The 144,179-nt window shown below is 36.4% G+C and overlaps 1 pseudogene across 1 annotated transcript; it reads right to left on the bottom strand.

The window, feature by feature from the left end:
- Window positions 1–46,529: 46,529 nt before the first annotated feature.
- On the bottom strand, window positions 46,530–135,711 carry LOC307061209 (NEDD4-binding protein 2-like 1; annotated as a pseudogene). Its single transcript has 5 exons — window positions 135,646–135,711; window positions 134,133–134,201; window positions 107,760–108,499; window positions 65,625–65,704; window positions 46,530–46,604 (listed from the first exon to the last, which is right to left on the bottom strand). The product of its transcript is annotated as an NEDD4-binding protein 2-like 1 (transcript).
- Between the last annotated feature and the right edge of the window lie 8,468 nt (window positions 135,712–144,179).

The raw sequence follows: 144,179 nt of genomic DNA, 5'->3' as shown, positions 1-144,179 counted from the left end.
TCCAGCCACCCCTCCTTTCCTTCTTTCTCTCTTTCTTTCCTTCCTCCCTCCCTCACTCCCTTCTTCCTTTCACTCTTTCTTTCCTTCCTCCCTCCTGTCTTTCTTTCCTTCCTCCCTCCCTCCCACACCTCTTCCTTTCACTTTCTTTTTCTTTCCTTCCTCCCTCCCTCCTTTCTTTCTTTCTTTCTTTCCATCCTTCCTCCCTCCCTCCCTCCTTTCTTTCTTTCTTCCTTCCTTCCTTCCTTTCTTTCCTTCTTCCTTTCTTTCTCTCTCTCTTTCTTTCTTCTACTAATAATTTCTTTCTACTTTTTCTCCCTTTTATTCTGAGCTGGGTAGATAAAAGGCTCTTGGTGCCTCAGCCAGGAGTCAGTGCTGTGCCTCTGAAGTGGGAGAGCCAACTTCAGGACACGGGTCCACAAGAGACCTCCCAGCTCCACATAATATCAAGCAGCGAAAATCTCCCAGAGATCTCCATCTCAACACCAGCACCCACGTTCAGTCAACGACCAGCAAGCTACAGTGCTGGTCACCCTATGCCAAGCAACTAGCAAGGCAGGAACACAACCCCACCCATTCACAGAGAGGCTGCCTAAAAACATAATAAGGCCACAGGCACCCCAAAACACACCACCAGACGTGGACCTGTCCACCAGAAAGACAAGATCGAGCCTCAACCACCAGAACACAGGCATTAGTCCCCCCCACCAGGAAGCCTACACAACCTACTGAAACAACCTTAGCCACTGGGGACAGACACCAAAAACAACAGGAGCTACGAATCTGCAAAAGGAGACCCCAAACACAGTAACATAAGCAAAATGAGAAGACAGAAAAACACACAGCAGGTGAAGGAGCAAGATAAAAACCTACCAGACCTAACAAACGAAGAGGTAATAGGCAGTCTACCTGAAAAAGAATTCAGAATAATGATAGTAAAGATGATCCAAGATTCTATTTCCAAGATCCAAAATCTTGGAAATAGAATAGACAAAATGCAAGAAACAGTTAACAAGGACCTAGAAGAACAAAAGATTAATCAAGCATTGATTACAAACACAATAAATGAAATGAAAAATACTCTAGATGGGATCAATAGCAGAATAACTGAGGCAGAAGAACGGATAAGTGAGGTGGAAGATAAAATAGTGGAAATAACTGATGCAGAGCAAAATAAAGAAAAAAGAATGAAAAGAACAGAGGACAGTCTCAGAGACCTCTGGGACAACATTAAACGCACCAACATTCGAATTATAGGGGTTCCAGAAGAAGAAGAGAAAAAGAAAGGGACTGAGAAAATATTTGAAGAGATTATAGTTGAAAACTTCCCTAATATGGGAAAGGAAATAGTTAATCAAGTCCAGGAGGCACAGAGAGTCCCATACAGAATAAATCCAAGGAGAAATACGCCAAGACACATATTAATCAAACTGTCAAAAATGAAACACAAAGAAATCATATTAAAAGCAGCAAGGGAAAAACAACAAATAACACACAAGGGAATCCCCATCAGGTTAACAGCTGATCTCTCAGCAGAAACTCTACAAGCCAGAAGGGAGTGGCAGGACATAATTAAAGTGATGAAGGAGAGAAACCTGCAACCAAGATTACTCTACCCAGCAAGGATCTCATTCAGATTTGATGGAGAAATTAAAACCTTTACAGACAAGCAAAAGCTGAGAGAGTTCAGCACCACCAAACCAGCTTTACAACAAATGCTAAAGGAACTTCTCTAGGCAAGAAACACAACAGAAGGAATATACCTACAATAACGAACCCAAAGCAATTAAGGAAATGGGAATAGGAACATACATATCAATAATTACCTTAAATGTAAATGGACTAAATGCTCCCACCAAAAGACACAGAGTGGCTGAATGGATACAAAAACAAGACCCATATATATGCTGTCTACAAGAGACCCACTTCAGACCTAGAGACACATACAGATTGAAAGTAAGGGGATGGAAAAAGATATTCCATGCAAATGGAAATCAAAAGAAAGCTGGAGTAGCAATTCTTATATCAGACAAAATAGACTTTAAAATAAAGACTATTAGAAGAGACAAAGAAGGACACTACATAATGATAAAGGGATCGATCCAAGAAGAAGATATAACAATTGTAAATATTTATGCACCCAACATAGGAGCACCTCAATACATAAGGCAAATACTAACAGCCATAAAAGGGGGGAATCGACAGTAACACAATCATAGTAGGGGACTTTAACACCCCACTTTCACCAATGGACAGATCATCCAAAATGAAAATAAATAAGGAAACACAAGCTTTAAATGATACATTAAACAAGATGGACTTAGTTGATATTTATAAGACATTCCATCCAAAAACAACAGAATACACATTTTTCTCAAGTGCTCATGGAACATTCTCCAGGATAGATCATATCTTGGGTCACAAATCAAGCCTTGGTAAATTTAAGAAAATTGAAATTGTATCAAGTATCTTTTCCGACCACAATGCTCTGAGACTAGACATCAATTACAGGAAAAGATCTGTAAAAAATACAAACACATGGAGGCTAAACAATACACTACTCAATAACGAAGTGATCACTGAAGAAATCAAAGAGGAAATTAAAATATACCTAGAAACAAATGACAATGGAGACATGACGACCCAAAACCTATGGGACGCAGCAAAAGCAGTTCTAAGAGGGAAGTTTATAGCAATACAATCTCACCTTAGGAAACAGGAAACTTCTCGAGCAAACAACCTGACCCTGCACCTAAAGCAATTAGAGAAAGAACAACAAAAAACCCCCAAAATTAGCAGAAGGAAAGAAATCATAAAAATCAGATCAGAAATAAATGAAAAAGAAATGAAGGAAACAATAACAAAGGTCAATAAAACTAAAAGCTGGTTCTTTGAGAAGATAAACAAAATAGAAAAACCATTAGCCAGACTCATCAAGAAAAAAAGGGAGAAGACTCAAATCAATAGAATTAGAAATGAAAAAGGAGAAGTAACAACTGACACTGCAGAAATACAGAAGATCATGAGAGATTACTACAAGCAACTCTATGCCAATAAAATGGACAACCTGGAAGAAATGGACAAATTCTTAGAAATGCACAACCTACCAAGACTGAATCAAGAAGAAATAGAAAATATGAATAGAACAATCACAAGCACTGAAATTGAAACTGTGATTAAAAATCTTCCAACAAACAAAAGCCCAGGACCAGATGGTTTCACAGGTGAATTCTATCAAACGTTTAGAGAAGAGCTAACACCCATCCTTCTCAAACTCTTCCAAACAATTTCAGAGGAAGGAACACTCCGAAACTCATTCTATGAGGTCACCATAACCTTGATACCAAAACCAGACAAGGAAGTCACAAAGAAAGAAAACTACAGGCCAATATCACTGATGAACATAGATGCAAAAATCCTCAACAAAATACTAGCAAACAGAATCCAACAGCACATTAAAAGGATCATACACCATGATCAAGTGGGGTTTATTCCAGGAATGCAAGGATTCTTCAATATACGCAAATCAATCAATGTGATACACCATATTAACAAGTTGAAGGAGAAAAACCATATGATCATCTCAATAGATGCAGAGAAAGCTTTCGACACAATTCAACACCCATTTATGATAAAAACCCTGCAGAAAGTAGGCATAGAGGGAACTTTCCTCAACATAATAAAGGCCATATATGACAAACCCACAGCCAACCTTGTCCTCAATCATGAAAAACTGAAACCATTTCCACTAAGATCAGGAACAAGACAAGGCTGCCCACTCTCACCACTCTTATTCAACTTAGTTTTGGAAGTTTTAGCCACAGCAATCAGAGAAGAAAAGGAAATAAAAGGAATCCAAGTTGGAAAAGAAGAAGTAAAGCTGTCACTGTTTGCAGATGACATGATACTATACCTAGAGAATCCTAAAGATGCTACCAGAAAACTACTAGAGCTAATCAATGAATTTGGTAAAGTAGCAGGATACAAAATTAAGGCACAGAAATCTCTGGCATTCCTGTACACTAATGATGAAAAATCTGAAAATGAAATCAGGAAAACACTCCCATTTACCATTGCAACAAAAAGAATAAAATATCTAGGAATAAACCTACCTAAGGAGACAAAAGACCTGTATGCAGAAAGTTATAAGACACTGATGAAAGAAATTAAAGATGATACAAATACATGGAGAGATATACCATGCTCCTGGATTGGAAGAATCAATATTGTGAAAATGACTCTACTACCCAAAGCAATCTACAGATTCAATGCAGTCCCTATCAAACTACCACTGGCATTTTTCACAGAACTAGAACAAAAAATTTCAAAATTTGTTTGGAAAAACAAAAGATCCCGAATAGCCAAAGCAATCTTGAGAACGAAAAACGGAGCTGGAGGAATCAGGCTCCCTGACTTCAGACTCTACTACAAAGCTACAGTAATCAAGACAGTGTGGTACTGGCACAAAAACAGAAAGATAGATAAATGCAACAGGATAGAAAGCACAGAGATAAACCCATGCACATATGGTCAACTTATCTTTGATAAAGGAGGCAGGAATGTACAGTGGAGAAAGGACAGCCTCTTCAATAAGTGGTGCTGGGAAAACTGGACAGGGACATGTAAAAGTATGAGATTAGATCATTCCCTGACACCATACACAAAAATAAGCTCAAAATGGATTAAAGACCTAAATGTAAGGCCAGAAACTATCAAACTCTTAGAGGAAAACATAGGCAGAACACTCTATGACATAAATCACAGCAAGATCCTTTTGGACCCACCTCCTAGAGAAATGGAAATAAAAACAAAGATAAACAAATGGGACCTAATGAAACTTCAAAGCTTTTGCACAGCAAAGGAAACCATAAACAAGACCAAAAGACAACCCTCAGAATGGGAGAAAATATTTGCAAATGAAGCAACTGACAAAGGATTAATCTCCAAAATTTATAAACAGCTCATGCAGCTCAATAGCAAAAAACAAACAACCCAATCCAAAAATGGGCAGAAGACTTAAATAGGCATTTCTCCAAAGACGATATACAGACTGCCATCAAACACATGAAAGAATGCTCAACCTGATTAATCATTAGAGAAATGCCAATCAAGACTACAATGAGATATCATCTCACACCAGTCAGAATGGCCATCATCAAGAAATCTAGAAACAATAAATGCTGGAGAGGGTGTGGAGAAAAGGGAACCCTCTTGCACTGCTGGTGGGAATGTGAATTGGTACAGCCACTATGGAGAACAGTATGGAGGTTCCTTAAAAAACTAAAAATAGAACTACCATATGACCCAGCAATCCCACTACTAGGCATATACCCTGAGAAAACCATAATTCAAAAAGAGGCATGTACCAAAATGTTCATTGCAGCTCTATTCACAATAGCCCGGAGCTGGAAACAACCTAAGTGTCCATCATCGGGTGAATGGATAAAGAAGATGTGGCACATATATACAATGGAATATTACTCAGCCATAAAAAGAAACGAAACTGAGCTCTTTGTAATGAGGTGGATAAACCTAGAGTCTGTCATACAGAGTGAAGTAAGTCAGAAAGAGAAAGACAAGTACCGTATGCTAACACATATACATGGAATTAAAAAAAAAATGTCACGAAGATCCTAGGGGTAAAACGGGAATAAAGACACAGACCTACTTGAGAATGGACTTGAGGATATGGGGAGGGGGGAGGGTAAGCTGTGACAAAGGAAAGAGAGGCATGGACGTATATACACTACCAAACGTAAGGTAGGTAGATAGTGGGAAGCAGCCGCAGAGCACAGGGAGATCAGCTCGGTGCTTTGTGACTGCCTGGAGGGGTGGAATGGGGAGGGTGGGAGGGAGGGAGATGCATGAGGGAAGGGATGTGGGAACAGATGTATACGTATGACTGATTCACTTTGTTATAAAGCAGAAACTAATAAAAAAAAAAAGAATATTTGGTCTATTGTGTCATTTAAAGCTTGTGTTTCCTTATTTATTTTTTGCTCAGATGATCTGTCCATTGGTGTAAGTGGGGTGTTAAAGTCCCCCACTATTATTGGGTTACTGTCGATTTCTCCCTTTATGGATGTTATTATTTGCCTTATGTATTGAGGTGCTCCTATGTTGGGTGCATATTTAGTTATAATTCTTATATCTTCTTCTTAGATTGATCCTTTGATCATTATGTAGTGTCTTTCCTTGTCTCTTGTAATAGTCTTTATTTTAATGTCTATCTTTTCTGATATAACTATTGCTACTCCAGCTTTCTATTGATTTCCATTTGCATGGAATATCTTTTTCCATCTCCTCACTTTCAGTCTGTATGTGTCCCTAGGTGTGAAGTGGGTCTCTTGTGTACAGCATATATACAGGTCTTGTTTTTCTATCCATTCAGCCAGTCTGTGTCTGTTGGTTGGAGCATTTAGTCCATTTACTTTTAAGGTAATTAGAGATCTGTATATTCCTGTTACCATTTTATTAATTGTGTTGGGTTTATTCTTGTAGGTCTTTTTCTTTTCCTGTGTTTCCCACCTAGACAAGTTCCTTTACCCTCTGTTTTAATGCTGGTTTGGTGGTGCTGAATTCCCTTAGCTTTTACTTGCCTGTGAAGCTTTTGATTTCTCTTTTGATTCCGAATGAGATCCTCACTGGTTAGAGTAATCTTTGCTGTAGATTTTTTCCTTTCATCACTTTAAATACGTCCTGCCATTCCTTCCTGGCCTGCAAAGTTTCTTCTGAAAAATCAGCTGATAACTTTATGGGGATTCTCTTGTAGATTATTTGTTGCTTTTCCCTTGCTGCTTTTGATATTTTTCTTTGTATTTAATTTTTGTTAGTTTGGTGAATATCTGTCTCAGCATGTTTCTCCTTGGGTTTATCCTGTATGGAACTCTCTGTACTTCCTGGACTTGATTGACTATTTCTTTTCCCATGTTAGGTAAGTTTTTGACTATAATCTCTTCAAATATTTTCTCATGCCTTTTCCATTTCTCTTCTTCTTCTGGGACCCCTATAATTCGAATGTTGGTGCATTTGATGTTGTCCCAGAGATCTCGGAGACTGTCCTCAATTCTTTTCATTCTTTTTTCTTTATTCTGTAAAATTTTCTCATATTCCTGTTGGGGTGACTACAACTATAAAACACAAACAAAACAAAGCTTTCTTATTTATTAGGCACCTGATGTGTGCCTCGCCCCCAACGTGTGAGTATTTTTAACACATTCACACCAATAAGCTAAAGAGAGTCACTAAATATATTGTTTTTCTTTCCATTACATCCCACTTTGCTAATAGAGCTATTGATCAGAATCCATAAAATAAAAATAACAACTTTGTACATTTGTTAGTATGTTGCATAGAAAGTGTCTGGAGGGTGGAGACCATGACTGTGCCTTTCTGAATACTTCAGTAGGATACTGTTCCTACTGTTTGACTCCATTAAAGCACTTTAAAGTTGAAAATTGTCCAGGACTGACTAATTCCAGGCAGTTTGAATTACCTAATTAAACCAATTTTTTAAAATGTATATAATACAAACATTAAGTATGTAACCTTGGTGTAAGCAAGAGCATATATATGGGTGTATGTGTGTGTGTATGTGTGTGTGTGTGTATAAATACTTTTAAGTTCAAAGTATTTAAAACTTCTGGTTGAATTTTAGAAAATAAAAAATAAAATACAAAATGCAAAGAAAGTTTTTCTGTTCACAATAGGATCTGCATCTTACAAAGCCTCCTTAACATGTATGCCTATTGCATTTTCACACAGTGTTCTCATTATGTGGGAGATACAATCTTACTCTGAATGGAGGTTGTGAATTTATTTCTTCTTTGTCAAGGTCATAGAAAGCAGAAAGAGAGAGGAGAAAGGGAAGCAAAGGGATTCACATATACAGTAGGAATAATTCCACGTTCCTTAAGAATAGATTAATCAAATCAATGTGTTGTTTACCTTAAACTTGAACAATGTTATATACCAATTATATCTCAATAGAGAAAAAATTAATGGATTTACAAGCTAAAATACAAGTTTTTTTTCTTTTTACAGTTGAAGACTTGTCTATATCCAGTTCTTACATCTTTTCCTTTCTTGGACACCAAATTTTACAGAAAGACTCAATTGTTCTCATTATAATGAGAGGTGTAAGCATCTATATAGGTCTCTGTCACTATTGCTATCTATACTTGCTAGGATAGAAACATTTTCTCCATATCTCTTTGTGAATTCATCCATGAGAAGAACCAGACAGTACAACTCTAAAAAAGGTTTGCACATAGAAAAATTTATTTGTCTTTAATCTTCTACTTTTTTTAAATAGCCAGCAAAACTCAGCTAAAGACCTATCCTTCCATAGGAAGCCTGCTCTGATTCACTAACGAATCACATACAGAGCCCTGGAGCGCACTTGCTTCCCTGTAGCTAGCAAAATGTATTAAGTTATCTCTAACATTATCTAATGAAGCACTTCCATTGGTGACTAAAAGTAGCAGAGTCCCTCTCATAAGAGCCACATTACAAAATGGAAATGCCAGCCTTGAGAAATGGTCACTACTCTGATCCAAAAAGGAGCCCTTAATGAGTAATGTTCACAGGAGAAACAAAAACATGAAAACTTCTGCAAAAGTAACTTTCAATGACATTCAACCAACAGAACAAAGATCATAAAGATCATGAAAAAACAACAGAGAAGTAATGACTTAGCGTGTCAATGAAACATTCCATGTCAATGAAAGACTCTAATGGAATATATACCCATTTCCTTCACTTTCACATGATAAAATTTAAAACTTGGAAGAACTTATACTTCACTTAGAAAAGAAGCAGTTTCTCTAAATATAATCATTTGCTTACGAACAATGACAGTGTGTGTTTATTCTTTGCTGCAGGAAACTACTCTTTCTTCTTGCTTTTTAAAACCTTTCATTGAGATGGATGAGATGAAACAAGTGGAAAGAAGATGGAACCCTCCATCACCACTGAGAGTAGGATGAGGCAGAATGTTGTCTTCTCTGGAGCACCAAGAGCGAAACAAGAAAGCCAATGATTATGCTGATGTTAGAAGTTTTGGGGGAGAGGTGCTAGAGAGGCAGGGGGCAGGAGTCCATCCTGAAGATGGTCCAGGAGTATAAGCAGAGAGAATATTTTGGTTGGTAGAGGATTCACCAACCTAATAAACACTCTATGTTAAGAGATAGTAGAGGTAGGGAAGTGTTAAAAAAGTAACCCAATGCTGCCACCAAGTCCTCACCAAACCATGGTGGCTGACGCTGCAACTTAATTTCTATGCTCTCTTCCTATCATGCCACAAGTGTTTCTTTGAAATTCTGCTTACCTCACTAATCTATGCAGCCAGTGCCATTCATTCAGACTGATTTGCATGGTGAAACTTATTGACATCACAGGTGTAGTGTTTAAGATACCTAGTTCAGGGCTTCCCTGGTGGCGCAGTGGTTGACAGTCCTCCTGCCGATGCAGGGGACACGGGTTCGTGCCCCGGTCCGGGAAGATCCCACATGCCGCGGAGCGGCGGGGCCTGTGAGCCATGGCCACTGGGCCTGTGCGTCCGGAGCCTGTGCTCCACAACGGGAGAGGCCACAACAGTGAGAGGTCCGCGTATTGAAAAAAAAAAAAAAAAATCTAGTTCAGGCAGACCTAAGTTAAAATTGAATTTCCACAATGTACCAGCTCCACAGTCTTGGGCAACTTACTTAACTCAGGTTTGCTATGTCATATATGGGGATAAGAGTGCCTACTTCATAGATTGTGGTTGGGATTTGATAAGATAATTTCAGAAAAGATCTCAGCACATAGTAAATATCGAAGATATTGTGGCTATTATTATGTCTTTATAATAGACCTTCTTCTGGCAAACAATATATTATTTATATTAAATGCCCCATTCTTCAGGGACTGGTCAGTCTTTATTCACAGACAGTATCAATACATCAACTTTTTCAGAAATGGAGCTAAATATACAACACTTTCATCAAGTGGCAAAAGCTTGAGCTTGAAAGCTGTCCATAAGCAAAGAGTTTTCAGAGTTTAATTATTCTGAAAAAGTACTGTTTCTCATATAATTATTTCAAAAGGTACTTTTCATATAATGATTGTTAGTGATAAAAAAAGGATCACATATGTAAAGTGTTATTTAAGCATATAAAATTATGCAAGGATAACCATTAAGCAAAATCATTGTTTTCTTTTAGAATGTTTATACCTTACCTTTTTGAATATTTTAAAATATATATTTTCAGACTTTCAAGACATTATTAAAAATGTAGAAAATTAAAACTGGATTATTAAAAGATAATTTTCAGCAAGTCAACAATGTAAATAAATCTTTGGACACAATTTTTTAAAAAGGAAATGGAGCTATATAGAGAGGAGCATTTAATAGAATTTTTCTTCTAGAGTTTCCATATTTCTGTGCTCTTTAGGTCAATCTACTGGCCAATGCTATTTTGTGGTGTCAGTAAACATAAATCTCATTAACCAAATTAACAGATACTTGTCATGGAAAACCACCATTCCTCCACTCATTCAATCATTCATCTAGCATATATGTATCAAGCACCTCCTATGTGCTCTACACTGCTCCATATACGAAGGATAGAAAGTCCATGATACCATAATCCCTGGGGCACAGGGAACTCACTATCTAGTAGGAGGGTTTGCTTTGTCAAAAACACATAGTTATCACTATAGTTTTATTTAGAAAATAATATTTTCCATAAAAGTCAAAGATTAAACAAATTGTCTTACGAAATATTACTTATTTCATGAAATATTACATTACTATTAAATTGATACCTTTAAAATGTAATGACACTAGATATTAGAGATATACTATTAAGGAAAAGAAATAATATAAAAACTGTACATATACAGATATACAGGATAATATCATTATGAAGAACTATATATATTTTTTGTTTTGTTTTGTTTTGTTTTGTTTTTTTGAAGAACTATATTTTTTATCTATCTACCAATTGACAGAGACAGAGACAGAGGGAGAGAGAGAGAAAGACACTAAAATACTGCTTTTTAATGAGATTACTGGACGTTTTATTCCAATCCTGAATACAGATAATGCAAAAAAGGAAAATTATAGTATTATCATAGAAACACATATTTTAAAAGAATACTCGCTATGTGAAGTTATCAGATTGTAATATACAATTATAATACATCATAATTAAGTATTCTTTATCCCAAGAATGCAAGGATGATTGAATATCAGAAAATATATCAGTGTAATTGGCCGCAGATATAAGTAGCCAACTTATGATTACTTTAACAGATGCAGAAAATCATCTGATATGTTCAGTTCATAATATAAAAGGGAAAAAAGCAATTATAAACAAAAGGGCATTTCCTTGATCTAGTAAATCTCTAATAAAAATCAGTGGCACACACTTTACTTAAAAATTGCATTGAGACGCAATCCTTTGTTAAAAGAAAGAACAAAACAAGGATGACCATTATCACTTTTATTGTTTAACAGAGTACTGAGGTCCTGGGAAACTACTATAGGAAAAGACAATAAGATGTATAAGATTTGAAAATAAAAATATAAACAGTTTTTATTTAAAGATGATAAAATAATTTACCTTGAAAAGTCAACAGTATTAATAATATATTAAGTTCAGTATATAATATTTCCTGGAACAAGATACACATATGAAAATAAATACTGTTTCTATACACAGGCAATAGCAAGCTAGAAAATATATCCAAGAGCAAGATACACTTCGTAATAGCAGTAAAAAAAAAAAAACAAAACAATGAAGTACCTAGGAATTAACAAAGAATATACCAGAAATATGGAAAGTAATCTAAAATTTTATAATATAAAAAGCTTCCAAATTAATGGAGAGAAAAATCTGTGCTCTTCTACAGGAACATTTCAAGTGTTCATAACACAACCATTTCAAGTGTCACAAAATTATTATAAGAAGTCCTAATCATAAATCTGGCTGCATTCTTTTTAATAAATGTAGTAAATACATTCTCTAATTTATATGAACATATACTGGAAGGTATTTAATGATAATTACATAAAATTAATGATTTCTTCTTCAGTGAGACACTATGAGCAAAGTTAACAGATTAGGGACATACTAAGAATAAACACATGCTGTGTCTATTACTGACAAAGAAACATTATCTGAAATATACCTGAGTGCCTACAAATCAACCAGAAAGAGAAACAAAATTCCATAATAAAGCAACACAGTATGAATTTACAAGAGGTAGTTCAAACACCTGACTGGTATATAAGATCTTCAAATTCATTAATGATTGAAACATAAAACCAAATAATAAGTTATCTATTTATATTCATGTTTGGCAAAAATTAAGATGCTAGATGTTGTCATGTATTGGTAGAGATATAATGATATAAGATCTCCATCATTCCAGTTTTACTTTTGAGAATATTCTAATAATTATTCACATTAAAATTATATATATTCTAAGGCCCAGTAATCCAACTGTTGAAAACTATTTCAGTCATATCTGTTAAGAGGATATATTTAAGAATATACATTGCAGCAGTCTTTGTGTCAACTCCAAGCTGAAGGTAAGACAGGAATCCATCAGAAAAATGCAGAGGAGCCATGCCATGAACACTTGGAACTCTGAAAAGAAGCAGATTCAATATATGCAATACAGCATGAATGTAAATTTTTTTAAATACAGTGTTTAGAGGAAAAAGGAAGAAACCTTTTAAATACACGTGTTTTATCTTATATTTTGTTTGGAATGATAATATAAAGAAAAAAATGTCACAGATACCTGAGAATATCACCTATGGATAAGGGGAGGAGAAGGGGACTGGGAAAATGATGATGGTTTACCTTAAACTAAAGAGTATTATTAGCACAATCCTTTGTATCTGAGCGTCAATAAGAAAAAAAAATACTCTGTTAAAAGTAAAGAAATAAATGCAATCTACAATGGAAGAAAATAATAATTATAGTAAAATATGTAAAAGAAAAAGCTCTACAAAAGCATAGATAAGAGGGGCTTCCCTGGTGGTGCAGTGGTTGAGAATCTGCCTGTCAATGCAGGGGACATGGGTTCGAGCCCTGGTCTGGGAGGATCCCACATGCCGCGGAGCAGCTAGCCCCGTGAGCCACAATTACTGAGCCTGCGCGTCTGGAGCCTGTGCTCGCAACAAGAGAGGCCGCGATAATGAGAGGCCCGCGCACCGCGATGAGGAGTGGCCCCCGCTTGCCGCAACTAGAGAAAGCCCTCGCGCAGAAACGAAGACCCAACACAGCCATAAAATAAATAAATAAAAATTTAAAAAAAAAAGGCATAAATAAGAGAGACTACCTATAAGGAAGCCAAAATAAAGTTTTCTGAGGATAAAGGCTGTTAATTGGGTGTTGAAGTTTGAGTTCACTAGGATGAAATGTAGCTGGAGAACATTCAGGATGAAGGAAAAGAATATTAAAAGGCTCAAAATGTGAAAGAATGGTATATTTTTAATTAGCTGAGATGAAATAGCTTATTTGTTACTTTTTTAATACATAACATTTTCCTCAGAATATTATAAAGTAAAATTTAGATGAAGTTATTTTTCATTTATCTTAAATTTTGGCCAATATTTTATATAAGAAAATACATAGATTCATACATAATTAGTTTAATTCCAACATTCAATTCTAAAGTCATTATTCTTTGTAAAATAGAAATCAAATTATCACTCCACTAATTTTTCATAATGAAACTTTACTTTCACCTCTCAATCATGCCAACTTACATAGCAGTTGCTTTCAAAGACTGAACAATATCACCACTTGTGAATCACCATTTTCCACCTCATCCATTCACTTAAAAAATTCAAACAGGGCTTCCCTGGTGGCGCAGTGGTTGAGAGTCCGCCTGCCGATGCAGGGGACACGGGTTCGTGCCCCGGTCCGGGAAGATCCCACATGCCGCGGAGTGGCTGCGCCCGTGAGCCATGGCCGCTGAGCCTGCGCGTCCGGAGCCTGTGCTCCACAGCGGGAGAGGCCACAGCAGTGAGAGGCCCGCAGGTTTCAGATAAATAAAAGTGCCTTGCATTTGCTTCCCTGGCATATGAATCTCTTACTGTTTCCCAACATGCTTGTTTTTTTTTTTTTAACTTTATACCCTAACCCCTTCTACTATTTCCCTAGACCTTTTCTTTGTACCTCTTCTGACTTTCAAATCCGTATATCCATCCAGAGCTCTCCTCTGACCCTCAGGTCCCAGGTCTCTTCTGTGTATATTCACCTATCAAAGGTCTGAGCCTCTCATTATAATTGCAAGGATTATATATTACTCCTCAACCTTCCCTAATTGTATTTTCTATTGCAGATCATTTTAACTGGTCCTCTAAGCCAAAAACCTTGGAGTCATCTCTCATTCTTTTTGTCTCACACTTCTCATTCAATCAGTCAACACCTCCTGTTTACTTCGGCTGCTAATTACTTCTTGATTCAGTCCCTTTCGCTCAGTCTTTATTGTCCCTCTCCCCAGATCAAGCCCTCATTATCTATCACTTGGAGAGAGGAACTAAGCGTTCACCCTGCTTTTCACTGTCTCCCTCAGACCTGTCCTCCAGTGAGTCTTCAGAATGAGCTCTCAGAGAAATGGCCCGACCTTATCATTCCCGTACTTAAATCTCTTCAGCTCGTTTTCAACTCCTGAGAAATGCCATCCAAGGTCATCCAAATCATTCAAGTCTTTCAACTACAGAATAATACAGTTGATTAAAGCAATGATCTTCAAACTTTTATGTTGCATAGCCCTAATAGTAAATATTTAAAATACATCCTCATAAGTATATAGTTATTTATAAGTATATGCACATAATTACTAATATGTTATTCATATTACAGAATATTCACCATAATGTGAGATTAAAATGAACACAAATAGAAGCTCCAGTATTTTTCTGACACTGGCCTTCGTAGGTCATATTGTGTTCTCCTGAGGAGTTTGTGCACCCACTTCGGTGACCTCTGGACTAAATAGTGTTGCTAATAAAGTCAAGGTCACAGTTTTGATAACTCTTTCTGCCAGTTAATACCTTTTTATATATAGCAACAGACTATACCCTTCACCTAAGTCAGGCATGTTCAAAATATATGATTGAATCAGAATACCTTAGGATTTGAAAGGATTTTAATAGTCTAACCATATAACCTTCAAGATGTAGTATGGAATAGCACAGGATCAGTGTAAATTTATCTCCACAGCTGAAAAACAGATAATGTACAGTGCCTCAGAAATGCATGTATTGTCTTCATACATGAATCATTACGCAGTGGTTCAAAGTTAACGTTAAGCCTTTATCTCTTCTCTAAAAACCCTCCCCTCTGGCTAGCTATTTGACTTACCTTTTACAAACATATCATAAGCTTTTTTCCTGGCTTCAAATTTTACCTTGAGCTAATAACCTACCTGGAAATTTCCCCTCTGACTTTTCTGACTACATGAGCACTGATATACCATTAGAACTCTCACTCTTCCCTGATTACTTCATTAGTCCTCTTTCTTTCACTTTTCTTCTGAGTTTAAGTATTGTGTGTCCAGTTCTCTATTGGACAGTGTCACCTCATCGTAGCTCAGGCTGCCATGAAAGATACCATCAACTGTGTAACCTAACATCAGAAATTTATTTCCTCACAGTTCTAGAGGCTGGAAATCCAAAATCAGGGTTCCAACAGAGTTGATTATGGCAATGGCTCTCTTTCCTGGTCAACTTTTCACTGTGTCCTCACATGACCGAGAGAGAAAGTGCTCAGGTTCTCTGGAGTCACTTCTTATAATGGCACTAAGGCCAAATTGGGAGGCAGGGCTTCAACATATGCAAATTTTGAGGAAACACAATTCAGTCCAAAGCATTCCACCCCTGGCTCACCAAAATTCATGTCTTTTTCACATGCAAGATACAATCATTTCTTCCCAACAGCCCCAAGAGTCTTAACTTGTCCAAGCATTGTCCCAAGTCTCATCTAAATAGGATATGGGTGAAACTCAAGGTATGATTTATCCTGAGGCAAAATTCTTCTCCAGCTCTGAACCTGAGAAACCAGGTAAGTTATGTTCTTCCAAACTGCAAGGGTGGAACAGACATCGAAAGGGTGGAACAGACGGCTTTCCCATTCCAAAGGGGAGAAATCATAAGGAAAAAGGGATGATGGGTCCTGAGCAAGCCCACAATTTAGCAAGACAAATTCCACTGGATCTTAGGACTCAAGAATAATCCTCTTTGCCTCCATGTCCCACGGGGGCATAAGTGTCACCCTCAAGTCTCTGTCTGGAAGTCCTGACCCCACAGCTCTGCAGGAAGGTCCCACATGTCTTCAATTAATTGAATGAGGCCCACCCACATTAGGGAGGGCAATCTGCTTTGCTCACCTGACAAATTAAAATGTTAATCTCATCCCCAAACACCCTCACATACAACCTAGAATAAAGTTTGACCAAACGTCTAATGTCTAGGTACCCCATGACCCAGTCAAGTTGACACATAAATTTAACTATCACATACCTGATGTCCCAAGTGACTGCTGACTGGATACAGTTGCACGTTAGAAAGTCATAGTTTCTGTTGAAGATAGATGAGAAAATCCAGAGCAGGGGGCTCTTACGTCCTTCCCAATCCACCCTGGATTACAGTAATTTCCTTCACTCAGCCGTATGACACTGGTCATTAGTTCAAATTGTAACATTTCTCATCTCATCATTCTCAACCTCATCCTTCAGAAGCTCAGCTTTGGCTTTGCCCCCCTCTCTGTTCCCCTGGCAGGCTTAGACCTGGCATCTGGTTAGGTTCATGCTGGTCCTTCCTTGATAACGCTTCTGCTTCTTAAGTACTGGCCCCTTGGTGGTCACACGATGACCTCACCTGCCCACCTGCAAGAAAGGTTGAAGAGTATTGCATTGTTAGAAGATTTGGCTGTTTAACTGATCTGTTACTTCTTCTTTCCAGGATTTTAGAGATTATCATATTTTATGCATTTCCCCATCAACTATATTATAATGCTGTGGTCTACAAAATGCCAAATAGTGATGTCTGATTTTACATCCCAAGTATTTTTCAGTATGTACATTATTTGCCACCCTTTCCACCACTAATATAGCTCAGTCTTTTAATATCTGGGAAGCTGCCTCGGAAGGAACACCTCAGGTGGATCATTATTTCCAAGATTTCGTTCTCAGTTGTGAATGACCAGAAATTGTTTTATCAAGGACTGAGAATCAATCAGTCTCTCTCAGATAAATTCAAGCTAAGCAAGCTCAAGGGACAGATGTACAAAATTAGAATTAAAATATATTCATTTATAATTAAGGAAACCTCTTTCAAGTAGACTAAGTGTCTACATTTCATAGTTAGCCTGGTCCCCCCCTGTGGAACAGCTACATGGGTAGTCAAATTAAAATCTGAAGATAGATGGATTATTACAATATCAGAACACCAGGGAAGAGACCATCTAGCAGTGTCTTCAGCAAAGATAATTAGAGGTTTTCTCTCCTGCTCTGGTGATAGATCTTCCCTGGGGGGCAAATATTCATATTTTTGAGGGAGAATATTCTTTCCATGGATAATAACATGGCAGAATGACCAAATAGCCTCTCAGAAATTTCTTTCATTCTGTATATACTCTTTTGCTCACATATTTGTTTTTTTAAGGTTAATACAATAAGTTTGACTGCAATATATTTTTAATTAATTGAATGAGACTTCATTTTATAGTAACCTTTTTATTGCCAGAGTTGAAATATCACTAGAAATAGAAGATCGGGTGTTTTAAATGAAAATGATGAAAATCACAGTGAGACAAAAATCTCTGGACCATCTCTTGTTTTATAGGTGGGATTATATATAATTTAGTTTGTTTTTAATTTATATACAAAACTTACTTAACAGCTTGGGTTTATATTCTCTAGCAATATATTATTTTTGATTAACTCTTAAAGGAAGGAAAATATACTTTAAAAACCAGATCAGGGAACAGTAAGTTTATATCCTCTTAAAATTTTGGTTGCTCACATGAGTGTCTCACTTGAAAGAATAGACAGATATATTCATAAAGAAGGCTGTAGATATCCCTACAGATAGAACCAGTACTTTCCTTTGAAAACTGGTCTTCCTCTGCTTCCGGATATAAAGCATGAATGATTAAGCCCCCAAAGTTCTACAGACATAGAGTATGGAAGTATCGCTTTACTTTTAGAATATTTTCATATATATATATATATATATATATATATATATATATATATATATATATATATATATATAGCAGTTCAATGAAATAAGTTAAACATTTACCACAAAATAAGCAAGCTTAATAAATAGTTTCTCTGTGAGTATACCTGAAAAAATATCTGTCATGAAATATGTTCCTCAATTATATTTGATATTCTAAAATAATTTAATTTTAGAAGACATCTCCCAAAAATGATGTTTTAAATGAGGCTGACCTTGAGCCATTCTTTCTGAAGTTAGAAAACAGGCCAAATCATCTATTGAACTGGCTCCCATGTTTGACAACCAGTGTAAACAATAGTAACCTATTTCTAATTTCTAAGAGGTGGAGAGAAAAAGGTCAGAGAGTTGAGATTTGGGAAGGATGGAGGGAGAAGAGGCATCCACCCAAATCATATGCAAGAGGTTTCAGGCTTTTAAGAACCTGTTCAAGGAAGAGGATCCAGAGTAAAATTCTATTCTCAGGACATGAAATAATCATCTAATCTGTCAAGGCTTTTTGACAAAGCTTTACTTTGAATTCATTTAGAAGGAATCTAACACAAAGAGGTAACAAAGACAAACTAATTGCCTGGGAGTGAATCGTCCATGAAAAAACAGTGCTTACATTTTCATAATGGCAAAGAAACTTATATAGGAGACTTACTTAATTTGATTAAATTTGTTTAATTGAACTAAATTAAGTAGACCTTTCTGGGCAAAATACCAAAGGATTGCCAGACTAAACTACACAAGATATTTATTCTTCAACTATTACCTCTCATGTAAACAGAAATTCACTTGTAATAGACACTTTCCACATCTGGAACGTAAGGAAAGGGATATTATTATTGATAGGACATTACTTTTTATCCTGGCACAGAGGAAGTAAATTTTTTAACAAATAGAAAAACTGAACATTGGTTAAATTAGGTACCATTTTTTATCCACCTGCTAGACTTACATATATTACTATGGCCCTTCACAGTGGGATCACATTCACTAAACAAGGAAAGAACAAAGCTACAGCTTGCTATAACCCATTAATAGGAAATTATAGGAGAACTTCTTTCTTAAGGCATCTGAGGTGGAGTTTCACAAGCTCTTCATGCAACAGGATGTCATGAACAGAATCTGTAAATTGTTTCCTGTTCTTTAAACTATAGCTCACATATTTATTGTCATGAAGATCAAAATTAGCTCCTTTTAAAGAATTTACCCCTCCTCTCCACCCTCCCTCTCCCCTGCCCCCACCATAATGTCTAAGAATTTCCCTTGTTACTGCATCACAGGTGCTGGAGTCGAATATTTTGGCTCTTCTTCTCTGCCTTCATTCCTTGCCATTGCAGTGCTGGTACTGCTGCTGTGTCTACTGTCATGGGCACCACGGCCTCTATTGATGACAACTCCTGATGTGCTACTCCTGCTTCCTTCTGAGCACCCCCCTGCCCCTGAGGCTGGAGTTCCTCATTGCCACCCCTAATTGAGCTGCTCAAGGAATTGGCTGCTTATTGGAATACAAGTGTTTGTCATTGCAGTTGCAAACCTTTGGAAAGTAGATGTTTGGGGAGGTGTGTGGTCTACACCTGCCTTCTTCTGAAAAGGTACAACTCTTCCCTCTAATGACATCACCACAGTCTATCACAAGAAAATGCCTCTGAGTCTCTGCCCACATCCCCCGAGTTCCCACAGAGAAGGAAGCCCAACCTCATGCAACGCCAAAGGTCACATTGTTCCTGTCCCAGCATAAACTGCTTCTCAGGACAGAATGTTGCTTATGATACAATGGTTGCAATTAAAAATTCATAATGTGATGTCGTTATTACATTCTTTTTATGAAGCCTTGGCTATTCGAAGTGCATGCTCAGAGTTGTTCATATGTGAAGACCCACTGTGACATTTTAAGATGGGAGCTAAGTAGATACTGTAATAATTCATAAACATTTTATTCCATGAATTAGCATGTAAATAGAGGGCCTCACAGAATACACTTATGTATATGCTGCCATGGGAGAATGGCACATTGAAAAGTATTTTTTGGTATATTTCATCAACTTCAATCCCACCTTCATTGGCCCTCTAATCTTGATGTCCAAGAATACAGAGATAATCTTCTCCAACATGCGAAACTAAGAGTAAATAAATAATGAGTCTATTGAAGTTCAATTAACATATAATTAATCAAACAGTGTGTGTTTTGATAAGAAGTATTCAACTTCTTAGGGAACCATATCAAAAATGCTTTGTTTTTGTAAGAATGTGATAGCAGTCCCCTTGAGGACTGCAGTCATAGTGGTTACCCTGATGCCAATATTTTTCTTATGCCATAATTTATGGCATTCTATTTTCTTTCATAATTGGAGGGTGGAAAAGCTTTAAGATCTTGAATTTAGGATGTTTTCAAATTTCATATCTCTTGGAATACATAAATTTAAAACCTAAGGAAAGCTCTCTCTTGTTCTAAGAGAATAAACTTACTATTGGGGCATTAACATTACTCTGTAGTTTGGTGTTGGCAAAAAATGCAATTGCTAAGTGGCTCAACTTGATCAAATCTAACTTAGTTGCATCAATATAAGAATGTAAGAATATATGAAGTTAACTGGTGATGATTTTGAGCCATCTACTGGATTTCTACACCCAGTCATCTGCAGGGCTCACCCATGCACTTGCCAGATGTGACTTCCTCTGCATGGCTACAGAGAAGTTATAGTTGGGCCATGACAGTAGCTTAAAGATCCAGTTGCTCATCCAGAGAAAACCATGATGAGAATCATTCCTTAAGTATCAATTGAAGTGTGGTTATTCAAGTTCGACAGGGGAGGAATGGTTTTAATTTTTAGATTGAGCTTCCAAAGCGTGGATGTGTGGGGCTATAGTAAATGAAGAATTAGTTCAATGAGGACTCATCATCATTATGGCCTCAGCCCTACCATTTGATCAAGACAGCCTTCAACAAATCTGATCTTCAGAAAGAAGCAGCATTTACTGTGATGGAAGGATGAAAGGGAGAGGACATGAAGGGTAGAAGACAGTTTCCTAGTTGGACGTATGTGATATATTCATATCTGTGTCGAATGCCATTTTCCTCTTTCAACCACCTCTCTTTGCTTCTCCCCTGCACCCCACTATTTGTAGTGGTAAGAAACTAAGGCTGGACATTCTTTCAGTTTAGCAGACATTCATTATGTGCCTACTGTGTGTTATCTCAGACTGAAAATACATAGCAGTGCACTTAATGTTTCAGTTTTGCTTTACTGATACCTGTTCAATTCTTGGTGAAGAATTCAGGAGCAACACTATTGTTGTGTATACATTTCTATCTTGAAGCAATTTATTGCTATGACTCTTTATATCTTTAGTATTTCTTCTTAAAAAGAGCGAATAGAAGTTAGAAGGAATTTGTAGGAAGGCTGCTTTCCATTTCACCTTCTATCCCTTAAAGAAACAAAGGCATGAAATCATTATTCTGTGATTTTCTTTAAACATTTTCTCGTTTAGGTTTTTAATTTTTCAGTTTTGATACGTGACACTTAGTCTTAACATGATTGTGAATATGTCACATGACAACAAGAAGTTTGTTTATTTATTCATTTACGTATGTTAAATAAGATCAAAAAATGAAGCTTGAATGACTTTATGGAAATTTCTAGACCATGTATGAGTGTGTATATGGAAGTAGGATAGGGAAAGCCTCATATCCTTTTTAAGGGCATAAAAGTTTAGATTTTTTGTCGTTCTTTATGTTAAAAAAACAAATATTTTGTTTATTTCTTTGAAGCAAACTTGTATTGCTATGCTTAACTTATACATGTCTCATCACCTTAGCAGCACCTTATAAATTATAACAAACTATGAGAAGAGAGACCTACAGCCTGGCCTGACCTCAATAGGAGATAACAACTATGGAACCCTTTGTAGGTTTCCCACAGATTGATTACACAACAGTGGGATGGTAGTAGCTTTGGATTAAAAATTTTTTTCACGTTAAACTCCCCCATTACAGAACTAATTGCAAAAATATTTTAAGTTGGCAATCTAGACAATTACACAACTTCTCAGCTTTAATTTGTAGTCATGGCCTTGGCAAATTTACCAGATAAACAGAAAAACGTTAAAATGTTGGCATAACACACTTATTAAAACTTACTTTTCCTTAACAGTAATATGCTAGGCCTCAATTTTCATTTATTCTTTGTCTTCAAAAAACTAGCACACAAAGACCTCATAAAGTGATAAGAACAAGGCAAAAAAAAAAAGGTATAACTAATGGATAAGATTCTTAACACATCCAATTTCCTCTCACTGCCTCTCTGCACTAGCCATCTGAGTACAAGAGTTGCTATATTTAATAATCACAGTTTGGGAAAGATGATGGTGGTTGTGCTGTCATTCTTTTAAAATCTTGAACCCATGAGTCATTTAAAAATTAAAGGATAATTTGAATACTTGAGAGAATTTAGGTAGTTGGGAAATGGATGATATTAAGCAGATTGACGAGGGGAATTACATCATTTAAGTCATTGACTGAGATCATTTTAACTTTCTAAACTGAAAGCTGAATAGAAGAGCCCTGTACTTATCCACTCAGAAAGATAATGTTGACATGAATGCACCTAAAACAACCCACAGGGAACTAAACAGTAACTACATAAGAGCCTTAGTTAGCAGGTCCTTTTTACAGTAGTACATTTTTTTAAACTTTTTATTTTATATTAGAATATAGCTGATTAACAATGTTGTGTTAGTTTCAGGAGTACAACAAATTAATTCAGTTATACATATACATGTATCTATTCTTTATCAAATACTTTTCCCACTTAAGTTGTTATGCAATATTGAGCAGAGTTTCCTATGCTATACAGTAGGTCCTTGTTTGTTATCCATTTAAAATATAGAAGTGTGTACATGTCAATCCCAAACTCCCAATCTATCCCTTCCCCCCACTCTTCTCCCCTGGTAATCGTAAGTTCGTTCACTAAGTCTTTGAGTCTGTTTCTGTAGTACTGTACAGTTCCTGGTGTTACTGGAAAACTATTTCTTTTTAAAAATAAGGAACTAGAGTTCATTCTACCCTACTGGCCCCAGTCAGTAAATTAATTGAGCTATCAACTGCTGGAATCCATTCCAAGCTAAACTATATTTAAAAATTAAAACATAATAAAAGAAGAGAAAGAAAACTGCCATTCTCACACTTCCAGAGCATATTAGAAAAATGTATTCCTCCATGATTCTCCAAATACTGTACTTCTTTGTGTATTATTTTGTGACAAGTAGTTCAGTTTGCTTTGGTCAGTTGGTGTTTAATGGGCACTGATGCCCCTTGTGGCACATTACTGTTCAGGGGTTGGAAGACCTAATTCAAAAGCCTCATCCACACTTCTCCTGAAATTACACTAAAATATTGTTACTGAAAACTGAGTCACCATAGAAATACACAAATATTAGAGAGAAGGAGAAAAGGAGAGAGAAATAGGAGAGGATTGAGAAACAAGACAATAAAGGCTATGATGTTGAGCCCACAGGCTATGTTTTCTAGGGAAGGGTAATGTTGCTGAAAAGCTGAATTTATGAAAAAAGGCACAGCTTAGTATTTCCCCTACACGCTCTTCTTTCTTTCTTTTAGGTTAAATAAAAAGATAGATAAAAGACAGTCTATCTGAATTTTTGTTTATTTTTTCTTTTGGTTTGTTTTGGTCAGACATGACAAATATGACAAATCTCTGCTTTGCTAAGCAGTATTCTATAGATTCTCCAACTTAAGTAGCAAGTACACAGTAGACACATGGAAATAAAGAAAGACAAATAATCCTTTGCAGTGACCAAGGAGTTCTCATATCAAAGCATTAAAAAATATATTCCTGACTTACATACTAGTCCCCCCTGCCATTGTTCATAGACCAAATGAGACACTGACCTAACACTCTCCTAAACTAGTTAAGCCTTCAGACTCCCCAAGTTGGATATCTTGATAGAGTTGCAATAAACCAGAAGCCTAAGTAGAAGCTGGAGATGGCAATTCTATCCCTTCGAACAAATGGTCGTAAAGGGCCCACACAGCATTGCTTAAGTCAGTGGTTCTCAAAGTGTGATCTCTGGACTGAGAGCACCAGTATCGGTTGGAACTTGTTAGACATGCAAATTCTCATGTCCCACCCCAGCTCTACTAAACCAGAACCTCTAAGTTTTAACAAGCCTCCACGTGGTTTTGATGCAGGTTCAAGGGTGAGAACCGCTGGCCTAAATCACGCAAGGTTGATAATAAATGATTTGTTATTATACAAAAGACGACTGTGCTTATGTGCTCAAAAACTGCCTTTGAATACAGTCTCAAAAGAGGAATTTTTTAAATGACATGAGCAATGAGGAAATTGAGGACTAGGTGGTAGAGATTTAGTCTGATGTACAAATGTCAAAGAGAGTCCTCAGAGGAGAAATGGGAGAAATAAGATGGCAATGGAGACCACTCAACACTAACAGGGAGAAATGAAAAAAAAGAAATGAGGTAAAAATGAGTATTGATTTTCCTTCCTTCCTGATTAAATCCTTCAAGTGGAGAGTTTACCTGTGCCTATGGACATTCTACAGTTGGGAGACCTCACCTGAGACACATTTGAGGGTTTGCCTTTCTGCCTCTGAGGTGCTTTGTGTGTTATATGGCTGGGCTAGCTAGTCCTACTATGGGTTAAGGCCTTGAAAAAATTTTCAGAAGACATAAGCCATGTGCCCCAAATTGAAAGGCAAGTGTATTCCATAGGCTTACTGGCCAGACCAAGCTGAATTGAGCACACTGGTTGCACGTAAGGTGAAAAAGCTTTTGAACACGGCGGCCTCTAAGGAATAGTCATTGCCTATATGCCAGCCACAAAGTGCTGAATAAGTATGTTTGATAGTATTCTCTTAAACACTTTAACATGAAGCCAGGGTGAATAGGTCCCCAAAATATACAGTATTTCTGGAAGAAGTTGTAAAAGAGAATACATGAACTTTACAAAATTATCTGAAAATCATTGCTTGTAGAAAATTTATATAAAATATATAGGCGGTTAAAATTTCATAAAAATAAAAATAGTGTGACTACCTCAACATATACAATAGTTATTTGAACGTATGTGCTTTGGTATGTTTGTTGCATAGTTACTCCAATTCGTTACCTCTCTCTACAGATTCTCTATTTCGCAGACTCTTTTTTTCTGACAAATGAGCTTTTGTGCACTGATTTCTTTTTTGAAAAATTCTCCTTTTACTAGAAAAGGAGAGAAGGCTTCTGAAAATTAATGAGGTCCTGATGAAGAAAAATTTAAAAAAATAAAAACATCAACAAAATAAAACAGGAACCAAAAACTATGTGATGGATTTCCAATACCCAAAGGTTAAAACGTTGCAGGTTTAAGAAAAACGTGCAAAAAAGATTACGCTAAGATTGGTATTTGGTTAATGAACTGTGAAGACTCCCTTTGCAGAGAAAATTGAAGAAGTAATGGTGTTAAAAGTGTTCCCAGAGTCCTGACAGGAGGGCTTCAAGCAGTGGTTAATTGCCAGGCTCCAGAGGGAAGTAAAACAGGCAGCTCAAGTGGCTGCTAGAAAGAAGAGCAGTTGGCTTCTTGCCTCCAGAAAATGTGAAGTTGGCAAAAAAAAAAAACCCACAAAAACAAAAACAAAAATTTCACCTTTCCCTTGGAATTGTGTTGTATAGAGAGTCACTATCTTAGATATACAGGTCAGAATCTTTATACATCATAATAAAATCAGGACCAGGTAATGCATCAGAAGATCTTTGACTCCAATCTTTTATCAACCTCTTAGTGGTGGTTGGGGTCTGCTATCTAACCCAAGGCCCACTCCCAGATAGATATGTACCTTCCTGTGCTAAGACATACAGGACCCAACGAGCCTCAGGTCCTGAAGTCACTCAGTCAATGGAGATTTACTGAGTGTCTAATGTGAGTCAGGCACTGGGCTAGGTCATGAAGGATCACAAATGAACACCAATATGTACTACACATCTGGAAGAGACAATGACTGTCTTCGCTGGAGCTTGAGGATATAATGGTAACCAGGAAGGCTTCACGGAGGAAAGGAAGTATGTGGTGAGTCTCGAAGGATAGGTTTTCTTTGGGCAGAAGGGCAAACATTGGTAAAGTGGGGCAGTTTGGGGAAGAGCTTCCTCCCTGAATTTCTCACACTGAATCCCATATAAATAGGATGACTATGCACCTTGGTTTGCCTAGGACAATCCAAGATTATCTCTATCCTAATGAGATTATAATTGTGTCCTTTAATCTCAAAAGGGCTTTATTTGAACAGGAAACTTTATGGTCACTTTTTCTGTCAAATATCAGACCCCTATTTGAGAGTGAAACTCCTTTACACCAAAGTGTAAATGAGGACATGATGATCAACTGCTTACTGATAAATGTAACTTAATCAAATGCATGTACATAGCACGTTTTTATTTATGTTTAAATTGTTTTATTGGAGTATAATTGCTTTACAATGTTCTATTAATTTCTGCTGAAGAACAAAGTGAATCAGCTATATGTATACGTATATCCCCATATCCCCTCCCTCTTGCGTCTCCCTCCCTCCCCCCCCACCCCGCACCCGGCTAAGTCGTCACAGAGCACTGAGCTGATCTCCCTGTGCTATACAGCAGCTTCCCACTAGCTATCTATTTTACACATGGTGGTGTATATATGTCCATGCTACTCTCTCAGTTTGTCCCACCCTCCCCTCCCCTACCGTGTCCACAAGTCCGTTCTCTATGTCTGCGTCTCTTTTCCTGCCCTGCAAATAAGTTCATCAGTACCATTTTTCTAGATTCCATATACATGCGTTAATATACGATATTTGTTTTTCTCTTTCTGACTTACTTCACTCTGTATGACAGTCTCTAGATCCATCCAAGTCTCTACAAATGACCCAATTTCTTTCCCTTTATGGCTGAGTAATATTCCATTGTATATATATACCATATCTTCTTTACCCATTCATCTGTAGATGGGCATTTAGGTTGCTTCCATGTGCTGCCTATTGTAAACAGTGCTGCAATGAACACTGGGGTACATATATCTTTTTGACTTATGTTTTTCTCAGGGTATATGCCCAGTAGTGGGATTGCTGGATCATATGGTAGTTCTATTTTTAGTTTTTTAAGGAACCTCCATACTGTTCTCCATAGGGGTTGTATCAATTTACATTCCCCTCAACAGTGCAAGAGGGTTCCCTTTTCTCCACACCCTCCCCAGCATTTATTGTTTGTAGATTTTTAATGATAGCCATTCTGATTGATGTAAAGTGATACCTTATTGTGGTTTTGATTTGCATTTCTCTAATAATTGGTGATGTTGAGCATCTTTTCATGTGTTTGTTGGCACAAAGCAAGTGTTTAGACTCCCATTCACATGGCAGAGGAAGTGACCTAGAAGTAAATACGTGTGTGTGCATGCACTTACATGTTACATGTTGATGAGTACACATATCATGTCTTGCGGTGTTCAGTGTGATGAAAACAGTGAAAGAACCTGAAGAGGACAGAGAGTGACACCTAAGGGAATGAGTGCTATTTTATATATGGTGGTCAGGGAAGGCCTTGCTCAAAAGGTAAAATTTAACAAGAAACCTGGAAGACAGGGGAATGTCTAGGGGAGATGTGGCCAGAGCAGAGGAAGCCTCAAGTGCAGAGACCCCCAGATGAGAGAAATCTTGGCATGTTTGATGAAGAGCATGGTGGCCAGATAACTGGAGAGGAGAGAGTGAGGAGGAAGGTGGCTGTAGATCAAGTCAGAGAAACCGAAAAGGGCCAGGTCATGGTGGGCCTCGTAAGTCACTGTGAGTAAATCTGGGTGTACTTTTGAGAGATATGGGGATCCACTGGAGGACTTCTGAGCAGTGGGATGGCAAAATCTGACATGGAATTCAGAGGATGCGCTCTAGCTGACTAAAGTGAGAGGGGGATGGGAAGGCTTAGAATGCACAAGCATTTTGATTGTTTATTCACTCAAAAGTTCAGCTTAGAATCATTCTTCATTATTTTCTTTGATGGCATTGTTTTATTTCAATATTCTCTTCATTAAAAAAGTGTTTGCTTATTCTAGTATAACTTGTTTCCTGCCTCTCCAGGGGCATAAACTAGCAATAGAACTTTTACATTTTCATATTCTAGCATCAGGGTGTCTGCACATAATAAGCTCTACCATGTCCTCATGATAAGGAATTAAAAGACATTAGATTATTAACTTAAGAAAATAAAAATGGGTCATCGTTTCAGGCACCCTCCCTCTATCCTCTATTTCAATGGGGAAACCCATTGAGAACCTATCTCATTAGACTGCCCTATATTCCAAAACTTGCTTCACCTCCCATTACAGTGTGTCTCCTTTATGGCCTGACAAGACTGAGAAGGTCTGTGATATTATACTTGCAAGCTAACAAGTTAGCCTGCTTCAGTTTCATGGAGGCTGATAGAAAATATGAGACTACTGGATCAGACATAAAGACTTTATTACAGCACAGGCATAAGTTTAATGGTTATATCAGATCCTTTTGCCCCTCAAGTCACATGGAGATGACACACAGCAGCCTGGGTGGATGCTGTGTACACAGTAGGGTTTTGTTGAGAAACTCCAAGCTGAAGAAACCTCAGTCTTTTCCAATTGGCTGCAAGCAAACTTACCTGACCTTTGCTCTGATGGAATACATCATCTTTATTATACTGGACAGAAAGCAAGAAAAACACTATCTTCCAAGGCAGTTTACTATACAAACTTCCTTGAAAAGATTGTCCAGAACAAAAGCCAGTCAGTACCTTTAATTTCAAGACATGCAGAAATGTAAGAGACCTGTGGATGATTATTTCTCAACATGGCCTGAAGAGTCCAGCTAGACGAATGCAGTTAATGATATGGCCAATATTAGGATGTTAATGGATAATTATTGGTTAGTACCAGGGGCACCTATATCTTAACAAGGGGTTCCTAGACCTCTAATGGAATAGAATAAATCTCTGGTGCTGGGAATCCTGAATGAAAGTGGTAAAGGGAAAGAGGGAAAGAGGTTTTTTCAATGTAGTTTGGGAAGATTTAAATGGTCACCTTGTCAGTCAAAAACTGCTAAGAAATTATGCCTTTTACTAAGAAGCTCATTATATGAAAATACCTCATTGATATCCAGGAAGCAAAACAGTTTTCCTAATGTTATACATTTTAGATGAATGATTATTATAGCAGTTAACTGGTATATAATCCAATAGCAGTTTTCCTCAAATTGTGAATACTTAAATTGCACATTTTTAATGAAAATCACTTCCTAGTATATATTTATTTGAAAATGCTTAAATATTGGCTCTGTGTTGCTTACCTGCTGTAGTGTGTTTCATTTTACTTGATATTTACAAATAGTTCTTGTCTGACACACACATTTTTCTAGTTTATTTGTAAGTAACTCATTTTCATATAATGGTAGTTTTAAAGAAAATCAAAGCTCAGTGGCAATAATTTCATGCTCTTAAAAAATCACTGGAATAAAAGATGCTATTCACAAGCTGATTGAGCTAAGTTTTGAGATATTCTCATTATACTGTGATTTTAAACAAGTGGTGCAAATCAGTAACTAAGTATCAAAGAGATTGAAAGGAGTCTCTTAGGATTCCATTTATGGAGATTGGTGGGTATCACCATATTCTCTAAGTAATGACCTAGCAAAAAAGCAACATTTGGAAATATTCTGTTATTTAAAGTGTCAAGTTTCAAAAATTATCATTTTTTTACTTCACTCTTCTGTCATATGCCATAAACTCTCAAAAGTGGCAAGCTAATATGCACATCAAGACATTAAAATGAAGAAAAAAATTAAAATATCATATTATTTATTGTACTGTACACACTTGCCATGTGCTATATTTATAAATAAAATTTTAATGCAGTATCTCATTTGATCTTTCAAATAAACCTGAAAAATTATCTACTTTATGATTAAGGAAACTCACACTCAGAAAGTTGCTGTTTCTTTCTCAAGGAAATGCAAGTAGTTAGTCAGAGAGCTTGGATCAAAACCTTTGCTTTTCTATAGATCAAGCTTGGTAAGCTAACCATCCTAATTTATAAGGTGACAAAAAGAAAACCAGGACTTATATTGCCCTAAATTTCCTGGGATCTGTTTGATAATCCTTACTTTCAAATCCCTGGTTTTCTCTTTCCTGTTAACAGGCAAAAAATGTAGGCACACATTTGCATTAAGATATAAAAAGAGAAGAGAGAGGAGTTTTCTTTTCCTTCTTTTCTTCATTAAAATTCAGAGCAGAGCCTGGCACCTCAGATTAAAGACAGTCATCTCCTGTCAAGGTTAATTGGATACTCTGTATCTGGTTCTCAAAATACAGCAATTAGAAACAATTAAGACAGCATTAACAGAGATTAGAAATAGTTACATATTTGAGGACAGTTCTATGTAAAAATGTCCTTTTAATTCCACAACAATGAAAGATAGATGGATATGTAATTGAGTGCAGTGGCACATCCAAGTTCAAAAAACCCATATGGATCTTAGATGGTTGGCAGAGTTAGAGGGCTTCTATTTTTAATATGAAGTAGTAAGAATAATGAGTTTTATGCCAAAAGAGGCTAGTCTATTATCAATGAAAACAAAACCACACAGACTTTGTCATCATGAGGCCATATGAAGATAATAATACTGATAGTTAAACCTCCTCTGAAGGAGGTCAGTATAATCGTTCACTCCCTCTTTAACACAGCAATGAAAATGAGCAATAAAATTGCTACAACCAAGGAGAGAATTAAAGCTTCTCTTAGCTAAACTCCAGAGGTTCTTTCAACTGGGATGCCTCACATCACTTCAGGTGGATTGCAAAAGCCCAAGCATGTGACTGGAAATCCCATTTCTTAGTTATCTCTTGAGACTAGACAATACACAGTGTTCATAGAAGTCTAAATTTATTTTTCTCCATGATGAGAGAGAGAGAGAAGGAGAGACAAAGACAGAAAGACAGAGACAAAGAGACACAGAGACAGATAAACAGAGAGATAGACACCTGGGGAGGGCGGGGGCCTTCTCTCATTAACACATTAAAGTAGATGAGCTGACACAGTAAAAGTCAAAATGATCTGTGATGGGGAGAGTGTGGCATTCAGATATTGAGGTTTATGATGATCACACTCCTCGTTTCATAGCATGTTCCCATCACTGGTCCATACACCATTCCTCAATTTGTTTTATTTTATTTTCTCTCTCTTATTACCAAGCCCTCCCCTCTGTACCTGTAAGAAACCATCTAAAAGCTGGACATTTCCTTAAATATGCATATATCTTTATATAATAAGTAGCACTGTTTTGTTTTGAATGGTATTATACTACAAATCTCATTCTTTCCTTTTTCACTTATAACTAGAAATCTAATCATGCTGTTGTATTCACACTCAGTGTGTTGTTGATGTGTTGATTCTATTGCAAAGTACACTATAGAATACAGTGAGTACATTTTACTTATCCCTCCCTCATGTGAAAGACACCTAGTTTGCCTCAACACCACCCTGAACATGAGCATTCTTGTTTATGTTCCTTACAACATATATGTGAATGAATTGGTTCATATATCCAGAAGTGCCACAGTAGGGACCTGGATTACACAAATTCTTAATTCTCCTAAGTATTGCCAGATTGATTTCCAAAAAGTCATTTCCTCCACCCCCAAAAAATGTAATTTGTATCGGCTCACATTCCCACAAGCTGGACATGAGAATTCTCTCTCCTAAAGTTCTTTGCCAATTGTCATCGTCCCCCTTCTAATTTTTATGATTCTGATAGGCGTGCACTTTATCTTATCAGTTTGAATTTCTCAAAATTACTACTGAGTTTTAGCAACTACATACACTTTTCATGCATAAGTTTCCCCATTCACAAATTGCCTCTAAAAACTTCTTACCTTTTGACCATTTTTCTATTAGATAGCCTTCCTTATTTTTCCTTGTTTTTTGGAGAATTCTATTATAAAATAAATATAAATTCCATTTTGGTTTTGCAAATTGCAAATATCTTTTCCTAAATAATCACCTATTGGACACTACATAATGATAAAGGGATCGATCCAAGAAGAAGATATAACAATTGTAAATATTTATGCACCCAACATAGGAGCACCTCAATACATAAGGCAAATACTAACAGCCATAAAAGGGGAAATCGACAGTAACACAATCATAGTAGGGGACTTTAACACCCCACTTTCACCAATGGACAGATCATTCAAAATGAAAATAAATAAGGAAACACAAGCTTTAAATGATACATTAAACAGGATGAACTTAATTTATATTTATAAGACATTCCATCCAAAAACAACAGAATACACATTTTTCTCAAGTGCTCATGGAACATTCTCCAGGATAGATCATATCTTGGGTCACAAATCAAGCCTTGGTAAATTTAAGAAAATTGAAATTGTATCAAGTATCTTTTCCGACCACAATGCTATAAGACTAGACATCAATTACAGGAAAAGATCTGTAAAAAATACAAACACATGGAGGATAAACAATACACTACTTCAAAACGAAGTGATCACTGAAGAAATCAAAGAGGAAATCAAAAAATACCTAGAAACAAATGACAATGGAGACATGATGAACCAAAACCTATGGGATGCAGCAAAAGCAGTTCTAAGGAGGAAGTTTATAGCAATACAATCCCACCTTAAGAAACAGGAAACATCTCGAGTAAACAACCTGACCCTGCACCTAAAGCAATTAGAGAAAGAAGAACAAAAAACCCACAAAGTTAGCAGAAGGAAAGAAATCATAAACATCAGATCAGAAATAAATGAAAAAGAAATGAAGGAAGCGATAGCAAAGATCAATAAAACTAAAAGCTGGTTCTTTGAGAAGATAAACAAAATTGATAAACCATTAGCCAGACTCATCAAGAAAAAAGGGAGAAGACACAAATCAATAGAATTAGAAATGAAAAAGGAGAAGTAACAACTGACACTGCAGAAATACAGAAGATCATGAGAGATTACTACAAGCAACTCTATGCCAATAAAATGGACAACCTGGAAGAAATGGACAAATTCTTAGAAAATCACAACCTTCCGAGACTGAATCAGGAAGAAATAGAAAATATGAATAGGCCAATAACAAGCACTGAAATTGAAACTGTGATAAAAAATCTTCGAACAAACAAGAGGCCAGGACCAGATGGCTTCACAGGTGAATTCTATCAAACATTTAGAGAAGAGCTAACACCTATCCTTCTCAAACTCTTCCAAAATATAGCAGAGGGAGGAACACTCCCAAACTCATTCTATGAGGCCACCATCACCTTGATACCAAAACCAGGCAAGGATGTCACAAAGAAAGAAAATTACAGGCCAATATCACTGATGAACATAGATGCAAAAATCCTCAACAAAATACTAGCAAACAGCATCCAACAGCACATTAAAAGGATCATACACCATGATCAAGTGGGGTTTATTCCAGGAATGCAAGGATTCTTCAATATATGCAAATCAATCAATGTGATACACCATATTAACAAATTGAAGAAGAAAAACCATATGATCATCTCAATAGATGCAGAGAAAGCTTTTGACACAATTCAACACCCATTTATGATAAAAACCCTGCAGAAAGTAGTCATAGAGGGAACTTTCCTCAACATAATAAAGGCCATATATGACAAACCCACAGCCAACATCGTCCTCTATGGTGAAAAACTGAAACCATTTCCACTAAGATTAGGAACAAGACAAGGCTGCCCATTCTCACCACTCTTATTCAACTTAGTTTTGGAAGTTTTAGCCACAGTAATCAGAGAAGAAAAGGAAATAAAAGGAATCCAAATTGGAAAAGAAGAAGTAAAGCTGTCACTGTTTGCAGATGACATGATACTATACATAGAGCATCCTAAAGATGCTACCAGAAAACTACTAGAGCTAATCAATGAATTTGGTAAAGTAGCAGGATACAAAATTAATGCACAGAACTCTCTGGCATTCCTGTACACTAATGATGAAAAATCTGAAAGTGAAATCAAGAAAACACTCCCATTTACCACTGCAACAAAAAGAATAAAATATCTAGGAATAAACCTACCTAAGGAGACAAAAGACCTGTATGCAGAAAATTATAAGACACTGATGAAAGAAATTAAAGATGATGCAAATAGATGGAGAGATATACCATGCTCCTGGATTGGAAGAATCAATATTGTGAAAATGACTCTACTACCCAAAGCAATCTACAGATTCAATGCAATCCCTATCAAACTACCACTGGCATTTTTCACAGAACTAGAACAAAAAATTTCAAAATTTGTTTGGAAAAACAAAAGACCCCGAATAGCCAAAGCAATCTTGAGAACGAAAAACGGAGCTGGAGGAATCAGGCTCCCTGACTTCAGACTATACTACAAAGCTACAGTAATCAAGACAGTATGGTACTGGCACAAAAACAGAAAGATAGATCAATGGAACAGGATAGAAAGCCCAGAGATAAACCCACGCACATATGGTCAACTTATCTTTGATAAAGGAGGCAGGAATGTACAGTGGGGAAAGGACAGCCTCTTCAATAAGTGGTGCTGGGAAAACTGGACAGGGACATGTAAAAGTATGAGATTAGATCATTCCCTAACACCATACACAAAAATAAGCTCAAAATGGATTAAAGACCTAAATGTAAGGCCAGACACTATCAAACTCTTAGAGGAAAACATAGGCAGAACACTCTATGACATAAATCACAGCAAGATCCTTTTGGACCCACCTCCTAGAGAAATGGAAATAAAAGCAAAGATAAACAAATGGGACCTAATGAAACTTCAAAGCTTTCGCACAGCAAAGGAAACCATAAACAAGACCAAAAGACAACCCTCAGAATGGGAGAAAATATTTGCAAATGAAGCAACTGACAAAGGATTAATCTCCAAAATTTATAAACAGCTCATGCAGCTCAATAGCAAAAAAACAAACAACCCAATCCAAAAATGGGCAGAAGACTTAAATAGGCATTTCTCCAAAGAAGATATACAGACTGCCAACAAACACATGAAAGAATGCTCAACATCATTAATCATTAGAGAAATGCAAATCAAAACTACAATGAGATATCATCTCACACCAGTCAGAATGGCCATCATCAAGAAATCTAGAAACAATAAATGCTGGAGAGGGTGTGGAGAAAAGGGAACACTCTTGCACTGCTGGTGGGAATGTGAATTGGTACAGCCACTATGGAGAACAGTATGGAGGTTCCTTAAAATCTAAAAATAGAACTACCATATGACCCAGCAATCCCACTACTAGGCATATACCCTGAGAAAACCATAATTCAAAAAGAGACATGTACCAAAATGTTCATTGCAGCTCTATTCACAATAGCCCGGAGCTGGAAACAACCTAAATGTCCATCATCGGATGAATGGATAAAGAAGATGTGGCACATATATACAATGGAATATTACTCAGCCATAAAAAGAAACAAAACTGAGCTATTTGTAATGAGGTGGATAGACCTAGAGTCTGTCATACAGAGTGAAGTAAGTCAGAAAGAGAAAGACAAATACCGTATGCTAACACATATATATGGAATTAAAAAAAAATGTCATGAAGAACCTAGGGGTAAAACGGGAATAAAGACACAGACCTACTAGAGAATGGACTTGAGGATATGCGGAGGGGGAAGGGTAAGCTGTGACAAAGCGAAAGAGAGGCATGGACATGTATACACTACCAAACGTAAGGTAGATAGATAGTGGGAAGCAGCCGCAGAGCACGGGGAGATCGGCTCGGTGCTTTGTGACCGTCTGGAGGGGTGGGATTTGGAGGGTGGGAGGGAGGGAGATGCATGAGGGAAGGGATGTGGGAACGGATGTATATGTATGACTGATTCACTTTGTTATAAAGCAGAAACTAATTTAAAAAAATATGTAAGTATGATTGGAGATTGCATGGAGTACAGGGAGATTGAACTAACAGAAAGCTGGGCCATGGCAGTCGGGACCACATTCATGGCAAAGAGGAAATTTGCTGCATAGCTCCCAATTTATTAGCACTAAGGATATTTGAAAATAGTTGATGAAAAAACTTTCCATTTCCAAGTCATATATAATGGAATTAGATGCCCATTTCACATACCAACAAGGCTGTAATGTAGCCCTTACCTTCATATTGCCAGATAGCTAATGGAGTTAGCAAGAAGCAGCTCATTAAAACTGATTCTCAGGGGACTTTCCTAGCGGTCCAGTGGTTAAGACTCCATGCTTCCAATTCAGGGTGCATGGGTTTGATCCCTGGTCAGGGAACTAAGATCCCAGTCACTGCTTGGTGCGGCCAAAAGATAAAAAAAAAGAAAAACTAAATAAAATAAAATAGAGGATTGGTGGAATCAGGGAAACCATTAAAAAACAAACAAAAACTGGTGCTCAAAGAAGTAAAACTGTCAGTATTTGCAGATAACATGATATTATATATAGAAAACCCTAAAAAGTCCATCAAAAAACTGTTAGAACTAATAAACAAATTCAGTTAAGTTGCAGGATACAAAATCAATACACAAAAATCTGTTGTGTTTCTTTACGCTAAGAAAATATTAATAGAATAATCCCACTTACCATGGCATCAAAAAGAATAAAATACTTAGGAATAAATTTAACCAAGGAGGGATTTCCCTTGTGGTCCAGTGGGTAAGACTCCACGCTCCCAATGCAGGGGACCCAGGTGGGATCCCTGGTCAGGGAACTGGATCCTGCATGCATGCCACAACTAAGAGTTTGCACGCCGCAACTAAGAGTCTGCATGCTGTGATGAAGATCCCACATGCCGCAACTAAGACCTGGCACAGCCAAAACAAACAAACAAAGAAATAAATAAAAATTTAACTAAGGAGGTGAAAGACTTGTATGTTGAAAACTACTAGACATTAATGTAGAAATTGAAGAAGACATAAAATGGAGATAAATGGCAAGTTATTTCATGCTCATGGACTGGAAGAATTAATATTGTTAAAATGTCCATACTACCAAAAGCATATACAGATTCAATGCAATCCATATCAAAATACCAATTGTATTTTTCACAGAAACAGAACAAACAACCTTAAAACTTGTATGAAACCACAAAAGACCTTGAATAGCTGAAGCAATCTTAAGAAAGAACAAAACTGGAGGCATCATGCTCTTGGATTTCAAACTACAAAACTATAGTAAATTAAGCAGTGTGGTATTGGCATAAAACAGACATATAGATCAATGGAACAGAATAGAGATCCCAGAAATAAACCCATGTATATATGGTAAATTAATTTAGGACAAAGGAAGCAAGAATACACAATGAGGAAAGGACATTCTATTCAATAAATGTTGCTGGGAAAATTGGACAGCCACGCGCAAAAGAATGAAATTGGACCACTATCTTACACCATACACAAAAATTAACTCAAAATGGATTAAAGACTTGAATGTAAAACCTGAAACCATAAAACTCCTAGAATAAAACATAGGCAGTAAGCTCTTTGATGGAGGTCTCAGTGATCATTTTTTGTGTCTGACACCAAGAGCAAAAGCAACCAAAACAAAAATAAACAAGTGGGACTACATCAAACTAAAAAGCTTTTGCACAGAAGAGGAAACTCTCAGCAAAATGAATAGGCAACTTATTAAATGGGAGAAAATAATTATAAATCATGTATCTGATAAGGGGCTTATATCCAAAATATATAAAGAACTCACAACTCAATAGCAAACAACAATAATCTGATTAAGAAACAGGCAGAAGATCTGAATAGACATTTTCTCAAAGACATACAGATGACCAACAAGTACATGAAAAGATGCTCAACATCACTAATTATTAGAGAAATGCAAATCAAAACCACAATGAGGTATCACCTCATACTGGTCAGAATGGCCATCATCAAAAAAAAACTACAAACAATAAATGCTGGCGAGGGTGTGGAGAAAAGGAAACTCCTATACTGTTGGTGGGAACGTAACTTGGTACAGCCACTATGGAGAACAGTTTGGAGGTTCCTTAAAAAACTAAAAATAGAGCTAACATATGATCCAGCAATCCCAGTCCTGGGCATATATCAGGAGAAAACCATAATCCGAAAAGATACATGCACCTCAGTGTTCATTGCAGCACTATTTACAATAGCCAGGACATCAAGCAACCTAAATGTCCATTGACAGAGGAACGGATAAGGAAGGTGTGGTATATATACTATGGAATATTTCTCAGCCATAAAAAAGAATGAAATAATGCCATTTGCAAGCAACATGGATGGACCTAGAGATTGTCATACTGAGTGAAGTAAGTCAGACAGAAAGACAAATATCATATGATATCACTTATATGTGAAATCTAAAAAAGGGGCACAAATGAATTTATCTACAAAACAGAAATAGAGTTACAGATGTAGAGAACAAATTTATGGTTACCAGGGGGTAAGGGCAGGGGGAGGGATTAATTGGGAGATTGGGATTGACATATACACACACTATATATAAAATAGATAACTAATAAGGACCTACTATACAGCACAGGGAACTCTACTCAATACTCTGTAATGGCCTATATGGGAAAAAAAATCTAAAAAAGAGTGGATATATGTATAACTGTATATATACACCTGAAACTAACACAACATTGTAAATCAACTATACTCCAATAAAAATTTTAAAAAACACACACACACACACAAAAAACTGCAATGAGATATCATGTCATACCAGTCAGAATGGCCATCATCAAGAAATCTAGAAACAATAAATGCTGGAGAGGGTGTGGAGAAAAGGGAACACTCTTGCACTGCTGGTGGGAATGTGAATTGGTACAGCCACTATGGAGAACAGTATGGAGGTTCCTTAAAAAACTAAAAATAGAACTACCATATGACCCAGCAATCCCACTACTAGGCATATACCCTGAGAAAACCATAATTCAAAAAGAGACATGTACCAAAATGTTCATAGCAGCTCTATTCACAATAGCCCGGAGCTGGAAACAACCTAAGTGTCCATCATCAGATGAATGGATAAAGAAGATGTGGCACATATATACAATGGAATATTACTCAGCCATAAAAAGAAACAAAACTGAGCTATTTGTAATGAGGTGGATAGACCTAGAGTCTGTCATACAGAGTGAAGTAAGTCAGAAAGAGAAAGACAAATACCGTATGCTAACACATATATATGGAATTTAAGAAAAAAAAATGTCATGAAGAACCTAGGGGTAAAACAGGAATAAAGACACAGACCTACTTGAGAATAGACTTGAGGATATGGGGAGGGGGAAGGGTAAGCTGTGACAAAGCGAAAGAGAGGCATGGACATATATACAGTACCAAACGTAAGGTAGATAGATAGTGGGAAGCAGCCACATAGCACAGGGAGATCGGCTCGGTGCTTTGTGACCGCCTAGAGTTGTGGGATAGGGAGGGTGGGAGGGAGGGAGATGCAAGAGGGAAGGGATGGGGGAACAGATGTATATGTATGACTGATTCACTTTGTTATAAAGCAGAAACTAATAAATAAATAAATAAAGACTCTGCTTTTCCACTGCAGGGAGTGCAGGTTCAATCCCCGCTCGAGAAAAAAAAATAATAATAATCACCTATTAATTTTGTCTATCTAGACCTTCACTGACCTGAAAGCTTTCATGTTGATATTAACAAATCAGTTTATTACCTTATGATTTATGCTTTTTGGATCTTTAAAAAAAATCTCTCCCCACTCTTAAGTCATAAAGATACTCTCACAAATTTTCTTTCACTAGCTTTATACTTTTACTTATTACATTTAAAACTCTTATATATGATACAAGGTAAGGACCTCAACTTCATTTTCTTCATACCTGAGCCAATTTCCCAAACTTTTTCAATTTTAGTGGTATTAGTTTTACCAACAGTCAATTTCCTATATTTATGTTGTTCTCTTTCTGAGATCACTATTCTGCTCTACTTTTCTATTTTTCTGTTCTTGCCTCAATCCATTCTGTGTTATTGTCATAGATTTTTTGAGTACATTATTTTATCTGGTTGGGCAACTCCTCATTCTTTGCTTTCCTTTTTTTAGTTGACTTATGTATTTGTTGTACATTATTCTTCCATATAAATTTTAGAATATGTTGTCAAGTTTCTAATTTATCTAGTTAGGATTTTGATTGAGATTCCTTTAGAGTTTTGAGTGAGAGTGGATATCCTTACATTAAGTGTGCCATCAATAATAATGATACGTGTCTCTAGGTATTCAGATTTTAGGTCCTGTAGTGGTTTTTCATACTAGTATAAATGTTATCTTGCTTTTATTAGATTGACTATTGATTTTCTCCTTGTATAGAGGAATAATACAACCAAGCCTCATTAAAATCCTGCTTTAGGATGAATCATTTGTCTCCTCTAACATATATTAACACCTATGTTACCTTAGAGTACATAATTCTCAGAGAATATTTGCTACACTGAAGTATTATATTGATTATCTTTACTTTTGTCTGTGTGAAGGGAGGATTAGAGAGGTAAAATTATTTAGAAGAGCAAACTAGTTTACTTATGAAGAAGTTTTACCAGGGAGTCTAGGCTTTAGAAGAAGTTGAAATCCAAATTTAAAAGGATGAAAGAAAGAAAGAAAGAAAGAGAGAGAGAAAGAGAGAAAGAAAGAAAGAAAATTAAAGAAAAAGATCCCCATAAAATAACAAAGGTTAACTTACAGTTAACCAATTGATGGTAGGAAATTAGCAGTTTTCTTCAAATATATATGCCATTTGCAAAGGCTTTTCTATATTTTCACGTCAGCAATGTGAAAGTCAGGGATAAAATTGTTTATTAAGAAGTCAGTAACTTTCAGGAAAGTCTCAAAGATTAATTTATTCTGGGGACTAGGACTACACAGAGTTAACTGTCTTTTCAGTTTATTTCAGTTTGAAAAGTTTCTTTTTCACTTTACAATTGTGGTATGTGATGTGCACCCTGACTTATAATAGAGGCAAGGGGCAGTGTCAAATTTGCTTTCATACAGAAAGGCACAAACTCAATGAATAGACAATCCATCTTAAACAAGTCATTCTTTTTTTTTTTTTTTTTTTTTGTGGCACGCGGGCCTCTCACTCCTGTGGCCTCTCCCATTGTGGAGCACAGGCTCCGGACGCGCAGGCTCAGTGGCCATGGCTCACGGGCCCAGCTGCTCCGCGGCATGTGGGATCTTCCCGGACTGGGGCAAGAACCCGTGTCCCCTGCATCGGCAGGCGGACTCTCAACCACTGCGCCACCAGGGAAGCCCAAACAAGTCATTTGTAATTACTGATTTTTCTGAAACCTGACTAGTCCTTTTTTATTTCCAAAGTAGCAACAGTTTTATATTTTTCTGATTATAAAATGATGTATTTTTCAGAGCTTTCCTTAAGTACCCTGAAATAGATTACCTGATTTAAGTCAGATGGACCTCTTCACTGAATCACTCATGACATAAAGACCTATGATATTTAATTTCTTTGTTCACTTGGTATCCTCTAAGACTTCATACGAGACCATTGGCATCTGAGAATAGATTGAGAAATTATGCTCAGAGAAAACACAAGTCTATGTTTTGAAATAAATAGCCAGTATCTATATCATCCTGTATCATCAATCGTTCTGTCTGTATAGGTCCTCCCAACTCCAAGGATTTCTCCCATTGATGGTTTGCTTCTCTGGTTAAAATCTTTCCTTATTCATAGACCCAATCAATCTGTACCTCAGGCTGTCCCCTTTCTATGCCTTCTCCACTGGTGAAATAGAATCAATCATGAAAACATAAATTCCCCCCACATTAACCAATGGGGTTAAAGTGTTGTAGCAAAGCATAAGTCCAACAGTTCAGGAACAATTATTTTTTTCTTTATTAGTGAAGTATAGTTGATTTACCATATCATATTAGTTTCAGGTGTACAGCACAGTGATTCTTTTATATATATATATATATATATATATATATATATATATATATATATTCCTTTTCAGATTCTTTTCCCTTATAGGTTATTATCGGGCACAATTATTGACATAGAAACTTATTTGATCTTAAGTTCCAAAGGCAATTATATGCATCTACTTAGACTAATAATGTTTTGTTATATTTCTCAATGACTAAATTCAGAGCAAAGGCCAAGTTCTTAACTTTTTACCTGTATAGATTGGTTATAGATATAGATTTAAAGCTGGCAATGCTCAGAAGTCTTCTAATTTTTCTTTAATTTGTGAGAAAGTAAATATGTATGTTGTATATATGTTATTTTACTCAACTATACAGTTCTAACAATACTCACTAATTATTCTGTGGCTTTAAAAGATCTCCTCAACTGGGAACCAGTAACTCAGTGCAGTTTTAAATATGGGGTAATAATCATGATTTCTGTTTATTGACTTGTGGTACAAGTTTTGAATAACTTTTCCATCTTACTCTCAAAAAAATGTTACCAGAGAGTAGGTTCTTGTCTTGTTGCAGAAACAATTCAGAGACAAGACAGGGAGGTCAAGAAAGCAAAGTGAGGCTTTATTAAGTGACAGTATGCTCTCAAGGGGAGAGCAGGTAGACTCAGGTGAGCAGCTGCTCTGAGTTTTCTAGCAAGCTGGTTATATGGGGTGTAGAAATGAAGGGGCAGGATATTCATTAGGGAGGTAAGCGTTTGGGGGTCATATTCCCTGACTTTCATCTCAGCTCCATCTCCCTTGGTAGAGGAGGAATTTTTGTCCTTATTTGGTCTTGATCAAAAGTGTCATGGCCCCATGGCATCAGTCCATGATGGGAACTTCTCATCTGCAAGGCTAATTTTATTGTAATGAGAGCATAATGAACAAAAGGTTACATCAGGAGGCTGGCGATTCCCGCCATTTCCCACCTTTCTTTGTCTGCTTCCAGGACACTTAGGACCCCCAAATGTGGTTTCCTGTCAATTTGGAGGTTCCTGCTTTTCTTTGTCTGCCCAAGGACCCCCTGTTGTTTACAAGCTGTGTGGTTTCCTGCCATCTGGCCCGTGCCTCCCTTTCTCTGCTCATATTCAGCTATCTGCCTACTCTAACATTCCCCCTCAAGGAGTCTGCACTCTTGGGCAAAGGGTTGATGGTCTGTCTTCTGTAACTGCTTCAAGCTGAGCATGGTTGTTGTCCCTACCTGGGGGTCCAGATCTCCTTGTTATCTGTCAGAGATAGGGGCTGTGGGGTGGTTTACAGTGGCAGAGAAGGAGAGTGCGGAGTAGAAGGAAGCAACCTTGCCCAGATGGTGTTGATGTTCCTCATCTTCAGGTGGGATGGGTTAAAATCTCTGGTGTAGCATCATCTGAAGCTGGAGAATTGTTGTGTTCTAGAGAATAGAAATTTAACTAGGTAGATAAAAGTACAAGGACCAAAAAGAAAGAGGAGAAATATAGTGGCTATGGAACCTAGAAATGGGAGAAGCCAAGTATATCCTGGAAACCAACCCTTCAGGGCCTCGGTCCATTCTTGCTTCCCTTGATTATACCTGTGGAGCCAGGAAGCCTGTTCATGGATTTCTTTAACACTTACTTCTACTTCTCCCATGACATTAGTATATGTGCAGCATGTTTTATTAATGACAGCAAAAACCCCTCCTTAGCTTGCTAGGAGATAGTCTAGGGCTTGGTGGTTGTCAAAGGCTTCCCCTGCCAGGGAATCTAGGGATTTTTGTAAGAGTGTGAGAATGTCTCCAGTTTCTTTTAGTATGCTATCCAGGGAAGAGGTTGCCTCATGGTAGGCAAACCCTCCCCAAGGGGCAGCTGCAGCTAGAGTTCCCATAATTCCTCCTAACACCAGACCAAATTTCCTTTTTTTGTCTCACATGGGTTACAATGAGGATGGTTATTTGGGCTGGGGCCACAGTACCCGAGATGCAGTTTCCATAAGAAGTGTGTTGTCTGGATGTGAGAGGGCAATGGCTTTGGTCATTGTGAGGTAGTTCTCACAGGTCCCCCATAGCCATAATGATCCAGGCGGTGCTGGTAAAGCAGTATGATTGGTTTGGTTATACAGCTGCAGAAAAGTTCCGTGAGGTGAAATACAGTTGCCGTGGGGTCCCATGTATATTCTGGTTTATTCTGGTTTATTCTGGTGTCTGGTTTAGAGTGTCAGGAGGGACAGCCTTCTTAAAGCTGAATCAGGTAAAATTAAATAAGTTGAGTATTTTTCCCAAATTCATACAGCTAGCATATGTTTAAGTCAGAACCTGAAACAAAGTGTCTGATTTTAAATAGCATGATCTTGAACAAGACTTTGGAGATTTTATTGGTCTGAAAAGTATTTAGAATATAAATACTGTGTTAATTGCAGGTCACAATTCTTGACAAAAAGTTGCCGTAATTAAATTCACGAAACTTTTGGGTAGGGGAAAATTAATGATTAACAGGAAAATTTCACATCTGCCAAAATTATAGGTCAGCCTATTATATAGTCCTTTAGAGTTCTATGGCAGTTTTATGCTCAAGAAATTTTGGAATTTAGTTATCCAAATTGATATCTAAGATGGAAAGTTGTGTATCAGTTATGATCACATCACAGATCTGGTTGCATATTTGTATCTAGTCTTTTATGAAACTTTCATCTATTTCTAATGACAGAAGACAGAACAATACCCACATTTTTAAGCAAATGCTCTAACTGACTTATTATCATTTCCCCAAACACTTGGGTCAGAAGAATAAGATAGTGGGTCTCTGGTGGAGGGCATCTCTCACACGTTCATGCAGTAGTCAGTACACACAGGAGGGGAGGGGATGTAGCAGCTCATCCCACAGTCTGTGACTCCAATACGATGCTAAATCAGTGCCTTCCATTCACCATTTCTGACCCAGCAGGGCTTGCATGGCTGCAAAATGGAGATCATTACAGAGAGCTGTAAAAAAAAGAAGGAGTCTCAAGATGTCCACTCTTTTATGAGGTGGAAAACAACTGGGATTACTGTCGGTCACTTGGGTGCCACCATATGCTCATTTAGGTCACATATCCAACTTAACCAAACAAACCACTCAACTCCGCTAATTCAAAATTTAGACCAACATTTACATCAACGTAATAAAACCCTTTGTGGATGAGGGAGGAAACTCCAAATGTTTCTACCAATTTACTCAATGGTGTAATGATCAATTCTAGCAAGTCACAGAATAGGAGGATTAAATCTGAGGAAGCCAGAAGAGGATTCTCCCAGGGTTTCTTCCTTCTCAGGCCTCTACCCCTGTACTAAACTGAAAACCACTTAAAGGCAGGTAATGAGTCCTTATATCTATATTCACCAAACTGCACCGATCACTGTGTTGCTCTCATTGCCTTTACTCTGAAATATGCCGAAGAACATATATACATGTAAGTTACACATCAACAAATAAAATCAGCACGTAAAACCACTCAATTTAAGAACACCAATGTACAAATACCACAAAAACACACTCTTTTCGAGCTCATAAAAGAGGGAGTAGAGACTGTGTCATCAACGTCATTGGAGCCAGTTGATAAGAGGTGAGCCACATCGTCCATATGGATTCCTCCACGGGCCACCAATGTGTCTTTAGGCTTTTATCAGAATTCCAGCTTTCACAAGACTGTGTTCACATTTTGCATAGTCATTTAGTTCTTGCTATAAGAGTTATATTCAAGAAAAATTGAATGCTACTGATTTTAAAGTGACTTTTTAGAGCTACACCTGCACCAAAAGGCAGAAAATATAGCGTAATCATTTATTCAGCAAATATTTACTGAGTGGATATTATCTAGGCACTGGAGACAGAAATGTACAAGTTAGGCGTAGACTTTCTTTTAATGATGCATACGGTCTTTTGTGGGGTGGAGGGGCTTAAGTTTACAAAATAACTCACTAACTAAATAAGCAATATTATTTAGGATAATATGAAGACGTGCTATGAGACGGTGTGCTAGGGAGTGCATAGGACCCCTTTAGATGTGGAAAGAAAGCCTCTGTAAGAACTGATTGACCAGAGGAAATGTCCATGGGAAGATCTAGAGGCAGACCTGAAGCAGATCATTCCAGGCAGAGAGAAAAGTCCTAGAAGACCCTGATGCAGGAAGGGAGTTGGTGTGATGCGTCAACGAAAGGCGGCCAGGTGGCTGGAGCAATGAGCTGTGGTGATCGGCTGAAATCAAGTCGGTGGGAAGGTCAACAATGACTGCGATGTGAGAGGAGATGAGAAACGATGATTTGAGTCTCCTGAGCACATACCCAGGAGCTGGTAGCTCGCTTGCAGCGGTTTGTATCCGTGGGCACCAACTTGCTCTGAGGCAGGGCTGCATCACTCCGCTTCGGCTGAGCTTCCTAGCTGCAGAGCGTGCTGTTCTCTGAAAACACCACCTTCATTTCGACTGCACTGCGAGTAGGTGGCAGTGTCATTATGTCAGCCTTTATGAAAAGAAATTATCGGGCTTCCCTGGTGGCGCAGTGGTTGAGAGTCCGCCTGCCAATGCAGGGAACACAGGTTCGTGCCCCGGTCCGGGAAGATCCCACATGCCGCGGAGCGGCTGGGCCCGTGAGCCATGGCCGCTGAGCCTGCGCGTCCGGAGCCTGTGCTCCGCAACGGGAGAGGCCACGACAGTGAGAGGCCCGCGTACCACAAAAAAAAAAAAAAAAGAAAAAAAAAGAAAAGAAATTATCACCAAAAGGTACAGAGTGCAGGATCTAGGAAATTCCTGCTTTAACTGCCCAGCAGGACTGAAACAAGGAGCCTGGGCCATTTCTGCTTCCTGGTAAGGCTCAGATATGCTCTGAAGCCCAGCGCTCTAACCCCTTCCATTCTGATGAGGCCCCAAGAATTCAGGAGTCCTGAAGAATCCAGATCCTTCTCAGTGGCAGACCAAGACACTGGCAACACAAATCTCTGTTCAGAAATGAGGCATCACAGCACTCATGCTCAAGGTGCAAATAATCTGCCTTTTTAGCTGCAGTAGCCAATTTTGTTAGCATTTGGGGAAAGAGATGGGAACGAAATTGTTAGTGCAAACATTGAAGTGTTACAGAAAATGTCTTCCAAAACGGGATTTTTTTTCTCCTGCCCAAGTTCGTAAGACAGTGACAGAGGTAGAGGCAGACTTTTTCTGCATAAATGTTTCCCCTAACCAATGCCTCATGTGTATAGCACACAATACTCTTCAAACAGCATACATGGTAGAGAGTAAAGCCACAAGGAAAAAATATATTCTTTATTTCTACAGGTGTCTTTTACTCTCTGTTACCTGATGTTTACATAAGAACTAAACAGTTTGAAGAGAATTATTTCTCATTTTGAAAAGAATATCACAGAACACATTTTATGTGTTTGCCATCAGAAGTCTGATTTCCCCTTTTTAGTTTTTCTAATAAGGTAATCACACTTCTGGGATCAAATGATTGTGACTCAGGCTAGATCACACACACACAATATCCAAATTCATCAGAAGCAGGGAAGAGCTTTCAGATGTATTTCTTCCACTGTACAAATTCTGGGAGTCTACAACTCAAGAAGCTGAAGAGAGGATGACCCAAAGCAAAAAATATAAATATGCTCCATTACTGAAGGGACTTGGTTGAAAAACACGAAAGTTCTATCCCCACTGCAGTCAGCTCACATCCTTTTTATACATTCCTCCTCCGAGACCCCCTCAGCCTGATGCACGGTTATTGAACTCATCCCAGTAGAGCTATCTATTAGTTTCCAGGGTAATTGTTTTTTATCTAAAATAAAACTTTACAAATTATAAAAAGCATGCAGGGTTCACAGATATTATTCAGTATAACTCTTATGAGTTATAAAGTACTTTATAATTGCTTTTTGTTAATTATGAGATTAACTTCTTAAAATAAAAGAACAAAGGCAAAAAGCCTGGATGACACTTGACAAATAGCAAAAGTGTAAAACTATTTAGAGGATTTTAACATTCAGGAGAAGGTAATTACCTAGAAACCTGTAATATTAAGGATCAACTATGATGGACATTTACCTTGTGACCAGCAAGAATCTTCAAGCTATTTACTTTTTATTCTGATTATAACATATTATAAACTTGGTTTCTTTAAATTGGAAATGCTGCAAAAGAGAAAGTCAAATCATAAATTTGATTTCTCTTTCTGCTGCAGTAAATTCCCAATAATGTGCTACAATAAAGATAGCAAAATAAGTAATGTATTAGTGTACTATCTGGGGAAACAGAGGTAGATGCTGCCTTGTTCTTTCATCTACCTGGACCCCTCAATAAAAACAGACAGAGAAACTAAATAAAAAAAGCCAAAAACCAAAGGACCACATCTATAGTGATACTAGGTTCAAGGGGAAAAAAGAAGCTATTAGTTTATTTTAATTTCGATCATCAAAGTGAACCAATAAATAATAACTGTAAAAGAACTAAGAGTATTTTAAGGGGACTGGACTACCATAAAAATAACCATTGTAAAAAAAAATACAGCCCTTCTTTTAAAAAAACAAAAACAATTCTAGAAAGCAAAAAAAAAATAGAAAACTTAGGGAAAGAGGAAAGACTGGTAAAATAATATGTATCCAAAAAGTGATTAAAATATATATATTTCTGAATTATATACTAATACTAAAAATGAAAGGATAAACCATAACATGTGTTAACGGTTATCTGTAGAGGAATTCAGAGAATAGATTAGAAAAGACCTTGGTAGCAGCTATGCGTCATTATTTATTTATTTATTTATTTATTTTTAAAATTGACCTATAAACTTGTATGGAATTTTAAAAGACATCCGTAAAATTTTAAAATAAAACAAATCAACAGAAACATTTCTCTAGTTTATAACATAACCACACAGAAATTACTTTTTCCAAGAGCCTTTAAAACAAAGTAATTTGATGTCATCTCTAGAGAGACATATCCTAAAGACAAAAGAGGTATTAAAAATTACCTGTTTTGGGCTTCCCTGGTGGAGCAGTGGTTGGGAGTCTGCCTGCTGATTCAAGGGACGTGGGTTCGTGCCCCGGTCTGGGAGGATCCCACATGCCACGGAGCGGCTGGGCCCGTGAGCCATGGCCGCTGAGCCTGCGCGTCCGGAGCCTGTGCTCCACAACGGAAGAGGCCACAACAGTGAGAGGCCAGCGTACTGCAAAAAAAAAAAAACCACAAACATCCTGTTTTAATTATCATATGATTGCTGGTAACACTGGAATTTTTTTCTGAGAAAATCATGTATGTAGTGTGGGATAAAGTAAATGAGTATGTGATATTCAAATTTCCCAGAGTAGCTGTCAGATTTCTTGTGGGAGAAAGGAGAAACAGATGTAAAATAGAAGGAACTAAGTAAAAATTCTATAGTGTCGTTTCAACTGTAGTTATCAATATTTATTCTTTGGCATTTTATCTTTAAAAATACAAACATTCAATTCCCTTCCTCTGTCCATCCACTGAAGAGGCCCAGAAATTTTTATGAACTAATAGCAATGAGTACCCCTAGTGTGTAGATTAGATTTTTTAAACACCATTTCCCACTGAAAGAAGCAAGGGTTCTTTGGAATAAGGGCTAATTTCATCACTGAGACATAAAATACACATGGGGGGGAGGGTAAGCTGGAACGAAGTGAGAGAGTGGCATTGACATATACACATTACCAAATGTAAAATAGATAGTGGTAAGCAGCCGCATAGCACAGGGAGATCAGCTCGGTGCTTTGTGACCACCTAGAGGGGTGGGATAGGGAGGGTGGGAGGGAGACGCAAGAGGGAGGGGATGTGGAGATATATGTATACGTATAGCTTATTCACTTTGTTATACAGCAGAAACTAACACACCATTGTAAAGCAATTATGCTCCAATAAAAATGTTAAAAAAACATACACCAGATTCTCTTTTTATATCAAACAACAAGGAATCCCCATCAAAGTCTACTAGGGCTCTATCTAAGGGACTCAAAGGCCATTTGAAGAGTTTCCCATTGGCCAAATTTGGGATACCTTGATTAATAGTAATAATAATTGCAATGTATTGAAAATACAAAATATGTTAAGCTTATTAGTTCTTTTTGATACCAAAAACAAAAAACAAAAAAGTTGTTGTTGATAGATGTCAATAAACTAACTTACTATTTTGAAAACTGGTAAGTGACAAATTAGGCATATAAATGTCAGCATAAGCTGACTTCCCTATACTAATTGTACCACTTGGGAAACAAATAGTAAAGAAAGAGCTATTTCTGTTTATAGAAATATTTCAGTCAATAGACTTAAAAAGTTAGTTTTTAGAATGTCCCTTTTTCATAGCTACTAATCTGATCTAGAAAACTGAGCATCAAGAATTGCTGACATCACAAAAATGGAGATAATCAGACATTATTTGTTTCATCATGGAAGCTCAAACCACCATTTTTGAAAAAGTTTTGCCAATAATGTTGAACCTAAATCCTGTTATATCCAACCATCAATTTGCAAGAAACACAGAGGACAGAAGAACACAAAATATGAAACCATAGCAATGCAGTCAACAAAATCCAGACTTTGCAAAGCTCTATGGTTTCTTTAACAATAGATTGCAAAGGAAAATAGTTACAGGAGAAGATACCTATAACACAGAAGAAAATTAAGGATCACGTTCACAAATTTCAATGTGTGTGACTTGTTTATACCCTGATTTAAACAAAAGGTATAAGCAAGTTACAATGGCAGAAACTAGTCTTACCTGTTCTTGTACTTTATACAAATGGAAGCAAATAGGAAAAAAGAAATTGCTTATGCAACAATTGGAAATATGAGTACTGAAATTAAGGAATTATTGTTAAAACTTTTAGTATGACACTTGTTTTGTGATTTTATTGAAATAATAATTTAGTGCCTTTATATGATATTACAGTTATATATGCTAATATTTAGGGACGAATTCATATGTTTACTTCAAAACAATATGCAGGGTAGCAGTAGAGTGAGGAAGGGAAATTGGTGTCAGTACAGAAGAGACAAGATTGGACGAGAGTTGATAATTATGAAAGTAGTGTTATTGGTTCTTGGGATTCACCATGCTACCCTTTCTATCTATTTTATCTCCTTTTTTAATGTTTGATAGTTTCCATTAAAAAGATTAAAAGTACAATGAACAGGAAGCGAAGGAAGCCATAAAGTGCATTTTTCTGTGTAATTCTCTAATTACTCTGTGATAGCTACATTACTTATACTATATGAAAATTGACAAATGTGAATTCTGACAACCAATTCACCTACCAAAAGGTAGTTTTGCAGGAAAAAAATGATAATGGAAATTGACATTCATGCTACAAGATATTAAATAAATGGGAAGATTCTGAAATATTTTCTCTGATGTGCAATTTGCCTGCCTGATACATTTTCTCACTATGGCCCCTCACAGTGACAGCTGTATCTCACACTCCTAGTAAATATTGGTTAAATTATGTGATTGACTAGATCCTAAACTAAAAATAGAAACCTTAACCAGAGTAATTTGGTAAACCTAAAGGGGGTTAGTCTTAAATATACAATGCTGTGTCTACAGTACTACTGGTAATGCAAATTCAACCAGGCTCTATGGAAATGGAAGTAAGATTCAGAAATAGAGATTTGAAAGTATATTGAGATGGGATAGGGAGGGTGGGAGGGAGATGCAAGAGGGAAGAGATATGGGAACATATGTATATGTATAACTGATTCACTTTGTTATAAAGCAGAAACTAACACACCATTGTAAAGCAATTATACTCCAATAAAGATGTTTAAAAAAAAAAAAGAAGGCAGTATATTGAGAGATTGTGTTGAAACATTTTAGATGTTTAGTGTATGTTTTCTCTCATTACCTCTTACAATTAGAGCCATCAGCCTAGGGCAGAGAAACTCAAATTTGTCATGCATACATAAGCATAGAAATTATAAGAAAACTGGAAAGATGAAAGTTCACACTACAGATTAAATATATTTACTGCATATGATTAAAATTGTTAAAGAATGACCATATCTAACTTCAAGTTTTGCCCATCATTCTGTAGTGCTAAAATTCCATCATACATTCATTTATTGAGTTATCCATGAATTGCTGAACATATACGTACTTTCTTATGTATCAAGAGAGTGATTTCAGTGTTAGAGTTTCAATAATTAATAAGGCATACACTATATTTTGAATACTGAACAAGAGATTACTAACAAATAAGCAAATAATTTAAAACAATGTGGTAAATTTATGATAAAGATATGCAGTTGATTAGAAAATAATAGAAAAACATAAATATAACCACTCGGTAAGTGAAGGGAAAACTATGAGGTGTTCCAGGTTTAGAAATATAATAAAGAAAAGGTCTGGGGTGGACATTATGTAAGATAGAGAGAGGGACAGGGATAATGATATGACAACACACAATTCTTTTCTCATCAAAATCAAAATATAGTATAAGTAATTTTATTAAATCTGCTGAGTCATTGTATCAGGGTTGAAAATTTAGATCATTTTCACTAGTCTGTAAATTCTCCATGAGGATAAGTACTGCCTTGGCTTTGCTCATCATGCTTTGCCCAGCATCTAACACATTTTCCAGCCCATAATATGTGATCAATGAAAAGTTTTTGAATAGAGGTATGGCTGGATAGAGAGATGAATGAATAAATGTCTAGTTATTTTCAAAAGACTGCAGTCAGCATTTACAGGCATTAAAATTTGTCCTTCTCTTGGATTATTCCTTACCATAAAGCCCTGGAAGTGACATTTGTTCAGAGAGTTTAAATATTGGGCTGGCTTTTGAAACATTCACAGACATTTTAAGAAATAACCAAGGGGTATCAGCTGCAAACAAGCAGCTGAGGCTGAGGAGATGGGCTTCAGAAATCATCAGCAAGGCCTGCCTCTGTAGAGCCCTGACCTTGTTAGCAGACAAACTCTCCAGGGAAACTTTGATACATGCATTCATCCATTCATCCAACAAACATCTACCCAGTGCCTACAATGTGCTGGTACCATTATAAATACTGGAGATGCAGAAACAGACTTTCACACATGTGTGCATGCATACACCTGCCCCTACAGAACGTATATTCAAGTCAGAGGAGACAGATAATTAGTGAAACGTATAATATTTCATCTAATGATATGTGCTATGGAGAAAAATAAAGGAGAGAAGAGGCAACTAGAGTAATGGTGAACTGTGGCCTCACTGTCCATCAGACTGCTTTGGGAGGAGAACCTCTATGGGGGAAGAGATAATCTGGGTGTCCAATGCATCTTGAATACTGATATAACCGGGACATAAGGGCATGAGGTTAGACCTATTGCCTCCAGAAAGTTAGCAATGGGGCTATGAGGGTTTTATTTGGGTGGAGGGAGGTAAAGGTGGAGAAAGGGGGTTGCTTGGACTGTGCATTGCTCACTCATGCTGGGCTGAGAAGTAGTCTCATCTGGAGCACTGCCAGTTCCTGGGCCACCTCCTGACTCCTTCCAGGCCGATGTGGAGGGCTGGGCCAGCTGGTTATCTCCAGACACGTCCAATGAAGACGTTATATTTACCGTAAAACTTAGAGATGTCAGAGAGTCTAAGGAATCATGTACCTCAAGTTAATTAACTATTAGGGCTTTGGGATAATAAAAATAATATCAGGGCTGTAAGCTTTCAATCAATATAACTAATGCATTGGTCCTTAGATTGGTCTGCTTAATAATTATAGGGCTCAATATTCTCATCACATCTCCATCCTCAAATTTGTTATATGACTTATCTATATATCCGAAGAAATACTGTTAGAAAGAACTGTGTTGAGATACACTAACATGGACCGGTCTCTTTCAGACCCATGAATTAATTTTATTGATTGAAAGCTTAATGCCCCAATTTTATTTTTATTACTCCAAAGCCCTAATAGTTAACTTGACATTCATGATTCCTTCTGATTCTCTAACATTCTTTTATCAGTTTTAGGATAAGTATAAAATCTTTATTAGAAGAAGACACAGACCTGTGATTTGAGCCTATGGTCAATGCAGGACCGAATGACTTGGCAGGTTTCCCAATGATGCCAGGATTCCAGGAGACATCAGCTTTTCTATGGATACGGTGGAAACTCATTAAGCAACAAATCAGAGTACGTGTCCAATCCTCCATGACCCTTTGCCACGCAGACAATAAAAATGGGGTTTATAGGGCTTCCCTGGTGGCTCAATGGTTGAGAGTCCACCTGCCGATGCAGGGGACGCGGGTTCGTGCCCTGGTCCAGGAGGATCCCACATGCCGCGGAGCGACTGGGCCCGTGGGCCATGGCCACTGAGCCTGCGCATCCAGAGCCTGTGCTCTGCAACGGGAGAGGCCACAACAGTGGAGGCCCGCGTACCGCAAAAAAAAAAAAAAATTGGGGTTTATAAACAAAACTTGGACAAAATAGAGTAATAATCACCTGCTTCAAAAATAACAAATGCTAAGAAACTTCTTTTGGGTAAGGCAGAGTGGGATTCAAATAACTACTGTCCAGAAATTTGGTAGCATCGCAAAACAGTCTCAGACCTGCCCCCTTAATGTAGTACATGATAGACAGGTGCGAAATGAGAAATACAGGCAACTCAGGTAACAGCTGGCACATGAAGAAGGGCCCAACTGGGCTTGAGATTCTTAGGGTTGGTTTGGGAAGAGCTTAAACTTTGAAAACTGGATAGATGGAGAGAAATGGAGAGGGAATTCCAAATAGAGTGAACATTGTGAGAAGAAACAGGGAGGCGGAAAAGTAAACTGTTTTTCCCAAATTTATTCCTTAAGGGATGGGGGGATTATAAGGATTTCAGCAAGACGGCAGTGGGATGGGTGCATAGCATTGGATTTGTGTACAGATGACTACAGAACTCAGTGATCTTAAAAAACATGGAAGGGAAACATTCCATCCCCAAAATAGGTTTCCTTCTTTCTTTCTTTTCTTTTTTTCTTTTTGCAACATAACCAAATCAAACTTTAGAGCAAGTAAGAGAAAGAATGTTCTCTACTGCGTTTTGAAAACCCAATTCCCTTTGCGTTCTTTATATCTTTAAATAAAACCAGAGGGAACTGCCATTCTCTGGGATATTGCTAACAAGCCATTTTAGAAGCTTTCTAGACAGAATGTTTTCTTTGGGGAGCTTCAGAGCTGCCGCGCCTGTGAAGTGTTCAAAGCCACTTCCTCGCCCCACCCAGCCTTGTGCTTCTGGACGAGGGGCTCAGTATGACTCTCATGCTGGACTTGTTTTCCCCCTCCCAAGAGAGAAGGGAAGGTCTTACAGAACAATTAAACACATAGAACTTAGTCATTCCTCCAGGAAAATGAGAAACTGCAGACAGTGCTCTGACGTATGAAGAAATGTTTTGAAGACTGTAAATGTCTCTGAGGGGGAAGTTGATGAACGGGAACTTGGGCATTATTCACACTTCTCCTTTGTTCAGGTTTTATGTAACAACTAAAAGCACCCACGAAATTGTAGACACATCTTGTGCAAGGTTTATTTTCAGTGAACATAATGAAAGTCATACTTAGGACTATTGGGAAATCAGAAAACTTCCACTTGTTTTGGTAATTAAAAGACCTGTATCAGAAATCGCAAGAATTGTGCCTGGGTGGGTGAGAATTTACTGAGCAGGCAGGGATTAGACTAGTTCATAAAAGACAACAAAGCAACAACAATACTAATACAAGCACTTACTATGTACTAAGAGTTTGCATATACTATCCCACTTCAAGGTCATAACACTTATTCTTTGAAGGAAGGATTATTATAGGGAAGGTGAGGCTTAAAGAGGCTTAACCAACTTGCCCAAGGATATCAGGGCTAAACAGTGGCAGAGGCAAAATTCAAACCTAAGTGTCTTACTCTAGACTTGGCATGCTTCCCCACTAAGCCCCACCACCTCCCTGCCCACTGATAGTTTTGAAATGAGCAGGAAAGTTCCAAAATTCCCTTAATTTCTTGCCATTTTTGCTTTCTGCATTCTCTTGTCAAGTGATGTTGATGTCTACATGCTTGAGATAACTGAATGGAGTCTAGAAACTGGTCACCATAAAAGGTCATGGAAGCAACCCCCAGAGGTAATGCAAGGAGTTCCTTCTGGAGATGCCAACATGTGGAGCTGGATAGCTTCTTCCTCAGGACCTGCCCAACACATGAGAGGGTACCCTCTGATGGCCGCCATGTGGCATCCAGTAGAGACCTTTAAAATATCAGGAAGATGTTTCTGAGGCTGCTCCAGAGTTAAATAACTTGGAAGCAGGGACCATAGGGAAGGCTATCATAGAATTCATGGGCCTGAGCAGAGACTCAGAAACTTTCACTAATGCTTAATAGAACAGCATTCATCCTGAGCAAACAATTTTATCTCTCTCACTCCCCAAATAGACCTTCAGTAATAAAAAGGACACAGCACTGTTCCATGTTCTTGATACAGGAATCTTTAGATATAATCTTCATGTAATCAGAAGAACTGAAAATACAACAGTGAAAAAATTTTAAGGGACTCTTAGAAGTACTTTTAATTATTTTTTTTTACTATATTAATAATGTTAATGTTCAGATATAAAACTAAATAGAGAAAAAATGGAGTGGTAGGAAAAGGTTGTTGATTCTTCAAGTCTATATTTATTGAGCACCTACTGGATGACAGGTGTTATAATCTGTATCATAGAAGATAGGAAAGCAGTATATCCATAGACTATTTTGACTTAAAAGAATTGAAGATGCATGTATAAAATGATATTTTTCAAGGGAAATAGTTACATATTGTCCATACTCTCCATTATGGCGACTTGGAAATTGCACAGAATCTGACATCCAAATAGCATAAGGACCATATTGCAATTTCTACTACTTCTTCATAAACTTTTAGTTTCCTTCCTTTAGAGGGTTAATACCAGGCTAACTACACTGAAAGCAATGACTCACCTTTCCTTAGGTTATGCACTAGTGTTTATAAATCTCTGAAGGGGTTATATTTTTTAGATAATGGATTTCTGTTCCTTCTGTCTTGAGCCTTTGTATGATCACTTCTGCTATGTCAGCATGAGGAATCTTTCCATCGTGTTAGATTTATCATACAGTGAAGAAACTTGACATTCTGATGACTCTTTTTGTTCTTCTTTCTCAAGGTTCTCCCTTGAAACGTAATGAATCTGTAATTAAAGCAGCTGCATTTAATAAATAATCCTTTAAGGCTAAAACACTATCATTTTGAGTTGAGTAGTTCTTATTGTCCAGAGAGACACTCTACATACCACTAAATATTTTAAATTAATATTAATAAATGTGTCTGAGCAATCACAAACTCAGTCCCAAGACTGGTCACATATGCAGACTGAATAGGCAACTGCTTGCCCTGCTGTGACAGAGGGGCCGGCAAGTACCTGGTGGGTCCATCAAGACATCCATACTTGCTCTCCCTTATGTGAAAATCAACCAGGGAAAATTCTTTTTCTTTTCTTTTGTCTTGGGTTTATATGTTCATCCCTACTGAAAGTGTAAAAATTTATGATGTGTATACATTTAATATAAGTTGGAAATGCTTTCTTCAAAGCAAATTTTAGATTCAGGAACTATAAAGTGAAAATGAAAGGATGGACCATAAGGGAAATGGATACCTAATGTAAGTGGAAAGAGAATTCTTCAAGGGGCTCAACTACATTGGAGGCCAACGCAAGCTTTGGCTAATTCAGAGACATGCTCAGAGCTAACTGTAGTAAAACGAAAAGTAAAATAAATTCTGAATAATAATATCCTATCACAGGACTAGACTATTCATCTGCATACTCTAGTGAACGACTTATGCCCCAATGCCCCATGACTTAATAGCTTCCCAAAATTTTACTCATTTATTCAACAAATATTTAAGTGTCTAAAATGTATCTTCCAATAGTCTAAGTGCTAGGGTAACAGCTGTGAACAAGATGGACAAAATTCACTCAGGACATTTACATCCAGCTTTAAAATACCTCCTTTAAATCGAATCTCATTACACCATTTCTTATCATCTAGATCTATCATAGATCTATCCAAAAGCCACAGGGCAGTTTTGCTTACAGATTACAAGTGGTCCCTTTCTATGGGCTATTTTCACAAGTAGTGAGATAAATAAAATATTTTATCATTTACAAATATGTCTTTGCTCTGAATGAATAAAGGAACTCATTTCTCTGTCCCAGGGCATCGACTTCTCTTGTTTAGAAAGAACAGTCCAATCTCTCTGCACAATTCTACCTCCCATAATAAACATTTAATGCCTTTAAGCAAATAATGTTATTCTCATTCTGGACTCTAGAAATTAAACAGAAACATTAATGTTATTCCTCTCATGTTCTCTCTGATGTCCTGTGTTGTATCCAAAGCACATTAGTTTGTTGAAAGGGTCAGAACTGAGACACAGGTGTCAGTGTGAATGACTGGGAGGTAAAGAAGAACCTACAGAATAGATCTTCATATCAGTTTCAGGTAGGAACCTTGGTTCCATCCACAGTTGTGAAAATGAAATGCTAGGCAGGCAGGAGTTCCTATTCAGGGTAGTTTATTAACAAGAAATAGAGGCCAAGTTCAAGTTCTGTATTTCTACCTGCTAGACATATGCCCTAGTGCAATTTGCTTAATATCTCTAAGCCTTAGTTTCCTCACCTGTAAAATGGACACAATATGTATACACACTTGTTATGGATTTCAGAGGAAGCATTGTTCTATCCTTATGTTACCACTTTTGGTTGATCCCTGTAGCCCTAAGAGAAGGCAGTCTTGAATATTTCTACTTCTTCTCTAACACTTTTCCTTTGTTAATCAATGTACAAAGAATATCATGCCAGTTGAACATGGGGGAAACCTGATACATACTGTCATATCAACCCTGAGCAGTGTCATTGCATTAAAAAAAAAAGGAAGTGGTCCAGGGCTTACCTCCCTTCTGCTATCCTAATCACTAAGGAAGGCTTTTATCTTGTTGGCCCAGATAGCAAAACAGATCTTCTAAAGGCCTACCTGGAGGCTTACCTTGCTCTGTACCTTTCTTCCTTTCTCTCTGAAACTATCCATCCTTTAGGAGATTGTATATTTGATGAAGCCATGTGGATTCTTCATGTATAAAGGTCATCTCCGTATGCTCACTTTCTGGACAAATGCCTCAAGATCTAGCTTTGGGGAAAGAGAGAAGCCTCCTTTTTAATGAAACCATAGCCACAGTCTCCAATGCAACTTTACACAAAATAGAACCAATGCTGTACTTTGCTTTCATCTGGCACTATGCATTGACGTCTCACATTTTTAAAGAACACAGAGGACTAAAGATTCCTAAATTTCCAAGGAAGAGTGTATAAAGTGTATGTATATGAGTTCAAATTCAAGAATCTAGTCCCTACAAGAACTGGTGAGAGTAGGTGGACCATCATATTGCAAAGGCAGAAAGCCAGGAAGAGAAAGTCTTGTTACTTAAATGGAGCTGCAAGCTGTGGTCTTGGCACCAGAAACAATGCAAGATCCTAGTTCTTGGGGCTTGGGATGGAAAGGAAGAGCAGAATTAGCTGTAAGATTGAGATGTTGGTTGAGAGCCCATTTTGAGGAAAGATACCACTAGGCCCAGATACTGAAGAAGCACTGAATGTCTTAGCGAGGGGTTGTTTGACACTTGCTATAGCCATTTAGAGGACAGGAAAAGACCATAAATTTGATGGGGAATTAATTAATACTGATCCAAATTGATTTCAATTTAAACTCCTTCTTACTCAATTAAAATAATCTAGAAAGATTTCATTCAGTGCAGTAGCTTTATTTAAGTAGCCATTAATATCCTATAAAAATATCCTCTTGGGTAGATCAGTGTTAGGATGACACATACCTCAAGGGGCCAACCATGAGATGCAATTGGACAAAAGCAGTCAGATGCAGGGAATCTAATAAAGAGTACTGGGTGAAGAGAAGGGGAGGACTGTAGATCGCACAGAGCAGCTGCTAGTTAGACAGCACAAGGGCCTCTTCAGGATGTGGTTTCTCAAGAAGATCCAGAAATCCAGGTTCTGAGAGTTTTTTAAGTATGGCATTAAACAATTTTTAATATTGGCAACTAAGTCTAATTTTATAAATTCATGTTAGTGGGAATATCCGTGGTTTCAGCGTGAAGCCGCGGGTTTGTTATAGGACTGAGGAACCATTTTTTTTAAATTCATGGTTCACTAGTCAGTTAGGATGGAAATCAAATATACTTGGCTTGCCCTTTTCTATCTAACAGAATTTTACCTAAATGACTTCATTAGCTTTTTAATTAACAAGAATGGATATACCATTTAATCAAGTAATTTGAAATATGCTTTGTACCTTATATTATGATCTGTTATTAAAGTTATAACTAGAAAGAGGGAGAAGTTTGAATGGGACAGTGAGCAGAGGAAGCAGGTTTGAAGATAAGTGAAAAAAGAAGAAAGAGAGAAGCAAGGAGAGAGTAAAAAGGCAGAGCAGACAAATGGTGCTGGAAAGAAACACATCCTGGAAGAGAGAAGCCATTCACACACTGGAAAAGCATATAGAGAGTAGTTAGAGGAATTCTGAATTGATAGCAGTTGAGAATTTCACTTTGCTATGTACCTCATTTATTCACTCCCCAATTAATTCAAGTTAATAGAGATATATTGACTCTCTTTGGATGCCAAACACAGTGTAGCTGAAACAGAGGCAGCAATGAAGAAAAGCAGGCCCACGAGCTCATGGAGTTTACATTTTCATGGGGAAACAGAAATGAGAAGATCAAGAAATTAATATCTAATCTGTCAACTCTTAGGAAATGTTATAGAAGGAAAATACCAGGGAAGGACAGGGAGAACTCATAGTTAAGAGATTACCTCTTTGGGTAGGTGGTCAAGGAAGGCCCCAATTTTAACAGAAATCTTAAGGATGTAAAGGAGTTGTCCATGAAGGTAACACTACATACTTTAAACCACCTCCACGAGGGCAGACATTGCATCTACTTTGTTCACCTCTGACCCCTCATCACTCAGCACACAATGATTACTCTGGGAGGAATGGCCAAAATAGCCTTACATGGTAGATATTAGTCTCTGGACAGCCATAGCAGGAGATACAGCACCTTCCCCCAAACCTGGAAGAGTTCAAGGTCATCATATTAGTCTGTTAGGCTACCATAGCCAAATACCTCAGACTGGGTGGCTTAAATAACAGAAATTTGTTTTCTCATGGTTCTGGAAGCTAAAAGTCCAAGATCAAGGTGCTGTCAGGGTTGGTTTCTAGTGAGATCTCTCTTTCTGGCACGTAGACAGTCACCTTCTCACTGTGCCCTCACATGGCCTTCCCTCTATGTGTATGCAGAGAGAGGTCTCCGGTGTCTCTTCTTCTTCTTATAAAGACATTGCTTCTATCAGATTAGGACCCTATTCTTATGACCTTATTCAACCTCAAATGAAGTTTTCCCTCCCTAAAAAACCTACTTCCAAATACAGTCTCATTGGGGGTTAGGGCTTCAATATATTGACATTGGGGGACTACAATTCAGTTCGTAATAGCCATTGTATCCAGGGAGTTTCATTAGTCTTCTTTAATCACAAGCAATAGGTACTGACCATGATTAATTTAGACAAAATGGAGTGTGCTGAGTGGGTATTAGGGACAAAGCTGCCTTTACTTGAGCCTGGAACTGCTGGCACCCAACTATAGTTGGGCAGTGAATAACCTGTATGATCATAATTCATGGCCTTATTCAAGAATCTTGGAGAATTGAAGGAAATGAAAAACCAGACTTTGGAAGGCCAAAAATCAGAGGATTTCCAGAGACTTCAAAAGCTGGAACTAATAGAGTCTCTTCAGTGTGCCATCTTGAATGACTCCAGTCATTTCAGTCTTTTTAGACCTCCCAACAAGATAAAAGTTTGGAGGAGCGAGTTTGATGGCTCTCAAGTCATGCTCATCTCTCTTTGTAAAGAGAGGTCAAGGAACTTGATAAACAGTCCTACTGAGTCTTTCTTCATTGGGTCTGGGATGGTGCCCAAAGATAAATCAAAGTGCTGTTACAAGAAACAGGAGGAATGGACTCTTGGCAGACAAAGTTGTGACAGCTGAAAATCCTCTTCCAGAAGAAAATGAGCCCTGGTTCCAGTGTGTGAGGATTGGAACTCAAACTCTGACTTGTTCACTGGCTCTGTGACTTTTGTCAAGTTACTTAACTGATCTGTGCCTCATATTCCTCATCTGTAGATGAAAGAAAATTCTAGAATTATCTCATAAAAATGTTGATTTAATTCATAAAAAAACTTAGAGCAGTGCCTGACAGTCTGTAAGTACTCAAAAAACATTAGCTAATATTATCTTATCTGAGACTTAATGTCCTTATTCATGATCTACTGTATATTCTGCTTTAGAAAGTAATTTTTAAATCATTTGATTACCTGTTTAATTATTATTAAACATAAATCATTCAATTTGATTTGGATTTAAGTTGACTGAATTTCTGTCTCTTTCTCTCTCTCTCTCTCTCTCTCTCTCACACACACACACACACACATGTGTGTGCATGTGCACATGCTCTGATGTAGGTCTCCTAAGTTTCTTCCTAAATATATTATTGGAAAATATGCTTATGAAATTGCTCTTCATGAAATTATAGTTGTGAATATTCAAACTCACTCAAAGGCCAGAGATCAAAGCATATGATAAATGCAGGATTTAATAGGCTATGAGGAGGAGGCCAGAGAGTGAAGGTGAGTGTTAGTAATGGTTGTGTAAAGTTATTTTTATTCAATATCAGGCAGAGGGAATAAATACAAAGTTAATGAAATATTTACATGACCCAAATCGGGAGGCACTGCAAATGTTGGAAAAGCCTAAGAACCACTAGCAATGTAGCCATAAAAAGGAAAAAAAACAAATGAAATTCAACTAAACAACAGTGGAATATTATGATGAAATGAAATTAAATTGAGACAGTAGACTCCTAAATTATAACACTTATTACAGTGCACTTTGCAAAATTTTTTACATAGTCAGCTCCACTGCTCAGCCAAAAGCACTATGAGACATTAACTCATTTAATTAAAAAATTATTGAGTATGGGCTATATACCAGATGCAGTGTTATTCAGGGAGATGCACCAATGAACAGGTCCACGTCCTAGCTAGTGATTGCTCAGATTCTATTTCACCCATCTTTGTACCCCCTAACACACAAACCTGGAGAATAGGAAAAGATAGGAAGCAGAGGACATTTTTCAAGTGATACCTAACTAAAAAAGGAATACTCATGGTCAAATGTATCTAAAAGGAAAACTAATAATAACACGTATTCATTCCAACCAGACCCTGCTTTCAGTCCTTGGGTTGCATTCTCATTTCATCCTCAAACAGATGCTGGCACCTTGCCTTGCACTCTAGTTAAGGAAGCTAAAGGTAAGTAACTCTTCCAAGAGTACCTAGATTGCTATAGTTAGCAGTGGTGCTGAGATTCAAACCAGGTATGTCTGATTTGGTACTTTTAAATCCTCATAGATCATTTTAATTTCTAGGAGGTAGGACACATCTAAGAGGAGCTTTATTTAAATCTGTGAATCTCATGCATTTTTACTGAGCACACAGAGGATTTTCATGCTTGAATTCTAGATTCTTTTAGTCAAAAAAACTGTAAAAAAATTTTCAACTGGCCATCAGCATTAGTGATTATTTCATTGTTAACATTTCTTATTAAGATTTGAGTTAGAATATATCAAACATGCTCACTGCTTCTTTATTCTGAGCTAAACTCCCCTTTGTGAAATATTTATATCCATTATCTCAGTTGATGCTTACAACAACTCTGTAAAGTAGGTAGTGGATAGGGAGGGAAATGCATTTCCTTATCCTTCTTCTTTACTGTTTGTAAACTGAGATTTAAGATTTATCCAAGGGCATATGAGGAAACTTTTTTTTTTTTTTTTTTGGAATCACCATCCCCACCCCAGCTTACCTGATACATTTTCCTAATCTTGTTTGAGCCAAAAATCACTCCTTCCAGAGAGGTTTGTTTTACCTTCTTGTGACTTGTTCATATCTATTTGTAAAAGACAAAGAACTACTTCAAAGATGCTGTAAGACTTTCCTAAAGGGTGTATATAAGAATTTGAAGCTAATTTCTGAAGTACTCCATAAATGCTGAAGAGAAAAAACAAGAATAGATCTCAGGAAAATAGTCTGAAATCAATGAGCAGAATTGCTCTAGAAATCAATATCACCAAAGGAGACATATGGCTGAAAACTGAGGACAAATTAGAATTGCACACACAGTACCCAAACAGGCAGTGATTCTCAAAGCTGTGTATAAAGAGACATTTGATCATACGTTAGGAAAGTAATAGGCTTTTTCTGCAAAGCTCTGGGGACACCGCATCTGATAATAGTGTCTGAGGTAATAGAACCCTACCAAGAGTGCAATAGACAGGCAAAAGAAAGGATTGGGGAGAAGAAATATTAATTTCCAAGTTAGGCTAAGGAGCTTAATGTGTGTAGGTTGGTGATGTAGTGTCAAAGAGACCCATGATTCTGAGCAATAATACCACTTCTCCAAAGGACAATAGATGTTATTTAGTCTAATTTATGTGGGCTCATAAAAACAAACCAGCTGACCACTGAAGACTTAAAGAAACTAAAGCCAGATCCGTGCCTCTAAAAAAAGTGTTCAAAATATTCAAAAACTGAAAGTGTATCTTAATTTTTAAATTAGCCTGGTGGCAAAGATTTTTGTTGATTCATTCTTTCAGTGAATTCTTATTGGATAATTGCTATGTGCTAGGCAATGTATTAGGGGCTGAGGTAGAAACATGAAGAAACTTTACCCTAAAGAGCTCATTTTTAATTCAAAATGCAATTGCAAACAAATGCTTTATTAAAAGGTGTTACGTGTCTTAAAATGCACTTATCTGTACTGTGATGAAAATAGGCGCTTAGAGGAAGGGCAAATTTGTTAATGGGGTGGGAAAAAAGAAATCACACTGTAAAACGTATTTCATGTTTTCTTTCATTTGGCTTTATAACATAAAGTTCCCATGTTATTCTACACTTTTCACGAACATTTTAATGGCTGCAAATCATGTCCTGGAGTGCAAGTGCTCACACCCCGCCAGCAGAAAGGGTATGGAATAGGCATCATACCAGGCTGGTGCTGACAGTAAGCCAGGCCACTTTATGTGTGAGGGCCTCCAGAATGTCAACCCCACCAGTGAGGAAAGTCACGCTTCCCATAGCCCAGATTTGAACGCTGCTCACCAAATCCATGCTTTGACTTCCATTGGAAGAAAATCAAGACTTGTCTCTACATCATGCACTAGGGGTGCCTGGTAGCTTCTGTAGCCTGGCTTTGGGCCAGTGACTCATCTGTACTAAAGCTGAAGCACGTACTCAGAGAGGAGGCATGGACATGGCAAGTGGGTGCCATCCACACTTCACCAGCACTAGTGGCATCATCCCACCATATCCTTCAGACCTGGAGGGGCAGGGTCTTCACTGTCTATAAGTCCTATGGGTTGCCATGATCCTTTCCACACTGATCCTAAAAAGGGGAGAGTAATTAACAAGTTAATACTATTAACAATATCAAATATCTCTTTCATTGTAATTCTAAGTAACACATATGGCAGGCCCTGTTCTATCTTGCAGGCACTACTTCATTTCAACCTTGGACTAACTTTAGGAGGGAAATGTGATTGTTTCCCATTTTATAGGGAAGGAAACTTAAGGTTTAAGAATAATTAAGATTTCTAGGAGAAGCTGCCCAAGATCACTCAGCAGGGCTGTGAGAGAGCCAATATGGGAATCCAGGAAGTCTAGATATGGAGCTTGCCTGCTTTACCATGGTGTTACCTGCACAATCAGGACTTCACGTGTTTAATTAATCCAGTGAGTGGTCAGATCACCACTAACAGAGTGTATACGATATTGGAGCCAAAAGTCCCCTTTCAGTACCAGTTCATTGAACCAACAACCTGTGCTCTTATTAAGACAGCTCTGACAAGGCCAACATAGCTTCAAAGGAGAAACGGACAGAAGAAATATTTGAAACAATAATGACTGAGAATTTTCTCAAACTAAAGTCAGTCACCGGACCACAGTTCCAGAGGGCTGAGAGAACACCAAGACGAATGCCAAAAAACTACACCTAGGAGTATGGTCTTCAAAGTACAGAAATTCAAAGATAAACTCCTGAAAGAAGCCGGGAAAAAACACTTGTGTGTAGAGGAATAAACATAAGATTACATTCAGCTTCTCCTCAGAAACTATTCAATCAAGAAGAGAGTGGAATAAAATATTTAAACTATTCAAAGGCTATAAGCATCTCTTACAACCAAGCTCCATGAAGCAAAGTGTAAACACCATATGTACTTATTGGTGTTTACACTTTTTTTTCTCTTTTACTTATTGAGAACTGTCAGTTCTCAATAAGTTCTCAGCAGACAAATAAAACTCTAAAAAGAACTAACTGGAAGTTTTAAAAAGAAAATATATTAGCTGAAGTAGGAAATTCAATAAATAAGCTTAATAATAGAATGGTGGTGACAGGGAAAAAATCATTGATTTTGAAGATAGAGCAATAGAAACTATCTAAGTCAAGGAATAATAGTTAAAATGCTTTAAAACATATCAAAGGCTTGAGACAAGTTCAGTAACAAAAGTCTTATCATTCATATTATTGAGATCTTAGAAGGAGAGGAGAAAAGATTGGTGTGGGAAAGAAATATTTAAGTAATATCTGAAAACTTCCCACATTTGTTAAAAGGTACTAATTTAGAGATTTCAGAAGTTCATTAAACCTAAATAGGATAAACTCAAAGAATGCCATGCCCAGACACATCACAATTAAACCATGGAAATCATAGGCAATGAAAAAATTTTAATTTATTACATGTAAAGGAAAACAGGATGTGACTGAGATAATTGTGACTTTCTTGCCACAGACAGTGGAGGCTAGAAGACCTTGGAACGGCATCTTTAAAATGTTGAAGGAATAGAAACAGGTAACCCAGAATTCTTTATCCATCAAAATGTTTTCCAGCAATGAAGGTGAAATAAATACATTATAGATGAAGTAAAACTAAGAATTTGTTTTCAGCAGAACTGCTCTAAAAAATACGTTAAAGGAAGTTCTTCAAGATGAAGGGAAATTATACCAAAGGTAAACTTTGAGCTTTAGGAATGAAAAAAGGACAAGCAATATAGTAAACACAAAGGAAAATATAAAGAAATATATTTAAAGAAATATATTTAAAATATAAAGAAAATATTTTCTTTCATTTTATTTAAAATATGTATTGTGGATGAAAGGAAAATTATACCACTTTGATGTAATTTTCTATGTGTATAGATGAATACATATAAAAACTATAACATGAGAGTAAAGGAAGCTGAAAACAAGAGTGTACTTTTTATAACCACAGTACTGTTACCAATCAGAGAAATTAACTTCCATAAAATGTTTTTATCTAACTTACAGTCCACGTTCTAATTTTCATAATGATATATTTTATACCACTTTCCCTAGAGTACAAGATCAGTTTAAGATCATATGTTGCATTTAGTCACATCTCTTTAATCTCCTGTAATCTGGAAGAATTTCTTATCTTTTCTTTGTATTTCATAACATTGAAGGTTTAAAGTATACAGTACAATTATTTTATAGAATGTGCTTTGATTTCGCTCTATAGCTTCATGATCGAGATTTAACATACACATTCCCAGCCGCTGGAATACTACCTAAATTATATTGTGACCTTTAGAGGATACACCATTTGAATGCACCTGTTGTCTGTCTGCTCTTTTTGGGTATGTTAAATTTGATCATCTAATCAGAGTGTCCTCTAACTTTTCCACTGAATAGTTATTATTTCTGTTTTGTAACTAATAAGCAATGTGTAGGAAGACCCTTTGAGATTATGCAGCTATTCTGATCTTCATCAGACTTTGTCCCTGTTTTTTTAATGTTCAAGTGATTTATTGTAAACAGGATTACCCTAGCACTCCACCATACTGGCTGGCCCCCTAGACTTAATACTCATTCATGATTCTTGAAACCTTTTGAATTATAATTTCAAAATAATAATTTTCCAACTCTGCCACTTCCTCTATATTTACCAATCAGCATTCTGTTGTAAAAAGAGACATTTATCTAAACTAACCAGCTAACTAGTTTCTACTGCAGACTCGTAGATTTCTATTTTACTTTTTAAAAAATCTGCTTATTTTCTGGCATAACAAAAAATTCTGGGGTCATCTTGGACCTTCCCCACCCCAGGCCTGGAATTAGCCATTTCTTCAGGAATATCTGGTTCCCAAGGATGGGATATGGTACTTATAAAACAACATTCAGGTGCTAGATACACTCTTTGCTATTAGGGCATCATTATTTCTAGGTCATTTCAGTGGACAGAGGTAAAATATATTTACAGGGATTTTGTTTTGCTTTGTTTCTCTAACCTGAGGTTATTCAGCCAAAACATTGTGTTCAATAGTTACTTGAATTAGTTCACCCCTCTACCCATACAATGTGGCTATGTTACTCATTTATAATAGAGTTGGATTTACTTGCCCCTGCTTGCATTCCATCTTAGAATTCCTTCTATCTTTTTAAATTTAATTTTGAATGTTTAGAATATGAACATGTTTCCCAAAGTAATCAAAAATGATACTCAGAAAAGTGTTACTCCCTCTGTTTTCTCTTTCTTTTCTCCTTAACCTAATAACATAGGTAACCAATCTTGCAGGGTTCTAATTATCCATTTTGTGCTATTTTTTACAAAAATAAGTAGATTCACTCTGTATGACAGACTCTAGGTCCATCCACAAGTAAAGAGAAAAACAAATACCATATGTTAACAAATACAGTATATACGGAATCTAAAATAAAAATGGTTTTGATGAATATAGGGGCAGGACAGGAATAAAGACACATAGAGAATGGACTTGAGGATATGGGGAGGGGGAAGGGTAAGCTGTGACAAAGCAAGAGAGTGGCATGGACATATATACACTACCAAATGTAAAATAGATAGCTAGTGCGAAGCAGCCGCATAGCACAGGGAGATCAGCTCGGTGCTTTGCGACCACTTAGAGGGGTGTGATAAAAAGGGTAGGAGGGAGATGCAAGAGGGAAGGGATATGGGGATATATGTACGCATGTAGTGATTCACTTTGTTATACAGCAGAAACTAACACAACACTGTAAAGCAATTATATTCCAATAAAGATGTTAAAAAACAAAAAAAGTAGATTCATGTATGTTATATTTCTCCTTCGTTTGTACACAAATGGAAAAATGCTATATATAAATGTGCACTTTACTTTTTTTAATATATTACATATTATAAAATATATAAAGAATAAACAATTTCCCTATATATTATGGTTATTACAATGTATTTTGTAAATCATTTCAATCAGTTTTTACTAAATTTTTTTCACAGTTGAACAGAACCTTTTGTTCATTCAACAATTCCACTATATTTGGACATTTAAGTGGTTTATAATATTTTGCAGTTACAAATAATGCTTTAATGAATAACCTTGAGCAAAGCCATTTTTGTTGGAGGTGTATCTTTAGAGTTAATTTCTAGAAAAGAGATTGATGAGTCAAAAGGCAAATGCATATATTGACTTTTAGACACTCCCTTTCATAGTGGTTGTACATTCTTTGAGCAATATATGAGTGAATATTTCATAGAGTGACCACAGCTTCACCAGCATTGCCAACAGGATATATTGTCAAGCTTTCAAATTTTGTTCAATATTTCACTTATCTTATAAGTAAAGATGAACATGTCTTCATGTATTTAAATATTTAAAGAATCTGTGTGTATGTGTGTGTGTGTATACTGTTTGTGTGTGTATGTCTATATATGATTTCCCATTTTCTTTAGGTTTTTTCCTCACGTTTATTAAAATTTCTTCATATACTGAGTATATTACTTTGTATCAGTGATGTATGCTGCAAATTTTCTCCCAGTTTGTCATTTGCCTTTTGATTTTCTTTCTGATGTGCATTTTTCCTATGCAAATTTTAACAAATCTATTTATTATGAATATTTATATGAATTTATATATATATATATATCATATGAACATAAATCTCTATAAAGTCTAAAATAATCTTATTTTATTGAATATTAATTTTTACATATATTTAGAAAGTTTCCCTACATTCATAAAGGAATTCATGAAGATTTTTTTTTTTAATACTTGGACAGTTTTATATTTCACAATTAGAACTCTGATTCATTTGGAGTTTCCTCTGTGTATGTTTTGAGAAAATAGTCTATTTTATTTTTCAAAATATCTATTAAACTATTCCAACACCATTTACTTAAAAGCCCATCTTTGCTGCAGTGATTTGAGATATTCCTTTATTATATGTACTTGAGTTTACATCTGAACTTTCTATCCTATTCCATACATCTATTTGTTTATTCATGGGCCAGCGACACAAACTCTAATCATAGAGGCTTTGTTGTATGTTTCACATAGTGTAAAAAACTACTTCCTCCTCATAACTATTCCTTTTCAGTGGCGTCCTAGCCATCTTTACATGTTTATTTTTCCCATTAACTCAACTAGCTCCAGAGAAAACTCTATGATTCTTTTATTTGTATTACATTGTTTATAAATTAACTTAGGGAGAATTTATATCTTGATGCTGTTGAAATGTTCTAAAGAGCTACTTTTGTTCAATTCTACTTTTGTGAAATGTCAGGGCATTTTATATCTCTCACATATGTTCAGGGGTTTTTTAAAATAAATTTATTTATTTTATTTTGGGCTGCGTTGGGTCTTTGTTGCTGCACATGGGCTTTCTTTAGCTGTGGTGAGTGGGGGCTACTCTTCGTTGAGGTGCGCTGGTTTCTCATTGCAGTGGCTTCTCTTGTTGCGGAGCACGAGCGCTAGGCGCAGGGGTTCCAGTGGTTGCAGCACACGGGCCAGTAGTTGTGGCTTGTGGGCTCTAGAGCGCAGGCTCAGTAATTGTGGCGCACGGGATTAGCTGCTCCATAGCATGTGCGATTCTCCAGGACAAGGGCTCGAACCCACGCCCGCTGCATTGGCAGGCGGATTCTTAACCACTGCGCCACCAGGGAAGCCCTGTTCAGGTGTTTTACGTTAAATGTATTTCTAAGTATTTTATCATATTTTTATTATCATAAAAGAGGCTTTCTCTTTTATTATATATTCTCAGATTTTATTTGGTTTTGATGACTTTGAGGAGTATTGGTTGGATGTTTTTAGGATGCTCCTCTATTAGAACGGGTTTAATGTTTTTCTCATATTTAGACTCGGATTGTTGGCTTTAGGGAGGAAGATTGAGAGATCAAGTATCTTTTTAATCTCTCCACACCATATCGTATCAACATGAATTACCATTGTAATTCATGATCTCCAGGCTGAGGTACTACAGGTCAGATTTTTCCACTGTCAGTTACTCTTGTGCCCCCTTTCTATAGAATTTTTTCCTCTTCCCATAGCATACTCTTTGAAAGACAATTATTTAAGAAGCGGGGATTTACACTCCCCCTCCTTGAGCATAGAGTGTCAACATAGATTATTTAGAATTCTTCTGCACATGAGACATGTCTATTTTCTCCCAGTTATTTATCTACTCAATAATAAGTATGGGATTAAGGATATTTGTATTATACCTTGGGTTATTCTTTTGTTCAATTATCTTTTGCTCAGATTGTTCCACCGCAGGGAGCTCTTTCAGCTGGCTCCTATGTACCTCTGACATACCCATTATTGTGGGTTTCTATTTTTTAGCATTCTGTACTTTCTGGCAGTACAAGATGCTCCAGGCCCATCTTATATTTTCTGGCTCCAGTCCCAGAATCATCCACTTTTCTAAGCCAATTTTCTGATTTTTTTTTCTTTTGGCAGAATAATGCTAGAAACCAGGATCTCTCCCTTAGAAACTAGGTGTGTTCATGGCTTTTGGGGTGTCATTGTTTCTTAGTCTGATTTGACAGACTAAGGAAATCTATAGGCGTGATTCAATTTTTTATTAAGATTTTTTTTAGAGCAGTTTAAGATTCACAGCAAAATTAAAAGGAAAGTACAGAGAGTTCCCATATAGCCCTCACCCCTACACATGCGCAGCCTTACCCATGATCAACAACCCTCACCAAAGTGGTATTACGTTTGATGAATGTATATTACAATTGACCAGCCTATATTGATACATGATAATCACCTAAAAACCATAGTTTACATTAGGATTCACTCTTGGTGTTGTACGTTCTATCAGTTTAGAAAAATGTATAATGACATGTATGCATGGCTATGGTATCACACAGCGTATCTTCCCTGCCCTAAAAACCCAGTGTTCTGCCTACTCATCCCTGCCCACACCCCGCCCCCTGGCAACCACTGACATTTTTACTGTCTCCACAGTTTTGTTTTCTCCAGAATGTCATATAGATGTTATCATACAGTATGTAGACTTTTCAGATTGACTCTTTTCACTTAGTAATATTTATTTAAGATTCTTCTATGTGTTTTCTTGACTTGATAGCTCATTTCGTAGTGTAGAATAATATTCCATTGTCTTAATGTACCACAGTTTATCTATCCACTCACCTACTGAGGACATCTCAGGTGTTTTTAAGTTTTGGCAATTATGAATAAAGCTGCTATAAATATCCTAGTGCAGGTTTTGAGTGGCCGTAAGTTTGCAATTCCTCTGGGTAAATACCAAGGTGTACAATTGCTGTTGTGTTGCATGGTAAGAGTATGATTAGTTGTGTAAGAAATGTCCAAACTCTTCCAAAATGTCTCTACCATTTCCCATTATCACCAGTGATGAATGAGAGTTCCTGTTATCTCACATCCTCGCCAGCACTTGGGGCTGTCTGTCTTCTGTTTAGGCCATTCTAATAGGTGTGTGGTGATATCCCATTGGTGTCTAATTTTGCATTTTTTCTGATGACATATGATGTGGAACATCTTTTTATATGTTATTTGTCATTTGTATGTCTTCTTTGTGAGGTGTCAAAGTCTTTGGCCCATCTTTTTGTTTTGTTTTGTTTTGTTTTTCTTGAGAGGTGAGAGGCATGAAGTTTATTTTTTAATTGAGTAATTCCACCATATAATTAAACAACAAATTCTAGAGGTTTGGCCCATCTTTTAATTGAGTTATTTATTTCCTTATTATTAAGTTTTAAGAGTTCTTTGTATATTTTGGACAACAGTCCTCTTTCAGATGTGTATTTTGCAAGTATTTTCTCCCAGTCTGTGGCTTGTGTTCTAATTCTATTGACATTGTCTTTTTCAGAGTGGAAATTTTTAATTTTAATAAAGTTCAACTTAACCAATTATTTCTTTCATAGATTGTGCTTTTGGTGTTATATCTAAAAAGGCATATCCAAGGTCATCTCATTTTTCTCCTATGTTATCTTTAAAAGTTTTTTTTTTAATTTTGTGTTTTACATTTAGATCTGTGATCCATCTTGAGTTAATATTTGTGAAGGGTGTAAGGTCTGTGTCTAGATTCATATTTTAGCATGTGGATGTCCAATTGCCTCAGCACCATTTGTTGAAAAGACTGTCTTAGTCCCATTGTTTTGCTTTTGCTCCTTTGTCAATCTGCAATTAAATTTTGAAAGAAAAATTTGATCTTAGGTCACTTTGTGTAAATAATACTCTGAGATAGTAAGGTATCCTATTTTAATTATTTTTCCACTTGTGAAAAAAAACCCTGGGTAAATCAGTATTTTCCTAATTTTATTCACCCCTCCTCCCCCAAAATGTAGAATGTAACTATGTAACTAATAAGATTCTGAAATTATCATCCATAACCATGCATTTTTATTATTTTTTTATTTTTATTTATTTATTATTTTTTTTTTTGTGGTATGTGGGCCTCTCACTGTCGTGGCCTCTCCCGTTGTGGAGCACAGGCTCCGGACGCGCAGGCCCAACGGCCACAGCCCACAGGCCCAGCCGCTCCGCGGCACGTGGGACCCTCCCAGACCGGGGCACGAACCCGCGCCCCCTGCATCGGCAGGCGGACTCCCAACCACTGCACCACCAGGGAAGCCCGACCATGCATTTTTAAATGGCTGGACTGATTAAATCATTCTTGCTGACACCACAATTTATCTAAAAGAAGTAATTCTCCTGAAATTGAACTTAGAAAATAAGTGAATACAAATACCAATCCACTTATAACTTTTCATTAATTACACTTTACAGAAGATTTTATTTGATGAAGTGTATGATAATAAAATGTTTGATAACACACATGATTTTAAAAAATCTTAAGCTATTTTGGACTCACAACAGATCTCTTTTAAAACTTTACTTTGTTTATATCTCTTTTCTCCTGGGACACCACTGAACCTCTAAAGCTGTAATTACAGCATATTTAACTGGTTAGATGTACTGCATATGAGTGTGATCTAAATAATTTCCTTAATTTTTATGTGGAACTAAACCAGAATTCTTGTGAAATTTGAAATATATCATTTGTATTTTTTTCTGTCATCTACTGGTCTTGTTACTCAATTTGACTGAAGATTGAAGAAAAGTCCCCAATCTATACATTTTAGACAATTGTCTTGGAAGGAAACCAGTTTCTTAAAAACGGGTTTCATAGTAGGAGATAAATATCAATAAATCTCTTTTTTTTTCTTCTTAATATGAACTGGGACAAATTTTACTATTGTTTTTGCAAACAAGAAATAATAATATTTCCGAAATAAAAAGGCACATCTTCCTGTTAACCTCTCTGGACAGGTACATTACTATATAGTAATCTACATTAGCAGGCTCAAGGTATGGAAGAATATGAATCCTTGGAAACACTTCATTCCGTGAAGATGTTCAGCATTTGGGTTCCTAATTTACCAGCATCCCTGAAGTGTAAAGGACAGCACAAAAAGGACCCTAGGAGATTTTTAAAACAAAGAAAACTTTTAGCCTGACCCTATTTCATAGTCTTTGGGGAAACCTGGAATGGAGAAGAATCAGTGACAAAGTCAGAGCAAGGAAAAGTTGGATATGGTAAATTACAGACACTGACACCACTGAAAACGAGTCCCCCTAAAACTGAGTTCCTCTGCTGAGTTTACGATTAACCTCACTATCCAAAACTTTATTCCCTTTCTTTTCCTGAACCTGTCCCCACCAAGATTGAGAGGTATCAAAGGAAAGAGGGGATTGAAACCATATACCAGCCCCTGTGTCCCTGTCCTTTGAAGTAAAAGGCTTTTGCTGTAGTCTCCCAGGCGTCCCTTGAGTCTCAAAAGGCTGACTCAACAGTTAATGATTAGGAAACCTGAAGATGTAGAAACAAAGAACAGCTGTTGGGCTGGGAAACTGGTAACAATTTAGACTATAAATCCACCACATAGCAGAATCACCAAACTCACAGTTCAATGAAAGAGATAGATAAAGGCCTGGCACACATTCCGAAGTTATTTTTACAGGAAGCAGTCCCCACCAGATGAAAACTGCTGACCGCAAGAGCATAGACCCTAGACTGGTTGAAAGCAGAATGTTGATGATGCTTGAAATTTCATGTTGATGCCAACCAATCCAAGAATTGTGCACGAGCCAATCATGCACCCTGCAGCCCTCTCCCTCACATTGCCTATAAAACCCCTTCCCTGAAAGTCATCTGGGTGTTTGGGTCTTTTGAGCATGAGCTACCCATTCTCCTTGCTTGGCAACTTGCTATAAATGCTGCACTTTCCTTCACCACAACCCCGTATCAGTAGATTGGCTTCACTGCATGCAGGTGACTGGACACAAGTTTGGTTTGGTAATGCCAACACCAAAATTTTCCCCTCCAATGGAGATGTATTTTCTTGGTTCTTCATCTTGCTTCATACTTCCATCTTCCTCCCTAAAAACCAACAAAAACCACCGCTGTCTTTTGTCCCTGATATCTATCTTTTTCGTCTTCCTGTCTCTAAGAAATGAAGGAAAAATGGAAGTGACATCTCATTTTCCAGCAGAAGTAGACAATCCTTCCAGACTGCTGCTTTGAAACAGAAAGCCCCTCAGATGTTATCTCTGCTTTCTAAGTGGCATTTGGAAAATGAAACAGAAGGTATGAATTGAGGTATTTTCAGACTCTCCTTAATGTGTTCACGTTCACAAAGGATTCTGACTCACCTGGATCCAGTGAGCATGTTTTTCTTGATTCAGGAGATCTGTAGCCACACTTATTAAAAAGTTTCCCCATTATCCTTGCCAAGTAGTTTTTCTCCTCTGCTCTCAGTTTAGGGACATGGAATTTCTTGTCCCCAGAGACTATGTTTTAGGGACATCAAACATTTCCCTTTGTTTCTTACAATTACCCCTTTAAAGAAGTGTCTTCAGCACAGCAAAAGCAGTCTTCTGGTTATGGTATTAAAGAAGGTTTACCTTTGGTATGTGTAGATCTGTGATTACAAACAATGACTAATAAGAAAATTAAACACAGAATTCCCTGAGTGGATATCACATGTATTTACTTCCTACCAATAATATGCATAGTGATCTAGTCAGCTGTCACAGACCTCCATTTTTTTCCTTCTAACCCCAAAGCCATTTCAAGTTGTCTATACTCTCTAGAAATTTCTTCTCCCTTTCTCCTATTCTTTTTTCTCTTCCCCTTTATTATCCTGTTTCAGAGGAAGCAAGATCATATCTGGCCTATTTCCCAAGTGTCACCTTCCTGATACTAAGCCAAATTTCCTTATTGTCTTGTTCAGGAGGATGTGAAATGTATAGAATGAATTAAAGTTTTGCCAAAAGCATATATATTATGTAAAATATCATATTTGTTAGCAGAAGATTCTGAGATTATATATAACTTTTTTTAAATATAAAAATATTTTAAAATATAACTTTTAGATTATAAATAATGCAAACAAAATTAAAATATATAGAGCTGATGAGAAAAAGGAGTAGAATTAATTATATTGCCCAAGTACTAACCAAAAGTTAGTTGCATTGGGCAAAATATAATTCAAAGGAAAAGCTATTTACAGAAACTCACAGACATATATTGATAAAAAAGAAATGTGTGATATGAAATATGCACTATATATTTTTTAGACCACAAAGGAAACCTTCACATTTTTTTGAAAAGCAATATCATAGGTCCCATGTTCACTGACTAGAATTCATTGAAGTTAGAACTCAAAACAAAATGTTGATTAAAATATAATATTTGGAAGCTAAAAATTCAATTTAAAATAATATATAACCTAAGGTGGATATCAGAAAGAAATATAAAAATATGTAGGCCTGAAATAAAAATACAATATATCAAATCTCGAGTATAACAAAATTATATACGGAAAAAATTAAATACTAAATGCTTTCAATGAACAAAGTTTTAAATTATAGGAATTAGACCTATAATCAGCAATAAATTTTATCCATATCATCACAGTTAGGAAATAATTATGATTTAAATTAGTTATTAAAGTATAAATAAATAAAAACAAGTTAGTTTACTCTCCCCCTGCAATTTTTCAGTGGGTTGAAAAATTTATTACTATAAAACTCCTGGCAAGTCTGATTAAGAAGAATCAAGGCATTTGACTTTATCGAACCTACATTCTAAGGGAAGTAATAAAGTACGCATGTAGCAAGCAAGTCCTTGGTTTACCTGTACTCCCCCTCACTCTAACTGTAGCCAGTGCCCTTAGAGGAACACAGGGAGAATAGAAGAGCAAAGCAATTGTCTTTGTTTCTTATCAGTTTAGTCTGAAGTTTATTGGACATTATTTTACAGCAAGTAATTCTGTTGAAAGATGATTGCATCTTTAATTCTTTCTACCTATATTTCAGAAGGCAGGGCTGGCACTCAGAGCTATGACACATTAAATCACTACTAACCCTGCAGTTCTTTACTGGAATAGCTAATCTCTAGAAAGTGCCCATATCATTCCACTCCCACCCTTCAAATAAAGGATACTGGGGCCAAGTGTTTGGGCAGCACAACTCAATGTGTGTTGTGCAACTGTGCCCTCCAGGAAGCTCTTGTTACTGGGTTGCAACAAAGGAGGGAATGTTTAGAGCCATTCTAATAGTTATCTTACAGCGTAATTTTAGGTTGTGGAAACTCAAAATGTAACAGAGAACAAGGCTGACTCCATATTGGATCTATTCCTTTAGCTCTAACCTCTGTGCTCTGTTGCCTGTGCTTAGCCATGCTGGCTCTGCACTTTGTAAAGGAATGTTGCCTATCGCCTGAAATATACATGATCGCCCATTCTCAAGGCTCTGCCTCCCAGGCTTGACCTTTAAATGTATGACACTTTTTTACATTCTTACAGAGATAAAGTTGCAGAATGGAAAATGACATCTGTCTTGTTGGAGGTTTGTAAGAACATCGTGACCAGACCTACATGGACAGCTGCAAGAACAGAGGATTATCACATGTCTGCTGGGGTCTAGCTGGCAACAAGAAGTTTGCAACAAGGAGCACTATTCCTTGCCCCAACGCCTCATGTTTTGATTTATTGGCCTGTCGTGCAGGGAGAAGTACGAACTTGGATTCGGTAACAATAATTCTTCAAATGGCCTGTATTTTGTGTGTCCTCTTTTGCCTTTTCACTTGCTCTATTAATTCATTTTTACTCTATTTTACTAAAGTAGTGGCCTGCAACTGAATGTGAATAAAAAGCCAAACAAAACTGGTCCTTCACCTCAGGTAGTTTGAGAAGTACTGCTTCAGTACATCGGATGGCTTTTCTAGCAAAGTTTGTAGCTACTTTTAAAAACCCAGAGGGAGTAGCTGCCTAGCAGCTACTAAGTGAAACATCAGCTTCAATTGCAGACACTGTGATGTCAGGTTTGTTTGGGGGCACCTGGACCTCCCTTTGAACTCTCAGTGACATTTCTCAGGCTTCGCCCTTCATACGTGCCTTTATCCAAACAACAAATCAGCTGCTGCAGGCATCACGCTGGTCACCAGAGTTCTGCGGTGAACAAGGCAGGTGTGGCCTTGACCTCAGAGTCTTGACTTTAGTGGAGATATTATCCCTTTACCACCACTGCCCTTAGAGTTTCCTTCTCCACCTAGTTTCCAAAAGTTGCTCTCAGAAAAGAAGCCGATATTGATCTTAGTGTTAAAAATAAGCAAAGTGTTACTCTCCTCAAGGGTAGCTCATGTGAATTATTACTTCTAACTATGGGGTGAAAGTTTCCATTGTTAGGTTAGTGAGGTTCAGGATGTGGTAAGGAGAGTGTCTTGCTCAAGGGAAATTACAGCACACATGCAACCCTGATTTATCTGGACTAAGCCCAGGGTCACTCCCTTCTCCTCTAAATTGTGTCTCTCGGCATTCACCTCAAACTCAAGGACTGTGGCCTTAACCCGGAATGGCTTTTCTCCATCAATTAATAGCTAAGTATTTGCCCTTTCTGAGATCTATCAGACCATGCCCTTAGAGCACTTTAACTCAAAATTGCAGCTACAGTATCAAAAACAGCAATCACAAAATTTCTCATTCACTCCTTTTAATTGCAGAGGAAAAGTCATGTTTGTTCCCAATCATTGTCAGTTTCTTCTTAACTAGCTAGGAAGACATTTTGCTAATAACATGCCAGGAAATATATCTCCCAGGAGAGATCTGTTCTTTAGTGGCAACTGAAGGACCTCTTAGCAAAGAAAATAAAGTGGATGACTAAGTGCAAAACATTCATTAAACTGTTCCCCAAACATGTTTTATATGAAAAGAAAAATGATTTGGCTACAGAGAATGATTGGTATGTCAAAAATTTCATTTCAGGCAACAATTTTCTTATTAGAACAAGCCTCAGTTGTCTACACCTTGGTTTTGTTCAGAAGATGTAACATAAGATAAGTTTAAAAAAAACTCCCAATGCTGTTATCTGCCCTGCAGTACCTCTATTGTAAGTACAGAAGATAACAGTTCTGATATTTTTTTTCATTTCCTTGGGTATCAAATCTCTCTCCCACTGCACATGATGACCTTCACGCTGCAGCTGTCTGCTGTGGCAGCTGCTACTCCAGCTGCTGAGGAGACCTGAACAAATAATCAAGGGGTTTGTCTCTTGGGAGGAGGAAATATACTCTTATCTTTAAACTCAGGCTCTTGCATGTCTTACAAGGAGCAACTGAAATGATCCTTATAGTCCAAGGTACCTCAAGAATGAAAGTCACTAAATATAGAGGCATCTTACACTGTGACCAATTCCCTGAATAGGTGATTATTTTATAAGAAGTGGGTTTATAGGAGTAGCTAAATATGTACGTGCACCCACTGTTGTCCCTTGCTAGAGAGGCCAGAGCTTGACTTCATAAGATGCTCCTACAGCCCTGTAAGGTAAGTGTCACTTCTGCCTTCAGATTACTCCTGTTTCATAAGAAGTTTCACAGGAGAAGGATTTCTTGTTCTCCTTGCATTAATGGTTGCCAAGTGTCACTTTAAAATAGGTCCCAGCATTTGAAATACAGAATATCCATGACAAAGGAGACTTACCATGTGGCTGCATGATATTGTAAAAATGTGTCCAATTCAAAGGTGAGAAGACCAGAAGGTTGGTTATCACTTTGCTTGGGTCTCTCAGGTTTCTTAACTATAAAGCAGGTTTAGAAACTGCCCCCACCCCCAGAAGTGTTATAAAGATACAAGGAGCGGATATGGGGAAGTGCCCCTTGAAAAACATGGAGTGCTTTATGTCAGTGGTTCTCAAACTTTAGCATGCATCAGGATTTGTTACAACACCTACTGCAGGCTCCACTCCCTGGTGTCTGACTCAGCTCGTACCAGGTGGGGCTGGAGAACGCGAGGCTGATGCTGCATGTCCGCATAGCACACTTTGAGAATAACTGAGAAAAATCAATTTATTTGAAACTACATTCAGGGCTTCAGTCTCACCCTTTTTCCTTGCCTATCTCTGCTTTAAACAGAGCAGTTGGGCATGTTTTATTTATTTTTTTATTTTTTCTGTATTTAGTATATAAATACCCCAGTTCTGTTTTTTTTTTTTTTTAATTTATTTTTGGCTGTGTTGGGTCTTCGTTTCTGTGTGATGGGTTTCTCTAGTTGCGGCGAGCAGGGGTCACTCTTCATCGCGGTGCGCGGGCCTCTCACTATCGCGGCTTCTCTTGTTGTGGAGCACAGGCTCCAGACACACAGGCTCAGTAATTGTGGCTCATGGGCCTAGTTGCTCCACGGCATGTGGGATCTTCCCAGACCAGGGCTCGAACCCGTGTCCCCTGAATTGGCAGGCAGATTCTCAACCACTGCGCCACCAGGGAAGCCCTCATGTTTTATTTTTATATCTTTGCCAGTATTGGGCCTGTGGGTAATATTTCATTTGAAAGGAGGTTGAAAATTGTCAGTTTTTAAAAGTATTTATCAAAATGGTAAAGCACTGGACTGTACATCTTCCCTAACCTAACAAAAGTGAAATGGAGTTTATAAATTATCTGAGTACTTTGATCAAATGGAAAATCTAAACATTAAGCGTTCAAAATCTGAAAATTTCAAGAGCCCATTTTATTCATCTTTGTTGTCCTAGATACTTAGGAATTCCAAATTGTTGAGGCACTCACAGATTTAAATCTGAAAAAATCTATAAGGAGAGCAAGATTTTTGTCTGGTTATATCATTAATATTGTATTATAAATCTAGGGACCAACTTTTTAACATAATTGATCCTTTCCGGTTTTTTTCCGGGGGGTTATTAAGGAATAAAATCAGTTTGTCTTAGGCAACTGAAAGGCATTATATAAATTGAATTTATGATCAAATTTTTTAACATCTTTACTGGAGTATTGATTTACAATGTTGTGTTAGTTTATGCTCTGTATGATCAATTCTTAAGAACCACAGTGCATGGAGGAAAAATGAACATTAAACAATCACATGCCTTCTTCTAAATCCTACCAGTAAGCAAAATATATACACAATATTTACACTGCAAAATATATGGTGGGATTTTCTTAACAGATATTAATTACTAATTTTATTTGTTTAGATTAATATGAGAAATTAAAAGGGAAGTGGGATAGGACATAGATTATAGCTTTTAATACTATTTCCTATGGGAAGGAACCAATCTCCCTGCAGAAATGACTATTTCCATATATATAGGAAATATACAAGATGAGCCTGAGACATCTTTTTTAACAGAAACAAAGCAAATTTTCAAATGACTCGTGGAGCCATGACACACTAACAGGAGCCAACTCAAAGGGGCTCACACTAGCCACACTTGGAGCAATTTGATCATCAGAAAGAATATTGACTGCAAGTAATTAACACACATTTTATATAAAGTTTTGTATTTTTAATGACCAAAAAAAAAAAAAATTCATTGGCCCACAGTGCTGGCTACTAGAGCACCAACACATTACTTTGAAATGGAAAGTAAAGGAAAATGGCCAAGCATTCATCCTATAATCCTATAATTTCAAAGTAATCAATAGTAAATGGGGAAAAATTGTTCTTTATAGAAAATGTTCAGCTTTTAAAAACATGCAGAATGACAGAATTTGAAAACAACCAAAGTGAAATAATAAATCCAACAAACAATTATTAAATGGATTCTAAAGCCATTAAGTGAAATGTTAATGAAGAACTTTATATTGGAGAAATCAGGCTGACCCCACCTGTACCCTCTGATTAACTTTAACATTCATTAAAAATGGAAAAACAAGACACTTTGTGCTTTAAGAGGTACTTCAAAGGGAAGTTGAAAGCATCCATAGAAGTATTGTTGCCAAATAATGTATCTGAATCTAATCACACCCCCATATCTAGCTTACAGGGAATAGAGGAAAAGTTAATAACATCAAATGAAACCATCAGTCAGATGTGGAATCTGAAACATTCTATTGGACAAGAGAATGGCTTTCTCCAACATAGCAATAATATGAAAGGTTACACCACACAGAGCTTAGAAAGACCCATAACCTATAAAAGTAAGAAGACCTTAACTAGATTCTAATTTGACAAAACAACTATAATCTATAATCATATATGTCAGAAACAGTTGGGGACATTTTATTACAGACTAGAGGTTGGGTAATATTAAGGGAATATTATTAATTTGGTTATGTGTGATAATGGCATAGTGATTATACATAGGCATATGTATATGATGTATGTAATTATGTATATATATATTCATTTTATCAGTTATATATACATACTGAAGTTTTTCCTGGCAACGCCATGATGTCTGAGATTTGTTTTTAAAACACTTACACAAAATAAAATGTTCATGGGAAGAAGAAATAGTTGAAACAAGATTGGTAAAATGTTCATAATTGTTGAAGTTAGGTATGAGAATACAGGGGTTTAATATAGTATTATCTCTACCTATGTGTAGGTGTGAAATTTTCTCCCCAAAGCTATGACATAATAAGAAGTAGAGAAAGATAACCCCACATTGACATAGGGAACCAGAGGAACCTAACCCACAGGTTCTCAAACACTTTGGTCTCAAAAGGTCTTTACTCTTAGAAATTTTTGAGGATGCCAAAGAGCTTCTGTTTATGTGGGTTATATCTATCAATATTTAACATATTAGCAATTAAAACAGAAATTTAAAAAATATATGTATTTATAAATATTTTCATAATAGCAATAATAATGCCATTATATGTTAAAATAAATAACATAGGCTTGTTTTTTAAATATTTTTATTGGAGTATAGTTGCTTTAAAATGTTGTGTTAGTTTCTGCTATACAGCAAAGTGAATCAGTTATACATGTACATATATCTCCTCTTTTTTAGATTTCTTTCCCATTTAGGTCACCACAGAGCACTGAGTAGAGTGCACTGTGCTCTACAGTACGTTCTCATTAGTTATCTATTTTATACATAGTAGTGTACATATGTCAATCCCAAGTTCCCAATTCATCCCAGCCCCCTCACCTTCCCCCCTTGGTAACCATAAGTTTGTTCTCTACATCTGTGTCTCTATTTCTGCTTTTCAAATAAGTTCATCTGTACAATTTTTCTAGATCCACATATAAGCGATATTATACAATATTTGTTTTTCTCTTTCTGACTTACTTCACTCTGTGTGACAGTCTCTAGGTCTTTCCATGTTGGTGCAAATGGCATTATTTTGTTCTTTTTTATAGCTGGGTAATATTCCATTGTATATATGTACCACATCTTCTTTATCCATTCCTCTGCTGATGGACATTTAGGTTGCTTTCATGTCCTGGCTATTGTAAATAGTCCTGCAATGAACACTGGGTGCATGTATCTTTTTGGAATTATGGTTTTCTCTGGGTATATGCCCAGGAGTGGGATTGCTGGGTCATATGGTATTGCTGGGTCATATGGTATTCTATTCTAAGTTTTAAGGAAACTCCATACTGTTCTCCATAGTGGTTGTATCAATTTACATTCCCACCAACAGTGCAAAAGGGTTCTCTTTTCTCCACACCCTCTCCAGAATCTATTGTTTGTAGATTTTCAGATGATGGCCATTCTGAGTGGTTTGAGGTGATACCTCATTGCAGTTTTGATTTGCATCTCTCTAATAATTAGTGATGTTGAGTATCTTTCCATGTGTGTTTGTTGGCCATCTGTATGTTTTCTTTGGAGAAATGTCTGTTTAGGACTTCTGCCCATATTTTGATTGGGTTGTTTGTTTTTTTTTATATTGAGCTGCATGAGCTGCTTGTATATTTTGGTAATTAATCCCTTGTCAGTTGCTTTGTTTGCAAATATTTTCTCCCATTCCAAGGGTTGTCTTTTCTTTTTGCTTATGGTTTCCTTTGCTGTGCAAAAGCTTTTAAGTTTAATTATGTCTCATTAGTTTTGTTTTGTTTTTATTTTCATTACTCTAGGAGGTGGGTCAAAAAAGACCTTGCTGAGATTTATGTCCAAGAGTGTTCTGCCTACGTTTTTCTCTAAGAGTTTCATAGTGTCTGCCCTTACATTTAGGTCTTTAATCCATTTTGAGTTTACTTTTGTGTATGGTGTTAGGCAGTGTTCTAATTTCATTCTTTTACATATAGCTGTCCACTTTTCCCAGCACCACTTATTGAAGGGACTGTCTTTTCTCCATTGTATATTCTTGCCTTCTTTGTTATAGATTAGGTGACCATAGGTGCATGGGTTTATCTCTGGGCTTTCTATCCTGTTCCATTGACCTATATTTCTGTTTTTGTGCCAGTACCATACTGTTTGATGACAGTAGCTTTGTACTATAGTCTGAAGTCTGGGAGCCTGATTCCTGCAGCTCTTTTTTTTTTTTTTTTTCTCAAGATTGCTTTGGCTGTTGGGGGTCTTTTTTGTTTCCATGCAAAATGTACGATTTTTGTTCTAGCTCTGTGAAAAATGCCACTGGTAATTTGATAGGGATTGCATTGAATTTGTAGATTGCTTTGGTTAGTATAGTCATTTTCACAATATTGATTCTTCCAATCCAGAAACATGGTATGTCTCTCCATCTGTTTCTGTCATCTTTGTTTTAAAGTTTAACTTCAAAAAATTAGGAGTGGGGCTTCCGTGGTGGTGCAGTGGTTGAGAGTCTGCCTGCCAGTGCAGGGCACGCGGGTTTGTGCCCCGGTCTGGGAGGATCCCACATGCCGTGGAGCAGCTGGGCCCGTGCACCATGGCCGCTGAGCCTGCGCATCTGGAGCCTGTGCTCCACAATGGGAGAGGCCACAGCAGTGAGAGGCCCGTGTACAGCAAAAAAAAAAAAAAAAAAAAAAAAAAAAAAAAAAAAAAATTAGGAGTGGCATTGTTTCATATATTTGCAAATTTCTTTAATTTCTGGCTTAATAGAAGAAAGCTGGATTCTCATATCTGCTTCTTCATTCAATCTGTTGCACTACTTGTGTTGACTGAAAAATACGAAGAACATGCAGCCTTAAAAAATGTACGTAGTTGAAAAAGGGAGTGTTTAGTAACCTTTTCAGATAACTTAAAATATTCTTCTGTGATGTTACACCAAAAATTAATAAATATAATTCCTTAAATATTAGTTGCAATGTAGATTCTGAAGTCCTATCAACAAACTTTTCATACTCTATTACATATTAGATTACAATAAAATTTATTGGTTCATCTTGCACTTTATTTATTTTTATTTTATTTTTTTGTGGTACGCGGGCCTCTCACTGTTGTGGCCTCTCCCGTTGCAGAGCACAGGCTCCGGACGCACAGCCTCAGTGGCCATGGCTCACGGGCCTAGCCGCTCCAAAGCATGTGGGATCTTCCTGGACCGGGGCATGAACCCGTGTCCCCTGTATCGGCAGGCGGACACTCAACCACTGCGCCACCAGGGAAGCCCTGTTTGTAGGTATTTTTTGATTTCCCCTTTTATTTCTTCAGTGATCTCTTGGTTATTTAGTAATGTATTTTTTAGCCTCCATGTGTTTGTATATATTACAGATTTTTCCCTGTAATTGATATCTAGTCTCATAGCATTGTGGTTGGAAAGGATACTTGATATGATTTCAATTTTCTTAAATTTACCAAGGCTTGATTTGTGACCCAAGATATGATCTATCCTGGAGAATGCTCCATGAGCACTTGAGTAGAAAGTGTATTCTGTTGTTTTAGGATGGAATGTCCTATAAATATCAATTAAATCCATCTTGTTTAATGTATCATTTAAAGCTTGTGTTTCCTTATTTATTTTCATTTTGGATGATCTGTCCAATGATGGAAGTGGGGTGTTAAAATCCCCTACTATGATTGTGTTACTGTCGATTTCCCCTTTTATGGCTTTTAGCATTTGAGTTTGTATTGAGGTATTTGTATTGTATGTATTGAGGTCCTCTTATTTTGTGTGCATAAATATTTACAATTGTTACATCTTCTTCTTGGGTTGATCCCTTGATCATTATGTAGTGTCCTTCTTTGTCTCTTGTAATAGTCTTTATTTTAAAGTCTATTTTGCCTGATATGCGAATTGCTACTCCAGCTTTCTTTTGATTTCCATTTGCATGGAGTATTTTTTCCATCCCTGCACTTTCAATCTGTATGTGTTCCTAGGTCTGAAGTGGGTCTCTTGTAGACAGCATATATATGGGTCTTATTTTTTTATCCATTCATCCAGTCTATGTCTTTTGGTTGGAGCATTTAATCCATTTATATTTACGGTAGTTATGGATATGTATGTTCCTATTACCATTTTCTTAATTGTTTTGGGTTTGTTATTGTAAGTCTTTTCCTTCTCTTGTGTTTCCTGCCTAGAGAAGTTCCTATAGCATTTGTTGTAATGCTGGTTTGGTGGTGCTGAATTCTCTTAGCTTTTTCTTGTCTGTAAAGTTTTTAATTTCTGTCAAATCTGAATGAGATCCTTGCTCAGTAGAATAATCTTGGTTGTAGGTTTTTCCCTGTCATCACTTTAAATATGTCCTGCCACTCCTTTCTGGCTTGCAGAGTTTCTGCTGAAAGGTCAGCTGTTAAGCTTATGGGGATTCCCTTGCATATTATTTGTTGTTTTTCTCTGGCTGCTTTTAATATTTTTTCTTTGAATTTAATTTTTGATAGTTTGATTAATATGTTTCTTGGTGTGTTTCTCCTTGGATTTATCCTGTATGGGAGTCTCTGCACTTCTTTGACTTGATTGACTATTTCCTTTCTCATATTAAAGAAGTTTTCAACTATAATTTCTTCAAATATTTTCTCTGTCCCTTTCTTTTTCTCTTCTTGTTCTGGGATCCCTATAATTCGAATTTTGGGGCATTCAATGTTGTCCCAGAGGTCTCTGAGACTGTCCTCAATTCTTTTCATTCTTTTTTCTTTATTCTGCTCTGTGGTACTTATTTCCACTATTTTATCTTCCACGTCACTTGGCCGTTCTTCTGCCTCAGTTATTCTGCTATTGATTCCTTCTAGAGAATTTTTAATTTCATTGGTTGTGTTGTTCATCATTGTTTGTTTCCTCTCTAGTTCTTATAGGTCCTTGTTAAACGTTTCTTGTATTTTCTCCATTCTATTTCCAGGATTTTGGATCATCTTTACTATCATTACTCTGAATTCTTTTTCAGGTACACTGCCTATTTCCTCTTCATTTGTTTGGTCTGGTGGGTTTTTGCCTTGCTCCTTCACTGCTGTTTCTCTGTCTTCTCATTTTTTCTTAACTTACTGTGTTTGAGGTCTCCTTTTTGCAGGCTGCAGGTTCATAGTTCCTGTTGTTTTTGGTGTCTGCTCCCAATGACTAAGGTTGGTTCAGTGAGTTGTGTAGCCTTCCTGGTGGAGGGGACTGCTGCCTACGTTCTGGTAGATGTGGCTGGATCTTGTCTTTCTGGTGGGCAGGACTGCATACAGTGGTATGTTTTGGGGTGTCTGTGAACTTAGTATGATTTTCAGCAGCCTCTCTGCTAATAGGTGGGACTGTGTTCCTGTCTTGCTAGTTGTTTGGCATAGGGTGTCCAGAACTGTAGATTGCTGTTCATTGTGTGGAGCTGGGTCTTAGCATTGAGATGGACATCTCTGGAAGAGATTTCACCCTTTGATATTACGTGGAGCCAGGAGGTCTCTGGTGGACCAATGTCCTGACTCGGCTCTCCCACCTCAGAGGCACAGGCCTGACACCTGGCCAGAGCACCAAGATCCTGTCAGCCACACAGCTCAGAAGGAAAGGGAGAAAAAAAGAAAGAGAGAGAAAGAGAGAGAGAAAAAAAATAATTAAAATAAATTTATTAAAATAAAAATTAAAAAAACTTTTAAAAGTAAAAAAAAATTTTTTTAAATAATAAAGAAAAAGGAAAAAGAAAGAATGGAGAAAGCAACCAAACCAAAAAACAAATCCACCAATTATAACCAGCACTAAAGACTATACAAAAACAAACAAACGCACCAAAAAGATGGACAGAGAACCCTAGGACAAATGGTAAAAGCAAAACTATACAGACAAAATCACACAAAGAAGCATACACACTCAGAAAAAGAGAAAAAGAAAAAATGTATATGTATCTATATATATATTAAAAAAAAGAAGAGAGCAACCAAATCAATAAACAAATCTACCAATGATAATAAACTCTAAATACTAAACTAAGATAAACAAAACCAAAAACAATTTAGACAGAAAGCAAACCCCAAGTCTACAGTTGCTCCCCAAGTCCACCGCCTCAATTTTGGGATGAATATTGTCTATTCAGGTCTTCCAGAGATTCAGGGTACATCAAGTTGATTGTGGAGATTTAATCTGCTGCTCCTGGGGCTGCTGGGAGAGATTTCCCTTTCTCTTCTTTGTTTGCACAGCTCCTGGGGTTCAGCTTTGGATTTGGCCCCGCTTCTGTGTGTAGGTCGCCTGAGAGCATCTGTTCCCCACCCAGACAGGACGGGATTAAAGTAGCAGCTATTATGGGGCTCTGGCTCACTCAGGCTGGGAGGGAAGGAGGGGTATGGAATGCGGAGCAAGCCTGTGGGGGCAGAGGCCGGCGTGACATTGCACCAGCCTGAGGCGCACCATGTGTTCTTCCAGGGAAGTTGTCTCTGGATCACGGGGACCCTGACAGTGGCGGGCTGCACAGGCTCCCGGGATGGGAGGTGTGGACAGTGACCTGTGCTGGCACACAGGTTTCTTGGTGGCTGCAGCAACAGCCTTAGCGTCTCATGCCTGCTTTTGTCATCTCCACCGGTAGACTGTATGTTTGTCTATCATTCATTCTTTCATGTAAAACTGTTGTCCCATTAAAAAAAAAATAGCTGCTATTTCAACTTACAACCAAACAATTGCACAAATGCACTTTATTTTGAGGCATCCAACTTACTTTGGAAACCAACAGAAATGTTTTACTCTAATTTCCCATTTTGTCTCACAGACTAATAAAGCATGATGTACTCAAAGTTAGAGATTTTATGAAATTAATAAATTCTCCATTTCCATTAAGGACACTTAAGTGAAACTATCCAGGTATTTTAAATTTTTAACTATGAGTGCATGATAGTAAAGTAACAAGGACCACTGCAACAGTCTCATACCACTGTTTTGATTTTCGGCCAAGACATTTACTGTTTTGTCCACCATTGCTTCTGTACCATCAGCAAAAATGTATTCAAAAAGCAAATAAAACCTTATTATTATGAAAGCAGTTTTGATCTCGCAGTCCCCTTGAAAAGTATTAATCTTGTCAAACTCCCATTGGATATTTATAACATATACAAATAAAAGAATCATTAATAGAAAATACTAGCATAATCAAAAGGTTCATTTTCTAATCAGTCTTTCCCTTCTCGCAATAGTTAAAAAGAAATGTTTATGCTTATATAGAATTTTTTAAGCAAAATTTGCTGTAGAATTTTAAGCTTGAGAAGAACTTCTTGGAAGTTTTATTCCTTGATCTACAAAACTAATATGAAAAATTGATTATTACAGCAGAGGAAGGATTCTTTGACAAAAAAAACAAAACACTTCTTCATAGATTTGGGTTGTATATTTCCAACACAGCACATTATATATCGAAAAAAGTTCTGGTATATGCACAGCTTGTGGATCAATGGCCTGAGTTTTATCTCAGGAACATGTAAAGCTAGATCAAAAGTAAACTGGATCCCACTGGCAATTTGTGGAGAAAGTGAGGGTTTGTTGATATAGAAGTGATTTCCTTCTTTCTTTCAGTTCCTTTACTTTTTTGTAGAGAACACATCTGAGCTTTCTTCAAACTGTCCACTGATTATTTTGAATTCTTCTCTTTATCAACTTTCTTGCCAACTCTCTGGACCCAAATCTAAATACTAGCTTTGTATTCTCACATCTTCTGTTTTTCCAAATATGAACTCCTATTCACCTCCTCCTTCAAAAATTGACATGAAAAGAAAAATTATTGAAGAAAAATGCTAATTGAAGTTTAAAATAGAGGGGTAGCAATAGAAAGAATTCCTCTTTTTAAAGAATTCCTAGAAGTTAGAGATAGGAGGTTGCTGACAACTCAAGTCTTTTTTTCCCTCTAAAGGTGTCACAAATAAACAGAGACAAAAGAACTGATAAAAGTGGATAGATATGCAAAACATAAAATAACCCAAACACTCTTCAAGTCTAAATCCAAATCCTCTTTTGTTTCTCTCACTGATTCACTCTGAAAAGATTTTCTGCACGAAGCTTTATGATTTCCTTGGTAATAATAATATAATTAACCTAGTAAACATAATGCATTTGTATTACAGACTACAGCATATTTCCTTGCATACTAATTAAGGATCCATTTATTATTTCTAGTCAAAACAGAAAGAAGAATGATCTGGGATCTCACCATCTGCATTCCTAATGACAGCAGAAATCAAATTGGCACATTCACATGGACAAACTCCTTATTAATGTGTTTTATTTTAGTAAGCAGCAATATTGGTAAATATAACATTCAAGGTATATGTACCTTTGTAGAAACATTTTATTCTAACATTCATAAAGGCACAAATAACTGTATAGTTAATACAAGCACATGCTTAGTCAATATATTTTGTAAGAAGTTGTTAACTTAAAAGAGTTTAGTACAAACCCCAGGAAGGGATTTCAGTTGGATGGAATCATTTGTTAAGGGCTCATTACTTATTTTGGTTAGATGCTTAGCAAAGCTTACCTGGAGATAGTATTTTCCCTAGCATTTTTCAGACGGTCACTGATCCTTAGTGGTCACTCTATTTTTGTTTTTTTCTAGGATCTTCATAATCAAAATGAAACTATTCAAGTGCACCCAGTTTGGAAATCATAAGACGCCTAAGAGAATCCGTTAGTCATTTTCTTAAATTTTCCAAACCCATGGAACAAGTAGAAGTTTCCTTCTCTCTGTTCTACTAGTCCACTTATCTTAGGAGTCAACTCCTTCTAAAGTTCCACACGGAGAGCATCACTAACCAATAACAAACTTCTTTCACTCGGGACCCTGGGTGTTGCTTGTTCTCTTCTTATTGATTAATGTAGTTAATCACTACATGTCTCTCTTTGTCTTATTTTCCTTCAAATTATTGCTATTGATGAGGCATATAGGCTCTCTAATAAGAATTTTTAATATCACACAGCTCTTAGCTTGGTAAGAACGACGAGGGGGCTTCCCTGGTGGCGCAGTGGTTGAGAGTGTGCCTGCCGATGCAGTGGACATGGGTTTGTGCCCCGGTCCGGGAAGATCCCACATGCCGCGGAGTGGCTGGGCCCATGAGCCATGGCCGCTGAGCCTGTGCGTCCGGAGCCTGTGCTCCGCAACGGGAGAGGCCACAACAGTGAGAGGCCCACGTACTGAAAAAATACAAAACAAAACAAAACAAAACACGAACGACGAAGAAAACCAGCTTAATACAGAGATGTTTAAGGAAGACAAATTTCTAAGAGTGAGCCAAGGCACAGGTATTTCTAAAATATCCCCAGATAATTCTGAAGCACACTCCTGGTTAGGAAACCATATGTTCATTCTTTAGTAGAACATTCAATGCTTTCTTGAGTCTTACATTTAACTAAGAGCAACTGTGCATGAATATTGTTAGGAAAAACTAGAATTATTCATCTGAATGGTGCACTTAGATTTTTAGGCAAACTATATCTGATTATGTTTTCTAGACAGCATTTTAACATTTACTTTGGATGCCTTTCATGGTTAATGGTTTCTATACATGAGGCAATATATTCTACATGAGCAGGAAATGGGTTTATCTTGCTACATACTGTATCTACATTCTTTAATGTCAAACACAAAGAAGGTGCTTGATAAGTGTTTCTTGAATGATAGAGCATAAGCTTTTGTGTAACAGTTAGACCATTAGCCTTTCTCTAAGAGAGAGATTCTATCCAACAAGAAATTTTAAAAACCGTTTCTAAAACATATCCCAAGCCTGTGAATTGCACAAATAACATCCATTTATAACTATTCAATGGTTAAATTGGACATCATGTAGAAGTTAACAGTTGTTCTACTTGTACAGCAAAGTTACAGTTTATGTAAATTAAAGATAAGGCAAGATTCAGCCACTAATTAAATTTTTCAGAAAATCACCTCACAAATATTTTTGTGAAGTCTGATCCAATCTATTCCTGCCATTATGGATGTTCTTATGTAGCATGTGAATGAAAGTTTTACAAATGGATTTAAGAACCACCAAGAGGCTACCTGGGAATTTTCATCATCTCTCATCATTCCTGAGAGAGTATTGAAATGGCCAATATGTTTTTTCATCTCTTAGGTTAGGGTTAGGTTTTTATTTTTTTAATTACATTCTTCTGGATTCTGGAAATAAAATCAAGTATCTATAATACCTGTAATTAATTATAAAACCAATAACATATCTGTTTTGCAAGGCAATTAGCAAGAATATTCCTTTTACTTTTAAAGTATATTTTAATATGGATTTCAATCTTAATAATCAAGATTTTCTTTGCATGTTGGAAAGTCATAGTATTTTTAAAAAAAAAAAAAACAATGTGAGGGCTTCCCTGGTGGCGCAGTGGTTGAGAGTCCGCCTGCCTATGCAGGGGACACGGGTTCGTGCCCCGGTCCAGGAGGATCCCACATGCCGCGGAGCGGCTGGGCCCGTGAGCCGTGGCCGTTGAGCCTGCGCGTCCGGAGCCTGTGCTCCACAACGGGAGAGGCCACAACAGTGAGAGGCCCGCGTACCACAAAAAAAAACAAAAAACAAAAAAACAAAAAGCAATGTGATGAGGTGCCCAATTCTCTAGAAATCTCTTTATATGTATACTATGTCAAAACAGTGAATGAACTCAGAAATATATCTATGAGGAGCAGAGATATTACTCTTAATATGTAGCATGGCAAGGACTCTAGTTTCCAGCTTTGCATGTAAGCTTGAAAGTTGCCACTCCGTCCTAATAAAAAGGAAAAGCTGAAGAAACTAAAAAAAACAACAAATTTTGGTTCCACAAGGGAGGGGAAAACACAGGGCAAACCACTGCCCCAAGATTGAAGAGCAAGACAGATGAATACAGAAACTATACCATGCAGAATCTGGGCACAGTACTCGGTGCGGGGAACAAATGAGGTAAACATTTTAAGAGTGGAAAAGAGCTGTAAGTGTTCAAATACATTTACTATAATAAGTACTATAATAGAACAATGTACAAAATTTCATGAGAGCCAAGAGTAGGCAGGAAGAGCTATGTCTAACTTACAGCTTTACAGTACAGGAAGTTGGAAAAGCAAGTAGATCTCTAGACAGAGAAATTTTTGTCTATTTTTTACACTTCTAGTAAACAATTACCTGGCACATAAGTATTATTTGTTGAATGAAAGTGGCTAAGGCAGTCAACTATTCCAATACCAATGTCTAAATGTCAGATTGTGGCTGAAAGAGAGACTAATCAAGTTGATTAACTACTACTACTATTTTTTAATCATTCACTGACTACATAAATGATTACCTTTATGTATTTTTAGGGCAGTCAGTCCAATGAACACACCATTACAGAAAAAGAATAGTCCTAAAATTTAATTTTCATATTCTGCTAAAATTAATCTATAGCAGCAAAGTTTCATACATACAATTGTATTAGAAAAACTACTTTAGGTGCAGGGTTTCCTTAAGATGGATCTTAGTATCCAAGGCAACCTTATTTTCATCCTAGTAAAAATAGAACCCTCTCAATAAGAAAAAAATTATATGACATTTACATGTTTGTTTTCCATCATGTTTCTTTTGTGAAAATGTGATGACAGCTTTTTCACATTTTTCAGTTGGTCTGCTTTTCTTCTCAGTCTGCCTGTACTCTGCACAGGACCGCTTTTCAGTTAAATGTATTGCATATATTTTCCTCTAGTCTGTTATTTGTCTTTTAACTTTGCATGTGGTGTCTTATTGCACTCAAGTGTTTGATTTACATACCATCTGATCTGTCAATCTACTCTTTTATGTCTTCCAAGTTATGTATCTTAATCAGAAAGGCATTTCTCATTTTAAGATGATTTTTAAAGTCAGTTATATTTTCTTTACTTTTGTTTTCTTTTGCTTTTCATTATTTTATATTCTGTTCTTTAATTTATCTAGAATTATGTTTCAGAAGGGAGCAAGGTAATGATTTAACCTGTTTGTTCCCCCCAGATGATAACCTATTTTCACAATATCATTTATTTAATCATTTATTTTCCCTGATCCATCTTACAAGCATAATTTACAATGCCACCTATTTCACAAATTAAATGTTAGATATTAATATTTCTTTCTGAACATTTTTTAAAGTTATGGTTCTCTACCTGTCTTTATGTGCAATACAATATTTTAAATTACTATGGCTTTTAAGTATGTTTATATATATGGGTATACACACCCCTACAGACCGTTCCTGATTTTGGTTTTTGCTTTTCAAAATATTGAAATTATTTTGGAATTTTTCCTTCCAAACTGATTTGAAAATTAGTCAAATTTTATATAAATTCTTCTTGGATCTTGATAGAAATGGCATTAAGTTCATAAGATTGATGTTTAATATTAATCCTATTCATCGAGGACTGATTAATTGATTTGGATGTGTCACTCAGAAAAGTTTTATAGTTTTTTTCATGATCGTTTCTTAGGATCATTCCTAAGTGTTTTACTGGTTTTCTTACAGTATTAATGATATTATTTTATTTTATTCCTGTATAAATTCTGGCATATATTTACACAGAAAAGTTCTACTTATTTATATGTTGATCTTTATTTAGTTATCTTAATAGATTCTTATTAGTGTAAAATTTTTATTAATTTGCTTAGATTGTACAAGTAGACAATAATAGTCACTTCAAATAGTTACATGCTTTAAAAATTTTCTTTGTATAGTTTGTCTCCACTGAAATATTGACTAAAGCAATGACAATGGGTATGCTCATCTCATTTTTACAGACCTTGGTGAGAATATTTCTATTTTGACTAACGCATATGAAGCTTAGTGTAGTTTTTTGGTTCTGCCATTTAGCAGAGTGAGATGTTTTGCTTGTGTTCCTAGCTTACTGAAATTAAAATTTTTTTATTATATGTAAACAAATTTTAGCTGAAACCTTTGTATTAAACCTTGAAACTCTGGAATAAACTCTATAATAGTGTGATGTTGTCTATCAATGTCTCTTTATTTTTTATGTTTTTAAAAAAATTTTTATTGAAGTATCATTGATTTACAGTGTTGTGTTAGTTTCAGGTGTACAGCAAAGTGATCCAGTTATACATATACATAAATTCATTCTTTTTCAGATGCTTTACCCATATAGGTTATTACAGAATATTGAGTAGAGTTCCCTGTGTTATGGTTATGTTTATTTTATGAATTTATTTTTTATTTTCTTAACTTTTTATCTTATATTCAAGTATAGTTGATAAACAATGTTGTGTTTATTTCAGGTGTACAGAAAAATGATTCAGTTATACATATATATGTATCTTTCTTTTTCAAATTCTTTTCCCATTTAGGTTGTTACATAGTATTGATCAGAGTTCCCTGTGCTATGCAGTAGGTCCTTGTTGGTTATTCATTTTAAATATAGCCGTGTGTACATGTCAATCACAAACTCCCTAACTATCCCTTTCTCCCCCTCCCCCCCACCCCATAAAAAGTTCTCTAAGTCTGCTAGTCTGTTTCTGTTTTGTAAATAAGTTCATTTGTGTCTTTTTTTTTTTTTAGATTCTGCATATAAGCAATATTTTTGTCTTTCTCTGTCTGACTTATGTCACTCACTATGACAAATAAATTCCCTGGCTGTCCAGTGGTTAAGGCTCCATGCTTTCACTGCAGCAGGCAAGGGTTCGATTCCTGGTCAGGGAACTAAGATCCCACAAGCCAGATGGTGTGGCTGGAAAAAAAAAAAAAAGGTTAAAATATTAATGTCTCTTTAGAAACACACTACTGGGCATCATCCCCAGAATAAACTAGCCTAATAATAAACTGGCACTGCAAGGACCCAGGACCTTAACCCAATCTGTGTGAAGGGCCAAAAAGAGATTATGTTCATGTCTCTTACTGTCCAGATTTTAATTCTATTAAAACATGATGTTTGTGATAGAATACTATCATTGTGCTGGTGAAGTACAAGGCAAAGACAGTGCCAGTTAATTGAAAAAACCAGTTACTTCTCTCTAATGGGTCAATTATGAGTACACTTCTTTTGGAAAGCTAATTTTCAGCTAACTCAGATGTCAGTGAAGCTTTTGCCTGAAGATTTTTACTCTTTTTTAAGGGGTAGGTAAAACAATGAATTGATTTTTTTCACCCTTCGGCTCCTGTGTTCCTTGAAGATTCATTTAATCCTTACCTATAGGTCCAGGCCCTCGCCACACTCTAACAGTCCCAAAAGGAAGAATTCGAAGAAATTCTACACTGGCAGCTCATCATTAGTCAGCCTCACTGCAAGTCCCTTATATGGCTGTTACTCTTCAATCCTTTCAGTGGGTGAAGGACTACCCTAAAATTAAGACTTTCTAACTTGATCTCCAATGCTTTTATTCACTCATTATCATTCATGTACTCATCCATAGTTTTTGAGCAACTCTAGTGATCCAGTACTGTCCCTCGCTGCTGAGGACAGAGCAGGGAATAAGGCAAGAGCTTTATCCTCATGACATTTGCGTTGAAATGGGAGGGGCACAGGAGAGTGGAAAGAAAGATGATCAATAAGAAAACAAGTAAATGATCAAGACTGAGAAATGCCATAAAGAAAATGAAGGAGACAACTCAAAAAAGATGGGGGAAGAACTACCTGAAAAGGTGACATTTGAGCTCAGACCTGAATGGCAGGAAAGCATTGGCCATGATAATAACCTTACAAAATATGATTCCTAGTAGAAGCAATAGTATCAGCTGGAGACCTAAGGAAGGGATGAACCTGATAGACTTGAAGAACCAAAATAAGGCAAAGCCTCATCAACATGATGTCTCCCTCCTAGAGGGCTGCCTGTTGCCTTCTGATGGACACCTCAGAAGCTGCAATTTATTACAAGATCTGACTGGTTCCCATGCTTGGAGGCTGGAATACTAACCACAGTTAAATGCAGCCCTCCCCAGCCTCATGGTGCCTTCTGCCACCATCTTAGCATATTCCTCACGATGCAAATTCTGATCAATTGTTCACCTCTGTCTCCATCACTGCACTGTGAAATCCTTGATCCTTAATGGAAAGTCTGTATTATTCATGCTGTGCTTTAGACCTCAGTGGTATTTGAAGCACATTATACACTAAAGAAAATCTTATGTAACTTATTAATTTATATCACAATCTACTGATATGAATGGCAAATAATACTAGAATGATGTAGAGGAAGAGTGGGTAGTACCAGAAAATATAACTGAGCCAAATGCAAAGATTATAAGCTAAATACATTTTCTGCAAACATTTTTATATTACAAAATCTGTACCACTTAGTTAAGTATATCTGGATTGCAGTAACTATGAGGCATTGACCAAGAATAATGGAAAACACTACATTTGGGAAAATGATCATGTGAACACAGTAAACATTTGGTAAGGCATTGCTAACTCTATAAAGTACATCTTGGTACGGAACATTCTTGGAACTCCTTGCAGGAAAATTCTTAGAATGTCTAGGAGAGAAAGTTAAAAGATAATAAGGGCTTCCTTGGTGGTGCAGTGGTTGAGAGTCCGCCTGCCGATGCAGGGGACATAGGTTCGTGCCCCAGTCTGGGAAGATCCCACATGCCGCGGAGCGTCTGGGCCCGTGAGCCATGGCCACTGAGCCTGCGCGTCCGGAGCCTGTGCTCCGCAACGGGAGAGGCCACAACAGTGAGAGGCCCGCGTACCGCTAAAAAAACAAAACAAACAAACAAAAGATAATAAAATATCTAAAAACATCTCTAAAAAGGGAATGTGATTTACAAAAATAAAATAATTATCTAGAAAAGAGACAATCTCTTTTTACTGAGGAATGGGTAGTGGAGTCTGCCTCTGGTGGATTTCTGTTGGCTAATTGACTTCAGTTAAAATTTCTCAAAATGGTTAATTTATTTTGTTTATGTATGTGCAGGTTGACTTTTAGCATTTATTTGAATAAATGACAAGGGATGTTCTTTAGCCAAAAATAATTCATTAAAATTGTATCCTCTCCAGGGTTTCCCTGGTGGCGCAGTGGTTGAGAGTCCGCCTGCCGATGCAGGGGACACAGGTTCGTGTCCCGGTCCGGGAAGATCCCACATGCCGCGGAGCGGCTGGGCCCGTGAGCCATGGCCACTAAGCCTGCGCATCCAGAGCCTGTGCTCCGCAACGGGAGAGGCCACAACAGTGAGAGGCCCGCGTACCGCAAAAAAAAAAAAAAAAAAAGTACCCTCTCCCAATGATTTTCAGAATTGTCACAACATAGTCCTCCATGTGTTCTCTGATATTTTCTCCAATACTGCCAGTTGTTGCCAACACTTTGAAACTATTCTTATTCTGAAATCAAATAATGATGGATATTTTACTTCAACTAAAACATGCGAAACAAAGTGTATGCACCACATAAACTTACATGTCTTTAAAAAACATGTCTATGTCTATTCAAGTATCCTAGGCTGGGGGAAAGAAATCTGGATCATGTCAGAGAACTAGATATTACACCCAAATCAGCCGTGGATAACATTATATGAGCTCGACAATATAATATCACTTATCTTTACTTCAATCCACAATAAAGCACAATATATTTTACAGGTTTCAATTTTATTTTGCAGTATAGTTGAGGTCAGTAATAAAAGATTAAAATTGCTATTGTACTTAGTAAAGCACATAATAATAATAGCTAATGAAGATTGACTGCTTACAATAAGCTAGGCACTTTGATAAGAGTTTTGCATGCATACTTCATAAACAAACATTACAGAGAAGTACTTTTGTTATCTCTAGTATTCACAAATGAGAATACTACAGCTTAAAGTGTGGTATTAACTTGCCCAAGGTCATGGAGCTAGTAAATAGCTGAGCCAAAATTTTAGTGCAGTGTGTTTGATTAAAGACCATGCCCTTAACTGTTAAAGTAATGTGATTATACTAGATTGCCACTGGCTTCATACTCTTTTATCTAGTCTCCCATGTAACACATTGCCCATATTTGCAGGAGGATTTATATGTTTGAGAGTATAGGAAGTAGCCAAAAACCAGAATGCTTCTCTGTGTGTAGCTAACTAATCCCTTCAGAAATCAAGAATGAAGCACCCTCTCATCACCAAAGCTTACTGGCCCTGACAATAGGAACAGATGGCATGCCTGGGACTACACAGCAGCACATAAACATTCTGGCAGAGAATAAATGAGAACATATAAGTAAAAGCAACATCACCATCACTTGAGAACCAACTCTACTCTTTGTTTATTCTCTTTTAGCAATTTATGAGCTACATGAAGACATTATGAGTGATACTTTCTGAAGATTTGGCATATTTTGGCCATAATCATCTTCATAAAGGAATGTGTGTTTAGACTAAGGTTTGATGAGAACTTGTTTGATGGAACAAGTGCTTGTTATGGGCCTGGCTTGTTATACAGACAGTTTCTAAAGTATGCAAAGCAATGGAATAGATTAAGGAGAAAGAATGTAAATCCTTCTTTGCTGGAAATAGAGAAAATATATCAGTATGATTCTTTGCTAAGGGTTAGACATATCCATCCTTTACATGAACACCCATTGGATAATATCAATATATATGCCAACACTAAAATACAAAACCAGAAATCAAAAGGACCTCTTTAGAAATGCCTAGTTCAAGGTCTTGTTTTCCTCTACATTCAACAGCAACCAATTAATGTAAAAGCGGTACCCATTTCTAACTGAAGTCCATGAGATTGCATCAGTTCCTAGATCCAGTAACTATTTTATCATCTTGAAGAAAACTATATAAAAGTAAGTCATTTCTATTTTGAAAGAACAAATGTCAGCATTTTAATTTTTCATATTTTATCCACCTTTTCTTTCTGCTCTGAACAAATGGTATTATCCAGTTAATCAGAATCCACTTAATTCCACCTTATTGTTATTTAACAGTTCCTCAGGGCTCTTACATCTTCTCTGTAGAAAGAGGATCAAAACAAACAGTCAAATTTCAATGAAGATTCTAAAATCTGCACTGCTTTTCCAAATAGACCAAGAAAATGAACAAGGAGAGGGCAATGCCAAAGTACACTAGGAAATTGAGCAGAACACCTACCCATCTCTACAGTAATTAACTGACACTGTGCAATAATAGTTAGAATATGAATGAGACATATTAACTTCCTTTTCAGTTCTCTAGCATAAAACTTTCTATTACACGTAACTATATTTCAACTCATTGTTTCATAGTTAAGGTTTCTTTTTATTATTTTAATTGTTTCTGAAATGTGCAAGAATATTATGGGCATATTAATATAAAAATGTGTTGTTATACTCTATGCTTTTTCATTTGAAAATTACTGGTATACAGACGTGAGAAAATTGAAGCAAAGCCCCAAAACCAAAGGTCCTTGGACTAAAACAATTTGGGGATAAATAAAATGCAAAGTTGTAACTATTTGGTTAATTGTTCATTTAGGGATCAAAACGCAAATCCAAAATATTGTCCTGACTTCACTAATGAAATATATTTCCCTTTATCTAATTTTACAAAGAAACTTCTAATCATCTCAGTAAACTAACATGGATTGAACTTAAAGCCAGATAATCAAAACAGAAAAACATCTTTCTAGGATTATATAATCATACATTTTAATAAAAGTGAAGACAGAGAATGGGACATGATATATGCTTTCAAGAATACCTAGTAAAAATTAGTGCTAATATTAATTTATGGAAGTATTATTTGTATTACCATTACTAATAAAACTATCTTAAGAATTTCATAAACATGACACATGTCTTTCAACAATATTCCTGTTTGGTACTTATAAAATAACACTTTGAAACATCTTTGTAATCATGACTAGGTCAATTATCCTCAAATTATTCTCTAAATTTAGTGCAATTCTGATCAAATTCTCGTTACATTAGAGTTGTCTCTGTGCTGTATATGCAATGGCGTTTGATAAATATATAAGTACCATATTCTGTACCATACAGAATAGTTATACTGTCCTAAAAACCTCCTGTGTGACACCTGTTCATAAGTCCCTCCCTCTCCCTGAATCCCTAGCAACCACTGATCTCTTTGCTGTCTCCATAGTTTTGCCTTTACCAGAGTGTCATATAGTTAGAATCATACAGAGTATAGCTTTCTCAGACTAGCTTCTTTTATTAGCAATATATACTTGAGATTCCTCTGTGTCTTTTCCTGACTTGATAGCTCATTTCTTTTTATCACTGAATAATAGTCCATTGTCTGGGTTTATTTATTCATTCACTTACTAAAGGACATCTCTTTTGCCTTTATGTTTTGGCAATTATGAATAGAGCTGCCATATCCATTTGTATACAGATTTTTCTGTAGAAAAACGTTTTCAGCTCAGCTAGGTAAATATCAAGGAGTGTGACTGCAGGATCCTATGGTAAAAGTATGTTTGGTTTAGTAAGAAACCACCGAACTATCTTTCAAAGTGGCTGTACCATTTTGCATTCCCACAAACAACGAGCTAAAGTTCCTGTTGCTCTGCATCCTTGCCAGCATTTAGTGTTTTTAGTGCTTTGGGTTTAACCTTTCTAATAGGGGTGTAGTAGTATCTCATTGTCATTTTAATTTATAATTCCCCAGTAACATATGATATTGAGCAGTTTTTCATATGCTTATTTTCCACTTGTATATCTTCTTCTGTGAGACGTCTGTTCAGATCTTTTGCCCACTTTTTAATTGTCACTTCCAATATTTTTCTTCATCTTTTGCTTTCAGTCGTCTGACTATGATTTCCTTGGGTGTGGTTGCTTATATGTATTCAGCTTAAGGTTAGCTGAGCTTCTTGAATGTACAGGTACATTTTTCGCCAAATTTAGCAATTTGGAAGGCATTATTATTTCAGATATTTTTTCTCGCTGATTTTTTTTCTCTCATTTAATTTAGAGGCTCTAGTTACATGTATGTAAAATTTCTGAAATTGGCCCACAGGATTTTGAATATTTTTAAATTTCTCTATCTGCATTGGCTATTTTTATTCATGTGTCCTGAAGTTTATTGGCTTTTTTGTCATCACTAATCTTCTATTAGGTCCATCCAGATATTTATTTCAGATATGGCATTTTCTGTTCAAGAATTTAAAGTTTCTATTGATAGTCTGAGATTTTTCTCTCATTCATTAGGGGCAAATTTTCCTTCATACTCATGGTCATACAACAGCTGCTTTAATAATCCTTGTCAACTAATTCCACCATCTTATCCCAGGTTCAGTTTCTATTGCTTGTCTTTTCTCTTGAGTATAAATAACAATTTCCTATTTCTTTTTATATGGCAGGGTATGTTATACTTTGTCTGGAGTCTTGTGAATTATACATTGTAGATACTATAGACTTTGTTATGTTCCTCCAAAGAAAAACTTTTTGCAGGGAATTATCTTGTCTTAACTCAAATTCAAATTGCAAAAAGTCTTCCCTGTGGTGAGTGACTACTGAACTTTCACCTCAGATCTTTTAGCCTAACTGGGCTGCTTGAAATCTTTCTAGTACCTGTGAAGTTCAGGAGTCACACAGATATTTGAGTAGAGATTATACAAATAATTTTAGTCTTCCCTCTTTGTCTCTCTCCTTTCCATGATTTCTCTCCTTGTTTTTCAGTTGCCATAATTTTCCCAAATTCTAACCTCTGGTTTTTCAAGCCTGGAACAACAGAAGTTTTTTATGTCTGTGTTACCCACCTAGCATAGCACATACTGGGGCCTTAGTCTAAAAGGCATAAAAGCTCATGTGGTACAGTTTCCTTCTTCCAAGTGGTGACCCAGCAAGTATCTCTCTGCTTTTGGCTACTCTCCCGTGCCCCAAAATGGTTGTTTTTTATATTGTGTCCAGAGTTTAAAGTTGTTATCTGTGGGAAGCTTGGTCCAATAGGAGCTATTTTGCCATTACAGGAAATTGAAAACTTTGAAGCATGTTTTTGGTAGCAAAAACACCCAGGAAACAAAATTTGCAAATGTCCATGAGCAGAGGCATGGTTACATAAGTTGTGCTATAATCACAAAAAGAAGTATTGGATAGCACTAAAAATGAATGAGCTACAGCCATATTCTACAATGTGGATGAATATTAATATAGTAGTTAGTATAGACATATTATGCTGCTGAAAAAATAATATATGATGAGCTTGATGACTAAGCAGAGCAAAGATTTAATATTTCTCACTCTAATACTGCCATCAGTCTAGAGCAGGAATCAGCAAACTTTCTTGTACGGCACTAGATGGTAAATATTTTAGGCTTTATGAGACATAGGGTCTCTATTGCAACTACTCACTTCTGTCATCATAGCATGAAAGTAGCCATAGACAATACATTAGTGAACATGCCCGGCTGTGTTCCAATAAAACTCTGTCTCCAAAATCAGGTAGTGGGCTGGATTTTGTTCATGGACAATGGTTGCTAATCACTTGTCTAGATGGTTCTCAAGAGCTTGGCCTTTCTGAAGTAGCTCAGAGATTCAGGCGGCTTTGACCCATTGACCTCACACCATCTCAACCATCTGGAGCAGGGTTCCTCCAAGATCACAATATCATAAAAAGAGAGCATTGGAAGTGGTTGTATATCAACAATTATTGTAGCCCACAAGTTATGCACACTACTCCCTCGAATATCTTGGTCAGAATTTATCCTATGACCCTAACCAACTATGAGAAAGCTAGGGAAAGAGGTAAGAATGCTTGTGAACACTAGGAATGGCTAATGATATAATACTGAGTAAAATAAAAAAACAAAACAAACAATAAAACTATCCCAGAAGATTATACATAAGGATTATACATTTTCTGTGCTTTTAATGAACTTTAGTTATCTAAATCCCTCATTCCTCAATCATAATAAAATGTAGAGCATTTCATTTTAGATTTTTTAAAATGTTTATTGGAGTATAATTGATTCACAATGTTGTGTTAGTTTCAGGTTTACAGCAAAGTGAATCAGCTATACATATACATATATCCTCTCTTTTTTTAGATTCTTTACCCATATAGACCATTACAGAGTAGTGAGTAGAGTTCCCTTGCTATACAGTAGGTTCTTGTTAGTTATCTATTTAATATCTAGTAGTGAAGAGCAGTATGGAAGCTCCCTACAAAACAAAACTAAAAACAGAACTACCATATGACCCAGCAATCCCACTCCTAGGCATATGCCCAGAGAAAACATAATTCAAAAAGATAGATGCACCCCAATGTTCATTGCAGCACTATTTACAATACTAGGACATGAAAGTAACCTAAATGTCCATCAACAGAGGAATGAGTAAAGAAGATGTGGTACATATATACAATGGAATATTACGCAGCTATAAATAAGAACAAAATAATGTCATCTGCAGGAACATGGATGGACCTAGAGATTGTCATACTAAGTGAAATAAGTCAGACACAGACAAATATCATATGATATTGCTTATATGTGGAATCTAAAAAAAAGGGTACAAATGAACTTATTTACAAAACAGAAGTAGAGTCACAGATGTAGAAAACAAACTTATGGTTACCAGGGGATAAGGTGGGGAGGGATAAATTAGGAGACTGGGATTGACATTTTAGATTTTTGGTATGAATTTTTGTATTTTTATGTAGTCACAATCTCATATGTATTGATACTTTCATCTTGTTTTTGTTTGGTTTTGTTTTCACTTAACACGGCAGCAAAAATCTTTTTCACGTTAATACAAATACAGTTATCATAATTTTATAGGAACTCACAATATTCCATTCAGAAATAATTCCATGGTAAGCTTATACATTACTCAAGTAAATACTAGAGACTTAGATTTGTCATTGTTATTGTTTTTTGTTTCTGTTGTTTCCATGATAAGACATAAGAGAATGAATATCTTTGCTCTGAGAGGTATTTATGGATATCAAGTTTTTCTCTTAGGTTACACATCCATAGTAAAAATTTCTTGTAGCATTTTATGATAGTTTTGCTGGTTTTTAATGGCTATTGAAGAGATAAAATTTAACCTTGATTTGATTTAAAACAGTGTTCAATTGTGATCTGAATAGATTAAGTGCTGTTAGAATGAAAGGTTTTGGACTTTTGTTCTTGTTGTTATTTTGTACTGGGATATTTTGTTGTTGTTGTTAGTGGATACTGCAAGTGCTGTATAAAAGGAAGTTGCTGAGACCTCAGAGACCTTTTTGGAAAGAAAGCCATCATAGATAAGAAAAGATCTTGATGCTTCAGAAAGGTGGTGTTGAAAGGCACAATAGCTACAGCTAGGCCAAGCAGTGTCCTTAAGGATAAGTGCAGAGTACAAGGGAAAGGAAGAGTTGTTTCCAAGAGTGTTTATGCAATAAAGATTTATAAAGACAGCCCCAAACTATATGCATCTACTATTCCCCTAACTGAGTAGAAGCACCCCAAATCCAGGTAGTAGGGACTCAACAACTCAATTGTTTCCAGGAATATCTCTAAGGACTCTAGATGTCTTATTTTATTTTTTTAATGCAATACTATATATAATTTTAATAACCATAAAAGCACCATTATATACAACACTTAAAATAACACTCCACAAAACATTAGAAAGAAGCTGTCGGCCAAGAAATAAAGCATGCATCCTACATGATCTTATCTATCATGGTCTCACACCAAATTTAATCTGATTCCAACATGTTAAAATTTAATTTGGATTCATAAATTCAGGATTAATGTAAGAATTGTGGTAGAAATTTGTCTTAATGCCACATAAAACAACAAGACTGCTCCTCTTAAGATGAGCATGACTTTTCCATATCTCCATAGGATCTGCATCCTGGAATACTTCATTCCTTGTACTCCCAAAACTTTGGGGCTGCCAACTGATTATACACATTTATAGGCATAATTTTAAAAACTGCTTAATTATTGCTCTTAAAAATTGGTGTTTTTATAAAGCCAGGCTTGTTTTGTTTACACTATTAGCTCAACAGCCAAAAGTTATTCAGGTTTAACCCTGTTCCATAAAGTGGTATTTAAAACACACAATGGGACTTTACATAATGACACTGATTTTCCTCAGTAGGTTGTATAGCTATTAAGAAGGATTTTATCAGACATTTCTAACAATGATACATTGCTAAAATAGAGGAACAGTTTCCCAAAGTGTCTATTTTGAAGAACAATGTTCCCTTAGGTTGTGTACTTTCTGGCATATTCATTTTAAAGGAAAATCACTATCATCATTACAGCGACACATCTCACATTTTTTGGGTACAGGGATGATCAAAGTATCAATGGCACTAAAGTTTTCCCTGCCTCCTACTTCTCCCCCACGTTTCCAACTTCCTGATGGAGATGAATTTCCTGAAAAAATAGATTGCTTCAGAGAAAGTGGTACTGAAGCTTTATATAAACACTTCAGTTCACTAATGAACCCATGTGGCTGATTAGGTTCTTGGGTATGTTCTCAGGTTTCAGTTTCAAATTCTTTCCCTAGAGAAAGGGACTTTGTTTAATCAAATGGGTAGAATTCCCAGCATCGGGCTATGCATACAGGATCACTTTAACAAATGCTTGTTGAAGAGGAATGTAATGACTTCTGCTCAGAAACTTTCAGGTTTGACAATTTACACTGGAATGAGAGCTCTGACTACAACTGAATGAAGGATAAAGACTAAAAACTGAAGGAAAAACTGATTTAGGAAAATTGTGAATGCCCAATACCCATGGTGACAACCATCCCTTGTGTTAAAGGAGCTCTCATTAGTGAAATCACCAGGGGCCCTCCGGTTTGAGAACTCTGCGAAGGTGTTCCGTACCCTGCACCCTCGGAAGGAGATGGATTATTCCTGTCCTGATTTCTGTTGGCTTTGCTTGGTTTTTCCAGCATGCAGCACACTGGATAAAGTAACTTCATGTTCATACCTTTCATTCTGTGTATTGTCTCTCTTGGGACTCTATAAATATTTCTTCATCTCTGGCCTGAAAACTACCATGTCCATTTACAGCCTGAAAAGATCCTTTCGTTGGTATTTCGTTGGGGGTTGGCATCATCAGTAATAACAGCAGTAATATCAGTGATGATGGGGGATATGCCATTCCTCATTGCTTTTCTTGCTCTTTTCTGGTTCCATTCATGAGTTTTCTCCAGGAAGTCAGGATTGAACTCATAGGCACCATCTTCTCTGAAGAAAAACAATTATCCGTGCTGAAAATCAGGGTCCTGAGAAAGTTGTGTTGCTATTGTCTGGCCAGTGCAGTTTCCCCCCAGCCGGAGACCTCGCAGGAGGTAGAGGTGTTTCCAAAAGCTGAGACGGCGCGGAGGTGTCCCACGAGGATGGCAGCGGGGCAGGTGGTCAAGGCTGCTGCTGCCAGAGGCTCAGCCTCCCAGAGGATTCAAGAAAACTCTCCTCATGGGGTGGGGGCTGCGAGAGTCCTGCGTCCCCTTTCCGGAAGTCCCAGACCTCTTATTTTAGCCCAGACCTGCTCATTTCCAGAAAAACAAAAATGACCAAATCCATTTTGTAAAATGCTAAATGGAAGAAAAATATAAACCTGAACAGGGTGGAAGAGTAGCAATAAAATGCTTGACAAAGTAGGCATTTTTCGGGAGAGATCAGGGAATGTTGAAACAAATTTGGGATGTTGTATAATCAGCAGCTATTATTATTTAAACTCATGGAGAAAGGAAATGGACATAAGAAGCTTTGGGGATTGTAAAAGGAAAAATATACATTTCAAAATAAACATTATATTTATATTTTGAATGATGATATTAGAGTAATTTACTTCATTTTAGTATAAGGGGAAACACTAGAACAAAACATAAATTTCCTTTTACAGAGACAAAAAGCACAAGACACATTCACCATGGCTTTGTGCTCAGGTGAGACTCTATTAAATATCCAACTGCTATATAAAGATAGAGAAAATATTTAATGGAGAAACAGGAAGTGACATCCATATGGCTCTTGTCTGTGGTTTTAACCAACATCTGTTATCCTCAAAAGGCCAAGATGAAATGGTCTAGGCTAGTGGTTTTCAAAATATGGGCAGCATAGAATTCTTCCTTCAGATTAAATCTTACTCCAAAGACCAAAATTTAAAATGGTTAAAAACACTGATCTGTTAATTAAAGATGGTGTGCAAGTCCCTGGCCCTGGCCTCCTGGGCCCCTCTACCCACATATTCAACAACTGCTGAGGGTTCCCCAAAGCTCAGTATTAATTAAGCCTCAGTGTGACTCTGCACAGTCATTCATAAAGGGTGATTGAAAAGTAGGTAGGACATGGAAAGGGAGATATTGCTGCCATAATACCTGACAAAGATATATATCAATGATACCTACTGCTTGTCTTTTTAAAGGTGTTTAGGCAGAATACATCTTTATGAAACCATGATATCATAATTTGTCTATTTTAAATCATATAATCAATAACTGCATTAATAACTATGCACCATACTCTGGCCACATGCCTTTTATACTTTATTGCTGAACCTGCAAGATAGGTATTTCTATTTCTAATTGAAGATTCATAAATTAAAGCTCAGAAAAGTTAAATCTCTTGTCTGTGTTAAAAAAAAAAAAAGCCAGTGGCAGATCCACTATGCCAAAGTTGGACTCTCTGATATAAAAACTTGTTCTCTTTCTTTGTAACATGTTGCCTTCTAATGAAATTGCATGCCTAGAGAAGTTTAGAATCACATCTTATCACCTTTAAACATCAAAAACAAGCTTTTCTAGCATAAATTATTGAAAGGCAGGTTTTTCTTCTTTTAAGCATTTGAGCAATGTGATAAACAGATGCTCGCAGTGTCTAAACTGCTAAAGTAAAAAAGTACATATATTTAATTAATTGATGTCTTCATAAGTGAGGTTTTTTTTTTCCAATTAAGAATCACCAATGGAAGCCCTGCTCAGAAATTAAACAAGTGATAGAAGGAAAAGGTACAACACTATTAGAGATAATTGGTAAATTAGCATTAAAAGTTGCTTGTTTTATTGACCTGTCAATACACTGAATAGATTTTTTAAATCTTTTTTGTGCATTATGACTATCTAAAAGAAAATTTGGATTTTCTTCATTCCATTTTGCAATTACATTTAATTAATTCTGTTTTGGTAGCTGTTAAATGAAAGAATCACGTTGATGTGAATTCCTGCTTATCCTTTAGAATTCAAACATGATCGATTTCTAAGTAATGAGATGAAAAATAATATTGATATTAGGCAAGTTTATTAAAACTTTGATGATCTTACAATAATTTTGCTCCAGGGTAGTGTATTTGAACTCTTAGTGGAGCATAGAGAACAGGACAGTAGACATGAAATAGTGGACATGATTAGAGAAGGATTTTGTTATAAGAACAGAATCATGAGCTACAAATTTTATCCTGACTCTCCTCAAAAGGTCCGATAGATGTTTACAAGAGCACTCATGCACACAAAAATGGAAAAATCCATATATTTCATGGACGATTTGGATTATTACCGTCTCTATATTCCTAATCCCTAGGAATCTAGAACACTTTAGTCCTTTGGTCCAAGTGGTAGCTTATTGAAATCAGATGCTGAATGAGTACTTAAATTAAAAGTGTTCATGTGGCCCACTGGCTCTTTGACTAAACAAGTGGTTGTTACTCTGGTTCCCAAATTAAGATGAGAGTAAATGTAACCAGCAGCTAAGAGAATGCCACAGTAACTCTCTGTCTTGTGGTTACCATGGTTGAAAGAGCCAGGTGGAGGGTCCTGATCCTCACCCCTTTATTTGTCAGGATTCTCTAGAGGAACAGAAACAACAGGAGATAGATATTAGATAGATAGATAGATAGATACATACATACATACATACATACACACATACATACCTATATACATACATACATTCAGATATACGGGGATTTATTATAGGAATTGACTCACATATGGAAACTGAGAAGTTCTACAGTCTGCTGTCTATAAGTTGGAGAAAAGGAAAGCTGATGGTATAACTCAATACAAGTCTGAAGGCCTGAGAACCCGGGTGGGGTGGGTGTATAGAATAAGTTCTGGAGTCCTAAGTCCCAAGAACCAGGAGGTCTGATGTCTGAGAACAGGAAAAGATTGATGTCCCAGCTCAAGAAGAGAGAAGAAATTCACACTTCCTTCAACTCTTTTTCTATTTGGGCCCTCAGTGGATTGTTTGGTGTCCACCCACACTGGTGAGGGTGGATCTTCTTTACTCAGTCTACTCAATCAGATGTTAATCTCTTCCAGAAACACCCTCACAGTCATACCTAGAAATAATGTCTTACCAGCTATCTGGGTATCCTATGCCCAGTCAAGTTGACACAGAAAATTAACCATCACACACTTTATCTCAAAAGAGTAAAATAATTAGCAATATCACATGCCTGGGTGAGTCCTGGAGATTAGTGCCACCAGTGAAGGCAAGAGATATAGAGGTGATGATTCCAATCGCACCATGACTTAATGTGCCCACTATCTTGAGCAGATCTACCTATCTTAGAGAATGAGTGGATTATCATAAACTCAGTTAGCTAGCGATTCCAATTGCTGATGTTATTTCACATCATATCTGTTATCACTTTACAATTTATATATTTAAATATTTTATATTTATTTATACATATGTATTTCTTCTCCATCTCACAAGTCAGCATAAACCAGGATTTGTTTGCATTAATTTAATAGGAGTAATATTATATCTTCATTAACTTGTTTTGTTGGCCCTGTACCCCTCAAGACCTTTTATCTTCCTCCCAAATCTGCTCTGAAACCTTGATTTCACAAGACTGATAGAACCCGATGAATAGAAAACAGCAGGTCTGCCAGATGCCAGGTCTGTAAGCTCTTATTGCCAGAGGGTGAGAAATGATTCTTATTAAAATCTGGAAGACTGATTCCTCAATAGAGTTCTGGGGGAATTTAGAAGCCTGGAAATTACAGGATATTCCTTCCAAAATGAATGATAATTTGCTGTACCTCATACTGTTTACCACAAATAATGAGACAAAACATATGATACATCCTTTTGTATTTTGCAGGAAAAATGTAATTTTGGGGGGTGTGTTGCTCTGATTCATTTATTGAGTAGCTCAAAATGCTACCAGTATTGAGAGAAAAATAGAAAAGAGTAGATATTTTAACTGATTTGGGCTGTATGTCTGTAGCTTTTTCACTGGGACTTTATGACTAGGGAATTCAGTGTTACTCAAAGTACCTGTGTCATACTTGGATGTTATGTGGTGTTTGTGGTAAGCCATGGCACACAGAATCCTATGTTTTGGCATAAATACAGGTAACAAGTCATTAACAAGTAATTATTTTCCCTTAGAGAAAGAATTATCAGTTTGCTAATAAGCCCTAGTAGAGATTGAATACCTGATTATAGAATTAGGTAGCCCAGTAATTTGAGTTGCCTATCATGAACTGAGTGTTATCAGATATTATAAACCAGAAAAAGCAGGCATGTTCCTCAAACTAAATCAGAAAATACTACTGTGAACAGGATCTGAAAGCACAAGTGTGTTACTTTCATGAGCAGTTCACGCTCCCACTGTGTTTACCCCTGCCATATGTCCACCCCTCCCTCAAGCCACAACTGCAGATAGAGGCACACACTGTCAACAAGAACCAAAAGACTTCCTGAAGACCTTTCATAGTATGCTGGAAATAGGAATACAAGAGTTGTGGCATTTCAGCCCTACTCCCAAGCTGAGTTATATGGCATCTAATTCTTTTGGCAAAAGAGAAGAAGGCTGGAAAAGGCAAAGATCAGGATCTATACAAGTAAGTGGTGGATAATTGTTTGGACAGAGAAGAACTTGGAAAAACTGGTACGTAGGAGTAGGTTTCTAGGATGTTTTAGAAAGAAGCATGTGAATGGAACTTTTGCAATGCACCATGTGAATGCTCACCAAAAGGCTCCCAGTGCAGTGGGGACTCTCAATACACTGGTGGTTTTCAGTCACCTCTTTCCCAAGCCTTCCTACTGCTTGGCCAAAGGATGCAATGACCTTGAGGGCAAGGTCAGAGACTATGTAGCAACAAATATTTCCCCACTCCATGGCCCACTGGCTCCAGCCTCTACTCAGTATCCAATTTTCCAGCACCAGTGAAAAAGACCAAAAGTAAAGTTATTATTCCCTAGGGATCTAGCCAGCTATCTGATTGTGAATTGAAACATTAGACCTTTTACATCATGAAAGGAAGAATAATTTTCCCCAACTGTACCAAATATTTATTCTGAATTTAGGTTTTCCTTCCATTTCTGACATGCTTCTTCCATTAACCCCATCTCTGGGTTTACTGAATGCCTTATTCACAACATCGTTTCTTATCAAAGAACTAATTTCATGCAGACAGATTAAGGCAATAGCCTAAAACTCACAGAATTTACTGCCTTACCATGTACCTTATCACCCCAAATCACTTGACTTTACAGAGGGTTGAAACAGTCTGAATGGAAATAAGATAGAAGATAACATCTTATAAAATCTCAGTGCTGTCCTATGTGAAATGTGTATATTCTCTGAACCAGACCTGGAATACAGGAAACAAAGAACAGAAGTATGTTTCACACCTCTCACTCTCATACCTAGTGAATCCCTCACAAGTTAATGTTTCCATTTATGTCTTTGTGTCCAGCTCTCTGTCTTAGGGTTCACCCAGAACTTCACAAGGATAAGTTCTTCCGTCAGGGGACTCTACAATGGTCTCAGTGAATTGGAGGCTATTGCTTCCACTTGTCCAGTTCAAGCTCTTCCTGTTGTTGTAGGACAAAGTCACAAAATAGAGGGTGATTGATTTTGATTATCAAGGGAAAACAGATTTGCTGGAGGTAAGGTCGTAATACATTTAGAACCCAAAGTCTTCCCTAGGATTCCTCCTAATCTGGTAGTAAAACTTGTTGGAAGACTCCAGAAACTTCAGAAAGACCAAACATCATACAGGTAAGACCATCAGTTAATTCTATTCCTCAGAAATAGTTGTTTGATTTACCTCATCATGAAAACAGTCTCAATTGCCTTCAATCCTGGCTGAGGGCAAATGAAATATTGAATGATTCATCAAGACAGAAATCAAAAATACGAGTGATGGTCTCATCACAACTGTAGAAACATAATGTCTTCATCTGGGTGCCCTAGAAAATATAACTTAAGAAAAATTTTATGTGCTAATGCTTTGGGGATGGATGTTCAATTCTGGTGATGCAATAGTGAACTGAACAAATATATTGAGGCAAATTTCATTGCGTGGGTATTTTAAGTTTATTCTGTTGGTGATGCACTCTAATTCCTTTGGCTTTCATTGTTCCTCAAGGATTTAATTATTTGAATATGGAATACAAAACAAAACAAAAATTGAACTGCTTTACCACTAGTGTCACTCAATGGCATATTTCTACTGTCTTCCTCAATATTTCATCAAAATATCCCAGATTACATTTTATAGAATATTTTATTTACACTCTGTCGTGGCTGCTTTTGATTTTTTAAAATACACTTTTGCTTTCTAAGACAATTTATTTTAAAAAGACAACTCTGCTTTTTAAGTCCATTTCATAACATAATGCTAATTTCTTTTGTAGAATTGTTTACAGTTCCCCACAAAGGAAATGTCACTTTGGAATAGACTTATCTCAATTTTAAAGCAATCATGGTATATAGATTTTCACTTGGAAGTTTTAAGTATTTCCATGGAAATAGATGCAGGGAATAAGGCCACAGAGCAAACATCTTTTCTGGCAGATATCTAAATAAGAAGAAACAAAACAAGAATAATCCAGCCTTGATTAAAGCCAAAATGAGAGAACAAAAAATTATTGTAAGGCAACAAAGTGTGGAAAGAGGCGTCTACAATTTACTTGTCAAAGGTGTACATGTACTTCCTGAAGGTAAGCCAGCCAGTAGATTGTACACGTAAATTCTCTTCCTGCAAGCATTAGGGCAGGGCAATCTAATGTTTAGGGGAAAAAGCACACTGCAGTGTCCCACTTATTTGTGTCAACTCCTGCCGATCTCTGCCATTGTATGTTTCTTTTTCTTGGCAATGAAATGTTACCATTGTTGCATAAATTGTTTATTCTGCTTTCCATGGAAATTGTCTAATAACCATTAGCATGATAAAGTTGTTATTTATATAATGAACTCTTGCTGTCCTATTCTGTACCTTTACACTAATTTTTTTCCTTCATATACAGTATTCGTTTTTTCATATGTATTTTAGGACTCATTTCTCATTTTTTCTTAAGTGAAATCTATGCTAAGAAGTCAGTAGTGCCTGCTTGCTTCTCAGATGTCTGAATAAGACCCCACTGTGAATAATAGGCCATAACCCACTTGCATGGCCTTTTTATGATTATTCTAGATTTTAGATTATGGTTGTTGTGTGCGTTACTTTAAACTAGAGATGGAGGCAAGACAGAATAAATCAGTGAATATTCCTTTTCTACCTAAGACAGCTCTTAATTAAACAGACATTTACTGAGATTCTGCCTTTGTTTTCCAGTATTTTGAGTGTCAAAGGTAATAAATCTTATTATTCAGTTGTTTTTCTGCATGTAAGAAATGGAAGATCTTGGAAAAAAAATTAAGGGAAAACATTCCATTTATTAATCCTCTAAATTAAATCAATGCCAAACCTTCTCTCTAGTGAGTTTGAATACATAATATGTAGCATGCTATTATCATTTATCATCCATCCAAGACACTTTGGAGTGTGAAAAGGAATGCTTTAATAACTACCCTAGGAAAACTAGGACTCTCCCAGGCAAACCAGGAAATATAGTTGCCCCCATAATATATTTTTTCTTTCAAAATGTTAATTTTGTTCCCTTTTTATGAAATATTGAAAGAATAATGAAATGGTCTTAGAAAAAATTACATTCTATTATTCTTTCTTTTCCTTACTTCTTAATATTCATGAGTTTGCAAAAAAGATTCTTAACATTGTGTTATTATTCACGGACCATTTCTTTTAATGTCTTTAAATGCATAAAAATACATAGAATTAAAAATAAATAAAACTTTTTACTTTGAGATTCAGGCATTAAAATATTATTAGAAAATGAATTTGTGGTATAGTAATATATGTGCTGCTTTATAAATGCATTAAATTACAAAATATAGTAAGTCGTTTACTATAACTTTGAAGTAGTTTTAAGTGTAACGGTATTTTGAGTTTTATGTTATAAAAATACTTATAATTTCTGTCGGTAACAAAATCATAGATACTGCTAATCTTATTGAAATATGCCACCTATAATAAAGGAAGAAACCTAAATTTCAGTTAGATATTAGTGAAAATAAAGATACATTTCTTCCCTGCCAAATTCAAGGACTACTTAAATGATTTAACACAAGTTAAGGACACTTGGCTTAGAAAGCCAAAATAGTAAAATAAACAATTTTCCCAATTGGGTCCTAATAATCGTTGTGGCCTTATAAATTAACTTTCCTATAACTTGTGTCATCACTTTTCAAAATCACAGAAAATAAGTAAAAATTATGCAGATAGGAATTTTATGTAATGTTTTACTAGGATATTATATTTTTAGCAGTGTTCAAGAGCTACATGATTTTGGAAATTAATTATCAAAGTTGCCCAAATAACTTATCTGTGATGTCTTCCTCTTAGAGATTGTACCCCCCATTTACCACACTGCAATAAATCAGATGTTGCTTTTCTTTAATCTTTATTTTTTGTTAATAAGCTATAGCTATTATACAAGCAGTTAATAATAGAATTCAGATCTATGTCAATCAAGGCTTCAAGTTTTTTACAATATGGCACATTTTTCTGAATTTAAATGACAGTGCTTTGTGCTTAGTGAAACTGCATCATTTACATCAAATGGTGATGAGCTACAATGAATCAATTTTGGAAAAGGTTGCATTTCAAATAAAACTACGCTGGCACTTCTAGTAGGATTTCCTTAAGGTCAGAGCTGCTCTTCCTTATTTTCAGAAATGTTTTCAATGAAATTAAGGGATGAACAAATTCTGTTCACCTAATCAGTTTTCTTAGTATGTTTTCATACCAATCCTAAATAAACTTCTTCAATCCATCAGCTTTTTAAGAAGTAAAATAATAACATTTCACTTGGGTGATTCTTTACACACTGCAATAAATGGAGAAGCAATTAAACTGTATACACTTTGCCTAAATATACATGGAGAATGGGATAAGGGAATTGCAGGCTGAAGCAACTATATGAATGAACAAACAAACAAGATGTGATGCATGTGATAGTATTTGATTTAAAATGTCCTCTCTCAGGGTTTCCCTAGTGGCATAGTGGTTGAGAGACCTGCCTGCCGATGCAGGGGACACGGGTTTGTGCCCCGGTCCAGGAAGATCCCACATGCCGAGAAGCGGCTGGGCCCGTGAGCCATGGACGCTGGGCCTGTGCGTCCGGGGCCTGTGCTCTGCAACGGGAGAGGCCACAGCAGGGAGAGGCCTGCGTATCGCAAAAAAAAAAAAAAAAAAAAAAAAAAAAACTCATAGAAAGCAAATAAGATGTTAATTGAAACAGTTTTGTGAGAGATTTAACTATACCTTAAAAAACTTTGCATAATATGCATACGATAAACAAAGATATAAAGAATGTAAATAATGTAGTAAACTTGGAAATTTATTTTAAAAAACTAAAACTTTTCTTTTCAAGTAGCCACTAAAAAGAATGGATGGCATATTAGGCCATGGGGCAACATCAGTAATTTCCTGAAAAAATAAATCATATGAACTAGAATATTTTTCCATAATGCAATAAATCAGGACCATTAACAAAAGGCTAATAAGCAATTGAAGCTTAGGGGAAAACTAGTAAATGCTACTGTATTAAATAAAATACAAAACTATGATCCCAGAATTTTACAAAATAACTAAAATTAGAATACCACGTTAGATCTCATGGGAGATGAAAACAGCATACTCAAAAACATGACCTTCAATATTTTCATTTTTAAGCAGAAATAAAACAAGTATACTGAATACCCAACTCAATAACTGAGAAAAACAAAACAAGTTTATATAAAGGATAATATAATAAGAACCACAAAGGAAATCAGTAAGTTATAGAACATAGTGCAAATAAAAATGAATACAATAAATTGTACTTATGAAAAGTTAGCAATAATTCCTGGTAATTCTAAATAAGAGAAAAGATAAACACAAGAAAACAAAATTAGGAATGAGATAAAAGATACAATAACCTATACAAGGAAATAGCATTTATATGAGAATATGTGAAATTTATCCCCATATTTCTCAAGACATAGTTTTCAACTCTTCTAATTTAAGAATTATCTGTAATATTAAAGATGCAAAAGTTGAGGTCGCTCAGAATTAGAGCTAATGAATGGATCAGAATGTTTGGAGAAGGAGCCAGGAATCTGCATATCTATCAAGTGATACTTATTCACATTAAAGTTTGAGAATTACTGTTCTCCACTAAAAAAATATTTAAATTTCTATTTGTTTGATTTTCTGTTAAAATTATGGTACCAAATTTGACTCCAATAGTAATGGTTAAAACATGAAAATGCACAAAAAATTATCTTCACAAAGAATATCTGAACCAAATGCACTTAGAATGTTATAGAAAATGTTTAATAAATAAATAACTGCTCCAGAGCATTAAAAAGAAGATAGAAGTCACCCAAGTCAAGTTACCAGCAGGTTTCTGATATCTAAGTAGGGTAAAAACAGCATACCAAGCCACCCCAGAGACCAAGTTCATTTTAGACTGTAACACAAGAATTCTAAATTATTAAGAAATAAAATTCAAGAGCACATTAAAGGAATCATCCATGACAATAATGGGGACCTTGAAAAAGAATTTATAGTTTAATAGAATAGCATCCTGGGCTCAGGATAAAGTCAATGGAAAATATCATAAAGAAAAATAAAAATGGAAAATAAATTAGGAAACACGAAGAGATGGCAATATAATTATAGCAAATATGACAAGAATGGTTTATAGACTCAATAAATATGCAAATTTTAATTAAAAATTCAGGAAACACTGCAATTGAAATTTTGGTGGGGAGAAAAGGCACAAAAATCCACATGGAGAATATACAAATGAGACATTGATATATGAAAATTTCTCAACTTACACAGTAATCAAAGTATTACATAATTTTTAAAAGATAATAAAGCAGTTAAAACATGAAAATGAGCACTATCACTAACTAGCTAGCAAAGATCATGAAGATGTTGAATAGGAGTGATCTACCCCAAGCATAGGCTTGAAAAAAGGATTCTGAAAAAACATGTGGTCATAATGCAAAAATTATTTTATCAAACACACCCACGTGAGGCCAGCTTAAAAGGAATCAACTGAAGTGGACACCCAATGGACGCTATTTTTAGGAATGGTGATGGTGAAGCTTTTGAGTCCTGTCCCCAGCATCATTGGACTTGCTAATGTATCTGTACTAAGCTGCCTCCATGGGGTTTCTTTGCTGGAGCAACCTCTGTGGTATAATTGAGGAATTGTTCCTCTCTTCATATTCTCCAAGACTGATTCACAGACATTATTTTTTTTCACCTCTTTATTGGAGGATAAATGCTTTACAATGTTGTGTTAGTTTCTGCTGTACAACAAAGTGAATCAGCTATACATATACATATATCCCCATATCTCCTCCCTCTTTAGCCTCCCTCCCACCCTCCCTATCCCACCCCTCTAGGTCATCACAAAGCATCGAGTTGATCTCCTTGTGCTATGCAGTTGCTTCCCACTAGCCATCCATTTTACATTTGGTAGTGAATATATGTCAATGTTACTCTCTCACTTCATCCCAGCTTCCCCTTCCCCCCCATGCCTTCAGTCATTACTTTTTATCAGAGACAATCTCGAGTGAATTCCGTTTGTTGCAACTAAGAACACCGATTCAGAAGCTGGTACTAGTTGCAGACAACTGATACTTAAAAGAATAAATTTGGCATTATTTTTCTTGTTCGATTGGTTCTGAGGTGGTAAGATTATAACTTATAAACTGTAAACATTCTCTGGCCCAACAGATAACTTATTTACTCTCACCTGTGGTCACCTGGCATCAAGTGCCCATTTCATGGCAAGACTTTGAAGGACCCAATATCCATTTCTGTAAAACAATACGATGAACATGAGGACTACGAGATGGACTGATGGCCCCTAACTGCGCTGGGATGCTCCAGAAATAAAATGACAAATTCAAAGTTTTAATTTTTTTTTCAGGCAGAGTCAGAAAATCAAGGTTTTTCTATGCTGTGCTAAATGAATTTCTCATCGCTTGTAGCCACAGGGTTGAAAGTGGAATAAATAAAAGTTAACATACAATCCTGTGGCTTCAAAACTTACAACATCAGTTGAATTGTAATTTTGCCAAATCTCTTATGTAAATGTTAAAAATGAATAGGGCACCAAGAACTGGAATCAGGACTCATGGAAAGATATACATGGTTTAAAGCAGTAGTTCTCAACTGGAGGTGCTACCACAGTCCCAGAGGGTTTCCGTAAACATGTGGAGGTACTTTTACTTGGGGATGCTTACTGGCATTTATCACCTGGGTATGAGTGATTTTTTTTTTTTTTTTTTTTTGGTTCTCGGGCCTCTCACTGCTGTGGCCTCTCCCGTTGCGGAGCACAGGCTCCGGACGCGCAGGCTCAGCGGCCATGGCTCACAGGCCCAGCTGCTCCACGGCACGTGGGATCTTCCCGGACTGGGGCACGAACCCGTGTCCCCTGCATCGGCAGGCGGACTCTCAACGACTGTGCCACCAGGGAAGCACGGGTATGAATGATTTTAAATGCTCTAAAAAATATGGGAAAACCCTGCACAAAGAAAAATTTTCTCACCTAAATTATACTTAGCAATCCTATTGAAAAGCACTAGCTTTGAGTGATAAGCACTCTCCAGTCTGACTGAGCCTCCTTTGCCTACAGAGCCATCTCCTGGTCTCCTGGCAGTTATGGTTGTTTCAGTCTTGCTTGAAGACCCATTAACAACCCTACCAAAACATTTACCTGGAAACATGAAACAGTAATTAGTCTAGCTGCATTATCAGGAAAAGATATTAACAGTATTTAAAACCTAATAGAACTATTTTCTATCTCACTTAAAAGTAGTCCTAAAACAGGTAATCCAGACTTGGAAAGGGTCCTCCATGGTCACCAGCACCCCAGGGTCCAAGCACTTTTCTATTCCCCATCGTTAGTGAACTGTTACATTGTCCTAGTTCTCATTCCAGTCAACAAGAGAAGAGGATGAAGAAGAGTGAACCCCATTTTTTAAGGAACTTCCCAGGAAGACCATGCAACTTCTTTATGCCTCTCATTGGCAGGACTTGATCATGTGACAAACCCAGATGCAAAGGGAAAGGTACTATTTTAGTTAGGGCATGTGATTGTTTCTATAAAATGTGGGTTCTGAGATTAATGTGGAAGGGGAGAATGAATATCAATGTTGTGCCACACAAAAGCAGTCCAATAGCTCCATGCCCCTTCCCAAGTTATCCTTGTTCATAGGCTCAGAGATGTAAAGGTTTTTATGCAGCAAGCAAAATTCAATATGTTGCTAATCCATATCACTGAAGACTTGGAGAAAATGTATGAGGATGGGTTCCAAGGGTGCTAAACAGAGAGAAACATTGCTATATCTGACTGAATTTAGTGAGATAGATGTATTTACCAGACACTTTGGACTCAATAGGCTAGTTGAGATAGATGGAAGTAGTTTTAACCTCCTCTATGCTTTTACTGAAATATGTACTTCATAGTGTACTAGACCAAACAATTTTGAGATACAAGAAATTCCTTTTTATATAATAGATAAAGGAATCCAAAAGCTTATGGAGAAAAAAAAGGCATGTAAATATGTTATGTGAAATTTACTGTGATTTTGAAAATAAGAATACTGATTTATAACCAAGTTGGTATCAGTTGTAACCAGAAGATAATCTTTTGCCATAATACTGAAAGACACATTGGATCTGGAAGTGTTCTAAACCTTTGATAAGTGTTGCAGGGGCTAACTCTTGTATGACAAGAATATTGATAGAATTGCTGGACATTAAAATGAGCTCCTTAATTTCAAAGATACTGAAGGAATCTGGACTGGCAGAGGTCAAGTTGTGCTACTTAACAGAATTGGGCATACTTACTATAATACACAGCAGGGTAGAGTGGTTATTAAAATGGTAACATCTATAGAGATTACTGAAATCATTATTGAGGATAAATGTATAGGTTCAGGTAGATGCAAAGTGAACTAAGGTCTATGTGCTTTGCATAAACAAATACATTCTAAATCTGATGACAGAGACATAACAATATATCATAACATTAGAGTCTTAGCACCTTGCCTAATCCCAGATCTAAGTCAGTTCAAGACTGAGAGTCCCTTGAATATATCAAGAGAAAAAAGACTTGCAATAATATCGTAGTCTATATGGTAAATGTTTCTCCTCATCTTTTTCAATGAAACTTCTGTCCTGATAGTGGGGTAACTGTGAAAAGGGGAAAAGCAATACCCATATTAGTCAGAGGTGCTTGGTCTCCATGGTTACTGTTCAGAGAATAGGCTCCTTCTAGCTGTTCAGCTATGTGAATCACGAGTATGAGAAACGCCTACCAAACTCATTTTTTAAGGTACAAAGAAGATTAGAAGGTGGCAGATCAGAGTGCTGTACTTCTGGGCACTACATTTTGGCAAGAAAAATAAGGTGGCAAAGAAAATGTCAAGTATTTTCTTCACAAGACTTTGCCAGGTTTTTCTCAGGAGATAAAGTCCTCTGCAGTACTTCTGATTCCCATTAGCCAGAAATATGTCACAGAGTCATAACTGCAGAAAGGCCAGGAATTTGAGCACGATATGGTCAGCTTCTAGCAGAAAACAGCATGGCTGAAGCAGGTCTGAATAGGTATTCAGGTAGAAAATCTCCTTACCTCAAGTGTAAAATGGAGATTCATCAAATTCCATCTCATTTGGGGCCCCGTGGGATCCCATGTCTATCTTGTGATAACCATAGTTTCTAAGGATGTAGTATAAACAGATAAATTTAAGAAATACCAGTCACTAGTGGAATAAAGGCTATCATGCTAGTGGTAGCTAAGAAAGTCCTGTTGAGGGAAAAGGAGGGGAGAGATAAATTAGGAGTTTGGGATTAACATAAACATACTACTATATATAAAACAGATAAACAACAAGGACCTCCTGTATAGCACAGGGAAATCTACTCAAATTTTTGTAATAACCTATATGGGAAAAGAATCAGAAAAAGAATATATATATACTATATATATGAATATATAAGAATATAATATATTATATAAAGAATATATATTGTGTATGAATATATATGAATAAAATATATATGAATATATATGAATTATATATTATGAATTATATGAATTATACATTAACTGTATATATTAAATATATATAATTATATACCTCATATGTAAAAATATATAATTTATATAATATATAATTTATATAATATATATTTAATATATGTATTAAATATATATATCATATAGATATAATTATATGAATTGTTATAGATTATGTGAATTATATTCTTATATGAATTATATTATTATTATATATTATATGAAATATATATGAATATATTAATATATAATTCATATAATACATAATAATTCATAAATAATTATAGTTCATATACAATGAATTATCTCTTATATATGAATTATGATATATATGAATTATGATATATCATAATTATAATATAATTATAATAATTATGAAATATCATAATTGTGAAATATCATAATTCATATCTATCATGATTCATATATAATAAATAATATATTAAATTATATGTCATACAATATTTATATAATATCATGTAAATATTATATAAGATATATAATTTATTATATATATATTTATATATTTATAATGATGTGAATTCATATATATTATATATGAATTGTATATGAATTATTATATATGAATTATATATAATATATGACATATGTATGAATATATATGAATCACTCATATTTTTAATATATAATAATATATCTTATATATTTATATAATATATAATATATATTTAATATATAATTATAAGTTATATAATTATATATTAAATATATACTAAATATATATTATATATATTAAATATATATATATAATTATATGAATTATAATGTATTATATGAATATATATGAATATATAGCCATATATTCATTTCATATATTATATACGAATATAATATATGTAATACATATATAATATAATATATATTATGTGAATTATTATATACTATATAAGAATTATATATGAATTATCATATATATGAATTATATAAATATATTATATATTATATATCATATTATCATAATATGATATATAATATATATCTTATATATAATATATATTTATATATGAATATATGAATATAAATGAATATACATAGATATATATGAATCACTTATATTTTAAATATATGATATATAATTAATATATAATAATTATGTGTAATATAATATATATTTATAATTATGTGAGTTATATATTATATGAATTATTATATATGTGAATTATATATAATATATAAATATTATATATGAATATATATGGATATAAATGAGTATATATGAATATCTATGCAAATCACTGTGCTGTACACCTGACACTAACACAACATTGTAAATCAACTAGACTGCAATAAACAAAAGGAAAGGCCTCTTCAGCTCCCTCTTCCTACCAAAATAATAAGCCAAAACCAGTACCACCTCTCTGGGGGAATCACCACCAAAGACTGAAAAAAGCAAGAGTGATGATTCCTAACATATCACCATTTAACTTGACTGTCCTCTGTAGACAGAAGAGCCTTGGAAATGATATTTGATTAGCATAAGTTTAATCAGGTGGTGAATGTAATTGCAGCTGCTGTTCCAGATGGAGACTCTTTCCTGGAGCAAATCACCACAACTCCAAATACCTGAGTGTATTTATTTATCTGGCTTTTTAAAAATTTCTATCACAATTATCAGGCAACTCCAGAAGTGATTTGCTTTCACGTGGACAGCTGCACACATCCAGCATCCCACAACAGGGCTCTGCCAGCTCATCATAACTGAGCCACAGTTTAGTCTATGGGAACCTTTATTACCTCAGTGTCTCCAAGGCATAATCCTGAATCTACTTAAGTGATTACTCTGTGCTCAGATAAAATGGTGAAATGGAAAATGGAGCTCTAGACATCTTTGTAAGACAGATATCCAAAAGCAGGAGATAAATGGCATTTGCCACTCAAGTAAAGCTAATGGCTCAGAGCCCCGAGACATGTTTGGAGATCCCCTTTTTCTTTGCCTGTGCTCTCCAAAAAGCAGAGCTGGATACATGCAAGTAGTTTATTTGGAAAGTGGTCCCAAGAAACAGAAGTGAGGAAATGAGGAGAGTGAAATAGGAAAAGAGGGAGAGACAGTTTATTGTTTTGTCAATTCCCCATGGACCTTCCGAATTGTAGAGAATGCACTTCAGAACTGTCCACCTAAGAGAAGGCAAGAGGATGATTTATTCATCAGCTCCATCTGCCATTGGTCAAAGTTTGTAATTCTAAATTGTGAACGCATGATACCTGAATGGGTTTCCACAGGGCCCCATACCACATCGTCAGAGTTGCCCCAGGATAGGAAGTAAGAAATGTATAGTAACTTTGGACTCTCTGTGGAGTGGTAAAATATGCCTCATACTTCTCTGCTTGAGCATATATCTAGCATTGCCCAGCCCTAATTAGCTATAGGCTGCCCACGGGACATTATTTCCTCTGCACTTCCAGATTGCCCATGCATAAATACCGAATGAGGTTTTGCAGGTTTCCCATGCCAATGCATCAGAAGGGCCCAGAGACAAGAAGCAAGGTCCGTTTGTGCAATGCAGCTGAGGCAAGGGGCGGGGGGGGTTGCTGCAACTGGTTGCCAGAGCAACATCAGGAGCAAAAGGTGGGCTGAGAGAATATGAAGTGATGTAATTCAAGCTGTAGATAAATGCTCCAGAAAGCATTTGCCTTGCACACTGCAAGGAATAGTAGGAGACATAATATTTGGTGAAACTCTTTGGACTTTCACGATAACAAAAAATCCATTTGGATGTGCTCTTGCAACCTATTTTCTGAATGACCCAAAGTCTGTCAGTTCTGACTGGGCCCTAAACAAAAGAAGGCTCTCCGATTTGACTGGTATGACTAAACCACAGATGCAATGTTCTTGAAATATCTATGGCATGTTGTGATGCTGAGTAATGACTCTTTCTTGGAAGAGTCAATGACCTCAGTTGGAAATTTATAGCAGATGTCTCCAAAGTTTGAAAGTGAAGAGTCTCCTCCTGAGAGGCAATTTTGGTCTTGTTTCTGAGCTCCAATAAAAATGGAATGCCTACCTCTAGGAGTAAAGGTAACCTGAACTGCCTTTCATGACATGATCATCTGATCAAGCCATAAAATTTGGGGTCAACAGCAGCATAGCAAATGGATTTTGTGTCTATGAGACTGTGTCGGTAGGTGCACCAGTGAGTTCCATAAGCAAGTTTCTCCTGTAAATGTTGGCTCTGCCCTTCCCTTGCCACACTTGCCTCAACCTGCAGCTCAATCTCGTGGAGTTCTCCACAACCAGATGATTCAGAAGAGAACATCTGAGCCTGTTTCCCATATTACTCAGCAGTACACACTGACACTTGATGGAAGTAGGTTTTTGGAGAAACAGTCCCACTCCTGTGACCCTGAAGGGCACTGGAGACAGGAAATATTAATGATAAACAGAAATTCCAACAGTTATTCTTGTGGTTCATTGATTCCTGGATAATGGTTACAATTTCCATGAACAATCAATAACTTAGAACAAGATTAGAGGATGGGAGACAAGGATGTTTGAGGACAGGTTATGTAGACAGAATGAGTCTTAAATGTAAGAATATTTTTATTTAATGTGTGTTTGCCAGAAATGTCTCCCCTGCAAATAAAACTCTCATAATCAAGTGTATATAATGATCTGCCCTGTGGATGTCAAACTGCCTCATTGGGCAGCCAACCCAATAATTATTCACTAAGCTTATTAGCAAGGAGTGCATGTTGGTAGGAACAGATGTCATGCATGGGCTCAGTGACATGGATTTTCCCTTTCTAATACTCACCTGGCTACTACTAAGGTTGAATATTCAATTGGCCAGTGGCTGTGTCTGACCCTGATCCTCTTATAAGTAACAAAACCTAAGGGGATCCTTCAGACAACTCATGGAAGATTAATTATGCTAGACACTTTTTGTTTCATGAATGAGGTAGTAACTTGTCCTCATTGGAATAGACACTTGATATGGATTTGGATTTTTTTTTCTTGGCTTGCCAATCTTCTGACAGTAATACCATCTGTGGGTTTTACTTAGTTCCATATCAAACATCATAATATCCCATGCAACATCTTTATGGCCTAGGAACTTATTTTTCAGCAAAACAAGTAACTAACATTTAATATGTTTTTTAATGATTATTTCATAGCTTTTAATGTTCAAATTGTATTTTCTCCCTGAGAAACATCTTTGCTATCTCTTTAAGAGATATTTTCTGAATTTCAGTATGTGGTTTAACCACATATACAGATATGATAAAAGCACGGAGCATGTTAAAATATATGCTAACTTTCCTTGGCCCATTGGAAATTTATCTTTACAAAGGTAATGAAATATACAGTGATAAGATTATGGGATGTCCCAGAAAACTCTCAGCTATCTCCAAACACCAGGGTATTGCAAATATCCCACTGGGATTCTGATACATAGGCAGGAATCTCCTCGGCGGTCATAAGCATCTTTTGAACACCATTTCGTTAAGATGGTTTCTATGGTAATGTAATGGAAAGAGCTATAGTGCGATCCAGATGTTGTTAAATACATGATTTTTTTTACAGGCGGCACATCAGACACGATTAAAATAAACATATAGGTTCTTTTTTTCTTTTTTTAACCTTTTTTGGAGTATAATTGCTTTACAATGTTGTGTTAGTTTCAGCTGTATAACAAAGTGAATCAGCTATACGTATACATATATTCCCATATCCCCTCCCTCTTGCGTCTCCCTCCCACTCTCCCTATCCCATGCCTCTAGGTGGTTACCCAACACTGAGCTGATCTCCCTGTGCTATGCAGCTGCTTTCCGCTAGCTATCTAGTTTACATTTCATAGCGTGTATATGTCAGTGCTACTCTCACTTCGTCCCAGCTTCCCCTCCTCCTCGTCGTGTCCTCAAGTCCATTCTCTACGCCCGTGTCTTCATTTCTGTCTTGCCCCTAGGTTCATGAGAACCATTTTTTTTATATTCCATATATGTGCGTTAGCATACGGTATTTGCTTTTACCTTTTTGGCTTACTTCACTCTGCATGACAGACTCTACATCCATCCACCTCGCTACAAATAACTCAATTTCATTGCTTTTTATGACTGGGTAATATTCCATTGTATATATGTGCCACATCTTCTTTATCCATTCATCTGTTGATGGACACTTAGGTTGCTTCCATGGCCTGGCTATTGTAAATAGAGCTGCAATGAACATTGTGGTACATGTCTCATTTTGAATTATGGTTTTCTCAGGGTATATGCCCAGTAGTGGGATTGCTGGGTCATATAGTAGTTCTATTTTTAGTTTATTAAAGAACCTCCATACTGTTCTCCATAGTGACTGAATCATTACATTCCAGCAGTGCAAGAGTGTTCCCTTTCCTCCACACCCTCTCCAGCATTTATTGTTTCTAGATTTCTTGATGATGGCCATTCTGACCGGCGTGAGATGATATCTCATTGTAGTTTTGATTTGCATTTCTCTAATGATTAATGATGTTGAGCATTCTTTCATGTGTTTGTTGGCAATCTGTATATCTTCTTTGGAGAAGTGTCTATTTAGGTCTTCTGCCTATTTTTGGATTGGGTTATTTGTTTTTCTGTTATTGAGCTGCATGAGCTGCTTGTAAATTTTGGAGATTAATCCTTTGTCAGTTGTTTCATTTGCAAATATTTTCTCCGTTTCTGAGGGTTGTCTTTTGGTCTTGTTTATGCTTTCCTTTGCTGTGCAAAAGCTTTTAAGTTTCATTAGGTCCCATTTGTTTTTGTTTTCATTTCCATTTCTCTAAGAGATGAGTCAAAAAGAATCTTGCTGTGATTTATGGCACAGAGTGTTCTGCCTATGTTTTCCTGTAAGAGTTTTATAGTGCCATTGGTCCAATAATCTTGCATTCCTATACACTAATGATGAAAAATCTGAAAGAGAAACTAAGAAAACACTCCCATTTACCACTGCAACAAAAAGAATAAAATACCTAGGAATAAACCTACCTAAGAGACAAAAGACCTGTATGCAGAAAAGTATAAGACACTGATAAAAGAAATTAAAGATGATACAAACAGATGGAGTGATATACCATGTTCTTGGATTAGAAGAAGCAACATTGTGAAAATGACTATACTATGCAGGGCAATCTACAGATTCAATGCAATCCCTATCAAATTACCAATGGCATTTTTCATAGAACTAGAACAAAAATTTCACAATTTGTATGGAAACACAAAAGACCCCAAATAGCCAAAGCAATCTTGAGAAAGAAAAATGGAGGAATCAGGCTCCTGGACTTCAGACTATACTACAAAACTACAGTAATCAAGACAGTATGGTACTGGCACAAAAACATATATAGATCAATGGAACAGGATAGAAAGCCCAGAGATAAACCCATGCACATATGGTCACCTTATTTTTTATAAAGGAGGCAAGAATATACAATGCAGAAAGACAGCCTTTTTGATAAATGGTGCTGGGAAAACTGGACAGCAACATGTAAAAGAATGAAATTAGAACACTACCTAACACCATACACAAAATTAAACTCAAAATGGATTAAAGACCTAAAGGCTCACTCTCCACAGTAAAGGACTTTGTCAAAGCTCAATTCTGAAACTCTATCCCATCAGGAAGAGGGAATCCCTCTCCATTCCAACCCTTCACCTAAGAGAGGAACAAAAGAATAGTCAACAGGGATCAGGGCTTCAAGGAAATAGATTGAGAACATTGCAAATAGGGAAGGGGATAGGAGGAAGGGGAGATAAAATCTACATTACCAGACTTATGAAGGTCCCAACAGATGGGCCCCCTAAAAGCCTGAAATTTAATCAGAAGACTATAGAACACTACCTCTTCCATATATCCTACCACCATACCATACCAACAGGATTCCAAGATAATAACAGTGTTTTACAGCCAAAGAAGTTATAAAACATAGACTTTCTGAGTAGGAGTACTTAGAGAAGCCAAAAGTCAAGAGGGGAGCCAAAAACAAAGACAATTGAGGAATATAAGCCAATGATACCTGTAGCTACATTAAACATTAAACACAGCCCAACTCCTAGCCAGATTAACATCAATCCTCACACAACGCCTATTATCCCAGTTCCTACTACCTGAAACAATAGGTACAGCCAAGACATGCCAAAAGGCAAGAAAAAACGCTTTGAGGAGAAAATGCAATCATCAGAAGTAGACTCATATATGACACAGATGGTGGAATAATCAGAGAATTTAAAGTGATATTCTAATGGAAAAAGTAGATAATATGAAAAAACCTGATGAATAATATAAGTAAAGAGGTACAAACTCTAAGTCAAAAGGAGATAATAGAAATCAAAACTCAGTAACAGGAATGAAGAATGCTCTCAATGGGCTCATCAGGAGACTCGACATGGCTGAGGAAAGGATCAATGAACTTAAAGACAGGTCAATAGAAAGTTCTCAAACTGAAATGCAAAAAGAAAAAAAAGTAAAAGAAAAATGCACGTTAGGGGCTTCCCTGGTGGCGCAGTGGTTGAGAAACTGCCTGCCAATGCAGGGGACACGGGTTCGAGCCCTGGTCTGGGAAGATCCCACATGCCGCGGAGCAACTAACCCCGTGAGCCACAATTACTGAGCCTGCGCATCTGGAGCCTGTGCTCCGCAACAAGAGAGGCCGCAATAGTGAGAGGCCTGCGCACCGTGATGAGGAGTGGCCCCCACTTGCCGCAACTAGAGAAAGCCCTCGCACAGAAACGAAGACCCAACACAGCACAAATAATTAATTAATTAATTAATAATAATAAAATAAATAAATATTTAAAAAAAAAAAAAAAAAGAAAGAAAAATGCACGTTAATCATGAGCCACAGTGTGATTCTAGATTGGTGTGTGTCAATGAGTTAACAATAATTATTTCTAAATTGGCAGTGGTATTATTAGTGATTTTTCTATCTTCATGCATATCTGCAGCTTCTTCAAGGAACATAACTGCCTTTGGCAATAATAAATATACAAATTGTTATAGATAGAATTTCATTATAGTTGCTCATTGGTAATTGGATTCAGTGTTACGACATTTAATATTATTTTTGTTAAAAGATACCAATTTGGCTACAGAAGCTGAGTGTATGGAGACACACACACACACACACACACACACACTGATATGTACAAAAGTTTTTGTCTGAGAAGGAGAGGGAGAAGGGTTTTGTGGAAGAGAAGCTACAAAGAGAGAAGAAAGAGGAGGAGAATGGAGTATCTGATCTTCCTTTGGCCTCTGGGACTGCATTTGATCTCCTATGAGTAAGGAATAAGGGGGGAGAAGACGTCAAAACTGTTCACTTTGTGAAACTATATATATGCTTAGCTATTTTTAGGGTTTATGACACAAAATGCAGCAGCATGAGCTGGAGAGGAGGCCTCTCAGTCATGGAACATAACCCAGGTTTGGCTGAGAACTGGAAACTTGGCAAGCACTTGTAGTCTGCAGCCCCTAAAAGGGAGCGTCACAGCTATTTCAAGCTACTCCTTTTGCCATATATGTGAATATGCAGCACATGGAACTGTATAAGCACATGTTTGCTGTGGAGTTTCAGGAAGAGAATCAGCTCTAGAGGCAGCCTACCTGGGTTAAAAAATGGCTAAGAAACCTGGGATCCCATAGTGCTTCAGATTTCTCACCTGTCAGATGAGGGAGTTAATAGTACCCGTGGTATGTGGTTGTTCTGAGGATACAATTAAATGACCATACTAAGCATGGCATAACTCCTCACATGATAACTGCTCAATAGATTATCATCTACAGTGGCTAGCTGACAAAATGGCCTTGAATACAGAAGTTCTAGCCCTTTCGGAGCATCATAAAGTAGCTGCAGGAAGGTGAGGCTGAGGTCCTCCTTTTTGTAATCAGCAACTGCAAACCGGTAGATATTTTATCTACTGGATTATCTTTTAAGAGGAAAAAATTCATTAACCACAAAAAACTCAAGGTTGAATAATTCAAAAAAGTTGTCTAAATTTTTAGTTCAAATATATTGTTAAATCTCAATGTTTTCACTTCTTTTTACCCATAATGTTTATCCTTCAAAATGGAATGTACAGAATAAGAGTGAAGATTAGCTATAAATCTGGATGATGTAAACAGAAGGAGCTCCAGAATGGAAGTCAGGAAGTGTAGATTCTAGTCTTCATTCTGTAGTCATCCTTGGGGTAAGTCATTTTACAACTCTAAGGCTCAGTTATTTTAGCTGAACAATAAGGATCCTGGAATATATCTTCTTGTATAATGAAGAGTGCTATACTGTGAAAACCTCGGGCCTGGCTTTCAGAAGGAGCCAGTCTGAATCTTAGGTTTACACTTTCTGGCTCCATGATCTTGAGGAGGTCACTTTACTTCTTGATCATTTCACTCCATGGATGCACTTCACCTCTCTGCCTGCACACTGTCAGAATATTGAGAATGTCTGAAATAGAATGCCTTCAGATTTTTTGATGACAAATTAAAACATGGTATAAATAGAGGTAATCAAACAGTCATGGAGCAGAATTTTTATCTTTGATTTGACTGAATTTACCATATGGAATAAAGCTACTTTAACTCTTTGCTTCAGTTCCTATATTGCAGATGAGAAAGTTTTAAGAGATTATCTTCATCAAACGTACTATTTTACATATTAGAAAACTAACCTCAGAAGGTGAGGTCAAGGAGTTTGGGGGAATTGTATTCTTTTTCATCTCAGCTGTATCTAATATGGTTAAGTTCATCTCTTTAAGACCAATCTATGCTATGTAGCATAAATTAATTCTTCAAAAGAACTCAGTTACTAATTTGAAAAAGATACTCAAATTTACGTTTCACATATTCTTTACTCTTTATTCCTATAACTCAGAGAAAGTCTTACCCATTTTCAAAAACCTCAATAAGTCAGTGTGAAAGGACACATTTTCCGTTTTATAGGTCAAAAAATGCAGAAGTAAATAACTGTACCTATATTGCAAGATAAAGTCAGTAAGAGAAGTATTTTCACAGAATCTAACACAGGTATGAAGGAAAAAACAAAATTGTTCTGAATAAATAATTACATATGATTCTAATAGTTGGCGGCTTCTTAAACTAGTCAGCCTACTACCAAAAAGTTTTAAATGAGCACAGGACTCTCACCAGTCTTTCCTATCTTCACTGAAGTCAGGACTTGAATATATCTGATGATCAAATGATCAGGACAACCCTTTGATAAGTAGAAAATACTATAGAAGATTTTACAAAACTTATCATATTTTATCTGAGAAGTATGGCTAAGATAGCAAAGTTAGCATAATTACCCCTAAATGTGGTGAGTTTCTGCTGGGTGTGAGAATTATCTACATTTTTAAAGTGATGAAGCTGCTGAGTTTATAATGACTTATTTCTCATTTCAAAAGTGCATCCCCCCAATTCTGAGGTTTATGTAGCCTTGCTCTCCTAACCTTTTAATCATCTCTCTGTCCCACCATTCTCTTTATATAGGAGCAGCAGGCCTACATTTCTGAGTGTGTAGGAACTGGAGGCCCACATCAAGCTGTGTGACATGACTGAATGACAAAATAATGGAATGATCCCAGGGACTCTGGAGTCATGGCAGAGATATTTTATTGCTTAGCAACCCAGACTGATGTCAAGAGTTTTGCTAAATGCAGGTGGTGAGTAGGACTGTTGAAAATCAAAATGGCTTTGCTATAATTTTTTTAAATAGTTCTCAGCAAGAAATATTAATTAACTTACCCATTTATTTGTTTGATTGATTGTTATAACAGCTTTCTGGCCAAGCACTAAAGTGGCAATTACAGTTAGCTAAAGGGCCATAGAAACAAAAAACAGGAGATAAAAACACCTGCAACTTCTGGAGGATAAACATCTGCTTTTCTGAATTGATACTCAAGTGCATTTCTCTCATCATTGTTGCTATTCAGTCTAGGAAAGTGAAATGGTCTTTGAAAGCACATTAAAAATAATGGTATATTACTTAAAAACTGTATTTATCAAGAGTATACTTTCAGTCCAGACATCATATTTATTCCATGCTTGGGCCTCTGTTCGCAGGAAAAGTGTATAAATGATTGTGCTAAGTAGAGTTTCACAGGTTCTTGAATTAATTTCAAATATGCCATGGGGAGCCAAGTATAAAATCAGAAGTATATGTCCAGTTTATGACACAATAAAAATCACACCTGCTGCTACGAGGAATGGCTACTGTGAAGACATACTTTATCAGTTTTCATATACCTGTAAACCACTGTAAAAACTGAAAAGAATAGCTTATTGTTGATATTTTGGATATCACATTTTAAGGATAAGCTACCTTAAAATGAAAGACTCCAGTATGAGGGTGGTATTCCTTTCCCAGTCATAAACCTGGGCATGTTTTCTATTTTTTAGTTAGCAGATGACAACATTAGGAAAACCATAGACAGCGCTTTGAGTAGTTATCAATATGGTGCAGGCCAGCAATAAGGGGAGATGTTTTATCTCAAAAATTAGCTGGACACAAACAAACCAGAATACTCAGTTAACAAAGATGACCTCTTTAAAAAATTGGACACAACAAGTTTAGGAAAATAAGCAAATGAACAGAAAAGAAGACCACATTTTCTGTGTATTTTTTCTGCCTTGCTTTTTCTTGAGAAAGGCCTAGTTTTGAGGGGAAGAAATATGGTACTAACCACCTGGGTGATTTGCAGTGAAGACACAATATCTGTGTCACCAGGACTACTTCGTTACAAGTCATAGCATAAGGATTACTATTACTGAGTGTCCTTCCTTTGTTGGATGCTTCACTCAGCTACCTTTTCTAGTTTGGTTAACCTGGGCATATTATTTAACACCAATCTTCAATTTCCTCACTGAAGCAAGGTCAATGATAGCTGTGTAGTTGTGAAGATTAAACGGGATAAGGTACTCAGCACCTAGCATAGGGCCTGGCATCTAATAACCATTTCATAAATGTTTTCTTAGTGTTATTAACTCCTGAGTCACACCCTAGAGGTAGGTATTTTTAAAGGACGGGGATCACAGTGAGGTAATGGAATAAGTTAGAAAACAAAGTCATGACACACTTACATAAATTTTGTAAACAGGATGACATGTTTCTTTTGGCAGACAGTACAGTATTTGGCCCACAGAATGTTTTCCTTTTCATATTTGGAATTATTTTTCAATGTATGGATTTCACAAACCAATTTCAATTTCCTGCTTTTATTGAAAATGTGAAATATCTAGTGATATTAGACCTACCAACCCAAATGGCAACCATCAGGGTAAAGTTGGAGCTGTTCTTTTTAGCAGAGGTTCTCAAGTTTGCCATGGTTTCCACTTTTACTATTATCTTCACAACAACAAAAACACAATAAGTACAAATTATTATTATGCTTGCAAAATTGTCCACCAATATTATTATTGTTCTTAGATTTTTTTCCATAGGATTTGCAAAGCTCGTGGTGCCCTCCCTTTGACTGAAGTACACAGACTCCTCCATGTGTCTGAACTACCCAGGTAAGTAAAGTAAGTAGCTCTATTTTTAATTTTTTTAGGAACCGCCATACTGTTTTCCAAAGTGAATAAACAAATTTACATTCCCACCAACAGTGCACAAATTTCCCTTCTCTCCACATCCTCACCAACACTTGTTATTTCTTGTTTCTGGGGTACTAGCCATTCTAATAGATGTGACATGATAGCTCATGTGGTCTTGGTTTGTATTTCCCTGGTAATTAGTACTGTTGAGCACCTTTCATGTACCTGTTGGCCATTTGGAAGTCTTCTTTTGAAAAATGATTATTCAGTTCCTCTGTCCATTTTTCACTTGGTTTGTTTGTTTTCATTGTTGAATTATGAGTTCTTTATGTATTTTATATATTAACACTTTTTCAGATATACAGCTTGCAAATATTTTCTCCTATTATATAGGTTTCTTCTATTTTTTTTTTTTCTGTGCAGAAGCTTTTTCTTTGATATAGTCCCACTTTTTGATTTTTGCTTTCATTGCTTGTGCTTTTGGTGTCATATCAAAAAAATCATGGACAAGACCAATATCATGAGCATTTTCCTTACATTTTTTTCCTAGGGTTCTTTATGATTTTAAATCTTATATTTAAGCCTTGAATTCACTTTGAATTGATTTTTGTGAGTGGTATAAGAGTCTAGTTTCACTTTTCTGCATATGGTAATCCAATTTTCCCAACACCATTTATTGAAGAGATTATTCTTTCTCCACTGAATATTTTTGTCTCCCTTGTCAAATAATAGTTGACCATATATGCAAGGGTTTATATCTGGGCTCTCAATTCTGTTCTATTGGTATGTGTCTATTTTTATGCCAGTACCATACTGTTATGACTACTATAGCTTTGTAATATAACTTGAAATCAGCATGTGTGATGACTACAGATTTGTTCTTTTTCTTTTTTTCAAGATTGCTTTTGGCTATTTAAGGTCTTTTGGATTCCATACAAACTTTAGGATTTTTTTTCTATTTATGTGAAAGATGCCATTTGAATTTTTATAAGGATTGTATTGAATCTGTTCATGGCTTTGGGTAGTATGGATATTTTAGCAATATTAATTCTTCTGATCCACAAACACATCATATCTTCCCATTTGTCTGTCTTATCTAGTTTCTTTCATCAAATTCTTGCACTTTTCAGTGTTCAGATTTCTCACTTCCTTGGTTAAATTTATTCCTAAATATTATATTGATTTTGATGCTCTTATGAATGGTATTGTTCTTTTTATTTTTTCAGATATACTGTTGCTAATGTATGCAAATGTAACTGATTTTGGTATGTTGATTTTATATCTTGCAATTTTACTAAATTCATTGATTAGTTTCAATAGTGTTTTTTTGGTGAAGTCTTTAGGAATTTTTTAATATAAGATCACATCATCTGTAAAGATAATTTTAGTTATTCCTTTCTGATTTCTCCATTTATTTCTTTTTCTTGCCTGATTACTCTGGCTAGGAATTCCAGGACTATGTTGAATACAAGTTTTGAGAGTAGGCAACCTTGCCTTGTTCCTGATCTTAGAGGAAGAGCTTTAAAACTTTCATATTGAGTGATGTTGGCTGTGGGTTTTTCATATGGCCGTTATTATGTCGAGGTATGTTCCTTCTGTAACAATTTGTTGAGGATTTTTATTATAAAAGGATGTTGTATTTTGTCAAATGTTTTTTCTGTACCTATTGATGATCAATGATTTTTATTTTATTACCGTGATGTATCACATTTATTGATTTTGGTTTGGCAATATTTCATTGAGAGATTTTGAATTTGGTTTGGCAATATTTTGCTCTTGAATTCAGTTTGGCAATATTTCATTGAGAGATTTTGCATCTATATTTATCAGAAATTTAAGTCTGTAGTTTACTTTTCTTGTAGTGTCCTTATCTGGCTTTGGTATCCTGGTAATATGAGCCTTGTAAAATGAGTTTAGGGGTGTTCCCTCTTCTTCAATTTTTTGGAAGGGTTTGGGAAGAATTGGCATTAATACTTTAAATATTTGGTAAAATTCCCTGATTCTGGACTTTTCTTTTGGGGAGGTTATGATACTGATTAAATCTGCTTACTAGTCATTTGTCTATTCAGATTTTTTTAATGACACAGTTTACCTCTTTTTATATTGTGTATTTATTAGCAAATTATAAGAGCTAGAGTTGACTTTAATACTCTTTGCCTTTAATCTTTATGCTATAGTTAAGAGGTTATCATATTACAGATCATATATATTACAGATCATATATTATATGATATTACAGATCATATATCATATTACACATCATCATATTACAAATTAGAGTTTTCTATGTCATACTGTATATTTACCTTTACCTGTGTATTGTATACTTTCATATGTTTTAATGTTACTAATTAGTATCTTTTTATATCAGCTCAAAGAACTTCTTTTAGAATTTCTCATAAGACAGGCCTAGTGATAAAGAATTCCCTCGGCTTTTATTTGTTTAGGAAAGTCTTTATTTCTCCTTTATATCTGAAGGATAATTTTGCCAGATAGAGTATCCTTGGCTGGCTTTTTTTTTTTTTTCCTGCAGTTTGAATATACCATCCCATTCTCTCAACCAGTAAGGTTTCTGCCGAGAAATCTGCTGATACCCTAATGGGGGTTCCTTTGTGGATTACAAACTATTATTCTTTTGCTGCTTTTAGGATTCTCACTTCGTCTTTGAATTTTGACACTTTCATTACAATGTGTCTTGGATAAGATTATTTTGGTTTGAAATAATGAGATAATCCATTACCTTCATGAACTTAAACATTCTGCTGTTGATGCTCTCTGCTGTATTCTTTATTTCACTCATTGAAGTCTTCAGCTCCAGAATTTCTATTTGGTTATTTTTTATCTTTTCTATTTCTTTATTAAATTTCTCATTTTGTTTTCCTGATTTTTCTGAGTTGTCTTTCTGTGTTTTCTTGTAGATAATTGAGTTTCCACAAAACAGCTATTTTTAATTCTTTATTGGGTAAATTACAGATCTCCATGTCATTGGGTTTGTTTAAGAGGAATATTATGATCTTTTGGTGATGTAATATTTCCTTGATTTTTCATGTTCCTTGGAGTCTTGCATTGATGTCACATTTAAAGTAGCAGTCACCTCCTCCAATCTTTACCAGCTACCTTCAGGTAAGAGTTACTTTTCATTAGTCCTGCTATGTAATCTGTGACTTTCTTCTTCAGCCTTGTATAGATGTACCTGCTCCATGCCTCTTTCTCCCTCTTGTGGCATAAATCTTAAACTCGTATGTTTCCTCTTGATCTTACAATGCACCAGGCTGGCTGGCTGGCTGCTGGAAACTTCTATTTTGTTTTCCCAAAGGTGGTACTACAGCTCAAGATTGTGGGCAAGTTCCTCCCCCGCCCACAGACCTTGGACTGTTTTCTGTACACGTTCCCTGTCTACTTGAGCTCACTCCCACTGCTACTCTCAGGAGTACACACAAGGAGCTGATCCTTCCTGTCATTTCCATTATCATAATATATATTTTTCCATCCTCCCACTTTCAGTCTTTGTGTGTCTTTAGCTCCGAAGTGAGTCTTCTTGTAAGCAGCATATAGATATTTTTTTAAATCCAATCAGCCACCATGTGTCTTTTCTTTTCTTTTTTTTTTTTTTTTTTTTGTCTGCGTTGGGTCTTCGTTGCTGTGCATGAGCATCCTCTAGTTGCAACGAGTGGGGGCTACTCTTCATTGCGATTGCAGTGCGCAGGCTTCTCATTGTGGTGGCTTCTCTTGTTGCAGAGCACAGGATCTAGGTGCGTGGGCTTCAGTAGTTGTGGCACACAGGCTTAGTTGCTCTGTGGCATGTGGGATCTTCCTGGACCAGGGCTTGAAACCGTGTCCCCTGCACTGGCAGGAGGATTCTTAACCACTGCACCACCAGGGAAGTCCCAGCCACCCTGTGTCTTTTTATTTGAGCACTTAGTCCACTGACATTTAAAGTGATTATTAATAGGTATGTACTTATTGCCATTTTATTACTTGTTTTCTGGTTGTTTTTGTAATTGTTCTCTGTTCTTTCTTCTTTTAATTTCTTCCTTTGTAGTTTGATGACTTTCTTTTGTGGTATGCTTGTGTTCCTTTCTCTCTAGGTCTTGTGTACCTGCTGCAGATTTTTGATTTGTGGTTAGCATGGAATTCATATATATTGACCTATAACTATATCTACTTGTTTTAAACTGGTAGTCATTTAACTTCAAACACATTCTAAAAGATCTATATTTTTTTAACTCTCATCCCACACATTTTGTGTTTTGATGTCATATTTTGTACCTTCATGTTTATCCCTTCACTGTTTATTGTAGTTATAATTGATTTTGCAAGTTTTTGCCTTTTAGTCTTTGTACTAGCTTGTTTAACTGTTTGTTCCTCAGCCTTCAGTATATATTTGTCTTCCCTAGAGGGATTTTTCCTTTCCTATAGATTTTTACTTCTTTTTATAGCTTTCTCTTTTCCATTTAGAGAAGAGCCTTTAACATTTCTTTTACGGTAGGTTTAGTATTGATGAACTCTTAGTTTTTGCTTGTCTGAGAAGTTTTTTTTTTATCTCTCCTTCAATTCTAAATGATAATTTTGTTGGGTAGAGTATCCTGGGATGCAGGTTTTTCTGTTTCATCACTTTTATTATATAATGCCACCCCCTTCAGGCCTGCAAAGTTTCTGCAGAAAAATCACCTGATAACTTTATGGGATTTCTTTGGATATGACTTTCTCTTTTTCTCTTGCTGCCTTTAGAAGTCTCTCCTTATCTTTAACTTTTGCCATTTTAATTATATGTCTTGGTCTGCTGATAACCTGATTTTGGACTCTCCACCCCCCATAATTTTTTTATGTGAGAAATAAATTTCTGTTGTTTAAGCCACCCAGTCTATGGTATTCTGTTATAGCAACCTGATCTGACTAAGAGACTTGTACTATAGAGAGAGAGAGATGTGTGATTATATCATATCTATATTAATTTATTCTACTTTCCATCTTTACTTGATTAACATAGTCTCTTTTCATATGAGTCTTACACACTTTTCCTGGTCCCCATGGCAGAAAACATGGTTTTGTACATTTTTTTAGTATTGTTGCTTTGCTACCTGACTCTTACTTTCAAGTTCAAAATAAGAAGAGATTCATTGTCCCAATTGGTGCCCACCTCCTGAATGAATCAAGAGTGACAAGAAGTTGGGTCACTTGATAATATGGTTGCAACATCTGCAATAATATGTATAAAGTTTTTGCCAGAGGGAGAAAGGAGTGGGGGACAGATTATCTGAAAGGAAGGGAAGGATCATTTCCAAAGGAGAAAGTTCAGACACAGAAAGCAATAGATCTTCGATGCATTAGTATTTACAAGCACTTTTCAAAGAGACCAACACATGAAAGTATTCAGTAAATACTGGTTTTCTTCATTCTCTGCTTAGCGATTTTTAGTGGCTTCAAATTATCTTAGCAGCCTTCCATTTTTTCAGTCTTTGTGTAAGTTTGTCAATTAAGGAAAGAGCTCTTAATTCCTTAAACAAATCTAATATTTATTGTCCCTTATGTCCTTTTCCTCCCTTTCTCATCTCCAACTAAGAAACTGTAGGTGGTTTCTTTGGCATAAGTTACACAGGGATTTTTCTCTAAGAGTCTGTAGAGTGTGTTGGAATTGAGTGTAATGTCTGGAGTCCATAGGATTCGTAATTAAGTTCTATTAATTTTATAATCGGGTAAGTCGGGTTTCTCTACAGTTCAGTAGTATTGATTTCACAGCGTTGTTTCAGATATCAAGTAAGACGACTGTGAAAGAACATTGTATATGGTCAAGTGGTATTCAAATATTTTCAAGAGGCAGCAGGTCCCTAAGGTGAAATACAACATGGCAGGAAAAGCTTCCAAAACTTGGAAAGTGTACTACAGAAGAAAAGGACAAAGAATTCTAGTCTTAGAATGTATGCAGTGCAAAACTCTCTTCTTGGTAATAAATGGGATTTCAAGAATAAATATAACTCCTCCTTTCTTTTCACTCAATGTAAGAAATATGAAAAAAGGCCAAAATTCCTTTGAGAAGACCAAAGCATTGAAATAAAATTATGCCAACTCATCAGCTTCCTTCCCATTTGACTTAGCAAGAATGAGAGTCTCGATCAGTGGGGAAACTACTAGTTCTATTATTCTGAAGTTTTATTATGAGTTATCCCATGGAGAAATCACAGTACTAACAGCTGGAGAATTCAGGGCAGTCACTATTCTCCTGGGGTCTTATTTAGTCACTAGCCACTGCAGCCGCTGACTTTCAACACACTTTGAAAGGAGTTCAGGGTGGAGATCAGGAATGACATACTCTGTGTTCTGGGAAAAACTGACAGAACAGGTCTTTGGATAGCTCGATACTTTCAGGAATTTTTATGAGCCCAAATTTTTGCATCTTCTCATACCTAGAAAAGCACTAAAATTATTAACAGAAACATCTGCTCCTCATGACTAGCAGAAACCTTCTGCAAAAAATATGTGCTTGATTGCATGTATCCTCCTTTACCAGTCACATATACACTGACTTCCCCTGCTACCTCTTCAGAACAGTTCCTCAGAGCTCTCTGAGATGCTGTCTCCTAGGTTATAGTGCTCATTTTGCCCCAAATAAAACTTAACTCACAACTCTCACGTTGTGCATTTTTTTTCAGTCAACAAAGTAAAAGCAGGAAATCAACATCTACACTATGGCAGTAACATCTGTAGTATGCATAATAGACAACTGAAGTTTAAAGTGATTTAACTTCAGAGTAGGGATAAAATTTTCTATTTGAATATTCAATGTTGTTCCAAAAAAAAAACCCCAAGTGTTTTCTTTCAGAAAAGCAAGGGATACTTTAATTTATTTTATTTTTGTCTGTGTTGGGTCTTCGTTGCTGCAGGCAGGTTTTTCTCTAGTTGTGGCCAGTGGGGGCTACTCTTCATTGCTGTGTGCAGGCTGCTCATTGCGGTGGCTTCTCTTGTTGTGGAGCACAGGCTCTAGGCACGTGGGCTTCAGTAGTTGCGGCACACGGGCTCAGTAGTTGTGGCTCGTGGGCTTAGTTGCTCCACTGCATGTGGGATCTTTCCAGACTAGGGCTCGAACCCGTGTCCCCTGCATTGGCAGGCGGATTCTTAACCACTGTACCACCAGGGAAGCCCACAAAGGATACTTTAAAGATATATAACGTAAAATGTATCACTAGACTTCAAATGTTAATTTTCAAAAGTAAGTATATAATTTGAATTTAACTTATATGTGTAAATTACTAAATTCCACTTTGAATTAGAATTATTTTCAAAATTCCTTTTCTGGAATTATCGTTTAATGAGTCTTTATATGCAAGACATTTCCATTTTAATTACCATGTTTTCTTTCTACATGATAAATGAGATTTTTACAGAAGAAAAGTGACACTTTCATAAAACACTTTCGAAAATATACGCTTACAAAAACCAAACATCATTGTCATAATGATTCATAGCTCAAATCAATCCATAGAATTAAGGTTCTCATGTTTTCATGTTTTGATACTTACTTATGGGTTCTAAGTAGAGATATATTTTAATTTTGAAGACAAATAATGTGATCTGTGAATTTTTTAAGTCATAGCAAAGTGAAAATACACACCATTTGACATGAAAGAAGGTTGTTCTCTGAAGTTAATAAAGTATTGTAGCTGGACATTTTTTCCAGTTATTTGTGAGAAACTACCCAGAGTTCCTTCAGAAAAACCACATTATCTTTCAAATGCCTTTTTATAATTAAAATATAAATGAGACTTATGTAGAAGAGACTTGTGTATTCTAAAAGTAAATAAAAATGTTTGCTTCACCCTGCACTGGATTATCAGTAGACAGGCAATGTATGTATTTAGAGCACAAGGAAAACAAGAACAGTACTATTTGTATGTATATGAATTTAATATTTAATATTTCAAAAAAGGGAAAATACACCTCTATTGTCCTTTCTTGCATCTATGTTAGTGTACAGTATCGAATGTATGTGTGTATGCGTGTGGTGAAAAGGGAAATGAGACAGAAATATATTCTGTGCAAGCTTCCAGGAAACAGCTGACCTTATTATCAACCATCCTTCCTTTAAACATTCTTGTTTATTGTCTCATTCATTTCCTTTCATTCCTTCCTTGAAATATGAAAACTATAGTTTCATAAAATAAACTGTCAGAAAATTTTCTATATTATACTTTACATTCTCAGAAGCCATTGAGCACTACATAAATACAATACATAAAGTTATAATCACCTAGAAGCAGCAGA

This window comes from Hyperoodon ampullatus, assembly GCF_949752795.1.
Source record: "Hyperoodon ampullatus genome assembly, chromosome: 12".
Taxonomy (NCBI): domain Eukaryota; kingdom Metazoa; phylum Chordata; class Mammalia; order Artiodactyla; family Ziphiidae; genus Hyperoodon; species Hyperoodon ampullatus.
The sequence above is the reverse complement of the archived record's forward strand: the minus strand, read 5'-3'. Positions and strand labels throughout refer to the sequence as shown.